A 144,179-nucleotide genomic window follows, 5' to 3' on the forward strand; every position below is an offset into this window, starting at 1 on the left:
ACAGAAAACAGTGCTGTCTGCTTCCTGTTCTATTCTCTGTATATCATGTGTTTGGGGGATATTGTCACTCCTTGGGGAGAGGCCACCATATAGGTGTGTGGAGAATCATTAAGCCTTTAGCACTCCACTTCGCAAAGGACCAGAGGAAGAATATGCAAATCTGTCTTCCATAATATAAATAGGAAATCAGATGCTTGCCTCAGTATTGCAAACCAATAGAGGGCGCTCACTGGAATGTGCAAGCCTGTCTTCCCTGATGTAGTTGGGAAGACAGAATTCCAGTGAAATAACCCAATAAAGGTTGCTCCCTTCTGCATCATGCTCGACCTTCCAAGAGGCCTTTGTTTTGCAATGACGCTGGGATTATTACCAGGTATAGTCTCTCAATCGAGGACAGCTGTTTCGATGTACTTGCATCTCTTCAGCTCGATGTAGAGACCTTTATTGGGTCATTTCACTGGAATTCTGTCTTCCCAACTACATCAGGGAAGACAGGCTTGCACATCCCAGTGAGCGCCCTCTATTGGTTTGCAATACTGAGGCAAGCATCTGATTTCCTATTTACATCATGGAAGACAGATTTGCATATTCTTCCCATGGTCCTTTGCGAAGTGGAGTGCTAAGTCTCCACACACCTATATGGTGGTCTCTCCCCAAGGAGTGACAATATACCCTTAACCCTGTCTAAGCCTCTCACCTCTACCAGGTTATAGTCCTCTCTACATCGAGCTGAAGAGATACAAGTACATCGAAACAGCTGTCCTCGATTGAGAGACTATACCTGGTAATAATCCCAGTGTCATTGCAAAACAAAGGCCTCTTGGAAGGTCGAGCATGATGCAGAAGGGAGCAGCCATTATTGGGTTATTTCACTGGAATTCTGTCTTCCCAACTACATCAGGGAAGACAGGCTTGCACATTCCAGTGAGCGCCCTCTATTGGTTTGCAATACTGAGACAAGCATCTGATTTCCTATTTACATCATGGAAGACAGATTTGCATATTCTTCCCATGGTCCTATCATGTGTTTGGTGTCAGCTCATCACTATCAGATCAGTGAGGGTCAATCTTAGGTCATCAAAAGTTTTAGTCTTATGAAACATGTTAATATCGTATTAGTAGGGTCTGACACATTTCAATACCCGTTTACCTTGTTCCATGTACATGCATACTGTCTATTTAGGAGCAACATTGCTCAGTACTGACACTTTGTATTCAATCACTTGAAGGCAACAAAGCTGCGATATCATGTGCCATTGTTACTAGGTGCATGTATACGAGGGAAACATGGAAGAGGTTACTCTGAGGGAACGGTAATGCTAATATATGAACAAACAACTGATCCCACAGGGTCCATAGATATTCTTGATTATTCCTGATTATCTGATAGCACCGGAAAATGTATAAGGTCGAGCCACCAATATCCTGATGTAGAAGACATATTTAGGCTTTACTCAGGCAGTCATTGAATAATCTGTCGGACACCCTGTTATATAGATCCCCTTTAAGGTTACGTGCAAGAAATACAAGGCAATGTGACATACATACAGTATACACATACAAAACAAGAGGTTACAGATGAAACCTGATACACCACAAAAAAGATGGAGGTTCCAGTTTGTCATTGTGTATATTTATTGTATACGTCTTGCAGATACTTTCAGCAATATTAAATCAATATGCAGGGCAATAGAGAGAAGATTACACTGTGCAGCAACAGTGAACAGTTACCATTTCCCACAACATTACTAGCGCCAATGTTATACTTCATTGTATATACAGTAGAAATATTAAGAAAAAGGGGCGGAACAATGAACTCGGGTCGTAGCTGCGGCTCACTTTTACTAGGTCACTTGAATTCAGTATAACGAAAAGCATGCCGCATCTTATAAGAGGAAGGGTCCTGTCACATGGACGTTTCAACCACCTATAGACATTCACAGAACAGAAATGACATACAATGTGTAGGGATATCCTGCACATAAGCAATGTGATCCTGCAATTTGTACCCAGAAGGTATAAAACACCCATCTGAACAGGCCCCAAAGCACCAAAGAGAAATACAGATACTACTTTGTACCCAAATGCTGCAATGTTCAGAGACATTTTCTAGTGGGACATTCAGACATCATCTACTATCTGGAAACTGGACTGAAACGCGTCTGTACATACGCCTGACAGATTTACCTAATATAACGGTGGTTATTCATCAACAAGGTGCTAATGTGCATTGACACAAAGCTTTGATCCATCCAGTGCACGGTTAACATTGCAGCTTACAAACCTTATTAATAGTGTAAACAAGAACCTATTACTCTCCGCTTCCATGGTTTTAGTGTTATACAACATGCTCAAGTAGAAGTACAATTCAGCATTCACAAAGTTCCATATACCTAGAAGATCTAATAGCAGGATTTTAACCAAGGATATACATTATTATTGTTCTAGGAGTAGGGTGGGGGCAGGGAAAAGTATTTTTTATCATAAGTCGTGTCTGATGACTGAGAACACCCCCAATCTACCCCCTAATCTGGGCGGCGAGCGACCACCAGTCCTGTGAATGGAGGATTACTTTGTAATTCTGTAACAATTTATAGATAACTCCTCTAATAAATAATTTGCAAAGAATAAAAGGAAATATCAAAGGTTTCCAACTCCGCTGAGGTCAGGAATCTTCTTGCTTACTTTGTAACAAAATAATTTTCTTAGTAGAAGACAAGGAAAGATTAAAGGTATAAACAATAGCATTACATTGAGTTACACATCCAGAGCTGCCACATTCTCCAGCAAGAAGCATAACGGATGACGGGTCCCTAATGTAACGGCAGAATACAGGATTAGTATCACAAACTACTTCATAGACGCGGCCGATGGCTCATCTCTCCATCGTTCATACTTCTATGTGCTAATAAATATACAGAAGACCCCAATTCTGTCACCTAAATAGGAAACGTCTGGTTCCCACTACTCTTATTATGGGGTTTTATAGTGTCTTAGTTATCAGCGGTGGAAGGATAGGAATGTGATGGAAAGACACGGATAAGAAGGGTTCAACTAGTTTAGTTACAGGTAGGTCAGGGGATACATCATGATGATGTAAAAAATAAATAAATAAATGGTGAATTTTTTTCCTTTGCAGCGTGATTTCCAAAAATCTCATCCACTTTGCTGCTATCAAAATATACAGTGTCCAGCCCTAAACCTGGACAGTAAGGTTAGGGTTACATGGCAACTTTGACCAAACATGAATTGGAGTTGCATTGCAACCCACAAGAAAGCCATAACTTCTTGGACGTTGCTAGATTTTTTTGAACTAGAAGTCGTAGCATCCTCGGGGTCACAATACGATTCCATTCACTAAGGTCAGTGAAAGAGTCGCAAAACAAGCAAACTATCATTGGACACGCGACTCAAGTCACAGCCAAAGTTACTCTCTAGCCCTGCCCTAAACCATTGTACTATAGTCACACAACTATATCGGTTTTTCGGCTGTGAAGAACAGACAAACTGGGCACACAGCCCTATTTGAAGTCCCGACTTTTAACTTCCATCATATTATAGTAGCAACAAGTTGCAAGAGACTGTAAGGATTCACTTTTGTGTGAATGAGGCCTATGAACCACACAGTCAGAATAAAGAATGTGTGGGTCATTGATACAACCAGTGATTACTTGAGCAAGCCATGAGCCTTTGTTTGGATGAATATTTTATATATTCTCGAAATTTCAATCAGTTAACCAGTCGTTTGTCTGGTAACCTTGTATCATATTTTCTACTCTGTGAATTCCATGTCTACAAAATGGACAAGAACAGAGTTGACGGCTTCTCCTTCAGTCATCGTCTGGTTTTACACTACTTGATATTTGTCACTTTTGCACAATTCACAGATCTAAAGCGACCCTTGTGCAGCAGAAGTTTTACCAAGAGACTCCAACTTAATAATTTTTGCTGCTGCGTTGGAGGTCAGAGACTGGTATAAGGTTTAAGTTATAACAGACCAGTCTTCTAGTGGAAGTCGTTTTGTGCCAGGAGGTAGTCTTAAGTAAATTCCCCCAATATATCATTCAAGGGATTTACTCCTCAGTTATTCCAACTCTGTCCACATTCTACTCCGTTGCCTATTTCGAGCTACGATGACACTACAGAGGGGGATTGCTGTACAGGGAGTGTTCTTACAATGGACAGACCCTTACAAGGGGCAGGGGCTTCGTCTATATATGCTCTACAGGGAGTGTTATTACAATGGACAGACCCTTACGCGGGGCAGGGGCTTCGTCTATATATGCTCTACAATGAGGTATTTCATAGTTAATATTATGCAGGTTGTGTCATTTTGCAACATAAACCTTTAACACTGGTTTATGGGGAAAAGAAAAGTAGTTTTTTGTACAAGAGGATAAAAATTCCCAACTACCAACAGGATGCAACTCGGCGCACTTAGACTGCCGATTGATGAGTTATATCATTTCTCATTTACATCACACAGACTGTTGCAATATAAAATTCCTCCCCCATTCAGTTGGTCATTACCACCTTATACAGGGCGATGCGCTTCAATGATCATATAGCTAAGTGAACTAACATTTGTCAGTAGATTTAGGCCTCCTGTACACGACTGTATTCCATCCTGGATACACAGTCTATATGAGGGCATATTTCCTGACTGACCACAGCCGTGTACTGAGATATGAAGCAGTTAGCTCTGAACGGCCCAGTCATGACTGTACTAGACCGACATACAGCTGTCAGGAGCGATCAGCCGTCCGGAGCTCACTACATACCCTGACACTTCCATGCACACTGCCTTGGTTAGACGGGGAAATAAGGCCCTGATATGGACTGTGTTTCCAAGATGGAATATGGTTGCCTGCAGGAGTACCTTGCACAAAACAATAATTGGGAATAAGGACTCCTATGAATGCTTGTTTTCTGATAACAGGGGCATGTAGCGGGGTCTGGCGTCTGCTAAACCAATGATTCATCTACAGTAGTAAAAAAAATAAATGAGGTTGAATGAAAATAGGTCATAAGGTTTGGACATGGGAAAAAGTCAGACGTTTCTCATTTAGTGTGCAAATGACTAGGCGGTTGTCTCACAGCCACAAGATATTGTCTACTCATGACAGACCTCCTAAAAGCAGAGCTATAACGTGTGCCCTGTGACAGGTTCGTGCAGACATTTGGTGCGTTACGTTTCGGTGAATGGACCACAAACATTCTACTGGTTATTTCCGACTATAAGCATGGAAGATCATTGTGGAAGTAACTGGATTAGGACAAAGAAGAAAACATGAAAGGCAGGGAAAGGGAAACGAGCCTCTAATTCTCTCTGTGTATGCCCATACATATAGAACACCAAGTCACCTACAAAGGATAATATGTGCAGCTTATAAGTGTGCACTCGCTGACCAGCCAGGTTAGAAGATAAGCCAAGACAGCACACTTCACTTTTAGCTCTTCTTAAACCCTTATAGGTGTAAAGGAAGTAGTGAGTGTAAATGTCGCGGTATACTATAACCCCGGACGAACCTAATACACACATGACAATAGCACCCCTTAGCATTTAAGGCAGACCTCAGTTCACGACTTGCGCTACTTACTGGCCACTTTGGCTGAACCGAATTACAAGCTCATAAAAATAATCGTCTTTCTTGAGGCATATCTTTTGCACCAAGTTTCATGATCATATACTATTCTTTGTAGTTGACTGGAAACAGACATATTGAAATAAAACATTCTTGTTATCTTTTATTTTACAGCTGCTATATTATTACTTACAGAATTATATGCCTATTGTAGGAATACATGCGGAGACACACTGCACACCAACGTACACTACAAAAGATTTCATTATATGTAGAATATGAAGAGCGTTTTGGTCCGGTCCATATTGGGAATAGTTATGGATCACCAGATTCTGTTCCTGTTCAGCAAAGTGCACAATGACTTATTCGGAAACTGCATTGCTTGATTGGATATTATGGTACAAGGAGTCTAAATGAATAGTACATTAGTCAGCCGGGTGTGCAACAAGTCCATAAAAAGTTTATGCCATGGGTTACCAGTCTCTAGAAAGTTTGGTATTCTGGTCTCTTTTAGGTGGGGCTGGAGGTGGTCCCCTTCGTAATGTTGCATAGCCTGATAAATGGCTGCCTCCATAGCAATTCGCTTTTTGATGTTCCCCTAAAAGTTCTGGTGGTGGAGGAGGCAGTACCATATCATCCATAGTAGCAGTGGGTTCAGGCCTTGATAAACGGGCTGAGGACAGAGAACTATGTCGGGTAATAGATTTGCGTTGCAGAGTCTTGTTTAGGTCAGCCAGAAATCCGGGCTGTACACTAAGGCCAGGCTTTGGCGAAGTTGGGACTTGAGGACTTACGGCGGCAGGTTCCGTCATTTCGGCTTGCATTAATCTCATGCTATCATTCCGCTTTGGCCTAGTAGGAGGTGGAGCTTTCTTTACGGAGGATTTTGACCATGTCTGGGGTTGTGGATTCACTACTGCTACTTTTGGTGAGGTATTCCCAGAAAACATCATCGGTGGGGCATCTACAGGTGGAGGTGGAGGTGGCAGAAGCTCAAGATCTGCTGGTGGAGGTGGAAATTCAGACTCTGAATCGGAAGGAGGAGATGGAAACTCTGTTGTATGTTCTTTTGCCGTTGGCATCATTTGGGTAGAGAGATTTCCTTGCTGAAAAACCATTGGCAAGTTTACCCCAGATAGATTAAGTTTAACTGGTTTTGGAGGAGCTGCTGGTGGGGGTAATGACTCTTTAGATGGAGATCCAGGAGGCTCTGAAAATTTACTCACAAGGCTGTCCACAGAAGTCTTCTTGGATTCATGATACTCAGCAGAACTATTGGACTTAATACTAGAGTTTCGCTGTGGCGTAGGTGGAGGTTTTTTCCCACCAGGACTTGATGTCTTTGATTTTTTAACAGGTGAACCTGTTTTGTCTGGTGTTGGGGAAGGTGGCGGAACAGGGGATGTTGAGGGAGGGAGTGGCGGTGGTGGGGGAGGTGGAGGAAGTAATGCTAAGCTACTTTCAGGAGGAGGTGGAGGAAATTCTGGGGATGGAATAGAAAATGGTTGCCATTTTGGTTTTGCTTTCACAGCTGGAGGAGACTGAGGCACAGTACTTGGCGTTCCTGGCTTTGTAGCATCTGACGGAGGTGCTGGAAACTGACTGACAATTTGTTTAACAGAGGGCATGGCTGCCTGTGGAGAGGAAGGGGGCTTGGCAGAGAAGCTTTGCTGTTTTGGTAATGTTGGAGGCGGTGTAGGACCCGGTGGGGCTGATGTACATACTACAGGCTGTGGAGTTTGAGAAGGAGTAAAATGTAATTGCTTCTTGGGTGCTGTAGGTGGTCCCACGGATGCAGTTGTCGGTGCATTTACAACAGGAGCCGCAATCTTACTTACAGGTATAAACTGTTTCATTGGAGCTTGGAATGGAGGTGGAGGAGGAGGAGGAGGGGGTGGAGGTGGTGGTAATGGTGGAGGTGGAGGAGGCTGAGCAGCCTGGATAGTGTTATTCTGTGGGACTTGATTAATCTTTAGAGGAGGTGGTGGAGGAGTAAACTGAGGTGTGGATGGTGCACAAGGGTTAGGTTTCAACATTGCCATAGCAGAACCAGGGGGAGGTGGTGGGGGAGGAGGAGGTGGTGGTGGGGGTGGAGGAATAGCTCCATTTGGAGTGACAACCATTTGAGGTTTTGTAGTTGGTGTAGCATGTTGACTTGCGTGGGAAGTTGATGGTGCCTTGAAATGAGGTCCTGGATATTGGGCAGCATTCTGTAACCTTGTGATGGTGCTGTACTTTGCAAACAAGATTGGGGCAGATTTGGATTGTGTAGGAAGAGGCGGAGGCGGCGGAGGGGGAGGGGGTGGAGGGGGTGGCGGAGGAGGAGGTGGCGGTGCAAGTGGTGAGGGTTGGGATAATGCATGTGGAGACACAGCTCTTATCTGGACCTGGGGTTGGGGAGTCAACGAAGTTAAGGGACGTGTTAAGGTTTCAATGCGAGCCTAGAATGACAATAGACAAAAAACAAAACACATGAATATAAAATAATATACAGGAGTTTGGTTCACAGTGAGCAGGAAAACTGCTGAAGAATAAGCTCTAAACACTGCAGATCTTGTAAAACATTACGAAACAATTTCTAGGTCTGTAGTCAAAGATAAAAACTTTATACCAGCAAACAAAGAAACACATTTATATATAAACGCACGCACGCACACACTATAATATATATTATATATATATATATATATACACACATACATACATACACACACATACACAATAAAGCATTAAAAGTACAGATAAATGACACTGATATATGAAAATGCAGGGCAATGGGCAATGACAGCACTTCAAGTAAAGCTATGTTCACATTAGAAGGAAATGTTATGCTTTTTTTTTTTTTTTTTTTTTTCTTTAAAAGGAGATTGTTTCATGAATTTAATTAATTAATTAATAATAATAATTAGAATAAGTTGCAGGAAAATACCAAAACACCTTTAGGGGTTATTTAAAAAAAATGAAAATAAAATGCCAATGAGATAGACGGTATTCACTGCGATATCTAAGGGGGTGTTCACACTACCGTCGGTGTCCGACAGCTAGTGTCCGCTGCTAATGTCCGTTCAAAATCTTGCACGGACATTTGCAGTGGACACTAGCTGTGTCAGTGACATTTTGCATTGATTTAAATGGAGATCGGGTGCGTTCTTTTACTGTCTGTGCTTGTCCTTAACTGTCCGTTCCCAAAGATGTCCGACTTTTCAAGCGGACAGGAAAACCAGACATGTAGGTTTTTTCTGTCCACTTGAAAAGTCGGACATCTTTAGGAACGGACAGTTAAGGACAAGCACAGACAGTAAAAGAACGCACCCGATCTCCATTTAAATCAATGCAAAATGTCACGGACACAGCTAGTGTCTGATGCTAATGTCTGCACAAGATTTTGAACGGACATTAGCAGCGGACACCAGCTGTCGGACACCAATGCTGTGTGAACGCTCCCTAATTGTGAATGTATTTTGGTCACAAATAATGGATGTAAACAAAACCTGCTGGTTGTGAACAGAGCCTAAAGAGACAGAGGAGGATGGCGAGAGGAGGCAAGTTAAGCAGAACATAACTGGCATTCCTACACTAGGAGGCCCTAGAAAAGATGAAGCATTTAGAGATGAGCGAGTACTATTCGAAACTGCCGTTTTGAATAGCACGCTCCCATAGCAATGAATGGACGCGGCCGAACTGTAAGGGGTTAAGCAGCCGGACGCCAGCTGCGTCCATTCATTGCTATAGCAGTTTCGAATAGTACCCGCTCATCTCTAGAAGCATTCCCTCTGCAGCCAGATGAAAAGAGAAGAGTAGTCCTCTGTGTCCCAGTATGAACTCTCTCTCTCTCTCTATCCCCTTATGTCCTAAAAAAGAGAAGGGTCAGTCACTGCCTTCTGAAAACAATGGGAAGCACTATAGGGACTGGTTTTGGAGAGGAATTTGAGATGGAAGGCAACTAAAAAAAAATGTACAAAATAAATTGCATATCCATGTACAGATGATATCTAGTTCTATGTCCGGATGCTGGAGCTGTACCTGCATGTCTGTATCTAACTTGTGCACCAATCACTCGCATGGACGGGAGGAGTCCATGCAAGTCCAGAACAGTCCTACCATAGCCTCACACTGTCACCAGATTACTGGCAAGGACTGTAACGCCATATTGTAGATGATCCTGAGAAACAAATATTAGTAACTAGGGGGCTCAATTATCACAGTGCTCATAGCCCTCACGCGGACAAGAACTGTAAGGAAAGGATTGGGTTTCGATCTGTTCCCTTCGGACTAGGGCTCGGTGGTTAGTGGTTTTTTATTTTTTAAAAATCTTGAGATTTTATTTTTAGGTAAAAACTTATGGGCAGGTCTTGCCTTTAACTACTAGAACAGTGAAGAAATTCACTCACATCAGACTCCAAGGTAACAACAAAAAGTACCCAACACCGAGTCCCATTGAAAATAGTAGGAGGCAGATTTAGGCTGAAGTCCGACATTGCAGGTAATGTAAAACGCAGAGTTTTTGCAAAGTTGATGGGATTCTGGTTAATCCCTTCCACCCATGCAGAAAAAAAAAAAAAATTCTGCACTGGAAAAACTGTGTTTTCAAAAACCCTATTATGCTAAAGCTCCATGTTGCGGACCACAGCAAAAAACAGTGGTGGTTTTTCCAGCAGTGTTTTGTCATAGAAAGTCTGCTTCCATCTATCTGTAGGGAAACCACCGGCATTTCCAAAACTGCGCCAGGTTTGGAAAACACAGCGTGTCTGCTGCGCGTGTTTTTCTGCAATGTGTGGATGGGATTCGCTAGATTATGCCACATGGGTAAGTGGTTTTATAATAATATATAGATACATTCTGAAGAATATAGGAGTTCTAGTTCATCACTTACTAATATACTTGATATTATAATATGATAATATACTTGATGTGAGATTTGATTTCACTTTCTCCTAAAAGGAAGTCGTTCTGCTTATAGTTTACAGAAAACAAGATGCAGCGATGGGCGTCATGAAATGGGAAGGGAGGGGGAGAGCAGTACTCGTCTGCACAGAGACACATGCTACACAACTTTCAGAGAGAGAGTGAAATAAAATCTCACATCTCAGCTACTGCCTGAGGCCCGGCTCACCTCTGCGTTTGGTATTCCGTTTGGGGAGTTTGCTTGGGGACCCCCTGCATGGAATACCGAACACATTAAAAAGTGGTGAGCAATGAAAGCACACGGACTCCATAGGCTATAATGGGGTGCGTGTGTTTTCTGCGCGGTGCCCGCACAAGTCATTCAGAGGGGAAAGTAGTTTATGAACTACTTTTCTCTCCGCATGTTCCATGCGGACACCACGTGGAAATCACCCGGACCCCATTATAGTCTATGGAGTCTGTGTGCTTTCATTGCTCACCACTTTTTAATGCTTTCGGTATTCTGTTCAGGGGGCCCCTAAGCAGACTCTCCGAAGGGAATACCAAAGGCAGATGTGAACCAGGCCTAATAAGTATATTAGTGTTTGTCCAATATATACTGTATGTAATAGATAGAGTTTTCTCTGACCTGAGAACCGGTGTAAGTGGCTGGGAAGGGACAATACTACATATATGCAACAAAGGGAGTAGTCGCCAGCTCTGTGCCTGGGGAACCTCTTCTTGGTGCACCTCTAAACATTTTGGCATATAAATGCTAGACACAGACAACAACCTATCCGGCAACACTAATATTGTAACAGAATTATATTTGGGCAACAACAAAAAAAAAATTGTTAACTAGAAGCCAGGGGGTGCTTGTGTTAAGGTTCATGTTTTTAAGAGAGGATTAAGGATTTCCTTTTTTTTTTTAGAAAGTTAGTCTGGAAAATTCCAGTTAACAACATCCAGGTTAAATGTGCTTTTTTTTTTTTTTTTTTCATATGACCCCTGACCTTAATACTGCCCCGTACAAATCGCTGTGGGCTTGATGGCCTTAGTTGTGGTGGGCTTCACATTTGGAACCTGGGACAATGAGGCAACAGGAGAAACACGAGCAGTGAAACAAAATGCGTGGCGACAGAACAGCAACAAGATGCAAATGTGTATACGCTGACCCCATTCAAAAGGATTTCCCATATAACAATGCGATATACAAATATATTTAGATTTTCTATTAATGTAATTTGTGGATCAGATTGAGAAAAAAAAGCAATTTACAGCCAAGAGGTTTCAGTCATGGTCTACAAACTTGCCCAGTGGAATGAGCACATGACAGGACATATGGCAATGATTTGCTATAGTCTATGGTGATGTGACCGACACTCTACAGTAATCTACATTATGGAATGGGAAATCAGGTTTGGGGCATGGAAATCAGAGCTGAAGAAACCAGCAGCCTGCTAGTCGTGCAGCCGGGCCGCTCATGCCTTAGTCTGTTACATGGGCCTTATTTGCAGGCGTTGCTACCTTGCTGGATTCCTCCAGCTGGGTTCCTCTCTTCCAGGCTTCAGAGAAGATTGAGCTCACAATGCTCTGGGACCGCACATGGCTGGTGGCCAGGGAATCCGACAGTCCGCTATCTGATTGATTTGAATGGTTTGACTGGGATTCTGTATGAAGAAAGCAGACAACAGGATAACAATACTTTATAGCATAAAATACACGTATGTGCACTGACATCTGGCTACGTGGTAGATGCATGGGTTTTATCTATGGTCACTTGTCACAAAACACCAGATGCATAAAAACCCACTGTTTGGTGTACGGGTTCATTGCACAGAAGACTTCTGCCTCCAATGCAGAGATATTGCCGCTTATTGGCAATGCTCCACAGAGGCGACAGTGCCTTAGTTGCTCCAAAGAGCTCATTTCTATATCTTGAGAAAAAACTGCGGTATCTCAGCAACAAAGACAGCGATTCACTAGGGGTAAAACACCATTTGATTTAGGCTTCCCGAACCTACGTATTGCAAGGCTGGGTTCTGGTGACATACTACCTTTAAGGTAAGTTACACCATATCCCCAGAAGGAGACAATGATGCAGTCGTAAAACTTATGATCTGACAATAGTTTTCTTCTAGTAGCCATTCCAGCAATCTGATGGTCACAGCTCTTCAGAGGAGGGCGATGTTATCAGGTACCGTGTTCAGGCGACCATAACTACATGCCTTATTAAATTATCGGGAATGAATGACTGTATGAACGCTTAAAGAGGACCTTTCATGGTTCGGGGCACAGGCAGTTCTATATACTGCTGGAAAGCCGACAGTGCACTGAATTCAGCAGACTGTTGGCTTTCCCGATCTGTGCCCGGGTAAAGAGCTATCGGTCCCAGTACCGAAGCTCTTTACAGTCAGAAGGGCGTTCCTGGCAGTCTGTCAGCAACGTCCTTCTGCACAGCAGCGCCAATAGCGCTCTACAGTGTGAGCGGGGAGGAACGCCCCCTCCCATCCTGATAATACTCATCTATGTACGAGCACTGTGAGCAGAGGTTTGCCTGTGCCCCAAACCATGAAAGGTCCTCTTTAAGACTATCTTTAAGATTTATCTACATGACATGAATGAGACTCAACATGGAAACGTTCACTGTACCTGGTAAGCTAGAAGAGCTGGAGCCAGATTTCATGCTGGAGCTAGACAAAGATGTCCAGTCATACGCGGCTTCTGTCCTCTTCAAGGCTTCCTGGTAATTGGTGTAAAGCTGCTTCCCATACTACAAGCACAAGATATTGCAAAGTAACAATACAAGATATGTAAAGCCAATACATTAAACATACATGTAGGTAAAAGTCTGTTTGTGCTGAAATGAAACGCCTCAACGTATAGCGATTTATTTGCTTTGCGTTACGTTCTATTCTGGCATTTCTTCATTTGTAATATTTGTCAAGAATCCCTCTCATGTTATGACTCCCATGTCCTTAGTACAGAGCTGCCCAGGGCATGTGTCTCTGAGCCATTCCTTTTGATGTCATTGCCTTCAGATCATGGACGTGACCTGATACTATCAGTAAACTGATCACTGCTTCCTTCACTCTGATCAAGCCACACAACTTACATGAACACAATGGCGCTGAGCACTTTTGCCCCCGGGCTCAGGTAAGACATCTTAGAAATGTTAGGATGACAAATTACCTTTGCTATTCGGATTCCATTAACCCACTGGTGTAATGTTCGGACATCATCGCAGCACAGATACTTGATATACTGAGACTTTTTCTGGATTTGTGGATGCTGAGAGAATAACAAGTAAAATACATGCAGGTCAATAATACTATTCATATTAATGGATTCTGACATGATGGGGACAGATTTTGGGAAGAGGTTTTCATGCTTGTAGTCATAAAAATGCAAGTATAACAAAAAAGCCATTTACTAAGATGTTCATAAAACCTTGTGGTCATGGGGCAACCAGATCAGAACTAACTGCATATTGACCAAAACTACTATGAGCCTTAATGGGTAACCTATAACTGTAGTTTAACTTCTTACCACTAGGTGGCAGTGTATCCACAAAAAAAAGAAAAAACATAAAAAAAAACCAAAAAATAAAACTGCTCAAAAATGACTACTGTATAATGATGTCAGCCTCAGTGGCCAATAAATTTTCAGAAGCTGCAAATAAAACAAGCCAGTTCCTTCCGCAATAAACATAGTTGTTTATGCCAAGCAGATTAGAGGAATGTGTTACATAATCTCTTTTCGGGACATTCCAGCCTACGGGGTAATGACAGGGCACCAGTAATCTAAAACCTCACCTTTAATACCAGGCAGTAGTCTGTAGGAGCCTTATACTTGCTCCGATACTCTTGACCATAGTAAACGTTGACGTGATCCAGCTGTAGGAAGCAGACAAGGTCTCGAGATGCCTAATAACACGAATATACAGTTAGACCGGCAGAAAGTAAACGATTAGGCAATTAGATCCAGATGAACGTGGTTTCCAAGCAGACGAGCTTAGAGGAATGGTTTACTAAAGAAGCGATGAAACAAAAACATAATGCAAAGTATCTGAATTATTCAGGACAAGATATTTGGAGGAAATAGGGAGCAAATATCTGTATATTGTCTACATAATGCATAACCTCATTCATATTTAAAGTGGGACATGGACATTGCATAAAACTACGGAGTAGAAAATGTGCTTGAACTTTCTGATACACCTAGGGGCTAGAATTCCCCCCCCCCCCCCCCCCAAGGAAGGGAGAATAGCTAATATGTGTGTCGCTAATGTATGTGGAGCACATGTATAAAGGTTGGGGTCACTTCTGTGCCGGAGTCTCTATTGGAGAGACCACCAATAAGCTGGCGGAGAGATAAATCCTGCACGGAGGACCATACTCTCTGCTGGTACCAGTTTTGAAATGGCGGACAATGGGGTCGGCCGGTATCTGTGTGTAACCACTGTTCCAGAGGTCCGACTCTCCGACATTTAAGTCCCCTGGCGGTCTCAGATGTGAACCTAGTATAAGAATGATACCTGAAGACAATCCAGATTGATATAATCCACAGCTGAGGATGAGGATGGACATCTCCTATTACATACCCTCCAACTGCGGCCATATTATGAGCAATGCATTGACAGGGGGAATAGATTTCGTACCCAGAGTAGACAAATCCTTTTAAAGGGGGTTTTCTGGGATTTTTAGTTTGATGACCTCTCTTTAAGAATAGTTCAACAACAGAAAACTTGTGGGGGTCAGACACCCCAGACCACTTTTGAAGCTGGTTGAAGTGGCAGTGGTGCTCCCTGAGCATGGCTTCTGCTTCATCGACCATGTGATATCACATTCACTGGCCACATGGTCTGATCATGGCTCAGTTCCATTCAAGCAAATAGGCTGAACTGTGAGACCAAGCACAGCCACTATACAAAGGTACAGCGCTGTGCTTGGTAAGTACTGAAGAGGCTGCAGCACTCCTGCCAGCACTGATCGAGGCGAGGTTACTGCTCTCCGCTGATGGCAGATGTTTGGGGCTAGAAGTGTTCAGAGTGCTGGATTTTAGCATGCCCAATCCTTTGTTCTCAGGGAAGATATGTTGGTGTCTGGCAGTGGGTTGGTCCTCTCCAGCTCTTGAAAACACATGCATGCTTGGCCTAGCATGGGGGTATGCAGAGGAACAGCTCCACAGACACAAGAATTTTGATTGCAACAATAGATATGGATACTAAATAGAGATGAGCGAACAGTGTTCTATCGAACACATGTTCGATCGGATATCAGGGTGTTCGCCATGTTCGAATCGAATCGAACACCACGTGGTAAAGTGCGCCAAAATTCGATTCCCCTCCCACCTTCCCTGGCGCCTTTTTTGCACCAATAACAGCGCAGGGGAGGTGGGACAGGAACTACGACACTGGGGGCATTGAAAAAAATTGGAAAAAGTCATTGGCTGCCGAAATCAGGTGACCTCCATTTTAGACGAATAGTGGATTTCAAATCCGGGTCATATGAGAATGTGAACTTTGTGACTATGAGACAGGGATAGCTGTACAGGCAGGGATAGCTAGGGATAACCTTTATTTAGGGGGGAATGTTATTAAAAATAACTTTTTGGGGCTCTATCGGGTGTGTAATTGTGATTTTTGTGAGATAAACTTTTTCCCATAGGGATGCATTGGCCAGCGCTGATTGGCCGAATTCCGTACTCTGGCCAATCAGTGCTGGCCAATGCATTCTATTAGCTTGATGAAGCAGAGTGTGCACAAGGGTTCAAGCGCACCCTCGGCTCTGATGTAGCAGAGCCGAGGCTGCACAAGGGTTCAAGCGCACCCTCGGCTCTGATGTAGGAGAGCCGAGGGTGCACTTGAACCCTTGTGCACCCTCAGCTCTGCTACATCAGAGCCGAGGGTGCGCTTGAACCCTTGTGCACATTCTGCTTCATCAAGCTAATAGAATGCATTGGCCAGCGCTGATTGGCCAATGTATTCTATTAGCCTGATGAAGTAGAGCTGAATGTGTGTGCTAAGCACACACATTCAGCTCTACTTCATCGGGCTAATAGAATGCATTGGCCAGCGCTGATTGGCCAGAGTACGGAACTCGACCAATCAGCGCTGGCTCTGCTGGAGGAGGCGGAGTCTAAGATCGCTCCACACCAGTCTCCATTCAGGTCCGACCTTAGACTCCGCCTCCTCCGGCAGAGCCAGCGCTGATTGGCCGAAGGCTGGCCAATGCATTCCTATGCGAATGCAGAGACTTAGCAGTGCTGAGTCAGTTTTGCTCAACTACACATCTGATGCACACTCGGCACTGCTACATCAGATGTAGCAATCTGATGTAGCAGAGCCGAGGGTGCACTAGAACCCCTGTGCAAACTCAGTTCACGCTAATAGAATGCATTGGCCAGCGCTGATTGGCCAATGCATTCTATTAGCCCGATGAAGTAGAGCTGAATGTGTGTGCTAAGCACACACATTCAGCACTGCTTCATCACGCCAATACAATGCATTAGCCAGTGCTGATTGGCCAGAGTACGGAATTCGGCCAATCAGCGCTGGCTCTGCTGGAGGAGGCGGAGTCTAAGGTCGGACCTGAATGTAGACTGGTGTGGAGCGATCTTAGACTCCGCCTCCTCCAGCAGAGCCAGCGCTGATTAGTCGAGTTCCGTACTCTGGCCAATCAGCGCTGGCCAATGCATTCTATTAGCCCGATGAAGTAGAGCTGAATGTGTGTGCTAAGCACACACATTCAGCACTGCTTCATCACGCCAATACAATGCATTAGCCAGTGCTGATTGGCCAGAGTACGGAATTCGGCCAATCAGCGCTGGCCAATGCATTCTATTAGCCCGATGAAGTAGAGCTGAATGTGTGTGCTAAGCACACACATTCAGCACTGCTTCATCACGCCAATACAATGCATTAGCCAGTGCTGATTGGCCAGAGTACGGAATTCGGCCAATCAGCGCTGGCCAATGCATTCTATTAGCCCGATGAAGTAGAGCTGAATGTGTGTGATAAGCACACACATTCAGCACTGCTTCATCACGCCAATACAATGCATTAGCCAGTGCTGATTGGCCAGAGTACGGAATTCGGGCAATCAGCGCTGGCTCTGCTGGAGGAGGCGGAGTCTAAGATCGCTCCACACCAGTCTCCATTCAGGTCCGACCTTAGACTCCGCCTCCTCCAGCAGAGCCAGCGCTGATTGGCCGAATTCCGTACTCTGGCCAATCAGCACTGGCTAATGCATTGTATTGGCGTGATGAAGCAGTGCTGAATGTGTGTGCTTAGCACACACATTCAGCTCTACTTCATCGGGCTAATAGAATGCATTGGCCAATCAGCGCTGGCCAATGCATTCTATTAGCGTGAACTGAGTTTGCACAGGGGTTCTAGTGCACCCTCGGCTCTGCTACATCAGATTGCTACATCTGATGTAGCAGTGCCGAGTGTGCATCAGATGTGTAGTTGAGCAAAACTGACTCAGCACTGCTAAGTCTGCATTCGCATAGGAATGCATTGGCCAGCCTTCGGCCAATCAGCGCTGGCTCTGCCGGAGGAGGCGGAGTCTAAGGTCGGACCTGAATGGAGACTGGTGTGGAGCGATCTTAGACTCCGCCTCCTCCAGCAGAGCCAGCGCTGATTGGCCGAATTCCGTACTCTGGCCAATCAGCACTGGCTAATGCATTGTATTGGCGTGATGAAGCAGTGCTGAATGTGTGTGCTTAGCACACACATTCAGCTCTACTTCATCGGGCTAATAGAATGCATTGGCCAGCGCTGATTGGCCGAATTCCGTACTCTGGCCAATCAGCACTGGCTAATGCATTGTATTGGCGTGATGAAGCAGTGCTGAATGTGTGTGCTTAGCACACACATTCAGCTCTACTTCATCGGGCTAATAGAATGCATTGGCCAATCAGCGCTGGCCAATGCATTCTATTAGCGTGAACTGAGTTTGCACAGGGGTTCTAGTGCACCCTCGGCTCTGCTACATCAAATTGCTACATCTGATGTAGCAGTGCCGAGTGTGCATCAGATGTGTAGTTGAGCAAAACTGACTCAGCACTGCTAAGTCTGCATTCGCATAGGAATGCATTGGCCAGCCTTCGGCCAATCAGCGCTGGCTCTGCCGGAGGAGGCGGAGTCTAAGGTCGGACCTGAATGGAGACTGGTGTGGAGCGATCTTAGACTCCGCCTCCTCCAGCAGAGCCAGCGCTGATTGGCCGAATTCCGTACTCTGGCCAATCAGCACTGGCTAATGCATTGTATTGGCTTGATGAAGCAGTGCTGAATGTGTGTGCTTAGCACACACATTCAGCTCTACTTCATCGGGCTAATAGAATGCATTGGCCAATCAGCACTGGCCAATGCATTTCTATGGGGAAAAGTTAGCTTGCGAAAATCGCAAACTGACAGGGATTTCCATGAAATAAAGTGACTTTTATGCCCCCAGACATGCTTCCCCTGCTGTCCCAGTGTCATTCCAGGGTGTTGGTATCATTTCCTGGGGTGTCATAGTGGACTTGGTGACCCTCCAGACACGAATTTGGGTTTCCCCCTTAACGAGTTTATGTTCCCCATAGACTATAATGGGGTTCGAAACCCATTCGAACACTCGAACAGTGAGCGGCTGTTCGAATCGAATTTCGAACCTCGAACATTTTAGTGTTCGCTCATCTCTAATACTAAAGTCTTATAGCCAGCTGTGCTTTGGACCAACAGACCAATAACAAGCGGCATTTTATGGAGTCTGGCTCCTGGGAATCTCTACTTTATTAAACACTGGACGCTAGGGCATATATGAAGACTGTATGTAATAATCCTGAGTATGAGGGGAAGGCCTGTACAGAAGACCCCACTGACGTGTCATGAATGCCTAGTCACATCTATCATCCTTGCTCTGTGTTTAGTGACAGCTTTATTTTCCTCACCTTTGCTTTCCCTTTTGGTACATAGTAAATACCAGATGCTCGGAGAAGGAAGTATCTCTTCTTCCAGGACTTCTTTCCATCATCCTTCAGCCACAGGACTCCCTCTATTTCTGGGACGGTTACTGAACTACCACAGAAGCATTCCTGCAGACAAAAGACAGCGATTAACCAAAGCCAGAGGTCGGCGCTGTTCACACTGTACCCCTTTTATTGTCAGTATAAAGAGTGGAAGTGAAACCTCTTCTCACATCTAACAGACATATGTCCGCCATGTGCTGTGGGGAAGACGCACTACTATTGCTGGATCAAAGAAACACCATATTCCCAGTCATGTGCTATCCGTCAGGGGGGAGGTTTGAGGCATTGAACCACTGAGAATACAAGGATTTATTTTATAAGACCAGCTAGGTTTTATATACTCCCCCATAGTGTCCATATACAGCTCAATTCACAACTTCCCAATGCTTGTACAGCTAAAGAATTCAGAACTCCCCCTCCCCCCCCTCCCATATGAAGGAGAGGAAATTGTGAAATTCTTGAATTCTGGAGAAAAAAATTCAACTAGAAGACAAATAGGACTAAGATCCCATCCATGTGGACCTGTCGCCTATGTTAATTTGTCTGTTTTAGCAAACAATTCTGCAAGATCTTTTCTCAGAACTCTGCATTGTGTTGATCCTCTGTTACTCCAGCTGAAAATGTATGAATAAATTGACAAGTGGGCGTTCCCATTCTCTTTATCCAGTCATTGTCGACTGTGCCAGACACCACTGTGAAACACACGGTTCTAAGAAAAGATCCTCCAGAATTGTTATTTGATGAAGAAATAACTTACTAAAACAGACAAGACAGGGGAGATTTACAAACAGGGTCTCATTTTTTGAAGACCAGTTTCACATCCCCATATGCCCAGAATAAAAAGACAGGGCTCCCAAAAAGTTTTCTTACCACCTTTGTGCATTCAGACAGTGCAGATAAAAGCATGAAAAAAAACATTTTTCCATGGGCAGCTTCTGTTTTTACCAATAAAACTAACTGCAGCAGATTTAAAAACTTTTTGCAAAAATGTTGCGATTCTTGGGTTTGCAACAAAAGGACGCAAGTTCTGTTTTTACATCGCCCTCCCAGCTTTTTGAAAAGTGGCCATGTTGTAGATGTGCTGTGGGCGAGGCAATCAGCTTTACCAGATTTTTCTTTATCATTTATACTGTGTTTTTGTCATAATGATGCCTGAAACCTACACCATCTGTGATCTGCACATAGACTTCAGTGCAGGTGTATGGCCCAGTCCAGGAGGCGTCCAGTTTATACCTGGTGTGAGAAGGTGAAAGGCAAAGTGCTGGAGTCCCGCTATATCTGCCCCAGATTCCTGACTTATGTGTGGTCCAGTGCAGGTCTGGAATAAGATGCAGCCCAGGAGTGGGTCCTGAGCTCTTTACTGGACCATAAAAGGCTGCAGAGCCTGCACTTCAGGGCAGATTCTGAGAGGAGAGGAAGTGCCTGGGTCTGTCCTGACACAGAGTCTTGTGATATGGTATGGTGTTTTTTATTTAGATGATTTAGTGTGGCTGGTAGTGAGCCACATGTAGAGTTAGTATTTTCTGTTTAGTTAGTGCTCAGACGAGCAGGATTTTATTTTGACATTTTGCCTAACGTTAAGGCTGTATTTTATTTTGTTCATTTTTGTGCCTGACATAAAGGTTTATTTATTTTGCAATTTTTCTTAAATAAACCACTTTGCCGCAAGATTTATGTCCCTGTCTCTGACTGGCTGGGTCCGTACCACTGCTTCTACCGAGCTACCTACCCACACTGTTCACAGTGATTAATAATGCCCACATAGAAAACACAAGTCATGATATTTTTTTTTTCCAATGTGGTTTGCACTGTAACTCCTTCACTAATGTTAGTGAATGGAGTTACATTGCGCCCTGAAGGGTGCCATAACTGCGCCTTCTAGGAAATGTCAAGCAATGTTCCCTTTTTCCATCTGCATGTTGCAGTTGCAGCACCCTTGACGCCACAATGCAGCTTCATTCACTAACATTAGTGAAGGAGTCACAGGGCAGCCTGGTGATCTTTGGTCACATGACGAAACTCATGGCCAAAATCTCCATGTAGCCCAAGCCTTGCAGTACAATCGATCAGCCACAGTATTCCCAATGATTCTCTTATGACAATGACACCTTGTCTATATTCAGTCAGTAGCTACACCTGTAGTCCTGCTGAACTCCACACATAGCAAGGAATCCCATCATATAAACCTTTTAGTTCTAGCTCCTTCCAGTCACGTTAGATTTTGCTGGCACACCATATCTTTAACACACTACAGCTGCTTTTTTCCCCCCAATTTTTTTGCATTTTCCTTATGAGAAGTTAATAAAAGTCTGTTTGCCAGACGAGCAACAATAGGATAGAAAAGTTATACTGTAAGTGTGTGAGAAAGCAAAGACACCGCCTTCCCCTTGCTATCCAGATGTGCCTCTATGTATTTCAGCAATGAGAAGTATCTCTCATCACTGATTTATCATCTGCTGTAGGAGAGCCTGGACTACGTGTCCCAACATCCGTCCATTCTTCTGAAAGAATCTTAAGTCGACGTAGTACAGTCTGTAAACCCATTTTATGTGCGCAGTTTTGTTGGATTGTCGACTACTGGGCCTGCGTGTACAATACATGTTTTAGTCTATATCGACTGCTGCAGTCCCTCAAACTGGACATCAATGTTTAATGACACTGGGCTAAGAACAAACAGTGGGATTATGGGATTACACTTTCTCCTAAAAGATTGGTCGTAGACTGGTGACTACTGCAGGAGAATTGTAAACATGGCGGACTTTTTCCAGATTGTGACAGTATGTTATTTGTTGGCTGAATTTCACGAGGAATGTTTGCATTATTTGCAATCGTTCATTTTGATCAACTTTAAAATAATGTATAAGACTGCATTCTACTGACGAATAGGTGCTAAGGACGGACTTTGCAAGATGGGGGACTGAGAGACAGGACAGTGATGTAAGCAAAACCAGGGGTACACGGAGGAGGACATAAGGAGGTGATGATTGTTAGAAGAGATGAAAATCAATTGGCGTTTTGACAAGCGCTATTCCGGATTAAAAGAAACATATCAGGATGATTTGGCCCCAAAACACCAAGGGGTCTTTATGGACCAGGGGTTGTGTATCCCAAATGACCTTGTTATAACATAATCTTGTTGTAACGTAAGTCCTGTTGGTGTTTTAGTGTCCCAAATCACCCCGACAGATTCCCTTTAATGAAAACCTATTTTAAAGAAGATCGGTCATCCCCTCCACCAACTCAAGTTCTTAACAGGTGCTGAACAGATTCCAACAGAGTTGGGTTTTTTTTACTCTAGCCCCCACCATTCCTGAGCACAAGCACAGTTAGTTTTAATGCCTGATGTGCCATTTAAGCTCTGTAATGTCAGAAGAGCGGTGTCAGGCATGGGGTGTGTGATTCAGACCTCCAGCCAGTGTCAGAGCTCAGGCTCACACCCCTTCTCTGCTCCTGCCCGACACCACCCTCCTGACAGTGCAGAGTCTAAACATATAAATGGCAAAAATAACAGCGTTGATTGCTCAGGAACGGTGGAGGCTAGAGAGAAAATTCCAACTGTGTCCAAATCAGCAGAGTAACATCTATTAACTCACATAAAGAGGTAGTGAAAATACTCTTTATTTAACAGGATGAGAAGAACTTTCATGAATGGCCACAATCTTGTTATCATACTGACGCTCACCTCTAATAAGACTTCCTTGTTCCTGTCAGCCATCTCAGAAGTCTCTTTCCTTCCTAAAAGATAGTTCTGAAATAGAAAATGATTTTATTAACCAAAGGAGCGATGACTCATTTTCCTATCAGATTCCTTCTGCATTTTGGAAGAAAGATTAAGCAAAAATATAAATTATTTATACCGCTACCCACACAGCCAATATGCCTCATCAACTGTTAAGCATATACAAAGTAGAATCCGTCTTTTTGCAGGTTAGCACAACAGCCAGAGAGAATCAAGACACAATCCAAGCTGCTACACAAAAACGTACAAGTCATCAATGCCAAAGGGGCCCTTTAGGAATCACTGGCTTGTGTAAGTAACCAAACCTTCCTATCATCTCACTTGAGGTGTGTAGGAAAGGGAAGGGGGGCTGGTTGGTAGGACATGTACCCCGGATGCTGACTGCAGTAGGACTATCAGCCGTCAGCCACTTGTCCATTTTTTTTAGTTTTTACAAAATACAGAAGTCCTGTATCTACCAATGCAAACCATTCCCTGACACAAACACATAAGTTTCTAAAAAAAAAAACAAAAACCATGGCTTATTTTGTTTTCTGCAATAAACACGGCCCACAATTCTCACATCCAGCACTGAGAGCGGTCACAGGATTTGGCAAGCTGCTTGGTCTGCCCTCATTCCTCCCACTGTGTGCCATTCTCAATCTCAATAACCTCTTGTTCCTTCTATTCGGCCTCCAGCCCTTACAGCATTTCCCACCGGATCATTCCTTCACTCTCCTCCTCAGCACTTCTGGAGATTTCCTGCACGACTTTATCTGTTCTTATACATTGTGCCATTCAACCTTCATCATCTTTCTTTGTGAAATCTTACACTACTTATTGTTAGAAGAAGGACTACAAGACCTTGATGTGTTTTCCTCATCATACACTATACCCATGATGAATACTGCGCGGTGAATACAATGCAAATACTGTATGAACTATATAAGGTTTCTGATAACATTAAATATTGAGATTTTGAAAGGATTATTAAAAAGTGACATTTTATCTGCAAATTTAAACATTTCCGTAATACTCTCTCTTTTGTACTGGAAACAATACAGGTAATGTTGTATTCCAAATACCAGAACTTTTCACAGCTTCTTTTTTTTCTACATTAAAAGTAGCAAACAAAACATTGTAAGAGTCGCCTTGACGCGGTTTCAGTAATCCATAGGATGAGACAATAAGCTTTCTTACCTGTCGTGCTTAAGATTTACAAACACAGCCACTATGAAAAGTACGGCGTTGTAGAATATGGACCAATGCAAAGCGGTCAGGGTGCAGAGTCTAACCCCCACCAAAAGGCCTACCAGGACAGGCTATCAATTCTCAAAGTAAGGATAAGCCATTTAAGGCCGGGGCCAGACGAGATGGAAACGCCGCGATTTGCCCATGACGGAAACTTTGTGGGAAAAGTCGTGGCTTTTTACAGTAAGGGCAAAGTGGATGGGATTCTAGTGAATCCCATGCTCACTTTGTGGTAAAAACTGAGATGCGGACACGCCACGGTTTCCAGAATCAGCGCGGTTTTGGAAATTGCAACATGTGAATTATACTTATGGAAACATCGGCAGTTATCTGGAAGGTATAAATGTATCAGAAAGTCCGCGGAGGAAGACTCTGCAAAGTTTCTGTCTAAAGTGCTGAGGGAAGAACCGCAATACGCTGTTGCCAATTTTTTTGCTGTGGGACATCCTGTGGGGCCTTAGCCTTAAAGGGATGTCCAGGGAGCTTTTTTTTTTTTTGTGTTACTTCTTCAGGATGTTTTTTTTTTTTTTTTTTTTTATAACATGTTTCACTTATGGGTTCGAGGCTGGTTCCAACACTGGGTCACATGATTGGAACCAGCACCCCGTCCTGGGATGCTCCTCCCTCTTCTTTTGATTTTATCACTAGTTACTTGTGCTATGGGGGTCAGCTTTAGTATAGTCTACAAGCCCCCTTAGTACAGGTAACTACTACAGATGAGCGAACACTATTCGGAAAAGCCGTTCCGAATAGCACACTCCCATAGAAATGAATGGAAGTGGCTGGCAAACCGACTTTGCCGGCGGCCGGTCGCTTAACCCCCCACGTGCCGGCTACGTCCCTGCATTTCTATGGGAGCGTGCTATTCAAAACAGCTGTTTCGTATAGTGTTCGCTCATCTCTAGTAAGTACTAGTGAAAATGGAAGAGGAAAGAAGGGGCGACTTGGGGACAGAGTACAGGTTCCAATCAATGGCCCCCATGTAGGAACCATCACGCAACCTCTAGATAGGTCAAAAACCCTGGAAGAAGAAGCACAAAAACCACTTCCCAGACAACCCATTTAATGGCTCTTCATACAGTTAATGCGCCGTGTGTGTTTCTTGTACAGAAGCTCCATCTCTTTAACATCAACTAATTGGAAAAAGATCATTCAGAGGACTAAAGGCCAAATCTTCATGTAGACATTTCATTTTGTACAGTCTGCTCTACCAAAAATTGAGATGTTGAAGAATCTTTTGTACAAAAAGAATAATAAATTGGAAAAAAAAAAAAAAAAAATCAGAGGCCTCTGTATTCCTAATGATCTTATTGGGATAGTCAAATAGCGCAGACAGCTGTGCCGAAGTCATGAATGCTCAGCATTAAACAAGGCTTTTCTATTACAGTGTAGCAGCTTTATTACTGTGGCCTTGCAGAATTGTTTCATATAATGTGCCTTTCCGGCAAGCGGCCTCATTGTTCTTGTAAGCCAGAATCGCGCGGTGCCTTGAAAGCTGCTTGATCATGAGCACGTGCATTAGCAGCTCTATGAATGGAATGAGCAGCATTGCTCTAGACATTGCAGGTGTCAAGGTAATTAGAAAATCCTGAGCCCCGGGTGCTTTATAGCGATTAGCAGGAAGAAAGTTATAAATTACTCATGGCAGAATATGCGCTCTCTTCCATTTCTTCTAAAAGTCATGGTATTGCGGCACTTCAATAGTAAAGTACCTGTGTGCTACATGCAGGATCTCTAGCCAGCTATTACAAAGCCGCAAGTATTGACTGCCCATTTTTCTATGGAGGTCTAATTCAGCTGAGACAGTGGAACTTCAATGTGCACACGTACGTATAAATAAAGAAACCTTTCAAGGGTTTTAATAGTTATCTACTGAGAACCAGATATTTCTTGATGGGCTTTAGCAGGCAGATCGAATAGTGTTTTGTCCAAAAGAAGAAATGAAGGGCTGAAAATGGGATCAGAATAAAAGTACTCTAAATCTAAAATTGAGGACTATGGAAGTGCCTCCAATGAGGGCGCCCTGGACGTGCAGATCTAGCTGAATTTATGTTCAGTCAGATCAATCCCATTGAAATGAGAGGAGAAGGAGTGCACCTATACAACCGCCGCACCATTCAGAATGGGGAGCAAAACACCACCATTCTTCCCAGTGGTCAGACACCCACCGATCTGCAGATTACCCACTATGCTGTAAGCCCATATAAAGCTTGGTATGTGCAGGTTCACCAAAAACTAGAAGAAATCAGAAATCTCTTACTTGTGGATTTTTGAACAATGCGTATTTCTCGATGCGTTCCACAAACATCAGCTTGTTCTGGCTATCCCGTGTCCAGTTCAATAAGTTCTCAACTAAGTTTTCATGGTCTTCAAAGATACGATCTGTGAGGAACACAAAGATTTTTCCATTACAAAATGTAAAGCAATATATTAATATTGTGCGAGGCTTGTAACCAGAACTCCTGTTCCAACAATCCACTCAACCTGGCTTATCGATACCGTAAAGCAAGCTGCCAAAAAAGTGAAATGTGCTGCAAGCGTTATTATAGACGTTACTGAAAAGAAGACGCAGGTCGTATTAAAATAACAATAGTACAGCTCGCATCTGTGCTGGTAATTAAACACACACGCACGTGCCGACGCCATTTTTGTTGTAGTTCTAAGTATCCCTTTAGAACTATGCGAGCATGCGCAGTTCACTCGCAAAATTTTTCACTCCGGAAGAAAAGAAGATGAAGGAGGAGAAGAGCCAGGACAGGAGGACGTCGCTGGAAGAAGAAAGAAGAGGAAGGTGGGACCGAAGATGACGTTGGATCGTGCACGACCGCCCAGCGTGCACGTTCAGGTATCATTTACATATATGTTTTTATAGTTTTATTTTAAAACAGACAAGGGGTTTAAAATTAGATTAGCAGTGCCTGAATAGTCTTTTTAAAGGCTATTAACGCATACGTGGGGCTCATACAGCATAGTTTTGCTGATAGAGCCCCTTTAATGCTTAATATTCTGGAGGTCTCGACAAAGGAAAAGCCCAATTAACAGTGCCCTCGCCTCGGAGATGCAGAACATCCTGCAGGGGACAAGGATTAACTAACACGACTGAAGAGCTGTGGCAAGCTAATAGAACGAAGAATGAGCGACCGGCTGATACTTTGCTGTGTTTCTGTTAATTACATCTTTTATGGATTATGAGGGGAAAATTAAGCCATTTTATTTGGATTACAGAAATTGTTCGACGATTTTGATGAAGAAAGAAAATGAATTACAGAAACACAACACCACAAATACAAGCTCCTTATCTGAAACGGCGACAATTTCTCAGGCATTTGCTTAAAGACTGCGCCACCTTCTTTATAAATGTGGCGAAATCCAGTGTGGAATAAATGACGGTTTTGGATGAATGGCTCTCAGGCAAAAATACATTTTTTAAATTAAGAAAAATGGTGTAATAAAGTGCTTGTAATTGCCCAAAGCATCCAGACTCCAGCTTACAGGTCAGGAATGGACTGATCAGGGGTTCTGGAGTTGGTAAGAACAATCACAGACTCCAACTCCTCTATACGTTATCACAACCCAACTTCTTCATGAATGGCTGACAGCCGTGGTCAGTAAAGAGCCTCCGATCCAATAACAAGCTAGTGACTGAATTGCTATGGAAGTAAATAGTCATCAAACTATTCATGTAATTAAATATTAATAATTGTATATTAGAAATTAAAAATAATCAACAATTGTATTTAGAAGCCAGACTCATTTTTACTGTCGTCTTAGTATACCATGTAAGCAGAGGGCTGAGGAAATGACTGCCTTCTTAGGGATTTCATACTTTTACAAGATTGATGGCTTATCCTTAGGAGAAGTCATGGGTATTACTAAATCAGTGGAGGTCTCACACTCCTGCCACCTCTGCCATTCAGATGGTCACATGGGTCAATCTACGTGCCCACCATCTACCTAGTAACAGTTGTAGATTGTATTATAGTTCTGACACATTCAAGAAATGGAACAAATCTGTAATCCCCTGCCCAGACAACAGCCTACAGGCACATGGACCCACTAAAATAATGAAGGGGCTGCAGCTCCCCAATCTATACAGCTGAATGGTGGAAGTCCAAGGGTCTAATCCCCGCTGATCAATTCAATTTAATCAAATACAAATCATTTCAATCAAATCAATGTAACCATTGTCCCAATACATCAAGTGGAATATCTTTATGTTCTGAACCTCAACCTATGAGAATGTCTCAGTGTATATACAGTTATGTGAAACTGACTACTAACCCATTTGTAGCTCCGATATTGTCTCAACTAGGGACCAATCCAGGCTGTATCCACAGTGGGACTTGTCCATCAGGTTGTCCAGCACCTGTCGTACCGTTTGTCTCTCATCCACCATCATGGTCTTGGAGCTGTCATCTGACATGTGCACTCGGATCACCAGCTGGGAAGAGAATGAAATGAATAAGAAAGCAAAGCGGGAGATCCGGTGGATGTATTTATCATGCAAGTGGATTGCAGATCCTGTGAATTTCCACAGCATAAATAAAATGTCTACTAAATATACATGTTATTGTAAGAATACAAGACGATATAATATAATAACATTCTAGGCAACACCTTGTTAATTTATAGTATTTCATTCTCATTCAGTGTTTTGCATGGGGGAAAAAGATCCTTCGGACACCTCTAGCAAATAATTTATCCTAAGGATGCAGATAATGGTACATGAAGCAGGCAGCCATCTTCCCAGCCAGACCCCCTGGCAGTTTTCCAAGGCGCCCATGTGTGCCTGTGTCACCCCTGTGAATTCCAGGTCTAATTAAATCCATTTTCTAGCTCTAAAATGGTTATCTATATCTTTAAATCATTGGATAACTTGCTTCACATGATGTGGGAGTGGGGTTTCCTTTTCGAAGGGGTTTTGTAATTAGTTTAAAAAAAGGGTTTGTTCTGTATTGTTTTTCTAATCCTAAAAACTTATAAAAAATGAAATGATTCAAAACATTGGATTTGCAGGGGGGTCCAAAAGTGGGGAACCCAAATGATCGAGAGAACGGGTGCACGTGTGAATGGAGCTGTGGTGTGCATGCTCGGCCACTACTGAACTCACTTTTAATGGGACTTCTGGGTTGGTTCTCCCTTTGGCAATCCCCAGTGACAGGAGCAGTGGTTAAGAGTGTGTACTACCTACCTATTCACACAGGGCACATGCAGCCCCCAGGTCTCGTGACAGCTGGGTATCCCAGCCCTGACATTTATCCCCTACCCTATATTCAGAATTTAAGCAGAGCCCAAGCACCCTCCCGCCAGCTTAGGAGGACACATTGTACTATCTGCAAGGCCTTAAATATTTAGGATTGTACAGGGCAGAGCTGGATTTATTTCGCAGTTCAGACGAAGCGCTAAAAGATGCCTGCCCATTGTCTGCGTCTCCTAATGTCATGGCTTAGGTGGAAAAATGAGGCACGTTTAACCCCTGATAAATTATACATCCTTCATTACTAAATTACTTAGAACCCTCAACGCCATTTGTTGTTAGATAACATCTAAGCCTTTGCTGACTGCTGTCACTACATCTTGGGGCACAGTACCTTCTTAACTTGCGCTTCTTTTATCTTTTCTAAAGCTACTCGAATCTTCTCTGCCTTTATTTTAGCAGCCTGTTCCTCCTGTGAAAACAGAAAAAAAAGTGTTTAATTCTTAATGTTAAATAAATGAAACGTTATATAATACTACAGTAACTACCTATATTATATGCACAAACAGATACATGTACACACACACATGCACTGCAGCAAGGAAATACACAGGGCAGCCATAACATTAAAATCACCTGCCAAATATTGCGTATTGTGGTTTACTGCCTTTTAGGAATAACGTTGCCATGTAGGGGAGTGCTTGGTCTGTAACAAGGTTTAAGTACATGGTGCGGGTATCAGTAACTTTCCAGCAGGACATTACACTACTTCTGCTGGATGACTTTTTCCCATATTGCATCGTGGAGCCATCTCTTCTAGAGGTAAATGATGCACACATACATTGCCTTTGACGACTTTTTGACATTTTCTTCCATGCTCCAGTTCTGAGGATCATGTGCCCATTATAGGCTATTTTTGGTGGATAGGCATCAGCATGGATGGATACCCTGACTGCTTTGCAGCAAGCTATGATGCAAATGTTTGCACCTGCATTGACTCTTACAGCAACCCATGCTACAACAGCTTTTCTGGTTAGCATAGATAAGCCCTGTCGCTGTGTCATGGATTGTCCTTTATTGGACCACTTTCTTGGTAGCTGCTAACTCCGACATACAGAGACCACAGCTGTTTTGCAGATGCTCTGCCACCAAACTCCAGCATATCAACCCTGTCCCATAGTTTATGGTTGCCTGAATCAAAAAAAAAAATTCAGGTGACCATAACCTGCAGGACTGGGTTGATAAGCTGGAGAGCTCCTCAGATAGGTGAGGGGGGGGGGGAAGCTCCCGGATTACTGTGCTGTCTATCTTCAGCTTTTCTACTTATCAGCCGGTTTAATTAAATTTGTTTGATAAGGGCTGAGATAAGGAGTCTGTTACCTCTGTATGTAATGCAAGCTAACTCAAAGCCAGCTCTGCTACATCAGTTTCCACATCAGCTTTATACTGTGGTAATGCATTTACAACCAATCCCTCATTACTGACTGCAAACATAGCAGATAGCAGAGTAAGTGAATCCCCGCCCACCAATGTGTCGAGAAATCCAGGAAGTGAAGAGAGCCCAGAGCCTGCAGAACAAGAGTTATGGTAATACCCCTTTAATGTTTTGGCTGTATATACACATATACTGTATATTCCATGGTGTACACACATATACACACTTCAACATGATTAAAAAGGACTGAATAGAAAGATTTAAACAATGTAAAGAGCGGAACGGACAGTAAATTCTAGTATTATACTAGGGGGGTAGGAACCAGAAAGGCAGGGGAAACAAAACCCTTTGGGACATCTTTTTTAGAATATTTGGTTATATTTTTATGAAATAACACAAATAAGAAATCCTTTGTGATATCTACTCAGTTCTCATATTATATACAAAGTATCACTTCAAGTGTCAGCAATCAATGACAATAAATGCCAAGATTCTTCATGTTCTGCAAAGACAACAAGTGTCTGTGGGTTGAATTCTTTCTTCCAAGTAAGATTTCCAGAAACTTTCCTTTACACGAAACTCTGGGGAAAACCATTAACAGCAAGCCATTGGCAGAGTGTATACATAGAATATCCCACAAAACTGAAGAGTTAGTACAATGTAAGTGCAGAAAACGTTGGATTATAGACAAAGCCACATTTACGAACACTGTCCAAGTGTAAACCTCTTTAGACTACTTAGGCTAACATTACATCAATTATTAGTAAGCTTGAGCCAAAAAAAAAAAAAAGTGGGAAAATTTTTACATCATACGTCCTTTTCACTACGCCATGCCCTCCCTCGTCAAATGAAATGAGAAGTGCTACAGAATATTGTACAAGCAAGAATAAAATTCAGTCCGTTCAGCTGCTCCTACTGTATACAGACCGGACTGCATTATATGTGACGGGTTCCCTTTAAATACGAGGGGCACTACACCAGCCACACCAGCCTAATTTCCTTCAGTTTCCCCAGTGGAATGAGCAGGATTTAATTAAATCTACTATACCTGCACAGTTTCAGAGTCATCCTATTAGTTGAGCTTATGATTATTATATTAGGTGTAATGAGCTTAGTCCTGAATTTTACAATTGAAAATTCCAATTAAGCCTTATTCTTAGAAGAGGGGGCAGATTTTTCAATAATGACGCATGGACAGATCCTGGCACCTTATAAAAAGGATTGTTTTTTTTTGTAACAGGTTTGCCTACCTGTAGTAGACCGTAGTCTTGGTTTCACATATCTCAAGACTTAGATGAATTCTTATCTTGCCAATTACCAGTAACGATCATTACGCATTCCCAGTCAGTTTCCATGGTCAGTACAAAATTCTCTGCTGCTTTAATAGAAATAATCCAGGCAAATGGATTCATGGCGGGAATTTATTCAAGGTCCATGCACACGACTGTATTGTGGCTATAGGTACAGACCCATACATTTGAAATGGGCCCATACATACAGTCGTAGTTTTGCAGCTGTGTGTATGGGCCGTAGTATAGAGCCCCGAAGTATGGAGCAGGTTCTATACTTGGCGATTCCTACGCCAGTCTTAATAACGACCGAGACTGGCCCCGGATACTTTCTACGTAAGGCCAAATATATGGAAATATATGCCAATCAGGAATTATTGTATATATCTTATATAACACCAATTAGGTGCGAGTTATAATAAAAGTGGTCAGGCAGCGGTGCCCCTGCCCTACTCTGCCCATATTTGCAGAAAGTGGTGAGCAAGATGCAGAACAGGGAATGGGGTGCATTTTTAGCACAAGAAAATGGAGGGGCTTTGTGACCAATTAAGATGTGCCCCCTAAACAATCATCTGCACCCACCAGAAAGGTGGCATAGATAGCTTAATAAATCCCACACACGCACAATGTATTTAATCCAGTGAAGGCTTTTAGAGATGTTGGAGGTGGTGAAAAATTCTCTAATCTGTAGTATAATGCACCAATTCATAGTCGCTGAACCACTAATCTAGACACAGTAGACACACTTAGAACTTTCTCTCTAGCCCCCACCATTCCCGAGCAGTTAATGCTGTTAGATTTGGTGCCTGGTATGCTATTTAGCCTCTGTAGCCTTTCAAATTATAACGAAGGGAATAAATGACCGGGTCACTAACAATTAGTGTTCCCCCACATAATGTAATATCCTCCTCCACAAGTTCACATAATATAGTACCCCCCTCAAGTATTGCCCCTACATAATGCCCACTCAGTGGAAATTTCATTAATATATTACATATAAATAAATACATTTAAAAAAAAACCGTAATATTCAGATAAGGAGTCCCATCCCAAGGAGTTGACTGCAGGCTGCAGCCGTAGTCATGTCTCTGCCTTGGTGTACATCATGCCTCATTGCTGCAGACATCTTGAAGCCTGAATGGTGGATCACAGAATGGATGGTTTTGTGCTCAACCATTGTATTCTACTTTATTTATTATGCTTACTTGTATAGCGCCATCATATTCCACAGCACTTTACAGACATTGACAGTCACTGTCCCATAGAGGGCTCACAATCTACAGTCCCTATCAGTATGTTTTTGGTGTGTGGAAACCGGAGTACCCGGAGGAAACCCACGCAAACACGGGGAGAACATACAAACTCCTTGCAGATGTTGTCCTTGGCAGGATTTGAATCTAGGACTCCAGTGCTGCAAGGCTGCAGTGCTAACCACTGAGCCACCATGCTGTCCCAAGAACACAGAGTAGAAATCACTACCTGCCACCCAAAACAGAGGGACAACACCTAAAATGAGGGACTGTCCCTCTCAATCTGGGGTCAGCTGAGGGGGTCCCCACTACCATAGGGCTCGATGCAGATTTATTTTGGTTAAAGTAGCCCTGGAAGAAGCGCCTTCAATTTTATGAACTAAAGACAAAAAAAACCCCAAAACCTAAATATATGAAGGAAAACGTACTATGGGAATCTGCCAGTGGCATCCATAGCTGACCAGCTTGTATAATGAACAGTGTGAAGAGTTAATTAATCAAAATGATGTATTAAAAAAAAAAAGCCCCAATTCCTTTCTTGTGAATAAACATTTGACAGAGTTTGCCTGGGCGAATTCGCTTCCAAGTAAAATAAAATATTAAAGAGTGTAGGCAAGCCATCTGGTCACATCCATTGAGTGAAAGTAAGAGTGTCCCCTCTGTGTTCCTGTGCCAAGCATACACGGATCATGTTCTCTCATCTGTTCCACTTCAGCTTCTGGAGGTCTCAGGTTCCAGCTCCTTCTGTCTTTCACTACATAGCAGTCAGATCGGAAGCGGTGACATATTTTATATGGCTTCTGTAGTGTCCATGGGTAGAAGTCACACTACAACAAACACTTTATGGAGGACTCCTAGCTCTTCTCTATGGGCCCGCCATTCTTTGTACACCACAAAAGTTATATTGTGGAGGAGAATTTTTTCCCTTGTATTTCTGCACACGATACGCCTTCATAGAAAAAGCTAACATACAACTTTTGGGTGAAGGGCCTGCATTATTATTCTTGGTAAAGTAACAGAAAAGCGTTACCTACAAAGCCACAATATATAATATTCCAATTATCCGAATATAAACCAGAACAACATCAGTAATACAAACATCAAGTCCTAATATAACAAATGACACCAAACCTGTATAACACAAAGGAAATGTATCAATTCTAATAGTAACAAGAGAGAAAGACAGATATGGAGTAATATAGGGGCGAGCTGCGCGAGGCACAGACGACCGCGCACATGTTACACTGAGCCTCGCAGTTAATAGTCATTTTCATTCATAATTTACAGGGCCGTGTAATTGATGTGTACAACTGGGAAAACAACAGAGGCAGCAGGAGAAATAGGAGGGACACGTGCCCAAATAAACAGCAGATTTCTGCAAGAAATTCTCATTGTTAAACTATTAAAAGGTCTCGTGCATTAAGGAAGCGGCTTGTGCAAAGATGACATATGAGGAAAGGATTAGTGCACATATACAATACACAAATCACAGATATCATCACATCCTTACATTGTAGCTTATCCCAAATAGAACATTAATACTTTGTATAATGGCAAAACATCATCCTAAATATCGAGATACAAATCTTAAGTAAGAGAGCAGCAGAGCCCTTACTGATATCTGTAGGCCAAGAAGATTTAGGAGCACATCTTAATGCAGTCTATGTTGGATACTTACCGTACATCGTCCAATGGATTAGATGGACTTACCTAAATACTGAAGATATAATGGTATATTTGATGTACTGACGTCTTGCACACTTAAAGGGGTTATCGGAGGAAATCATTCTGTCAGCATGTGACTGATCTGGTTCAGACAATGCCTGGGTCCCCCATGACGAAGAATTGTCACTCAGCCAGTCATTGGCTTAGATGGGCCACCAGTCTGGCCAGAGCCTAGATAAGTAGGGCCACAGGTAGGGGCTGGAACAGAACCAATGGGGAACGGGGGATGGGGACTACTTATGTTAATGGTAAGTGCCATTGTTTGATTCTTTGTATTTATTTTCTCATACCATGCTGATTATGGAGGACAATGTTTTCCCCCAGACAACCCCTTTAATATTTTTCACACATGATTTGGCCTTTCTATATTAGACAAAGCCCATATGATCTGGACCAGCAGTAAAGCCGGGTTGGCAGATCTCAATGTAATTTCCAGTTCAGTCTGGTCAGTTGGCTGATGGAGGAGCTCGGCCACGTTTACCCACTGGGAAAAAGAACTGAAATTTCCCCACGGTGGAACTACTAAAGGATTATCTTATCTTATTATCTTATCTTAAGAACAAGGACCAGCAATACATGGTCATAAATCCACAAGAAACAACATGCTGGCATACTGCAAACTTCACTCACTGCACTTCATTAGAACTGGGTCTGAGCCCATCTTGGCGTAAAACACAAGAACCTCAAAGGGCCACAAATATGTCCATGGAGATACAGCCTTATACCTCATGCACACAGGACAGTTTTCAGTACATTGTCCACAATTACGGATATGCAATTGCAGACAGTGTAAAGGCCTGGTCATTTTATGGTCCCATACATAGAAACCTACTGTAAGATATGGAACAGATCCTATACCTGTCTGCATTTAATGCATAGACTCACCCATACAAGTTTAGGGGATCATATAAGTCTTTTTATGGATCTGTGATTGACTTATTGATGCAATGCAGACATGTTCTGTTTTGGGGGGTCTTTTGCCCAATGCGGATGCATTTTTGCAGACAGTAACAACCACTTCGGTCATGTGCTACTATCAGGCAAAGTTTTAGCTAGAACTATATGGAGATCTAAATCAAATGTGACAGTAGGAATCTATTCACATACAGCAAGCAGATCCGTTGTTGAAATTTCAGCAACACATCCATTTATCTCAAAGGAGCATGCATAAGTCCATGTGCTTGTCCCAAATCTCACCCCATGCAGAAAGGTTCAGAATGGATTTACCATTGTATACATTTCTGTACATACTGTACCTGCTACATGTGAATTCACCTTAATATGCATTGTAAATGTGCCTGTATTACCCACAGCCCATGCAAGAATTGTAGGTTTTGTGCCATGAACTGTGTGAAGTCCATGAAAGTGAACGGCTCAAATACAGACATCTTCCATGTGCTGTCTGCGTTTCATAGATTGATTTCAAGGTGATGGCTCAAAAATGGAAATCTCTCTACAATGTACAAGGTCCGATCTTTTATAGCCCTGAAAACTGATTGAAATAAGGCAGCTTTCACCTGCATAGAGGTGAGAAAGCCATATAGTTGTTGCAATAAAAACAATGCATTACCTAAAATATCTACTTAAGGCCAAAATCCTCAAAAGCATTGAGATCAATCAAATTTTTCATTCAACTTTTTTTTATTTTTATGCCACTAAAGGGCACCGTGTGCTGTTCAGGTCCACTTTGTTTACATCAGTAGGGTCAGGGTCCTTTTATATGGACAGATTTCTGTCTGCAAAGAGTGTCGATCAACCATATGCAAGTCAGGTGGTGCTTGTTTTACACAGTACTGTAAATTTGATAGTACAATTTTTGGGAGGGGTCCTCTCATACACTTACATTGTTATTAATAGCACATAAGTTTACACTACTAATAAAATCAGCCGATAATTGGCATTTGTGACAATCTGATTGGGCATAAGAATATGGTCAGCTGATCATTGTAAGGTGCAAAGAGCCCTTTAGGTGCAAACCCATTCAAACCCAGCAGTGTATAGCAATATAGTATATTTGGCGGTATTATATAAATTAACCCTATATAGGAAGGGTGGCAATGAAATCGTACATGAACACATGCTTGCAAGGTTGTACACGGCTCCTGGTGCCCTGGCGTTTCCATGTAACATTTGGTACAGTTTAGCTGCAGGGAAGAGGTAAATCATGCAGATGGAAATGAGCAAGCTTCATCACCTTAGTCAGCAAGTGAGAGGGCTTTCCTGCAATGTTTCTGAGCAGAAGGGAGGTCTCCCTGTCCAGATAGGAGTGCTTGCACAGAAAAAGAAACAGACAGGAAGAGAAAAAAAGTGGAAAAACACAATTAAAAGAAAAATCTGAGCAAGGCATATTCATTTGCGTGTTGTGATTAATGCAGTAGGCGTGCAGAGGAAAAGACACAATTCCCTAATGCATGACATGATAACATCCACATTAACACCAGCAGCCCCACATCTAGACATGAAGTCATACAGTGACCGTATTATTATTTGGCAAGGGTATTACTACATGTGTGACAGAGATATAAACATAGCAGAATTGAGATGACCCATACTGCTGACATCTAAGATATATTAAGAGTGGGCAACTTCCTAAGTCAGTCCTAGGAATAAGGTTTTGTTCACACCCATATCTGATTTCTGTTAAAAACAAAAGCTGCAACGTAGCATAGGATCAGTTACATGACGGACACCAACATTGTCCGACTCCGTTCAGTGATTTATAGCAGGGTCTGTCATGTTACATCATTTTGTTACCACCAACGCTACTACATTTGGGAGGGGGCGACATGAGACGGAGTTACAACACTTCTTTTTTTTTTTTTGAAGGATACAAAATAATCTAGGATTAAGTTGCGCAGATATGTTAAATATCCGGTGTAAGAAACGATTCATAAAACGCTTTTAACATCCGTTTAGTGGATTTGTGGAATGATTGCAAACACACATGCAGATGGCTCGCAGTTTATATACAGTCAATGGTAAGACACTAACACTATATGGAAATGGATGACCACCCATTTATAGATTTTTGCTTCTGTTAAATTAATTCACTAAACCGATATTAAAAATGTGATGAGAACGAACCCTAGAATGAAGCGGGGTAGTTGCAGATATGGCTATTCCCATTGTTGTACCAATTTCTCATTCACAAACTCCAGCTTACCATTAGGGAGATTTCTAGGACTATAATATTGGTGACCAGTGAAGGTCTGACTGGCTGAAGGGGCTGCAGCTTACCAGAGAGCTCCTTACACTGTGTAAAAGCCACAAATGGTACTCCAACTCAACCCACTGAAGTGAGTGGGAGAAAGCTGCAGTACTATGTACTGCCACACCACAGCGTTGGAGCTATGCTTGTCCTGATGCCTCTTCTAGAAGGCTGAAGTCCCTTCGGCAGGGTAGATGGAAACTGGACCACCACGGGTCTGGTATCAATGACCTATCCTAAGGACATGTCAACTGTATTAATGTCCCAGAATACCACTGTAATACCCATTTATAGCCTGAAAGATGGTTACAGTCTACAATACAATGCAGAACTATATTGCTACAGGAATCAATGGCACTTGTTTTCTTAACATGCTCCATATATAATGGATTTTAGGTTCTTATCACAAGGAGTTAAAATTCTGAATTCAGGTCCATCTGCTGGTCTTACACGACACTAATGATTCTAAGGTCCGCATGTTGCTGATCAGCAACATACACAACATACACTCCGCAGACGTCCGTGTCCTGCAGCACTCGCCCATAGAGTTCTATAGGCGAGTCCGTGCAGTGCCGCAATTCAAGGGCATTACGGACATGCTCTAAAAATTGCGGACCATGGTTGCGGCCCGGCCACACCACGGATAAAATATCTGGTGGCGTAAGAGGCCGCATTGAGTATAATGTGTCCACAATTGAAAACCCTCAATTGCGGACCATTTGCGGACTTCCATTACGGTCATGTAAGACCAGCCTATATGTAATCAAGTGACATCTTGTATACTCTATCCATTGCTTTTAACCATTTCTGAAACACAACAGAGTGTACAAATCTCGGGTATACATTCATGAATGTGGAGTGACAATCCAAGTTGCAATGGCGACCATGACTAAAAGCAAACCATAGCTTATGTCACGAGGTGAATCATTCCATAATGGATTGCATAGTAAAATGTCATATAAATATAGCCAGACATAAAACACATACACACTGCATCGGTACAATGTTTCAAGGGGGATATTTTACCACAAAGACGTCTTACTTTATGATCTCTTCTCGGAAAGTCTAGTCACATGTTCATCATTTCTTATAAGCAATAACTTTCAACAGGCAAGTAGTTAAATTATACGGACAAAACACAATGTAAGCTTTATTATCTTGTGTGCTACAAGGGCCTTTAAAGAATATTCCCCCTGAAATAAAAAGTGTCCCAGAAACAGATTCAACGCTTATAAGCCATGGCAGAACCAAATTTCATCATTTTATTGTCAATTTTTGTGTATTCAAAGGGAAATGCTCTTTAAATAGTGAAATCTCATGCACAGCGGCCATGCCCGACTACTTGGCTGCCTAACATCTAAGGCTACGGAAAAGGCAGCATGCAACTTACAGGGCTCACTTCTGCCTCTGGTGCAAAGTGAAGGCGACGCCTGGCTTGGAAGGGTCTTCCCAATGTAACATGCTGGAAATTTGGGTCAGAAGAGGCAAACGGAAGGAATAAAAAGTGCAAAGGAACAGAAGGGTGAGAAAGTGAACTTAGAGGTACATGCAAAAGTGACAAAATAAACCAAACAAAACAGAGATAAATACAATAGTGCGTTATCCATTAGTCAAGTTACAAGCAAACCACATGCGGGACACACAGGAGATCTGTAAAACAAAAAGTGAAAGACCTAAATCATGCTGGTGGGTTCAATATACAACAATAGCAGTAAATAAAACGGAGGCCAAAGTTTTTCCTCTTTTGCAATATCCATATTGGCATTATTTCCATGTTATATATCAAAGATGATGTTCTACAATGAATAATCCTCCTCCTTGTGATGAGCTTGGCCAGTAACGCCACCACACTAACGCCTGCTTCTAATAAACCGGGGGGTGGTCTTACTGGCACCCACAAGGATGATATTGTGAGGGCAGTTGTGCACAATTCAGTTTTTATAGCTCATTGTAAAAAGTACCCAGGGAGTCAAGTTCACTTTAATAAGGACCTGCTGTCACCAGGAACAAAATGCTAAGTGTTATACCCCATTTAAATCCCACTGGGCCTGGGAACAATTTTTTTTTTTTTTATACAAAAGATATGGCCCCTGGAAGATCATAAACTTTTATTCTACAAGTGGGCAGTAACCTTGGGTATTATGTTAACAAAAAAAAAAAAAAAAAAAAAAGTTGCCCACTCGAGATAACTTACATATATCCTTCTTAGGGACAAATCCTCGCTTACCACCTCTGCCAAGTCCTGCTTTTTTACTCATTTCATAGGCTCCACTAAACTGATCTGAACTGAACTGCTTCTCTGGAACAGATGGATTTTTTCTCCAGCCCCCACCATTCCTTAGCAATCAATGCTGTTAGTTTTGATGCCTGGTGTGATATTTAGGCTCTGTACTGTCAAGAGGGTGGTGCCAGGCAATGTAGATTGTGAACCCCCTATAGGCTCACAATGTACATTTTTCCCTATCAGTATGTCTTTGTAGAATGGGAGGAAATCCACACAAACACGGGGAGAACATACAAACTCCTTGCAGATGTTGTTCCTGGCAGGATTCAAACCCAGCTGCAAGGCTACAGTGCTAACCACTGAGCCACCGCTTTGCCCCAGACTCTCAGCTTTGACACTGGATGGCTGTGACCGGAGCTCTGAATCATGTCCCCCGCCTGACACCACCCGCCTGAAAGTAGAGAGCCTAAGTAACATATCAGTCACCAAAACTAACAGTACTTGGGGCCACACGGTGGTTCAGTGGTTAGCACTGCAGCCTTGCAGCGCTGGAGTCCTGGTGTTCAAATCCTGCCAAGGGCAAAAAACCATCTGCAAGGAGTTTGTATGTTCTCCCCGTGTTTGCATGGATTTCCATCCCATATTCCAAAGACATACTGATAGGGAAAAATGTACATTGTGAGCCCTATGTGGGGCTCACAATCTACTTTAAAAAAAACAAACAAACAAAAAAACTAACAGTACTTATTACTTAGGAACGGTGGGGGCGATAAAAAGTTCCAACTGCTTTGGAAATCAGTGGAGCAGTGACTATTAACTTATGCCAAAAAAGGGAATTGGTGGTGGAAAGGTTTTGTTCAAAGAGATTTTCCAGGCCTTATAATGGATTACCTTTAATTGATGACCTAAGGATAGATCGTCAGTGGTTTGGCACCCAAGCCCCCAGCTGATCAGAGGTCTTAAGAGGCTGAAGCGCCCTGTGTGAGTGTGGCGGCCTTTTCAATACCAAACAAGCACTGTGCTTAGTATGGCAGCTCATCCCATTCGCTTTCACTCACTAGAGCAATTAATGTGTCGCCATATTGCCTGGATGGATGCAGCACTCAAGGAGCGCCACTCCTCCCCCAAATAGCTAGGATCCCCAGGGATCTTCAATCGTTGACCTATCCTACAACACCCCTTTAATAGCATAGCCATAGACCTAGATATGTGAATTTTAGAACATGGGTATAGTGAGTATACATCCGATATACTGTATAAAATACACCAGGCCGACATCAATAACACTTCCATGATTATGGGCAAGAAAAAGAACAAGTCCTCAGCCCCGCGGGCACTTCCTAGAACGCAGCCATCAGCGGAGTTGTGTCACAACGGGGAAAAGAATGACAGGGAAATGTTATGTCTGTCACACCACCGAATACCAAGACGTACAAGGCTCCTCAGAATCCAGCCTCCAGGAGTTCTTACAAGACACTAATTGCATCATCCCAGGAGCGCCTTTTGATTGTTTTAATAAATGTTTCAGTGTTAAAAATCATCAGTTGCTATGGCAACTCATCATTGCTGTGGGATCAGGGGACACAGCAACGCTAAAAATGCTGCAATCTTGGTATATGAAATATAAAGGAGATCATTCCTCATCATGTTATAGGAGGTTACACATCACACGTCTGACTGGAAAGCTCACAAAAAAAAGGGCTTGAGCGCACACAGATGGACAACAAAGTGTTAATTACGACTTGGCTCACTAAGCAGCGCCGACAACTGCGCGCAGGACCAGATTAGTGACCTGTGTAGTGGCAATAGGGACATTGGACATAATCTCATGAGTCTCCTATAAGATAAACCAAAGTCATATATATATATATATATATATATATATATATATATATATATAGCGCCATAGTATAACATCAGCAACATCAGCTACACTGCAGCCTATTGCAATGCTCTATAGTGCTGTATACAAGTAGGATATAAGCGGGATATCCCCCTGCTGTGCCACATGTAAATGACATACGTTATAGTGGCAAAAATGCAAGAGTGGCTAGAGATCCAGTATGTGACGCCACGCAACAATAACCTCACTGACATTACTTCCATACAATATCACGGCCTCTGCTGGGTCCATTCATAGGAAACAAAGACAGAATTGGACTGACACACTGCAATGTTACTATGGGACATACCTAGGCCATATATGTGTAACTTGTTATTTACAGGTATTTCCTCACATCAGTCAGCAAGTAATAAAAGCCCCTCAGTGTCCACTAAAAACACTATTGTACTGTTTGAGGGAACACCAGGACTGAAGATGAATGATCTAAATATAAATATATATATATATATATATATATATATATATATATATATATATACCTACAAAGTTGCTTTTTCTGCAACATTTCCTGCAAGATTTCAGCACATTCAACTTTTCATTTCAACTTTTAGCTTGTGTGTGGCCTGAACGGCTCAGACTTAGTAAGTAATCTTCTTTCCTCCACTTGACAGGACACAACAGAGAGGCTCCTGCTCCAGACACTTATACTATAGCCAGACGGTGGAGACAAGTGGGATGGTTGGCTGGATGGGCACAAAGCTGAGCTCCTGAGACACAGACAACATTACAAATGTTCCTACATCTTTTCTGTATCAATTCCTCACAGTTTTCTAGATCTCTGCTTGCTGTCATTCATTCTGCTTACTTTCTATGGATAAAAATAATACCAATGTCATGTGATGTACACACAGCTACACAGCACGTTACCAGGCAGATGTCCGATTACTGAGCTGTGACTTTACCAAGCCGTATACCTGTGTGTTACTGTACACACTGCATGGCCCTGGGCTGCGCACTGCACAACACGCTGCGCACTGCACAACACACGATCCTGGGCTGCGCAAAACACAACACACGGCCCTGGGCTGCGCACTGCACAACACACGATCCTGGGCTGCACACTGCACAACACACGGCCCTGGGCTGCGCACTGCACAACACACGGCCCTGGGCTGCGCACTGCACAACACACGGCCCTGGGCTGCGCACTGCACAACACACGGCCCTGGGCTGCGCTCAACACAACACACGGCCCTGGGCTGCGCACTGCACAACACACGATCCTGGGCTGTGCAATGCACAACACACGGCCCTGGGCTGTGCAATGCACAACACACAGCCCTGGGCTGCACACTGCACAACACACGATCCTGGGCTGTGCAATGCACAACACACGGCCCTGGGCTGATTTTTATTCACTGAAAGTTAACCGAAGGAATGTCAGCAAAGGGATCTTTATTACACAATAAGATTTGTCCGAAACTGGACAGCCCCTTTAAAGGACGTAATGCTGGGATACTTTTGTGCAGTCTTTTGTGTTTCTTTAAATTGCATCTGTATCGTATGGGGATCACATTAAAACGTCCCCTTCACAAGCTGAGATAACATAATAGACCACATTAAAAGATAACCCATTAAATAAAAAAGCTGCAACTATGCCCTGGACAAAAAGATCAATGGAACTGCCTACAGCAGGGTTTGTGGTTTCAAAGAGCCCTGACAAAAGCTACTTTAGAAAATAGTCAGAGACATCTTGAGCATGAGTAAGCAAAAGGAACTAGAGAAAAAAGGATCTTTACAATTCTTATTTACTCTATTTTTAGCCATTTTACAGAATCTTAATACACAAAATGAAGGCACAGTTAACCATTTAGAAGAAGACGTTGGAACTTTATGAGGAATATTCATGTGTTTTCCATTACGCGCAATTAGGAAAGGACTACGCAAATTTTACTGGAACTTCATTAAGAAAATAAAGAAACTTCAATCCTCTTAAACAATTCCTCGCATACATTTCTAAGAAAAATCTTTTCCAAGAACTACCCCACACGTGGTCGACGTCAGACGCCTATAGAGACTGTTCTGCTGCTCAAAACCTACAATTACTTTTTTTTTTCCTGTACAAAGTATAACATATGTGAAAAAGTCTAATATCTCAGGGTTTCACTGCCGGGAATGGGCAAAGTAATATGGACTCAGCAACACCCTCGCCCATCTAAAGACCTAGCGCTAGGTTCACATATAGCGTTCCGGTTTTTGGCCCTATTCGCTTAAAAAGCGGTTACATGCAGAAACTTGTGCACCCCATAGACCAGGGGTGCCCAATACGTCGATCGCAATCTACCAGTCGATCGCAAAGGACATATGGGTCGATTGCGGGATGCAGCCAGGGATTCCCGGTCTGCTTGTTCACAGTGCAGGCTGAGAGTCGACTCTCGGCCTGCGCTGTGAACAAGCACTCCGGACACTTGCAGGCCGGGCAGCAGCAGCTCTGGGGGATGACGCGCTCCCCGCTCTTAGGGATGGAGGGAGCTGGGGTGCTACTTGTTCACAGCCGCAGCCCCCGCCTGCCAGTGTCCAGAGATAACTCTCAGCCTGCGCTGTGAACAAGCAGACATGGGGGATCCCTGGGCGGCCACAGAACGCCGCTGTCTCCTGCTCTCACGCTCCACCCGGCTCCGCCCACTGACACGCCCCACCCACAAGCCCACCCCGGCCTTGGTCAGTTTATAAAGTAGCTCACAAGTAGCTGGAAAAGTGTGAGCACCCCTGCCATAGACCATAAAATCGGTGAGAATATTCTCGTATTATAACATAAGCCAAAATCTGATGCCAAACTATACTGATCACCACCTTCTCTTCCATGACAATCAAGCATGGAAAAGGACTGGAAAAAACACCCTTGACATATAGCACAAAAACACTAAAGTGAGACCCTGTGCAAGAAAAATCAGACACTGAGCTTTCTATGCAAGTATAACTGATAAATGACAATGACATATTTCAGGGAGAGTGTGTGCCTACATAGGCAGTACGGAGACTTACAAGTCATTCCTGCTCCGCTAGGGATTCTGGGTAAAACATATGCAAATCTATTCTCCAGGATGTAATTAGGAGAACAGTGCCCCCTGTATGCCGCCGATGCACTTTTCACACACAAGGGACTCAATGCACAGGGAACGTTGGGGAGTTAGTGGCTGCCATACAGGCGCTCATCCCCAACAGCCACATGGGATACTTGTTTCACGGAAAGCCAATTTACCTATCAGTACAATTTTGACATGTGGGAAGAATGTGGAGTATCTGGAGGAAACCCACACAAATTTGGGGGGAAAACATACAAACTTCATGTAAAGTTATAGGACTGTAGGGTGGCCCTTCTGAGACTGGCATTTGCTGTATAGGATCATCTACTGGACTCCAAAGTACAGACCGAGCAGAGGGAAAATGACAAGTTATACTGGAAGTTTTCTAATAGACAGATAGCGTCACCATGTCATTTATGTTGTATGTCGGGGCCATCATCAGGCTCCAACCACCATGGCAATGTGACCACAACCATAGAGATCACACAGCCGCTGCAAGATTTTCGATGAAACATACTATTGATTATTTGTAATGCTGCTAAAGAAAAAGAAATATGGACGCCAAGGCGGATACGGCCATCAAGCGATTCTTTAAAAACTCCTAAATGTTTTTCTCCGTTCACCTCCTCATACTTTCCAGCTACCAAGTTTAGTTCCTACAGATGGAAAACTCCCGTCGCAAAATTCCTTAATGTTGTCACCAGCTAAAATGTGACTTTCCAGAACGTAAGCAGCGCTTGGCAAAAGGAAAAAATTGGTTGCTACATTAGAAATAGAGAATATAAAACAGGTCCCGATATCCACGCCAGTTAGAGACACGTGTCTGCTTCCTCAGACGTGACTGCTGCGAGATATCCATTCCACGTGCCCCATAAACTTATAATACTATAAAATAGTCATCTGGCTACCAATATTGTAGAAGTGATTGTGACACGTCACAATTCCTGTGTATGTACATAAATGGTGGACGCAATCTAGTTCTCAGGGTTATTCCAGATACTGAAAAACTGCATCCCAATATCATCAGCTAAACCTAACGTGTCAGCTCTCATGGAGCATCTTCTCTCAGAACTGAATGCTGGTCCTCTCTTGTCCCTCAAACAAATTGTTAAGAAATTGATGATCGTGTTACCTGTTTGGGGGGGGAGGAATTGTCCCTACACTGCCAGACACTGTCCAACCAGCATTAACCGTGCAGGAAATAGTCAATGCCAGGGCTCCACGTGGCGTACACACACCTGGATCCCATCCACACGTTGCAGAAAAATATGTGCAGTGGAAACACTACGATTTCCAAAATTGTTGCATCTTTGGAAAATGCAGCATGCCAATTATACCTACAGAAAATCTGGCGGTTTCCTTAGGGCTAGTTGACACGGAGCAAAATGGTCAAGATTTTGACGCAGAATTCACTGCAAAATTCTGCCGCCTACCACTGAAATCATTTCTGTTTTTACGTAAGTGATTTGTTCCCACTCGCGGAAAAAAAGAAGCGAGCTGTCCTTTCTTCAAGCGGATTCTGCAGCTGATTCAGCCGTGACATCACCACCCGGACTAGGCCCATTCATTTGGGCCTAATCCGGAGAGGAAAGCCGTGACTGAATGTGTTCACGCGGAACCCCGTGTGAACTAGCCCCTATAGGGATAATTGAAGCAGAAAGCTCGGACTGTGAAAAGCACTGCAGGAAAAAAAAAAAGTAATATATGTTTCCACCACAGTTACTCCCGCAGCAGCGCTACAAGGGGGCTTAGCCTAAAGGGGGTTTTCTATGAAGGAAAAGGCATATCCACATGCTAAGTAATAGCACTGACAGGTGCAGTTACCAGGAGTTGTACCCAAATCTCTCTCTAAAATGAATCCCCAGCCTCCATGTCAGAGTTCATGGAAACAGCGTAGCCATTTGTTCTATGCTGTCTTCCCAAGCTGGCCATCAAGGACAGTCTTCTCAGTGTGGTCGTGGTAAGGGGGGAGTCAGGACTGGAGAAGGGGGATTATTTTAGAGATGAGACCCACAGCTCTCAGATATCAGGATATGCTGTAAATGTCTAAGAAAAACAGTCTTAGTCCCTGTTCACATCTGCATTCAAGTCATCCCGTTCCTCTCTCTGCATGAAAAATGTGGAGAGAAAAGTCCTGCAAACAGCACTTTTCTATCCGCATTTTTTGTGTGGAAACCAAGCGGGTTTCCTAAGGTAATGTAGATTGTGAGCCCCATATAGGGGACATATCAGTATGTCTTTGTAGAATAGAAGGAAATCCATGCAAACATGGGGAGAACATACAAACTTCTTACAGATGTTGTTCCTGGTGGGATTCGAACCCAGGACTCCAGCACTGCAAGGCTAACCACTGAGCCATCGTGCTGCCCCATCTAAGGTAAACAGTTTTTTATGCATATTAGGTTTCCATTCGGGTTGGGGAGCGTCCTTCTTCACAGCAGCGCCTATAGCACTGTATTGTGAGAGCAGGGAGTAACGTGTCCCCCCCACAGTGCTTGTCTATGTGCGAGTACTATTAGGAGGGGGGGGGGGGGGCGTTCCTCACCGCTCTCACAGTACAGTGCAATAGACGCTGCTGTGAGCAAGGGCCGCCCTTCTGACTGTGAAAAGCTACAGTACCGGCACTGATAGCTCTTCACTGGGGGCACACATTGGGAAAGCTGACAGTACGCTGAATTCAGCGCACTGTCAGCTTTCCAGCGGTATACAAAACCACGTGCCCCAAATCATGAAAAGTCCTCTTTAAACGAATACTTCAAGCTGTTATGTCCCTGAGCAGGTTGCCTTCGCTGATCTTAAAGCCTCCCTATTAATGATAAATACTGCAGGAATTCCATCTGAAAATCTAATATAATAAATGTTAAATATAAATTATTAGTGAGTTGGATCACATTAGTGTGCAAGTGACTCCCCCCCCCCCCAAAAAAAAAAAAAAAAAGTGAGATGGCATTGCAGTTTTATTCAGTATATATATTAAGTGGCTGGAATAAAACGGAAGATATGACCGACTGATGGCCCTCGCTTTAGTTTGCGGCTGATCATGGGAAGCAGACAGGTTTTTTCTTTTTCCTGGCTCTCATCAATGAAAAGCTGACAATCAAAAACAGCTTTTCTCACAAGTCTACACAAATGGGCTTTCATTCTAGGATATAGAAAGCCAGTTATATTGGTAAGGTAGACAATTTGTGCTTAGGACTGCCAAAGAGGAGTATACCATGCCCCTTGATAATACAATGCAGCATGAACACGATGTCGCTTTCACCAAAGGGCCAAAATCTTAATGCTGAAGAAAAGTGGGATTAAATAGAAAAAAAAGAAGCTCTTGTCCGAAAAAGAAAAACTTCCTACGGCAGAAGATGCAAGTGCTCCTTCCATGAATACACAGCGCTGTCACGTGGCTGCACAAGGTTGGGAAGCTGCCAACGGCGGGGCCATCAATACAGCCGGGGCTAATTGGGATTGCAGCATTTCCAACGACGCAAAGTCATGAGAAGTATACAAATCAGGTCCGAGGAAAAGTTACTTTGGGGGAACAAAAACTACTGAAAAGCTCGGTAAGAGAATCTCCATCTCCTAATGCTAGTCATGTCTGCTTCAGTAGTCTAGTCTATTAGAAGGAGATATAGATGGATCTGTTCGCAATCTTGTATAATGACTGCAGTGGTTTTCATTATACCCAGTGCGGCTGTAATGTATCTGTCGCACACACAAACACGTACACAATTTGGGAGATGAAACGCCAATGAACCACATTTAAATAGGGGCTTCTACTTTTACAAAATCCTTGACTATACATTCATTTTTTTTTAATTTTTTTTTTTTTTGCAGAAACATCACCAATTTTGACTAAGGGTGAGCTGCAATATAAGAAACAACCAACGCACAAGTGGATATATGTTTGTGACAAAGAAAATCCCAACCTTCCTGTTGCATTCAATGATTGGGTGAGTAAGATCCATGGGAAGTGGTTGTGCTACACTAACAAGTGTCTGAAAGTCAGAGTAAGATTTTCTGCAATTGATAAATCCTTCTCTGGGCACAGAAGTTAAGATACACACTTATATGGCTTCTTGCATATTTTTTTTTTTATATGGCCATTGACTTCTAAACCTACATAGAAAGAGTGTAAAGGCTTAAAGGGAGTGTCACAAGAACCCAGTCGCTGAACTCTGAGATAAGTTGGGGGGTCACCCTGAATCACATGGTGCTGTGAACTGCTCCCTCCATTATTGAGATATTATTGAGCAATTTTTGTCAATATGCAAAATAGCTTTTTGGAACAAAAAGGGCCGCTTATCTCTCTGGAGCAATGACAACACCATTATTGCTGCAAAGAGCCCTTCTGAATATTGACAAAGCATGGATATCTTGGCAATGGAGGGACCAATTCACAAGGCAAAAGAACATTTGATTCAGGTGACCATAACCTACCTATCTGCAGGGATGGTTTTATATGCTGGGTTTGGTATTTCAATCAGAACCAATTACCCACCTCCCCATCTCTCATTGAACTGAATGGAGCAGGGGAGCATATTTCCAACCACTGCTCCATTCATCCCGAGGTGTAAAACGCTGCCGTTCTTGTGATTGGTGCCAATGGTTGAACCCCTTCTGAACAGAATACCCTTTTTACTCAAATTAAGCTATGGGATGTATTCTCCATACTTCCAGCCTCAGTCTGGTTTGCCACGTAAACCCATAAGTCAAAAACAGGTTTAAGATAAAGGAATGTCAAAACTTTTGTGGAGACAAGAATCCAATGCAGGATAATACTTACAAGTAAGCTTATATAACATCTTCCAACTGGCTTACCTCGGAAATGGGCTGACCTTGTATCAGGTCTAGCTCCTGAGGTCTTGTCATTTTGTCAATATCCAGGGAGTCCATACTAGAAGCTGCTGAAGTGATGCTGGAACGTGAGGAGTTGCTAACGGAACGAATATCACTATCGCTGACGGTGCCTGCCGATGCTGTCCGCCTATGATGGATGGTTACAGATGGCTTAGCATCTTCTACAGCTGTCTGTCGTGCTGCCTCATCCATACTTAAAGAGGCCTGTTCCAACTGTGCAGTGATATCATCCAATGAAAAATTGGCGTGAGAAGGTTTAGATATCCTCCCCGATGATGAAGAAGGCAATCCTCTTAAACTACTCTGTTTGGTGCTGGTACGTCCAGCTGGTGGCTTCTGGGAAGATCTGCGTTCATGAGACTTAAGGGTGTTCTTGGAGGACTGGGAACCAATGCTGCTAAGTTCCTGCTCAATAGAGCATAGATCCGCCATAAGAGCATCTAAATCCACCGTCTCCCCTTGATTTAAAGCTTCTATAAAGAGAAAATTCAAACATCAAAATATACGAAAGAAGTTCCCATAACACAGTCTTTGCTTTGCTTATGAATGGTAACAAAAAATTATTGCAGATGGTCCCATGTCAAATGGTTGCACCTGAAACGATGTGTGGTATATGTATGTTCCACCTCCTTGCCAAAATCTTTTAGAAAATCCCATCTTAAAAAGGGATGGCATATGACTAGGCTAGGCTGTAGCCCCTTCACAGCTGCGCCATACTAACCCTCTTGTCTAGGGAAGCACAGCAAGGCTCCATTCAAGTGAGCGGTGCTGGCCGGCTGTACCAGCAAAGTTGCCAGGAGTATTGTAGAAGGAAAAAAAAAATTTTTATGTAGATTGCGAACCCCATATAGGTCTCACAATGTACATTTTCCCTTTCAGTATGGGAGTAAACCCATGCAAACATGGGTAGAACATACAAACTCCTTGCAGATGTTGTCCTTGGCAAAATTCGAACCCAGGACTCCAGTGCTGCAAGGCTGTAGTGCTAACCACTGAGCCACTGTGATGCCCCCCTGCGGCATCTTCATTGTCAGTATTGGTGTAGGTCTAAGAGATCCTGGCAGCATGCCATTACTTTATAAGATGAAAACACCATTTAATAATTGCGTATTTACCACCAGTTCCAGAAAATGTCTGAAAAGTGAGCAGCTCTTATGTTTTTAGCATTCTGCACTTCAGGCTCACAGACATTTTACTGACCTGTACTTTTTTTTTTACATTAGACGTTAGTCTCTTACCATTTATGTTGTACATGGAAAACCTATATGAGAAGTTCGCAAGATTTGTCTCCTGACGCAGCGGTGATCTCTTCACTGGCTCTTCTGGCTTCTCAGTATCCAGACTCTAAGCACATAATGAGGAAAACGTCATTATTTCAGAGCTAAATTGAAGATTTTTAGTGTATACCTATTATAAACACCAAGATACGGGAAACTGTACCCTTTAACCAGATCATATAGCCATTATACGTCATTTACTTGTGATGGTGACTGTACAGTGTTGTATCAATGAAGTAAGGGGTTTTTTTCTGTTTGTTTTTTAACACAATTACAAGTTGCTGTAATTTATTTATATTTGCTTGAGAATCCTTCTCATTTGATGAATTGTACCAAGAAAAGTGTATTGTTAGAAAAAACGGTGTAAATGATCTGCTTATGAACCTATGTTCTGTGACAAACATAGCGGCATTCAACAAATATGGACACGGCTAAACATGTTGAATGCAACATATCGCATGCAATAGTGACACCGTTATTAACCATGGCCCAAGTGTGGTCCAGATTCCAGGGCATCTTATTCTTACCTGGGTAAGCTTATCCAGCTCCCCTAGCCAGGCTCCAAACATCTTATCGAGGTCCTGGTCTTCCTTATCACTGTCCTCTTCTGCTCCATGATCTATTTCCTCGTCTGATAATTGCTCCATCTGCAATATAATGGAGTCCAGGGTCAATGCTATTTTATGGCATACATTAAAAAAATTCCCTAAATCTTGTGTAGAACAAAATTTACAAGAAAAGGTCATTTCTGTGCAGAACTCTATGCAGCGATCCATTAGCTCAATAGCAATTTTAAAAGCGTCTCCAACATCAGCATGGCAAATGGGACACACAGAAAAAAAAATATTGAAATTGAAGGGCCGCACTCCTTACAAGTTCTATACAACACAAATTGATTGATCAATAACCCCAGCAGTGGCCCCGCAATGTTTAATGTCCTCCCAGCAGTGGACATACAGTTTATTGTCCTCGACCAGATGCGCCCCCCCCCCCCTAATTTAATGTTGTCCCCCCCTCCCCCAGCAGTGGCCTCAATCCTTCTCACTGCTCTTGGTCATGCCCTCCTCTTCCCCTGCTCCAGGTACGCATATCGTAAAAAGATCAAATGGGCAGGTGCCCGAAACGCGTCGTGTTTAATAAACTGTTCAAGATCATACTTTGATGTGCGCGCTTATTCCCTCCACTCCTGTTGGGTTTGCCTGAGGAACCACCTACCAGGTACGTATACGTCATAATAGTGTGCCCAGAGCATGGGAAGAAAACAAGAGATGCCAGCCAGGAAGTGGAGAGGTAAGTATATACATGGACGCTGCAGATGTACGGCCTACAAGCTAGGGAACCTACAGAACTGGGTTGGGGGTTCTTTATTCCCAGGTTCTTCCAATGGCTGGCGAGTAGGCTGCGCCTGTGGATTGCAAATTGCACCCTTAGGGCCCCTTCACACGGAGTTTAGCTCCGTGTATTCTGTCTACGCTCCGCTCATTTTATTCATTTTACATGTGTAAAATGTAGTTAGCCATTGAATTCAATGGCTTTTTCGTATAACGTGCGTGTTTTTGCGCACACAAAAAGACGCATGTTATACGAAAAAGCCATTGAACTCAATGGCTAACCACATTTTGCACATGTATTTTTACATGTGTAAGGGCCATTTCACACGGAGTTAACCCGCTCACATTCTGGAATGTATACCGTGTCAGAATGTGAGCGCTCAAAACAGATCACATTCATTTCAATGGGTCGTTATGGGCGTATAACGCGCGTAATTTTATGCCCGTAACGACCCATTGAAATGAATGTGATCTGTTTTGAGCCTTCACATTCTGACACATGTACACGTGCCAGAATGCGAGCGCATTAACTCCATATGAACTGGCCCTAAAATGGACAGAATACACGGAGCGTAAACACCGTGTGAAGTCACCCTTAGGTAGTGCTTGAGACCCCTGATCTATGGCATATTAACAGGCTTTTTCCCTGATGAGGACCAGCCTGGGGTTCCTCGGGTCCTCCGGGGGGAAGGATTCTAAAAGCCCATTTCCCATTACTGCAGTTCCATTACATGTGCATTGTAATCTTTGTTTTTGTGAATGTACGCAGTGGACATATGATCAATAGGAAGAATTACGAATAGGATATTAGTAACATGTTATTGGCTCTAATCTCAACTCTTAATGGAGTGGTCTTATTCTGGTACTTTGCGGTCTATAACTGAGGAGGACCCCTCGGTGGGCCAGTCTCACCTCGAGCAGGACCATTGATGTAAAGAGGTCTATAGACAAGCGATATATTTGCTATAGCGCCATTCTTAGCTTCAGCCAACAATCTAAGGGTAAATGGTTTGGCAAAGCCTTGGCTGAGATCAGTATTAACAAGAACCCAGGATGGATTTTACCTCTCAGATCCTTTTGTACAGTCTTTAATTTGCCGCTCCTCTACTTAACACATGTTTGCCTGTGCACGCCAACAGGGGAATTAGACTGATAACCCTTGGCTGAATGAGGAGAACTGTCTGCCAAATGATCAGCCCCAGTTTTCTGGGTTTAACATGAATATAATGTGAACAGAGCAGGGGAGAGATAAGCGGCTGCCAGACACGTCTGGTTCTGCTTATCTCCAAGTATGACAAAATAATTAGACTTGAAAAATAGAATATTAATCCTCCCAAATGGCAAGTCTCTGCCAGGCCTCATAGTCACTGACCGTGGTTTCTACTCAAGTTGGCATTAAAAAAACAGACCAACTTTTGAGAACCTACTAAGCCTATTGCCAATATCATATTTGGGACATATTTCTGACATACAGTATATTCTTATTTTTTACAAAAGTAAGACAAAGTAACACCTACACATGTCTTTTTTGGCACCAAACAACATAGCATGAAAATGCGTGAACTGTATGGCCCAAACATAGTGGAAAGCGAGCCGAAGAGAAGCGATATATGGAGTCAGCCAAGGTACAGAAGATGAACGAACGCCTCCTATACAATGCATACAGTGTGAGCAGTTAAGATTCGCCATCACATCATCACCATTTCCTGTTATTATGGTTTCCGCTGCAGGCCTCGTAAACCCCATAGATAACAAAGAGACTTCATGACCTACAAATCTCTCCGTAAATTATACAATACAAACAAAACTAAAGTAACCACAGCCCAGACTGAAGGCAGTTTCCTTGGCTTTTTACTTCTGTCCACCACAAATGTCAAAGCATTTTGTGTTTCAAAAAAAAAGAAAAAGCAAGCGTATGTGATATACTGCAACGACACCCATAATAAAGATGCCGGTGAGGGGTATAGGCCGCCTGGGTGGGTGCAAAGGGTCTGTTACATAAACATCCAAAGTTGCAGGGATCATTTACAGGGTAAAGAATCCGAGAACAATGTGGATATTGACAGGTACATCGAGCGCCACCCGGTCATAATGTACACGACCAATGAAGATGCCGACCTCATTCCAAAAGACTCAAAGAGGAAACAAAAGAGAACAAGCACAATCGCGGCCCGTTGCAAAACTTTCCCTCCTGCTGTGCCAGCAAGACTGACATCTGCAAGTAAAGGCAAAGAGCTCCATTGATTTGGTATTTTTAACTTGAGCAGAATGCTGATAAAGCAAAGTATGATGCAGTCACTTCCTAGGCCGAGCATGCATTCTGTATTAGCACACTCCACAGAGCACATTACACTCACAGCTCGCTGGACCTCGTATATTCGCACAGGCATCAGTATGCAGTATCATAGGGCAGGAACAACGGGTATGTTCAATGCTACTGGTCTTCCTGAAGGAGTCACCCAAGCATGTGGCAAGCTGGCTATACATTAGTGCTCCTCAGCTACGACTTCTGACAGCCCCCCATACACATCAGTTTAGTAGTGTGTATGTATTATGCATGGGGATAGGGGGACGGGAACAACGGATTTGGACATATTACACATATAATCAGCATATGTGGACAACATACAAAATGCTTAGGAGATTTCTCATCACACCATTATTTTTCTCCCTAGAATATGCCACCAATATCCAACTAGTTGTATGACCCCTGTAACCCCTTGCTGTTTGGTAGATTCGACTGCCAGGGCTACTAGGAAAGCGAAACAGAGAATCTTGTCAATTCTATTCAGTCTTCCTAGGCAACATGGCAGGTCTATGTCAGTGGTTGACCTAGAAAACGTTGAGTAGAGCAAGCAGTAAAGGAAGATCACATTTATCTAGATGTCTTGCCACTACCTTCTAGAAATTGGAGCAGGACACTTGGAATGTGACTATGGCTAACTTTAGAAAAACTGCTTGAAAACTACAGGTGCCCAAACACTAGGAGTAATAGTGATTACATCAGGGTAGCGGACTCTCTCACGTGTGTGTATAAGTCAATCCCCCTCTTCCAATAGATGATCCTGCAAGAAAGACAGATCAGCTAACCCCCTGCCAGAGACGTCTGGCTGTGACTTACTTTCCTCCTGCTCCCCATTGAAAAAACATGCACTCTCGGCCAAGCCTGCCTTGCTAATGGGAGAGTGACGGAGAACCAGTGATCAATCGCCGACAGCTCTCGATAGTGTATGGATGGAAGGTTTTAGAGATTTGTATTATCATTGTAGATGAATAACAGTTTGCTTGTGGTCCATCTGCTACTGTTCCAGGTATACAAATCCCATATTAAACGTCCAGTTCACATTGGTAATAGATTGTTACATTTTTAGTGCAAGAAAGAAAAGAAAAAAACCCGCAAAAAAACAGCTGTTTCCTCTATTACCAAATAATCCACCACAAAAAGAGCAGGAACCTTTCCTCTGTAATCCTCCCGATACTCAACAACAATGTGCAGCTTGTCAGAGCTACTTGACATTTCCCAGCATCCCATCTATCAGCTTTATGCATTTTCCATATTACTGGTTATTCCCCATGTAAGGACACTCACCATGGTAAATGTCAAAGCACAAGCTCTGCTAAGCACTTCTGACATGAGATGTCTTCCCGTCATCCTGACATCTTACATGGCACCGTGTCAAAAACGATACATGAAAAACATCGGAATCAGGATCTGCGACTTTATTAGACCTCCACTGATTATTAGTTACGGCCAGGTAAATATACAGAGATGTAATGAGGTTGTGCAGGCAAAAGTTTTAGATTTTCAAATAAGCGGCTTTAGGGGAAGGATCCGAAACATCACAGCTTGGGAAAAGGACGAGACCGCACTGAGAGGACACCGAACCACCAGGGACAGGGAAATACTTTTACTCATCTCCCCCAGCCTATTGAAAATATAAAACGAAGCATACAAAAAAAATTCCAACAGCACATGTCAATGTGAACAGGTGCAAGCTACTATGGCAATATTACAAATACAGAAAATATAGCAGCACTCTGCACCAGGACATATACAATAGATTGTGCAGAGTATGAATCATTTGTAGCCAATAACGGGTTCAAGTGAGGTATTTTTGTTTAGCGAATGAAGTCGCCTTGTCGGGGTAGGAGGGCTTTTTACTGTTTGATCAAAGAACCGATAGGTTGCACCTGATGGACTGATGTCTTCATCCAACCTCATCTACTACTGTATGTAACCTCGGATTTATATGTATAGTTTATACACATCATATTAGCTCATTTAACTTGCACCAGAAGACTGCCATAGGTCACACTGTACCGGAAATTTCGACCAGCTACTGGCCAGCCTACGTTTCTGTCCTGGCGCACCGAGCCTCCTAAGAGGTGTTAGAATTCATAACAGACTGGACTGGAGCCTCTTACAAAATCCTGGAGACGTTCACAGCAGCAGAGGAATCCATTAAGAATGGAGTAGGAAGCACCGATCTTATGAAGTTCCCCGTAGTGTTCTTTGGACAATCTGGCCAGCGGGGAGCGTACAGTAACACCAATGTAATGCTGTGTTAAGTTAAAGCATTATAATCCCATTATTGCACTCTATGCCTAACACGCTGCACCAATAAACTACTGCAGAGTGATTTCTGAAAACAGTCACACTTGTGTTTTGACTGTTGCAGATTTTTGGGAAGAACTGATCCATCAAGCAGAGACGTTCTCCGGGGGCCGTGCCAGGGAATTAAAGTACCTAATTGTTTTTATTAAGGAGCCTAATGCAGTCTTCGACTGTGTAATGCATGATAGTAAAAACACTGAGAACACTGGTTCCCTCGGGTTCAACATGGCTATAAATCCTGTCCACTTACTAGAGAGAATTCCCATCACACAATACAACATAATAAACTGAGGAACCCTGCAGGCCCCAACAGGTTAAATACAGGGCCACCTCATGCTGAAAACATCCCCATAAGAGAAAGTGTCAGGGGGGTTGGGAGAAGCCATTAAGGAAACTGGATTATTCCTAAATGTTTGCCATTTACGAGCCATTACCCAGATTTCAGTGTTATATTGATTACTTTGTTGGGATGTCACTTAGAAGACAGTGGACATTTACAGAATAATATATCTCATGGCCGACAGTGATACACAAGCCAGACTAAGACTCACAAGACAAACACCAACAATATATAAAGGCTCAGTTACCTACAAAGACATTTATCTATCACCTTATCCCTCCTTGCCTCTCACGTACATGAAATCTATTGTTCCCTATATACAGGCATTTAGGGCTGGCAGGACAAAGTGGAATTGTTCTTCAATGGGCCACTGACAGGAAGCCAAGAAAAATCTTTGACCCCAAGGCCCTAGATGTATGATCATGAGTATCTGCAGAATCCCTACATGTAGTTCATCTAAATACCAGCTCATCTTCTACTGATCCGTTACTAAGGCTGAAGACTTTAGGGTTAGTGCACGTCCATACAGTACTACATACAAGGGAACGGGTTATCAGAAAATAACATTACTCACATCAAGGTATGCGAAAAGTAAAAAGAAGAAACAAGAATTTAATCATTTTGTTTCTGTGCAACTATTTCCAAAAAAACAAACAAACCAAAAAAAAAACAAGAACACAGTTTTAATCTAGTAACAGGCTGGCACATACTGCTCTGTGGAGATCACTTTGCGGCAGCTATTTTATTATCACAGGAACTTTCCTGGCCACACAGTATAACACCCCAATTATAAAGGGACCTCCAGACAGTATAATGTATATAGCAGCCCCTCCACATGGTATAGACTCAAAGACTTCTTCAAACAGTATAATGTCCCATAGAGACTATTCCACACAGAATAATGTCCCATCGTGGCCCCTGCACACACAATATTATTCCCCATAGTGTCCCCTACAGGTAGTATTATGCCCCATAGTGGCCTATGCAACAAAATTATGCCCCATAGTGGCCCCTGCACACAGTATTATGCCCCATAGTGGCCTATGCAACAAAATTATTCCCCATAGTGGCCCCTGCACACAGTATTATGCCCCATAGTGGCCTATGCAACAAAATTATTCCCCATAGTGGCCCCTGCACACAGTATTATGCCCCATAGTGGCCCCTGCACACAGTATTATGCCCCATAGTGGCCGCTGCACACAGTATTATGCCCCATAGTGGCCGCTGCACACAGTATTATGCCCCATAGTGCCCCCTGCACACAGTATTATCCCCCATAGTGCCCCCTGCACACAATATTATGCCCCATAGTGGCCCACCTATGAACACCCATGAATAGTTATTATACTCTGGGATTTCAGACCACAGACTATAATCATCGGAGATCTAGAGGAGGATACAAACAATGTCACTTACCTCTTCTGTACTCCCTGCTGTTTTTAAGCCCTCTTCAATGTTGGTACAGACATCATGTGAGCCATAATGACGCCAGATTGGCCCATATGATGTCACCAAAGAGGATCACAAGAGGGCGGGAATAATTTATTTTATTTTTTTAATGTTCACTCACATCCTCTGGGCCTCTGATGATTATACTCTGGGGTATAATAGAGTATAATAATAATAGTATATGTGGGGGTTCGTGGGCCTGCGGCCTCATTTACCGATCCCCGCTACTGCTCACAGCCGCCTCCGCTTCCCTTTCGGCCCTCCAGGATGCCCCAGAGACATGATATAGGATAAAAAAGGGAAAGCGGAGGCAGTTGTGAGCAGGAGCAAGGGAGGGGGGGGGGGTTTTCAGTAAGTAAATAGGGCCCGTTACTTGCTGGCGTAATGTCCTAAGGTCCCTGCCCTAAATGTGGCGGACAGCACCTAAAACGAGATGGCTTCCCCCATAGCTATGTACAGAAAATGGAATTTTAAAAAATTAAACAGTGAGTGTACAAAATGGTTAATTAATATTTAGCAAGAAAAAAAAAAAAAAAAAAGGCAAAAGTCACCATAAAATTTATCACTAGTGGTGAAATTATTTAAAGGGCTGTTCCCATCTCAGACATTTATGCAGGATTTGCCTTTGTAGTCTATCAGACGCCGCTCCCACCGCAGTTCGTGCGTTTTCCTGCTTTAAGAACTCCCACAGAAGATGCTAACTTTACAATTAAATGTAAGAATCCCAGTTTCGGAAAGGAAGTCATCTTAATCCTCTTGTATTTGGAGAGGCCATCTAGTCAAAATGCTTCCTGTTTCCACTCCTGTGGGAAAAGTCGCCTGTGCAGCCCATGGAACTGATGCGTGAGAAAAACGGGAGTATTCCAGAAATGTGCTTTGTGTCATTGACAATCTCCTCCCCAACAAGAACTCCTTGCAGTAATATGTATATGAAGACCTGTGACAAGACGATATGAAATGCTCTAGGTCACGCCACTTCATGATAATAGTAAGAGTTATAACTGCGGATAGCTACAACTTAACCCAACACTGCCAAGTGAGACATCAAAACTAAAAAGTTACTGCAAGTGATTGGTTTGGAAAACCAATTTGCAAATACCATATTAAAAGGTTTGTCCAGGATATGGAGCAGAAAACTAGAACAGCTGTAATGCTTTATTTCCCCTGCAGGGGCGATGTAGGGAAACTGAACACTTTGTTTCTGACTTCGATCACAGACTATAGAAGATCCCATGGGGTAAAAGTCTTGGGACAAGTTGCGATCAGTTTAGATGATAGACTGATCGCAGTAAAAAGGAAATTTCGCTATATAGAGGTCGGAATTGTTCACAAATTTCAAGAAAACGCAATATCCCAAAATACAAATATTATTAGAATCACATTCCAGTTAATAATAACAGGAAACTAAGAACTAAAGAGAGTCTGTCAGCAGTCTTAACCCTGCAAAACTGCTGACAGAGCTCATTGCACCTGTACCTAAGATTGACTGTCTAATGTATCCAAGCCATGTCACTGTACAGAAGTGGTAAAACAAAAACTGTGCACCCCGCTGAGGGGTCTGACCTAAAAATGTTACTAAGTCAATGGTATTTTGTGTTATCCTAAGCTTCTGCGAAAATCATCCCTGCTCCAAAAATAAATAAATAAAGCTTTCTGCTCCATTGTCTGTTGCCATAGTAACCGCCAGGTCTCATTCTCTATATGGATTAACCCTGAAAAGCCAAGTGACTCAGGGAGAAGAGAAAGGAAAAAATAATAAGAAAAATCACTTTCAAGAAGGCCAGGACTATACCGCCAGATGGAACAGCAGCAGCACTTATGGCGACAGAATAACCTTCTATTGTTTCGGCTTATGTGGATGTGATTGGTGGATGAAGACTGCGGGTCCCTGTCCAAGAGCTGCAGCCATGTTGTGTCCGCAACTACCAGCGGACAAAGTATCATGCGTGTCATTTGTCAGTGCTGTTGTCTTCAGGTAGTTCAAGGGCATGGCCATAAGGGACAGAAGTGGCCCCAGGTGGTAGATGTTACATACGCAGAGATACAGGTACAAGCGCTTCCTATATACTTCCCACTCTTGTTGAAGATGCTCTCGGATTTGATGCAAAAAACTGCAACAAAGTCCCCAAGTAAGAGAAGCACCTTGTCCACAACGTGGAGCCTTATTACATCTTAGTACATAGCTGTATTTTTACTGCAGTGAAAACAACCGTTTTTAAGGAAAAACCATGTGCATTTGTACATTTTATACACAATTGCGGGTAAAAGTACGGACCTATTTGATTGGACGCATACACACAGTTGTAGTTTTCGTGGCTATGTGTCCGGGCCAAACTGAAGAGCCACAAAACATGGAGAAGGTCCTATACCCGTCTGTACTTGCGGCTGAGCCATTATCAATGTATAGATCAGAGAACACGGCACGGATGACACACGGATACCAATCCATCTGCCACTGTTACTGAACCGTACACTGCAGTTTCATGTACAGGAGGTTTAATATCCGAAATCTGACCATGGCAATTGCCTCTATGTGCTCTCATTTCTCCCTTTAGTCTTCCAGATAAGTAATAAGGTAGACTAAAGCTGGGTTCGCACGGGGATTTTTGCACTGGATTTTGACGCAGAATCCGGTCCAAAATAACGCCTCCCATTGACTTCAATGGGAGCCGTTCACTTTTTTTCTGCTAGCAGCTTGCACCGCTTAAAAAAGAAGCGACCTGCCCTTTCTTGCCGTGGATTGTGGGATGGGAGTGGTCCTTTCTTTTTTTCTGCGAGCGGTCTGTTCTGGCTCCTGGAAAAAAAGAAGCGACATGCTCATTTTTCAGGCGGACGCCTAAAGACACTCCCTCCAGACTAGGGCCCATTCATTTGGGCCTAATCTAGAGCGGAACGCCGCGACTGGATGCTGGGGCACTGCACTGGCATCCAGTCGCGGATAGCCGTTTTTTTCTGGATCGGATTCTGAGGCGGCCTACACATCAAAACCCAGTCCAAAAATCCCCATGTGAACCCAGCTTAAGATTTGGAGTCCCGGGCCACACGGTGGCTCAGTGGTTAGCACTGCAGCCTTGCAGCACTGGAATCCTGGTGTTCAAATCCCGCCAAGAGCAAAAAAACATCTGCAAGGAGTTTGTATGTTCTCCCCGTGTTTGCATGGATTTCCATCCCATATTCCAAAAACATACTGATAGGGAAAAATGTACATTGTGAACTCTATGTGAGGCTCACAATCTACATTAAAAAAAAGAAAAAAAAAAAAAAAAGATCTGGAGTCCCACTGAAGACAAAGGTACAAGGTTCAATACAAAAATGCCCCATAGTAATGAGAATGGTAAGGAAATAATAAAACTGCACCAGGCTAGCGCTATGTCTGAAACAATTCCTCCACACCGTCATATGGATAGTACTTTTTCATTATAGAAGGGAAAATTTGCTTCGGAAACACAACGTAGCCTTCTTTAGTTTGTAAAAATAATTGGAGCAATTAATAGGAGCTTAAAGAGCAGTAACCGCACTCCGTGACCTCGGCTTCCCACATATCTGCATATTTAGAATAACTAGTTACTGCTGCAAAATAACATCACTCTCTGGAGTTTTGTTGCCAAAAGTAAGGTTACGGACCTCAAAGAATTCCTTTGGCGCAAGGAACAAAAATGCAAAAAAAAAGAAAGAAAAGGAAATGATTTGCAGCTGTTTGACTAAACACAAGCGCTTAATAGAAGTCCTCATCCCCAATACACCTTACGTGTGCGCCGAGAAGAGTATAGCACATCCAATAAATGACAAGCTGCAGCATCTAGGCCACATATCTGCAATGGTCATGTAATGGAGGGTGAGCAGGTTTTTTTTCTATTCCTTTATTCGCTCTGCCAATGCAAAGTGACTGATAACTACTGCATACGCAAAATATTCCACCGCCGTGCTGCATACAAATCAATCCTCTCTTGACATCGCTGGTTGAGAGTCAGTTTCCATTGACGTTTGTTTTAGGAAGGTTTAGCAAAAGCAAAATTCTTTTACCCAGTTTAAATCGCTGCTACCGATACGTGAGTACTTGACAGAAACAGGAATTTTTCTAGTTTGCCATAGAAAACCATACGACCATGTTTGTATCTTGAGGAAGAAGACTTCATACAATAAAAGGTGGCAAAGTCAAACATGGTGAACTGAATAGGGTAGCATGTGTCCAGCAGAAAAGATGTTATTAGCAGAACCTTTTACACAAGTCAATGGTCAGTCAAATAAGTGTTCTAAAGAATACTCGTTCCCGAAAATCAGAGTCTAGAAAATGCCCAGGGCACCTTCAGACGGTCAGGTTGGGTGCACTCAATCTCCATCTAAGTGTTTATGCTATTTTTAATTTTTATAAGCGTGACATTTATAACAACATGTTTTTACTTGTAGAAGAATAAACTGCAGGCAAGGTTTTCCAATGCAATGCTAAATGCATCCAATCTGACAGTCTGAATGTTCCCTTATGTTCCTCCAAATAGTATTACATGTCACAACCAGACACAGAAAGAGGCTGCAGTAGAGTTTAACGCTCATAACCGTGAAGATTTTCAGGTCATTCCAGGTGATGCCACTTTTATGGCTGCCATGAGTGGTTGCCCCCGCTGAGGAAGAGACCAGGACAAAACTAACAATACTGAACGCATAGGCTTACATTTATTTTCTGTTTTAAAGCACAGCTAAGCCCGGTTTACATCTGCGCATGGGTTTCCGTTCGGGGGAGTCCGCTTGGGGACCCCCTCCTTCCTGAATGGAAAAAAGTGGTTACTTAGGAAACTCGCAGACCTCATAGACTATGATGGGGTCCGTGTGGTTTCAGTACGAAAAATGCAGAGAGAAAAGTGCTGCTTGCATATTTTTTTATGCAGAGACAGGAACGAAATGACCCTAACGCAGATGTGAATGGGGCCTGACAGAAGCTAAAAATACATATGGTACATATCTTTGTTCCCCTTGAAACAGTATAGTAGAAAAAAAATAGCTATTTGGATTTTTCTCACCACCAGAATGAACCTATCCCTATAATCATGGTTAAAATGAGAAAAAAACACTCCCCGCAGTGCAAAAGAGGAGAAACAGTGAGAACGTCTAACAGGATGTACTTCCTATTACTATCCGGAGGATCAGTGCCCTGCGGAGTAATCCCCTGCAGAAGCAAGCCGTTCTGTATTCTGTCCATCAGATACAGCAGCAGGAAACGTCAACCTATTTTATTGTGCATATGTACAAGTATGGCGGTGCTATTTATACTGTACTGGGAGGAAGTAGCCACAACTATAGTCATTACTGCAAGTGCTACTTGGAAGCAAGAAAACCGTCTGCTGCAGCTGTATCCGTTGCCAAAGACAAAAAAAACGATATACGGTTGCTATCCGGGTTCGGTTTCTGATGCTCTCCCCCATCAACCATACTTGTGTCTGTCATTCTTAGCAGACCACAAAACCAAGAGGCATCCAGAAGGCGCTGGGGAACAGACCGAAAATAAAGATCCAGGAAAAGGGGAGAGATGTAAATGTGCTGGGCAAGAGTTCGCTCGGCATTTTTCTGTAAGTGTGGACTGTGACCTTAGCATCTGTTCTTCATTATTATAGGGGCTTCCAGGAACTCATTAATCTGCTCCACGATAAACATGCCATTGGCTCAAGAGCCCAGGCCGTATCCAGAAGATCGCAGCTTAGCGTCGTAGGAGCTGGAGCGCTCGCTGTAAAAGCGTGCAATCCTAAGTGCTGTTTGATGTCTGCAATATCCACCTGTCTTGGCGAGAAATCTTTTCAACATAACATTTCTGGGCTGGATTTAATAAAGAAATGATATGGCTTTAGTGTCCTATGGAAAAGTTTGTTACCTTGGAAATATCCTATATTGAAAATACATTTAGTGTCAAGTTAGTTCTCCAAAAATCTGGATGCTTGGCTCAACTAAACAGAACACAAAAGAAGGATAAAAGGTATATTAAAGGCAGGGACTTTGATACAATTCCATATCCTGAATGAACCAGACAATATCCTTGTAAATAATAAAAGGTAGGCCATGGTCCCAGGAGAGTGCACCATGGGAAGTGATTCACACATACGAATAATCATTGATATGTCAACATTTAGACCCATTAACAAACCAAAAATGGAAGACAAATAGAACACTGTGGTCTCCTTCCTCACAACTGAACGGGGCGCGACCGGACGATTAAAGAAGAACTTACACAATAAAACTATACGAAAAACTTTAAGTGGGAATAAATATCTATAACGTCCGCAGTTACACTACTGCTAGGTCCTTATGACAACATCTGTTCTCCTTCCTTGAGAGCCATGGTGTGCGGATCTATGAACTCACCCACATCAATGATAATGCACAATAAATACATACACTTAAGGCCTGGTTTACATCTGCGCTCTGGTTTCCATTTGGGGAGTCCACTTGGAGAGCCCCGAACGGAAACCTACACAAATAAAAAAAAAAGTGGTTACCTGGGAAACCCGTGGACCCCATAGACTATAATGGGATCCATGTGGTTTCGCATCAGACATGCGTAGAGAAAAGTTCTACAAACTGGGGTCCGCAGGCTTCCATAAGTAACCACTTTTTTTATGTGTATAGGTTTCTGTTCGGGTCCCCCTCCATTCTAGGGGTTCTTGGCGAGGATTTTGAAGCTGAATCTTCCTCAAAATCAACCTCCAAAAAAGCCTCCCAATAGAACGTCTTGTTCCTCTACCTCTCCTGCTTGTAATTCTTGGTCACATGACAGTCTCGGCTTTACTCTGGCTGCTTGTACATAGATTACAGTGGGTTTAGTCACTTTGCCAAGGGCCAGAGCAGTAGCAGCAAGGCAGAGGAGGGCAAACCTAAGATTGGGGGGCCACATATATTACTAAGTAAGCATTTGCAGTGTAGTGAATGCACAGAGTAACCTTTTTGATTTCTTCATAATGCTTATCCCAAAGCATACATTACCTGTGTCCATAGGACTGAGGAGAACAAAAAAGGGTCCTTTTGGCTTCCACCAGGCCTATATGTGTCAGCACAGGTTTTTGCAACTGTAATGGAAACCCTTTGAACTCAGAGACCCTATGAATAACAGATGAAATTGTAAAACATCTTCCACATACCTCTGTACACATTGTGAGCATACACCTCATGTGGACGGTTCTAACGCTATGTGCACAGATCCTAGACTGCTGTCATATGGCCATATTAAGGCTCAGACACAGACAAAGGGGAATTTACTGGACCAAATACACCAGCTTTATGGCATATGTGGGAGTAAATGTGACAACTTTGCTGCATACACTATACTTGTGCTAGAGATATGCCACGTTGTGAGTTCTGCACCCCAGTTGCCAATTTTTTGCAAAAGTAGGTGGTAGGGATACCTCAGCCAGACAAATTTACTATCATCCACAACAGTTTTCTGCTGTGACTTCAAGCTGAAATCTACACTAGTTCCTGACTGACATAGACCAGTTTTAGCGCTTATGTCAGTGATGATATCAAGACTGGAGTACAAAATGCCAGTCTTAATAAATTCTCCTGATAGGATCAAGAATTGTTTAGAGCAAAACAATCTCTCAAACAAGTCTTTTGGACGAGGTGCTCTGAATGTATTCAGATGGCATTATAATCTTTCTCCCAGATCCTCTCCCTTTCTAGTTAAATTTCTGGGTAAACCCCTAAGCAGGGGTAGAATTTTGTAGGGGTCAAAGACAGAAATTTTCTGGGTGGTTTCAAAAAACATCCCCCTTTTCATGAAATTTACGCCAACACACTAAAAATAGGTTTCTAGAGAAAAATAAAGAGGCAAGGGAGAGATTAGCCCTAAAATATTTCCTTAAGGCTACGGTAAATACATTTTCATGGAAATGCTCGAGGTGATGATATTCTATTCACTTCCATCTTTGGAGCAGCTTTCAGAACTCACCCAAAAGGCAAAGCAAACAGGAAGCCAGCAGAAATCCCTACGCTACACATGAGATCATTTATTACAGCTCCATTTTCCTGTTTACTAGGCTAAATACCAAAATCTAGTATACAAACAGGTAGGGTTATGGTAGAGAGGTTTACCCTCAAACACAACTTCTCTCCTCTCATGTAAGGGATAAGAGAATAAGTGTCCCACCAACAGGACCGCTCACTGATCATGAGAAAAGGAGTGACAGCCACATAGGCTGGAGGTTTCATTCTTCTCAAGGAGTCAAAAGTAGTGACGTAGTATACAGTGGTCAGCCATTTTGAACAGTCTAAAGCCGTGATAGCGAACCTATGGCACGGGTGCCAGAGATGGCTCTCAGAGCACTTTCTTTGAGCACCCATCAGAGGAACAGATGATATTGTGTGCGGGCCACCGTGGAGCAAATTGTACTGTGTGGGGGCCACTGTGGAGCTGATTGTACTGTGTGGGGACCACGGTGGAGCTCATTGTACTGTGTGGGGGCCACTGTGGAGCTCATTGTACTGTGTGGGGGCCACTGTGGAGCTCATTGTACTGTGTGGGGGCCACTGTGGAGCTCATTGTACTGTGTGGGGGCCACTGTGGAGCTCATTGTACTGTGTGGGGGCCACTGTGGAGCTCATTGTACTGTGTGGGGGCCACTGTGGAGCTCATTGTACTGTGTGGGGGCCACTGTGGAGCTCATTGTACTGTGTGGGGGCCACTGTGGAGCTCATTGTACTGTGTGGGGGCCACTGTGGAGCAGATTGCACTGTGTGGGGGTCACTGTGAAGCAGATTGGACTGTGGGGGGTCACAGTGGAGCAGAAAACTCTATAAAGCCCCATTCGTATGATCACATTTTGCAGGTGTGCAATTGTGGATCCGCACATTATTAAGGTTAAATTGCTGTATTGGTACTTTGTGATAAATTAGTGGGTTTTGGGATGAAGTTTGTGCACTCGGTCTCTAAAAGGTTCACCATCACTGCTCTAAGAGAAGACTGTAATAACAGCATGCATGAGCGACTGTTCCTCTGCTCATACAGGTACATGGGACTTCTATTTGAGAGATCAGTAGAGATCTTAGTGATCAGACACTTGTCCCCAATCCCGTGGCTTGGGAATAAATTGTGTTTGTGAGAACATCCCTTTAAATGTGAAGCTTCACCTCTGCAGAGGATGTGCATGAAGGAATCCTTGGGAGAGAGGTTTTATTTCTGTCCTAAATTGAGATATCTGTGAACTAGATCAGGAAGGCACACTTATCATAGCAGCTCAGGCTGTTTGATGGATTTGGGGAATCCTGCTAGACAACTCTTTTCCTAACACTTAATAGCAGGTTTGCTTTAGACTAATATTTTGCACCAAAAAATGTATTATGCCAATCAAAATAAGTTAATGAATAGTTTGTCATTTTCTAAATTGAAACAAAGGGTTAAAACAAAAATATGCAGCAGTTAATCCACAGTAAGAACCTTCCTTAGCTAAAGATAATAATATGAAGCATATTCTGCTAGTCTTGAACATATGATTAGAGGGAAAAGGCTGACTCAGATGCTGCAATGTCAGCCTGGTATATAAACCTGTAATTACACCAATCTGAGACACTACTGCTCAAGAGTACTCCGCAGGAAACCAAACATGGGGAAGACTCGCCAAAAAAAGCCAAAGACTGTGTCAAGAAAACATTCCACTCCACATTGGATGTACCTCATGTATTGGAATTAAAACTTGTGTATATGTAAAGAAATATTGTCTCCATTACCCATAACGATTGGTCCATGTGCCCTTCACCTCACTATAAATCCAACAGGCTGCAGCAGGAGCCTCCCCCCCCCTCCATCTGCACTGATTCCAGTAGAACATAACGGGGGCAACTTTATCGAGGTTTTCATGCCAGTTTTCGGACGTAAAAAAAACGGTGCATAATGGTTTGTATGCCCCTAGTGAATGAATGACAGTGATTTCATTTAATAACCATGGATACTCAATGGATCCTACTATAGTCAGTGGGGACCCTCATTTCTCCATATGTGTCCACTGTCTTAGCACCCTCTTTTAACCCCTCCGACGGACCAGGACAACAAACAAAATGACGCTAGTGTGATCCTAATGTTACTCAGGATACGTACAACATAAATATTGCAATATATTCACCATTTTTACTCAGCTAATCACTGAGTGAGGCGGGTGACCATAAAAATTAACCATCCTTATATTCTTATCTCATGCTACTTATCCTACAACTATCCTACAGTGCAATGGCGTAAATAGGAATGATGCCCCTCCCCCCCCCCAGTAAGCTGGTGTAAGCGACCATTTTCTTGTGACCACTGACACAGTAAGCTAGTATAAGCAGCCATTTTCTTGTGGCCCAGGCACGCACAGTCAGCTCTGCCCAAAGCCTAGGAGATTGAAACCCACGACGGAAGAAGACGCAGGCAGAGGGTGTTACAGAAGAAGATAGAAGCGTCACTGCAGAGTTCTCTCGCAGCATTGGGGACGCCCCCAGTGCTGTTTGAGTGTTGGGGACCACCCCCAGTGTTGCGAGAGAACTCATTTGCATACCGAAGAAAACCGGGATTTCTACCGAATGGCGATGCGGAGAAGACATCTAAAGGTGGGAGAATAGTCTTTCTTAAGGCTATTCCTACATGTTAGGGATAAGGAAAAAAAAAAAAACGGGTATCCAATGATAGGATCCCTTTAAAGTTGCTTAGGTTCATGTAACCAACTACTGCCTCATACTTTATCAGTGACACGTATGGTACCTTTATTGTAAAAAAAAAAAAAATGGATTTAGGCTATGGTCCCATATTGCGAAAATGCTGCGGTGGAAAAGTGTTACAGTACCTGCAAAGTGGATGAGATTCTGGCTAGCCCCATCCACACAATGCAGAAAAATATCTGCAGCGGAAAAGCTGCGATTTAAAAAAAACGTTGCTTTAAAGTTGTAAATCGCAACATATCAATTATACCTACAAAGATTTCTGGCTGTCAACTATATTAAATGACCTATTCTGGCATTACAGGACAAAACCCCCGACAGTAAGTAATAAGGTTTCATAGCCTGGCTAATAGCAGGAACAAATGTAAGATTGTTAACATAAAGTCGCCTAAATATTAACACTTCGTCCTGCATTGCCTAGGTTTCTAAATCATCTAGCCGCATCTCCTTATAGGGTTGTACTACACATTCATAGAAAGGACATTATATAAACACCATGTCCAGGAGCACTTGTTAACTATACACCATGTATATCAGAGTAAAGGAGATACGTAGCATACACAAGATTTGTAAGGTTCATGAATTTCATTGTAAGTTTAAATGAAAGAAGATTTAGAAAACTACCCTGTGTAATAGATAGGTATTGCTGTAGTATCATATAGATCTGACATGCCTGATAATACCGAATCAAGCAACCTTATTAAAGCTAAAGTACAGTCCAATGCTGGCCATATATAGTAGACTTTCATTAGCCAAAGTGGACGAAAAAACAGAAGACATCGGGCAACTTTAAAAAATATAAATAAATAAAAAATGGCAACAAGTAAACTATTCCAGCAATTAATTGGGAGTATGGCAAAAGTAGCTGAATTTGGCCAATTATTTGCCATATTGACCAGGCAGTTTAGTGGTTATCCAACCAGCGATAAAGATTCATAGCTAAAACTTATCTAACAACTTACTTTCTGGTACAAGTTATGTCGGTCCACACTAACACTGTCCCTACTCTTGGGGTCCATCGAGAACCCGAAAAACACTAAAATCGCAGTTACATATGGAGCCTAGTAGACCTCATTGACTTAATGTGGTCCATCGTAAACTTAAACCAGCAAACTTTTTCCTCCGACAATTTTGAGCAGACTCTGCAATGGAATCACCAATGGAGATTTCTGGGATACAAGAAATGTATAGTCCTAGGATATACTGTAAAGTTCTGATCAATGGGAGTTTGACTACTGAGAGCTGAGGGGATCCTATCATTAAAACACAATTTTTGTGACTAACACGTAGGAATAGCCTTAAGAAAGGCTATTCTTCTCCTACCTTTAGATGTCTTCTCTGCGCCGCCATTCGGGATAAATCCCGGTTTCCGTCGGTATGCAAATGAGTTCTCTCGCAGCACTGGGGGCGGACTGCGCATGCCCGCGGCCACAAGAAAAATGGCCGCTGACACAGTTTTTTCTTGTAGCCTGTGGCTCTGCCTGAGGTCTAGAAGTTTGACCACTAGTGCCAGAAGAAGATGCGTGAAGAGGCCGCTCCTGAAGAAGATGGAGACAGTGCTGGAGATTTCTCTTGCAACTTTAAAGATGCCCCCAGTGCTGTTTGACTGCTGGGGACCGTCCCCAATGCTGCGAGAGAACTCATTTGCATACAGACGAAAACCGGGATTTATACCGAACGCGGCGCAGAGAAGACATCTAAAGGTAGGAGAAGAATAGCCTTTCTTAAGGCTATTCCTACATGTTAGTCACAAAAAAAATTGTGTTTTAAAGATAGGATCCCTTTAATGAAATTTTGAGGGCCTCTGTATTTTTTCAACTGAATGAGGCCAAACTTGAAGGTCAGATATAGCCCATGAATGACAGTGATGTCATGTGACGTGAACCTATGACATATACACACAGTTATAGATATGCAGCAAAAGCACAATCTGACGTTGCAAAATACAGGCATAGTGGCGTATTATAACACCTGGAAGACCATGGCATATATCATATAAAAGGGGTATGCATTAAAACTGAGATACAATGGTAAACTGGGACATAATAAGGATTCTCTGTATCTTTAGTCAATTCTCAAGAGCAATGTTCACACTTCGAACATGTAAGTAGTGCAGAGACACCTTCAAGATGATCAGTGTGAGATTTATGAAGGTGGGGGCGCTTACTAACACTGCATATTATTACACCTTTTTTTTCTGGGTTACCTTGGGTTTGCGTAGTAACAGATAAGCAGGCAATGCAGCCAGATGAAGACAAGCAGAGGTGTAAAGAGTGACCATTATTCACCCGATATTCTTGTCTTCATTCATTTACACGGGAATGGAGCAGGTTACAAATATTGTGGAAACACGACATATGGATACAACGTGGTAATAGGTACATAGTAACAGAAGGCGGACGAATAAGACAATTGAACCGTAAGAACCACATACATTGCAATAAATGGAATAGCAATAAGAGTGCCACAACGTGCCAGGACGCTACAACTAGTCATTTTGTATATTATAATAATAATAATAATAATAATGATGATGATGATGATGATGATGATGATGATGATGATAATAATAATAATATAGGCCGCATTTCATGACTGATGAATAAAGTGGACAAACCTTTGCAAATGAAGTAAAGACAACCAAATACTATCCAATGTAAAGCCTATACAAGCCTAAAATATGGCTACAGGCAACAGCAATCTACAGCAAATTACATAGCCTGGGGGATAGTCAGACAGACAGCAGTCATACTGGGAAAGTCACATTCTTTACCTGTCCTCACATGTCTGTTCAGCATGGCCACCTCCTGCTCCCGCTGCTCCGCATAGCAGGACCATTTACATTTTATGGACGGAGTCTAGACTGCTTCTTTTTTCTTTTTCTTTTTTTTAATGAATTGGCAATCATGGCATAAAATAAACAGCAACCACTGAAAAAGACTAAAATCATCTACATAAACTCCTCTCCCTGCTACAACGTATAAGGCGAGGTTCATGCTGCAGTTTTAAAGCCCCACATTCTAATTAGACAGAGGATCAGAACTATGGACAGTGAAAAATCACCAATCCGTAAATGGCGGTATACCTCGGTGAAATGCCAAGTTAATGACATATTTATAACATATTTAAGTGAAACATTTTTAAGAATTTTTGGTGATATTGCTTTTAATTTTCCAAAGTAATATCTATATTTACTAATAATAAAAAATAAAAAAATCTTGCAATTCCAACTTTTGCCAATAAATCTAAGTCATTCCATCACTTCCTGTTTCCCTCATGTGCCCCAGACAGGAGCAGGCCCAATTCAGAGACTCCCGCATAGATGTGAACTTAGCCTTAGCTCTGAAAGTCAGTGTGGTTGTAAGTGAGGCAACTGCTGCAAAGAAATCTCCTACAGAAAAAGTGAAGTCTCAGCACGTTAGGGCTCGTTCATAGGGAGTTTTTGGGCTAGTTCACACGGGGGCAAGAAGGCGGGTTTTGACAGTGGATTTCGCCTCAAAATCTGCCTCCATACAAGCGGCATGTTGCCATTAGCGGAAAAAAGAAGCGAGCTACCCTTTCTTCGGGCGGATTCCGCGGAACCTCTGGAGTTGGCCCAATCAATTAAGCCGACTCCGGAGGAGGAAGCCGTGACCGTGATGGTTGTGGCAGGTGGGTTTTGACCCGAGAGTGACGCGGCTCCCCGCGTCACTCTCGGTGCCAAAATCCGCCTCACATGTGAACGAGCCCTTTTGTAGTTGAATTTTGATGCAGAACCCACCTGCAAAAAAAGGTCTCATTCACTTCAATGGCAGCTGCTCGCTTTTTTTCCTCCTGCTAGCTAGCAGGGAAAAAGAAGGGACATGTACTATCTTACCATGGATTCCGCAGCTGAGTCCGCTGTGGCGTCCGCAGCTCGAGACTCGCTCCCGATTATGCCCACTCACCTGGGCCTAATCAGGAGAGGCTAGCCGTGCACAATTCACACGGTTGAAAAGGTTTCCGCTGTGTGTGGCCTAGTGGAAAAAGTCAGAACTGCAAGATGTTTAGTAATTTATTTAATTTTATTTATTTATTTATTTTAAATCTAGTAACCTGGATAAACTAAAATAAATAACTCAACAAAATGTTGTTAAGAAGTGTTCACCATTATCTGGCAGAAAACTGAGAAGAACCAAACCCAGTACATTTATCTGCATTACGTTTTGCCACATTTCATTGGATAAGGAGCGATTCCAATAACACTATATTAGATTCCAATAACACGATATTAGATAATAAGCTCAGAGGACAATTCCCCTAATACAATGTTGCGCTGTGTTCACACACTCCAGCTACAGAAGTCTTGTCTTGTTTATCCTGTTGGCCAAAACTGGGATTGGATCCAAAGTAGAGAAGTATAAAGCTTTCATTTATACTTCTCGTCTTCAGATGGAATTCTGGTTTTGGGGTTTTTTTTTTTGTGAACACCGCATTTAAAGTGGCGCTCCATAGTCCGCAGGTATGAACCAGCCTTTACCCACGGACATTATGTTTTCAGCGTCCCACAATAGCGATAAGTCACAGTATTTCTTGTGCGACGCCATTTGTCAATGACAATACAAGCAGAGCTATTTATATATAGTGCAAGACTTCCAGTCCCCTGAGGGTTAATTTGCAATGGTAACCTGAAAGATTCTGTGCTTAGATTTCCCCAAACAATCCGGCATTGTTCAGACTAGAACCTGTACATGGCCAATACGATTGTAACAGACAGGTTCTCCATAAGCAACTGGCTGTAGCTGTGTTTTGACAGGCATCCATTGTCATGCTGGCGGCAAGAGCAAGCACTCTAATGGTAGGAATCACAGAACGATCTGATCATTGCTGGTTTACCTTAGAATGCCAAGGTAAAAGGGAAATATCGCGGGAAAATTTCACGGTTGATGCCTAGTATTGGCAGATAGCCCAGGACCCCTTAAAAGATCCTGATGATTTTCTGATCCAAATCCCTTTATTTAGGTAAAATATTCAGCTGGTGAATCGGTAAGCCAAACCACCTACTCCAACTCCAAACCCCATTTCGACTCCACACTACGGTATACTATGCTTCCGAAAGATATATAGTGGAAACACTGTGGGAGATTTAGGAAGACTAGAGGTTTTAACACCAGTCTTCATATCTCCTGCATTGGCGTAGCGTGCGCCTCAATCATCACCTCCATAAAAAAATCAGGACGCACGGCCCTGGGCGCAGAATTCAGCCGTCATTTACACTAATAAACTGACATGCGCAAACAATTTGCAACTTTTTCATGAATGCTGGCATGCAAGGAATAATAAATCTGCCCCATTGTGCACCACAGTCAGATAATCGCCATCTCCATGGATATTCTCAAACACTGACTGCGGCCGGCGCTCACCTATCACAGATCCTGCTAAGTACTCTGATAAGACCATATGTTAACATAGGAGGTGTGAACCTAGCTTATATGCAAGTCTGGATTCAGTCGAATAAGGAGATTTCCAGCAAAGTACAGGAGTTTAATGAAGTCAGATCTTCCAGACAGTGACATTCAGTTTTAGGCTGAGCTAATGTCAACTTCACATTACACCAGGGTCAGGAAGATAATCACGGACTGACTGACGTCTGAAGGTTACTGGAACGCTAACACCTTATTCTTACTTGGTACATCAGTGTCAGGAATAAGAAGATGATGTGAGCAATGTGGATGGTGAAAATGTGACATTTCTGTAGTTTGCTACATTTGCTAATGCAAAGGAGATAATTAAAGGGCAGCAAGTAAGGAGGCCGGTCTCATAAGGAATCACCAGCCTACAGTGGCCCCAACATCAATATATCTGATCCAGTCCTGTAGCCATTACATGGGTTGTCTGCTATGGATGATCCCTACTTCTAGCAGGTGACTGATCTGTAGTAATCTGCAGGAGAACCTGACAAACAGTGGTCCATTTTCTCTGCAGCGCCACCACAGGGGAGATGAGGAACTACACATTTGTCCATTCAAATCAATGAATCTGATGGGACAAGTCCTTCACCACTTATCCATAGATAAGCATCCTCAACAGGGAACCTCCTTATAGTAACCCATAACTATATAATATAGTATATAGAAGGAGTCCTTCTTAAACCGGGCATCTCCTTTGAAAGCATTGTCCGGGAATTTTAATTTACCTGACTTCCTCCAGCAATGTTATGAAGTTGGACATGGTATCCGGACTCTTGAACTAAGATGTCTTCTCTTCTGTTTTCACGGATAGTTTGAGGCGTTATAGTGGCCGATCACATAACACGGAGGTGGGATTCAGCATCCACCATCCTAAAACTACCAAAGTAAGGTAAATTAAACAACCCCTTTAAATCCTGTCCTAAGTAGCTTTGTGTATGTGGAAATGCCATCCCTATCCTACCATAAAGGAAAACTTACAAATGATACGTGTAACCGTAAGACACACTCACAAGCTTTCTCACCTCCTGCGGAAAGCAATGAGACAAGGCACTCTTGAAAAGAGCTGAATATCACGTTATTAAGCAATCCTCCCGTGTATATGCCTACGAGGATTATTTGTCTGAAGTAATGCTTCTCCCCAAGCTGGACAAAGTTATTAATAGTTCGCTCTCTGGCACACCACATCATTCCTGGCTGCAGCTCTAATCCAAATGTGGCTTCAGTGCAAGAATGGAAAATCTCAAAATGAGCAAAGAGTGTTTAATATAATAAGTCATTCCAGGGATAATCTTCCCCAGAAGTAAGACTCCACTTCAGCGGAGGCTGCTGCATTCAACTATGTGGACAAGAGGTGTCTAAAGGGAAACAGGGCCCCGTGCAGGACCACTTAGGTGGGTGTCAGAGGAAGATGGAGCAAAATGGACAAAGGGGCCGATTGTGATGGTGGATGGCCAGTTTTGCCTCTACAGTAGTCGGCCCAGTTTTCAACCTTAGAAATAGCCACCAACAAATCTGCTGCAAACTCTCTCCGTGGATTCCCAGGTATCTTCCATTTAGCCCTAAATGGGGAAAAGCGGCAAATCGATATGAAAACCATGGGAACGTTTACGACACATTATCAATTCCTCTCTTTGTGAACAGATCTTGTGTCTATATTTTTTGACAATAAAAAAAAAAAAAAAAAAAAAAAAACACAACCAAACTGCACAGACTGATCAAGGCCATAGAAAGAAGAACAAACTTAAAATTTTATCACTGGAGCGAAAGATTCAGACTTCAATTCTTTTTTTGTCTCCAAAACTGGAGTGCGCCTTTTATCTGTGACAAAGCAGAAGTGCTGTGCACTACTTGAAGTACGGTAATATTCTCTTTATACTCGGGAGTCCCTGGAGAAGGCCACAGATGTGCTGGAATTCTAACCATGCACAGAATAGAGATGAATATGGTTTTGATGAGCAGATGAAATAGGAGTATGACGGCTACAATGACTTCATTTACAATCAAGAGGGGCCAAAAATTAAGACAAATTACTTTAAAGGTTTTCCAACCTTACAAAATGTCATACACAAGGCTGTAATGTACGTATGTAGATGAAATATGTGCAGGCATCCCATTCATTCATGCAGCGGGCACGGTTTATACAGCCATGTATAAATAGCCTGGGGGGACGAAGAACACGAGGAGGGCTCAAGCCAGTCTACAACAAATTGGGTTAGACGTATATGGTTTCATATAGCATACGCTATGGCAAATTTCTAATTGCAGCAAATGGTCCATATTTCTGTCCCACTGCAGATAAAAGGCATCACTTTCCGCCACGTAAAAACATCACTTTCCACTTTATAATACATACCGGTATCTATGCTTAGGTTTATGTTCTGCAATATGATCAATGATCAGTAGTGCAATGTGCTCAGTGTTCTGCAAAGGCATAGAAATCCCCCAGACGTGGTCAATTCTCACCATTTCTTGCAGAATCACATGTACAATTTAAACAGCAGTAACATTATATTCTGTAAGGGAGTAGAGACGGTCCTAATAATCATAAAGGATGGAGCCTATGACTAATGTGGGGGATGGGAGACACAGGAAGCGAATAATTACTCCTTAGTTAAACACAACCATTATGTCATACTGTAACAGCTGTACAACAAGCTGGCCCAAATCCCACTTATCTTACTTGTACAATAAGGATCGAGGAAACTATCCTTTCCAAGCAATTCTTCACTGCACAGGCCTATCCCCAAGGATGCATTACGTGTTTCCTATATACATCCTTAGTTCAGATGTTTATACATCACTATTATACTCAGTTTGCAGAGTGTATTTGTGTGTCCGGTTTCCATATTGGCTGCTTGGAGCTCATCTGCTTTTACTATTGACTACTTGAAGTCTACTCAGAGTATAATGCACTGGATTCCCCCTCCTGTGTTCATCCTCCTCCTAGATAGCCCATGAATTTTGACAAGCAAAGTTATCATGTACATGCAGCGCAGCTTCTAGTACTTAAATAGAAGCAGACTACATGCACTCTGTGGCCATTGCACAGTTTCTGCTAATCTGCATGGGGTATGGGTGTCACAGCCCCACAGATCACATACTTATGACTTATGCTGTGCAAAAATCCATTTGAGTCTGGAAAAGCCCTTTAGGCTAAAGCCCTGCGTTGTGAATATGCAACATTTTGGCCACTGAGGACACACCAAAAAAAAAAAAACTGCAGCGGAAAAGCAGAGACTCGGGTGTTTTCTCAAAATTGCAGCATGTCAATTATACCTGCAGAAACGCTGCCATCTTCTCAATAGGTTTAGTGAGGGCAGAGAAGCCGCAGAGAAAAACTCAAAACACACAATGAAAAACAATGTGGAAAAAAAACGCGATATGTTTCTGCTGCAGTTTTTTCCACAGCGGGTTTTTAGTTACCTTATTGCGGAATTGCAGCTTTGTTTGTTCCAAAGTTTGCAGCAGTTTTTTTTTGAGCCAAAGCCAGGAATAGATTGAGCAGAAAGTAGAAGTATAAGGGCTGTGTCACACGGGGCGGATTTTGGTGCGGAATCCTCCTCAAAATCCAGCCCCTCACAACAGAGGTCTATGTAGCCCGCTAGCATTCTGTTCCCGTTAGCGGAAAAAGAAGCGAGCTGCCCTTTCTTCAGGAGAATCCCCTGGCTGATTCAGCCCCGGCGTCGCCTCGCGACAGCACCCTCTGGACTGGGCCCATTCATTTGGGCCTAATCCGGAGCAGAAAGCCGCGACATGATGCCGTGCATATGCACACATGGAATTCCCGTGTGAACTAGCCCTAAGAACTTCCTATACTGTATATTTCCTATTCATTTTGTAGCCATTCTTGGCTTTAGATAAAAAACTACCGTATTTTTCGGACTATAAGACGCACCTAGGTTTTAGAGGAGGAAAATAGGGAAAAAAAATTTAGAAGCAAAAAATGGTAAAATATTTAATATATGGGAGTTGTAGTTTTGCAACAGCTGCAAGGCCACATTGACAGGTGACCCTGCAGCTGTACGGGGACGCATAGAGTGTTTTTTTTTTTTGCGGGGCCAGAAGTACTTTTTAGTTATACCATTTTGGGGACTATCTATTGCTTAGATCACCTTGTATTGAAAAAAAACCCGGTGGTTTATGATATATGATTTTCTACTTTTAGATGTATATTCTAGGGACAGGAGGTGATTTAGAACTTTTATTTATTTCATATTTTTATTATATATTTTTAAAGCTTTTTTTTTTTTTTTTTACTATTTTATTCCCCCCCGGGGGCTTGAACCTGCGGTCACTTGATTGCAAGTCCCATAGACGGCAATACAACTGTATTGCCGTCTTTAGGACGTTCTGTCTATTAATATTACGGCTGGTCATAGAGACCAGCCGCAATACTAATACAGCAGTGACAGGCCTGGGAGCCTCATTAGGCTCCCGGCTGTCACCCGAACAGGTCGGCTCTTGCGATATCGCCGCGCAGGAGCCGGCCTGCAACTTCACAGGTACGGGGCTGTACTAGAGGCGGATGCCGGCGAGGGATAGACGCTGGCACAGGTACCGGGGCCTGAGACATCGCTGCCCTGCCCTGCATGAAGCCAGCGGCGGGGGGACGGAGGAGCGGAATAGCATCGCCGCTGCTGGCTTCATGCAGGACAGAGGAGCGCAGCGATGTCTCAGGCCCCGGCGTCTATCCCTTGCCGGCATCCGCCTCTCTATTACGGCGGGTGCCAGGCACCACATTCGGACTATAAGACGTACCCTTCTTTTCCCCCCAAATTTGGGGGAAAAAAAGTGCGTCTTATAGTCCGAAAAATATGGTAAGCAAAATCTACAACAAAAAAAAGCAGTGATTCCACAATGTGGGCCTCGGCCTTAAGGTTTTATGCAAGATACTTGAAAGTTGTTGTATACAATGTATAATGTTCTATATACGGAAGTAAGTTGCCTTTGACCCCATGACTATGGCAGAACATCCAGCCATCTTTCATTTTCGATGATAGTGACAGGAAGCTCACAACTTTAGTTCCCACGGGAATCATACATTGACGGACATAGGACAAGCCCCCGTGTAGCCCCAGCCTCACTGCACTGAACCCTTAAAATCCCATTTACTAAACTTGTCCATCGAAACCTCAGTTTTCATCCCTTCTCCGGCAAAGTGAAAGCTGTATGGTGTGAATGGTTGCCATGGGAACTAGGCCATTTTTCTTGCTAGACAGTTGTGATAAATGAGGCGTATTACGTTTAGTCAATCATTGGCCATGCTGTGCGCTTCCGTTATGTCAGTGATGGTCACAACTACAAGCAACAGCTGCTCTCTCTCGCTTTCAGCTCTGTCACAGGGCAGGTGGCCGGTCGGCTGCCGCTATACCAGGCTATTAGATGTTCGCTTAAAGGGACAGGTCGTACAGAACCTTTGTAGTAGTCTATAACTCCATTGTTACCAACGTGCAGTGACACACAAAGATATATTATACAGCAAAGAAGTAGGTAAAAAGCTGTTCTGAAATCTCATCAGAGAAATAAAGAACAAGTCAACAGGTGAAAAGAATGGCCGCTCTGTATCAAGAACATCCAGATAATCCAACAGGCTTACTTCCTCTATTAAGCTGGGTGCACGCAGGGGTTTTTGGTCAGGATTTTGAGGCAGAATTCGCATCAAAAGCCGGCTAAAAAAAAAAAAAAAAAATGCCTCCCATTGAATTCAATAGATTCCTTTCTTCAGGCGGATACTGCGGCTGAATCCGCCGCAGAGTACGCGGTGCGAACACTCCATCCCGACTAGGCCCATTCATTTGGGCCTAATCCAAAGCGGAATGCCGCGATTGCATGCCAGTGCACTGCCCCGGCATCCAGTTGCAGCTAGCCGTTTTTTGGACCGGATTCTGAGGTGTATTAAGACAGGGGGGGGAAAAAAAACAACTAAATTATATATATTGTGAGAAGGTGACAGGCAGAGTGCTGGAGTCCAGGTATATCAGCTCCAGGTTTCTGACATATGTATAGTCCAGTGAGGAGTAGGCCTCAGCACAGGTGTAGAGCCTTGGCTCATTACTGGGCCAGGAAAAGGCTGCAGCTCCTGCATTGTGTGCCGTTCCATGAGGTGAAAGGAGGTGTATGGTTCTGTCCTGTAATCTGTTTTGTTCGTGTGGCTGGCAGTCTCAGGCGACTGCTCCAATTTCCACCAGACAAAATGACAACATTTTTTGCGCCATCGATCCTTCATCAATGGACTGAAAATTTTCTTTGTAAATGGGTGTGACGAGTGGTCTCATCTAGACAAACATTTTCTGATATGACCAGCAATCTGATGATTTATCCATACTTACGCTACATAGAACAAACGTAGTGAAATGTAACATTAAATACAAGACATCTTTGACTTCTTGAGTAAATTATTGATTACCGTATATACTCGAGTATAAGCCGAATTCTTCAGCACAGTTTTTGTGCTGAAAAAGCCCCCCTCGTCTTATACTTGAGTCAAGCAAGTTTTTTTTTGTTGTTGTTTTTTTTTTAGGGGGGGGGGGGGGGTCTATGACCAATAATGTATAGAATCTCCCATAAAATTGTGAAAAAGAAGAAGCTTTAAAAATATTAACCAAATAAAAGTTTTAAATCCCTCCTTTCCCTAGAATACATATAAAAGTAGAAAATGACCGTGACACTCATATACATTAGGTATCCCTGTGTCTGACAGTGCCCGGTCTACTGAATATAGGGGATCTGCAGCGCTTCTGTTCCATCGGGAAGGGGTTAATAGGAGCACTGCAGAACCCCTATATTCAGCCAGACTGAATTCCAAGTGGGGGGAAAAAAAACCCAGTCCTCAAGCTCAGGGAAGGGGCAGACAGACAACCAAAACACCCCCTCCCCTTCCCCAGCAACTACTGCACCCAAAAACTCCGACCATTTTAATTTTTGAAATTTTCCAGTAGCTGCTGCTGAAAAACCCTGGACTTCATCTTTAAGCCCCTTATCAGTAAATATCTTCCACGAGAGCATTCTCCAAAGAAAAATTGTAGGTGCCATCAACTATTTTAGAAAATTTCATGGACAATAGCGTTTTCTTTAGAGTACCTAATTTTACCACGCAAGCAGTATTAACCCTTTGATGTGAACCAAACACCATTACATGACTTGATCTCCAATATTATGACAAAGATCTCAATAGAGAATTTGTGCAAAATGAACCATGACAATGCACAACGTGACATCTTCACTCATTCCCTGCGATATTATCACATTAGCTGCGACGCGGATAAAAGGATGACCGTCAGCCAAACAGATAACTGTCCATATGTCACGGCAAATGTATTACAGGAACGGCTCCAATATTCTATGCAATGCCATAAAGCAAACCTCGTAAGTCATTCAGTCTGGCAAAAATAAATAAGTAATGGCGGCACCGTTGTAAGGATGGTTTAGAATACTTTCAAGAGTTTTATATTGGCAGGCATTTAACATGTGGTCAAAAGAGATTTTTAAATATATTGCGTATTATAAAATGCATTAGGTTTTTGTACTGTCTGTTTTAAGCAGCATGCTCCAGGTATATAGTTTTATTCTGATGTTTTTTTCCCCATAGGCTTCTCTAGAAAACTTCTATAAAGGTGCTGTCATCTATACACTAGTGTTTGGTGCTCTAATGTCTCCAAGGACAGTGACAAATATAGCACCAATTTTACAATGGTGCCATTTGCAAAAATAACTCTGACACGGACATGGGTTTCTGTTGGCAGTGGCTGATCCCCCGGTCACTGAGGTACTTGCAGGATAGTTATTGCACTTTGTACCAAAGTATATTGTATAGGTGTCGGAATATAATTTTGGGTGTTTTTAACTCATCTGCGGACATGAGAAACAATACTGGAGCGTACTGCTTGATACTAAAGTATGAGTACAAGCCAAACATAAAGCAAGGCTATTTTTGCTTGTATTTCTGCCATATATTTGTGTATATACAAGGCTATGGTGTATAGTTCTAACAGGTCCACTGGCTTTCACTCACCAGAACAATTTCCGTTTGGCCTTTGTCAGGCTTGTATAGATTAGTATACCTTTTTTTCTTGGTATATGGAAAGCCTAGTTGATTCCACTTCTGTACACAGAGAGGTGGGAGCCAAGGTGGAGTATAGAAACGTATACCACTATATACCTACGTATAATGGCAAATGCCTGAGCCCTTCGCCAGAGGTACACATCACGCACAACTCTCTCTATGTATACGTCTGATGGAAAGCTAGGATGTGTTGTAAACAGAAAACCACCCAGCTAGTTGTGATGCCATGCAGACATGTTCCTACCCCAATAAGATGCTCACTTTCCTATCTCACCACACTCAGTTTCTTTACACAAGAGAAACTTTCACAAACATCAAAGCCAAAACAATGTTTACAAAGGAAGCAGCTGAGATGTAAGAGAAGTGACAAGAGAAATACAAGCAAACCCGCTTCTACACATCATGCTGCAACTTCTTACACCTGAAGAGTCAGTGACCATACACACACGTGCGGCCTGCCTTCAGTCATACAACACATATCTAGCTAGCCCTCCATGTGCAAACAGCCAAGATAAAAGGGAAGTGTATGATCTCTTGAGAAGTGTCAAATGACAGTGCAAGTGGAGTGATCTTCACAGATTTGGCTGGCTCCCATCTCCTGCTGGCAGTGCTTACTTTTTATTAGCATAGCTTTATCTGACAGCCGCTCCTTCATGTGTTAATTAACTGTATGTGAACCAGAGGCAACTTACACTAGGCAGGCTTAAGACACACAAATACCACTTGATGGCCCTATATCTGTCATGCCAGCCAGAATATCTTCTTAGGGTGCATGAACACTACGTAACGCCGGGCGTGTATCAGAGCCGTACACGCCGGCATTACAGCAGACTGCCGAACACTTCCCATTCACTTCAATGGGAGCGCTCGTAACAGCGGCGTTTACGAGCGCTCCCATTGAAGTGAATGGGAAGTGTTCGGCAGCCCTGCTGTAACGCCGGCGTGTACGGCTCTCATACACGCCCGGCGTTACGTAGTGTGCATGCACCCTTATACAGGATATTTGCCTATACTACAAGCATTACTGGGAATCTCTGCAGTGTGCCCCTACTAAAACAGAGAGCCTGAACAAAAAACTTAGATCATACAATTTAGCACTGGAAACCGTAAAAGACCAGACAAGTCTATAGCTAGAGAACATCTACAGAAAAAAAAAGAAGCAGCATGGTGCTCCTGTTTGCATGCTTACCAGGTCCCTGCTGGTCTGTACTTCTTTCACACGGGGCAAGAGGGGGCAGATTTTGGCACTGAATCCACATCATAATCCGCCCCCTCACAATGCAGGTCTATGTAGACCGCTAGTGATCTTTTTTCATGCCGCTCACGGAAAAAAGAAGCGAGCTGCCGTTTCTTCAGGTGGATTCCGCGGCTGATTCAGCCCCAGCATCCGCATGGCGGCAGCAACCTCCGTACTAGGCCCATTAATTTGAGCCTACTCCGGAGAGGGAAGCCGCGACTGAAGGAAGCCGCAACAGTTGCGGCAGGCGCATTTTGGCCCTATTGTGACGCAGCTTCCCAAGTCACAATCAGGACCAAAATCCGCCAATCGCCCCCCCCTGTGAACGAACACATGGAAATCAAAGGCTGTCACCAGTAACTAGAGAAGCAGACCAGTAGGAACCCATAGGCATTGAACTCTTAAGGTAAGTTCTGATGGGGTTTTTTGAACCGGAACCTGAGCCAGAGGTTTTGGTCCAAAAACCGGTAGCCGTGACTGAAAGCCGGCAAACTCCGCTCTGGATTAGGCCCAATGAATGGGCCTAGTCGGGAGTGTCTTCTGGCCAAATCGGGAGGCGACTCGGCCTGAACAATGAGAATCTGGCTTCTTTTTCCCGGGAGCCGGAAGAACGGCCCCCGGAAAAAACTCCCGAGCAGCTCCCATTGATTTCAATGGGAGCCGTCTTTTTGGCCAGGATTTTGAGGCGGATACGGCCTCAAAATCCTGACCAAAAAAACCCCATCTGAACTTACCCTTAATAAGCCTATTAAGTCCTCCTTACTAATCAGGAACATTTGCCCGGAGTGTCACTTTAAAAAGCTTTACAGTGATATTTTTCCTTTCGATATAAACTAGAAGCGTCTTCTGAACAAATCTACAGGCCCTAGATGTAGCAGAAAAGACAAGTATTTAGAGAGTAATTGAAGACTGTTTCATTGTAAGTAGCTGCTAGGTTATAATAATAATCCAGACTCCAGTTATTACTGGCTCAGGAACAGGAATGTTGGCGAGAACTTGTAAAATATTTTCAGCTGTTATTTCAAGACTACTCAGATAAACTACTATGTTATAGAGCGAGATAGAGAAAAATATTAGCAAGTCATATGCTTGTTCTGACAGATGTTACAAACCTGGCTGGACGCCATCAGTATAGTACCACAAAACCTAACAATAGCATTTATACTTGGTGAACAACTTTCACAGTTGGACTGTCACCTTCATGTCTATAGCCAGCGTACTGGGGTTATGACAGGCTCTCTGGATTATTTTTCTACATCACACCATTCAAGGGTCTTCACTGAAATAGGGTGTATTGCAATGAAATCCAGTATATTATTGGTATAGGTGCCAGTATTTTCTGGGTCTGATAGGTTTAGAACAATTGGCCAAATGAGTCTGGCTGCATTCAATGCAGGGGCCACCGATGCTTACCGATTAATATCAACTCTATATCACCAATGGCATTACAGCAAAACCAGCAGCAATGCAATACAGCTACAAGTATTCAGTCTGTCCCAGACTGCCATTAACATGGGGCTGCCGGTGACATGTGTATCGCACATCCCCATACAATGTGCAGTATTGTCGGCAGCACGTCACTTGTTTACATGACAGGCAGTGCTGCCAATCTTCGTGTTGCCTACATAAAAGAGGAGATCAACGACAAACAAGCCGTGAATAAATAGACATGTTCACACCTGAAAGTTATCATGAACAAATGATCATGTGAACAGGTTCCTATGATTGTGCGAACAGACCCTTAGGATTAGGGCCCATGGGACGGGAACGCAGCGCTAAAGCACTGCGGGAACAACGGCGACGTGAACGTATTGCGGTTCTTCCCGCAGCGCTTTGAACAGAAAGTTCACCGAGTTTTCCTCCACGGACTTTCTGTTACAATTATATCTACGGGAAAGCCGCCAGCGTTTCCGTAGATATAATTGACATGCTGCGATTTTCAAAACAGCAACGGTTTTGGTAATCACTTTTTTTTCCGCAAAGTGGGGATGGGATTTGCATGAATCCCATCCACTTTGCAAGTACTGTAAAATGCCGCGGGCAAATCACGGCGTTTCCGGCCCGTGAGGCCCCAGCCTTAGGCAGGTTTACACAGTTTTTTGCAGGCGGATTTTGACGCGGAAAAAAGAAGTGAGATGCCTTCTCTTGCTGCGGATTCCGCGTCTAATTCAGCAACGGCATCCAAGGCTAGAGACACGCTCCTGTTTAGGTCCATTCATTCAGGCCTAATCAGGAGAAGAATGCCACTACAGAATGCCAATGCTGCATCGGCATCCCGTCGTGGCTAGCTGCGCAGAATGTTCACAAGGTGGAAAATGTTTCCGTGACCTTTTCCTCAGTGTGAACATACAGGGTCTGTTCACATTTGCATTGGAGGGTCCATTATGAATGTGGAGATTACAGGAAAACAGGGCTACATGTTGGATCTTGGTGAATCCAATTAAACTCAATGAGGCCCATCGGGTACCAGTGGTAAGTATTAAGTGGGATCATACCCCAACAAACATCTATTTCTTAAAATTTTATGATAAATGAGCAGTATGTGTCAAGGAGAACCACGGGTCAATGTAAAAATAGTTTTCTTCCTCTGGCTTCCTCCACCCTTAGCTAGTCACTGACAGCAGGGCCGTGGAGTCAGGAAAAAAGTTATGGCCACCAAAATAAAATGACTATTTTTAATATTATTATACAATTATTACTATTGCATAATTAGATGTAGAGTCTGTTGCGTTTTTACTTTCATAGGAACTAAATTGTTTTTCTCATGGATCTGAAGAGCTTTTTGGGGAGTTCACATGTCCGAATTTGATGCTGATTTGGGTGCAGATTCCATTCCCATATCAGTGGTAGATTGCACCAGGATTCTGCCACCTTTTAAAATAAAGTCGCCTCATTAAAATCAGCACTGGGAACTAGTTGTTATGAGAAACATTTCACATTTCCCATTCCTATAATAAGAAAGCCCCCTTACATACCAGGTCTAGACTTCCTGTATGTGCTCCTGGTTCTGTGTAGACTATTCAGGACTGCATTCATCACAAGCAGCATTTGGGGCGTCCTCCATAAATGCACGCAGCTGTTGAGCAGGGCGAGCGCGCCTGGTCTGGGATAGTCTCCTGCCACTTTCAGCTTCAAAATAGCAGCTGCTACTGGAATAAGAGGCAACGCCTTCCTCCAAGTCCCCGAGCATATCAACACTCAATAAAGGCCTAAAGATGGAAGAGGGATTTCACTGAACCCTCACCAAGGCTTTATGGCTCAGCTGCAGCTCATGTCACACGACGTGACAAAGAGCACAGGTTGTCCCTGTCACTGTCCACATGGGACCCTCATTCTAAATAAGGACACTGACTGCTGACCTACAAACAGCACCACAAGACATTGTGACACATGTGGGCATTGACTTATTGACTGACTGATCTGTGCATGCATAACCGTACAAGTAAGGGCTGCCAGTCAGTAGGACCGCCCACCGGACTCCTAGGCCCAGAATGAGCAGCAGTTCATAAATGAATAAAATACAACTTTATCCACAAAACAATGAGGATGTTCGACTCCTGATCCAGCACACCGAGCATGTAGACTGACCAGGTTTCCACTAAGAAATAAAATTTCAACAAATGTAGATTACAATGCACTATAGTAGCTTTAGGTGTTACAGCACCGCCCCATAGACTTGGACGGGTAGTGCAGTGAGTGAGCAGTGGTGCACCCAGCATGTAAACATTAACGGGAACAGCTGATCTGCAGGGATCCCCAGTGTTGGATCCTATCTTAAGGATAGTCCATCGCTATTAGAAAGTGGATAACCCCTTTAATGACCGAGTAGAGCTTATTGAATGAGGATGAAAATTCTCATGGTCAAACTACTGAGGGTTTGGAGGACTATTTGTATAGACAGATCAGAGCACGAGATCAGAGCAGACCTAGAGATTGATCTGTAGAGTTAAATGCAGTCCTTCAGCTATTGCCCTTGTATTTTGCTCTGTAGTAAATCTACATACAGCCAGTGCTTGAGGCAATAAAAACATGACACACGTCTGGGCTGATCCCGTCCTATGCCCAACAGTTGCCAACAAACACATTTATACATCAATGAACCATCCCTTCAAGAGGTGACGGAGAGATTACAAATCACTTAGTCATGAAACACACCCTGGTACTGTCCATACTGGAAGCGGAATTTCACAATCCGCAGGACATACTAAATGGTATTAATACATGGGCATATATATCCACAAGGGAGTTTTGTGTGCTGTGGATAGTGGTTCGTTATATAGGATTTCCTGAAATCCTATTTATACAGTGTGGCTGAGAACCACAAGAATTGCTGCATCACATCCCCAAACCAAAACCAGGTGAGTCAATGTGCACACTAGGCCTTTTCCTCGCATAAATATTAATGTTTACTGCGGCCCCAAATAACCAGATGAAGGCCAAACGGGAGCTCTTATGGTTTCTGTGTGGGTGGGTGTTAGCGTACCATTCTTTTCAATTGCAAGATATGCTTGTTCATAGAAAGGGTCACTGAAAAAAAACAATAAAACAAACATGGTTTTTCACAGTGGGACCAAATGACTGTCCAAACTCCAGTCCACGGGCCAAATGCAGCCAGTGTTCAAATTGGCAAAGGCCCTATGCCTTTTGGGGGCCCTATCGGATGCCCACTGTACGCCAGAAAACTGAGGTAACAGGACTAATAAAGCTGCCCCCATGTGACAGCACTGCGACTTCAAGGCAATTGTCACAACTGCTTCAAAAGTTTATGGAGAAGAGAAGAACAAATGAAAAAGACAAAGACGCTCCTGTGTGCAGACACGATGTATGCAAAAACCGGACACAATAGGGTAGGCAGTGGCAATGTACAACACAGGTGTGCAAACACAATCCTCCCAATGTAGAACTTACACCTCAGCACAATGGGGGAGAGTTATAAGAAAATAAACGTACCAAGAATCTGACAAGGAAAAAGTGCCCAAATCCAGACAATGGTGTACTAAGACATAAGAAGAAACACTTACTCTAGGTTCATACCTGTGTTCAGGTTTCCTTTTGGGGGATTCGCTTGGGGACTCCATGAGTGGAAACCTAATCCGCGATTACCCGAAAAACCCACGAATCCCATAGACTATAATAGAGTCAACTGGATTTCCGCCCAAAAAGAAGCAAGTTTCTCTCTTTGCTTTTTATAAAGCGGGTTTAGCGATGGAAACCCCAAACGGAATTCAAGCTCTGGTGTGAACCCAGCTTTATATGGACTGTCCCATCAAACCCTATTCGGGCAATTTGTTATCAAAGAGGGGTCCAACATTTGGGAACCCCCCATCTCCATTTACAAGTCACAGCAGCAGGACACACAATGCTAAATAGAAATGACCAGGCATGGTAAAGCCTCCCAGTGATATCAACTATTGCCATGGGCCTCGGGAGACAGACCAACAGCACCCCGTTGATACAGCAGGTCCACTAGCCCAATATTTAAGGCTATTCTTGGGACTAAACAACCCATTTAAAAAGGTGGAATGAAAGAATTGCATGAATTTCTGTGCGAGAGCTGCAATGGTGGCCAAATCGGTCGTCATCCAGCTTTGTAAGAAATAACCAAGAAATTACTAAATGTAATTGTTGACCAAGGAATTATAATTTACGTTGATTATTACTAATTGGCCGTCATTAATTCCATCGTGTAATAAACACAAAGCTAACTAGTGGACTAACTAGATAGAAGTTGACCTAATGGGCTATAATTTTGGTGTTGGAGCATAACCAGCAAGTCATCCCTTGAATGCACCTCTGTGCAGTGGCCACTGACGTAAATCAATGCTTATTTTATTAGAGGATGACAGCTCGTATTCCCAGAGTTTTCCATTTCCGTACAGCGAGCAGTCAGCAGGAGCTTCTCTCTGCTCCAGACTGAGCACATGCCAGAGGCACAGAGGGCAGCCCGGCACTGAACACTCACATATGCTACCATAAATATGTGCATATGTTACTAGGAGGAGATTGCAATCTTCACTTATCAGACACCTTACCGGCAACAAGCAAGCCACTGCCAAATATTTCATGCATTGGCTTACTGCTAACACAGAAAAAACCAGAGTCCAAACAGTGCATCACACAACACTGGCGAAAAATGGCAACCTACAGAAGGAAAGGACTACAACAACGTGATAAAAATGAGTCCTAAAAGGAAACAGAAGACAAGTGTGCTAAGCAAACAGTCTTACACTAAACCTGCAGGGAACATAGGAGTTAATGGTCAATTCTGACTGGCTGATGGCTGAGAACGCCGGCCTGTCGCCCTGGTCTCCTTTAAGGACAGCTATAATGACTCCGTGTTATATAGTATATACGTTATATATTAGTACTTCAAACCCCCTCCCAACAGAGACTAATGGTCCAAACGACCAGTATTGTAGGGATTTATGACTAGTTTGGGTCATTAAACCTTTGGCTGGAGCAAAATACAGACAATTATACAGACACATTACAGCCATCTGAATAAACCCTTATAGGAAGGGGAAGGGCTACTGATGCCAGGAGATTTACAGTCAGACAGGTTGGCTTTTCTCCAGGTACCCATATAGGAAAATACCTCCCGGAGAGCGAAAGATATTAAAGGGGCACTCTGCCATTATAACAGTGATGATTTAACTTTATATTACAGACTTTACACCATCAATATTAGATTGACAGCTGGGACCCCTGACGATCAGCTGTCTGGAGAGAGCGCAGCACGGGTTAAGCCAACTTCTTTGTGTGTTAGATCCCCACCAATCTGATATTCATGATCTCGCCTAAGGACACGTGATCAATGTCATAGTCCCGAACAACCCTTTTAAGAGTAGAACTGCTGGGAGTATTTTTACACTTGTGCATTTGTCTACATTGAATGTTGATATTTAAAGTCGGAGTCACCCATAGATATCTTCACCAATAATCAAAGCAGGGTAAGGAAGCCTTTGCTTATCAGATTTATTATATATCATGCTAGAAAACTGGATCGAGTTATACCTGAAATCTACACCAGTCCTTGACTGGAGAAGATTTTAATACTGGAGCACAGGAACGCCAAAGATCAGGGCTTGTATATATCACAGATCATACATACTGCAAGGCATTCACAGAGTCCTACATGACAAGTGTTGGGAAGCAGAGCACATGGTTCATATTGTACCTCTCTGTGCCTCACATTTTACATATGATAGAAAGAAATTGTTCCAAAGCGTTACTTCTACAGGGACTCTAGCCGCCCCATACATGGGGTTCTGCAAAAAGAACCACAACTGGCTGCCATAACTTTGCACATGTTAATAATATTGAACTTGGCTATAATTCTAGGTAAATAGAACTTGCTGCTACGGTTCATTTCTAACATTAAATAGACACATTCACGTTTACATATAATGTGCGACTTCATAAATAAGCGTCTGTACGTAAAATCTGTTGTGAATTTTGTGAACGGAAAACAAAACTAAAATATGTGATCTGGGTCATCCACGAGAGCAGGAAAAATGTGATATAATGTTGTGAACTTGGCTCTAACACATTGCTGAGAAATGACAAGTTGTACCATGCAGGTTTCAACAGCAATAAAAATGTACGGAGGGCGATCACTTACATGTCACTACACAACCTGCATAACTCTGGCGCTTTATACCCAGAGAGGGTTTCATCTGCAGGTAAACACATCCTGAATAGACAGAGCATGGCTCCTAATCACTATCGCCGTCATGTATAGTATATACGTTAACAAAAGCTGCTCACGTGTTTTTTACAATGTTAGCTATAATGCCACAGACATCTGACATCCATGTAATGATATTATAGCCCAGATCAATCCGATTCACACAGCAATCCTGCTCCAAATCACATAAACCTATACAGCACAAAGCTTAGCTACTATCACTCTGCTCTCACACATGGAATTGCCAGACAGGTCCACAGCAAACCTATTAAGCTGAAATCCATTATAAAACCTGAAGGTAAAAATTATATATATATACTCGAGTATAAGTCAACCCGAATATAAGCAGAGGCCCCTAATCTTACCACAAAAAAAACTGAGAAAACTTATTGACTTTGTGCTCATGTTAAAGGGGTATTCCCATGTCCCTTGCTCACCAGTCTTCACTGCTGCAAAGACTTCTTTCTTCCTGGTCCAACACACTGTCCAACTACCTCCAGTTTAGCCCCCCCATTAGTGAGTAGCTCCGCCCACCACATAGCGTGATCCTATGGGACAACTGAAGGGCCTGTGATGTCATCAAAGGTCCTATGATACTTGGATTTAGCTTGTTCTATATAGAGTCGGCTAAATCCTAGCGGGCTAAGGGACCAGGTCCTTCTGCTCACTAGCTTTTAGCCTGCTCTATATAAGAAAGCTAAATCCTAGTGAGCAGAGGGACCAGGTCCTTTAGCCCACTAGGATTTAGACTGTTTTATATAAGAAAGCAGCTCTCATTTGCCCCCTCCTTTATCTGAGAGCAGGAAGCTAGGTCACAGGACACAGACACAGGAACAGCTACAGACACAGGCTCGCTCCCGTGCACTTAGCCCCTCCTCCCTCCCCCCTGAGAGCAGGCAGCTACATCACTTGGGAAATGAGCAGATAATCCCAAGGGCCATAGAAACACAGTGTCAACAATGAAGTGAATAAATTAAGATAGTGGACAAACAAAGCAGTTTTGCTGAAGCAGTGTATTTAGGAAAAGTCTTAAATCCACATTAACAAGCAGTATAGATAGGATCCTTGTTATGGGACAACCCCTTTAATCCTAGCAGGCTTTGGGCCTGTATGATAATGTCCCAGACGTCATGTGGTCTGGGATATTACCATACAGGCCCAAAGCCTGTGCTAGCAGTAACAGGCTATTACTACTAGCACAGTCTTCAGGCCTATATAGTACTGCTAGCACAGGCTTTGGGCCTATATGGTAATATCCCAGACCACGTGACGTCTGGGATATTACCATACAGGTTCAAAACCTGCGAGGATTAACATCGGATCCCAGAGAGGTGAGTAACAGTGTTTATTCTGTTCTTTCACCTCCCCTGAGGCTTCGATTATTATACTCGGTGGTGTGAAAAGACCCAAGAGTATAATAATAATAGTGGCAGTGGGATCGTGGCCCGGACTCGGGCCTGCTCACTGCCGGACTCCGCGGCCTATAGTACTAGGGGTAGTGAGGGCGGCGGTTAGCAGGCCCATGAAGATAGGTAAATAGGCCGCTACCTGCTGGGGATACTCCAGCAGGTATCGGCCTATTATAAAACAAACAAACAAAAAGTTTGCCTCCTCCTCTTCACCCAGAACTATGCTGCTTATCGTGTGATGTAGCGGTAGGGGGGGGGCGGGACCTGGAGTGGAGACCCGCTGCCTCCCTGGAGTGGTGAAGCAGCACTGTCTCCAGGGCCGCCCCAAGATGTTTCCAAGACAGAGAAGATGCTCTGGAAACATCTTGGGGCGGTCCTGGAGACAGTGCTGCTTCACCACTCACCTACCGGCAGCAGCGCTGCTCCAGTGGCCGCCAACAGGTGTCTTGCCGCACAAAAACTGTGCTGAAAAACTCGGCTTATTCTCGAGTATATATATATATATATATATATATATATATATATATATATATAGATAGATAGAAGAAATACAAAAAAAAAAATGGCAGGATCATTTACTTAGACATCACAAAATGCTTCATGACTTCAGACAGCATATAACATATACCAATGGATGGTGAATATGACAAATTGCCAATGATCTGCCCAAAAAGAACACATAAAGAACCCGTCCTACGGTCTAAGATTGGGTTATTTGCTTTCCTGGGTGTAGACTTTTCCTGTTTGATTAGAAGGGCGATGCTTTAGATTGTATATATCTGATTTGCTATAAATTTCATCTACATTTCTGTAATGTCTAGTGGAAAACGGACTGGATTCAATATATAGGTTTATGCTCGGTCACAAATGATGCCGCTACACGTTGACCACTGGACTGTATGTAAATCAATTTCTATAAGGCTACGTTTACATCAGAGTTTTCTTCGCTGCGTCAAATAGAAATCACTGGACCAAAAAAAAATTGCTCTCAAAGTCAAACTTTTTAGGTTTGGTAATTTCAGGAGAGAAAAAAAAAAAACAGGCACCTGATGGTCCCCTTCATAGTCAATGGGGCCCCTGAGGATCTGTTGCTTCCCCAGGAGAACAGATAGAATAATGAATATGTTCAGGCAGATGTGGGCAACAGCCACTTCCATTTCATTTTGAGAAGATTTTCCTATTCCATAGAAATGGGTGAAATAAACAAAATATCCATATCAAACGCTAGAACTTGTGATGATTTTCCCATAGGCTGTAAATAGGATGTTGAAAAGCCCATTCAGATGCATTATGCAATCTGCAGCTGTGAATCTCCAGCTACAATCTGCAAGGAATAAATATAAAACCCCCCAAATATCAACTCATAGAAATGTGTAGAATAGTCAAGTCATCTCTAGCATGAGGCCGTCGACAAATCCAACCATAAGTTTAAGGGTTCGTTTATACGGAAGGTATACACTGTAGATTTTAAGCTGCAGCGTATTCCAGTAACTGTGGAATCTGCTCGGACACTGAGCTACGGTGTGGATTTATATCTGCAATTTCTCAATTTAGGTTGAAGATTTGCACTTTGCAATGCATCCATGCAAATTCTGCACAGATTTTCACAAATCTGCATCGTATGTGGACATAAACCAAGAGATCACAAGTAATTATAGAGAAAGAAGAGTTAACTCTGTCACTGTGACCACCGGGTTACGGCAGGCTCACTGGCCCTGTTACATCTACTATAGTACGGCAATCTACTTGTAGGTAAGAACGCGAGTAAGTTTTTGTTGTGAAAGCAAAAGTGCTGTCCATCATACGTGACAACTGCAGAACACGTCTCAACAACTACCGGCACGGCTGCATTGCCCTGGGTACAGTTGGAAACAGCCCTTGGTATTTCACCTATACGAGATTTTAGTTTTTGGTTGCAAACACAAATGTACCCATTCACTTTAGTTACTGAGCTTTAGAGTTTCCCATATATAGGCTTCAATTAAAGAAAATCCCCATTATATTTCACTACGGCTTTATAATGGTGTTATCCGCATGATGATTGTGTTAATTTAGGGAATTATTATATGCAACCCCCAAATATATTTAAAGACCCTCCTATCCAGGCCTTCATCATAGGGAGGGGGCACTGAGAAACGAGAAACACGGTTCCTGCTAAATAAAACATGACATTATGAGATTTTCAACACTCCGGCAGATCTGTGAAGTTTGACACTCCTGCCAGCAACCATCTCCTGGAGAAAGCATCACACACTAAAATTCTTCTTTCATCCAGATTGCATGATGGGGCAAAAAAGGAAGAAAAAAAAAAAAGCAGTGACACAGAAACGGGCAAAGACAAGAGGTAGTTGCAGTAATGCATTCTGATGAGGCTCCACAATACTGGGGAAGACAATGCAGCACAAACCAGAAAAGCCTCACATCTTGTCATTGTGATCAGTAACTATCTATGCTGGCTGCAGATAGTAAGGTGTCATTCTGGGAGCTCAGGTACGCCAGCATGGCGCCTGTGCTGCTCTTATTACAGATCTGCACCCTGCCATGCCAGCTTTATTCAGATCCATTTGGACAGGGATATTCTTGCCAAGTCCACAAAGCTCTTAAATTCTGCTGGAAAAAAAATCTCAAAGTGTTGCTTCCAGATTTCACTCAGATTTTGCTGAGGATTTTCTGTCAATTTCACCTCTCAAAATCAGATACAGTGAAATCTATGGCGACATCCGGCATGATAAAGTTGTGGAGGTAAAATCTGATCTGCACATCAGTTCCCATGCAGATTTAGCACAGATTCATCTCAAAGCATTTGGTAAATTCTTACCAAGGTGTTGCTACTGTATATCAGGCAGATTTTTCTGCAGCAGCTTATTCTTTGTGTGAATGTTGCCGGGAAGGGAAGGGAAGGGAAGGGAAGGGAAGGGAAGGGAAGGGAAGGGAAGGGAAGGGAGGAAGGAAGGAAGGAAGGAAGGAAGGAAGGAAGAAGAGAAAGAATGAGAAAGAAAGAAAGAAAAGTTCTACGATGAAACTCCTCAGATAACCATCCTAAGTAGAATTGAAAAGTGGTTTTCTATGGCGTGATCTTCTCAAAGAAGATGGTCAGTATACATAATACAGAAACTGAAATGCTGTCACAGGAAATGGGTGAAGATAAGAAGGTGGTCTTCTTACAAGAATGATTTCACTGTATTTTCTCCATTGGTTTTGCTGATAGAGGGGGTTGGCAAATGGAGGATTTCCTCTTCGGACTCAGGATACCCCGATAAAATGAATCAAATAGGACACAGACTTGTCACATTGGCAGGACAACCCATATAACCAGATATCCTACAGTATAAGTATACGGCTGTATTTAGATGAGTGTCATAGAGAGTGACAGTACACAGTTTGCCATATTAATACAATATATTACTTTTTTTGTCAGTTTTATTATTTTCGCAGCACTACCTAAACCCCGTACAATAAAAAAGTGTGAAAATCCAGCCGAGCAGAGATAAGGGAAATGAAAGAGCATTCCTGCCACACCTTATCTCAGTCAGTTGCAGTTGAAAAACAATCTTGCACTATGCCCTGGAAGTCCGATCACAGGGAACAGCAGCTGTAAGACTGGGTGAAGGACAGCACATTACTGCTGGCGAGAGGCCCGCCACATGCCAGATTACAACTGCTGGCTTGTGACTTCTCTTTGATAACAGATACCCTAACAAGACATGGAGTATTAACCTCTTATACAGTAGGTCTCTTCACACTTACCTGCTCCATAACAAGCAATTAGCAAAACAATGCACTCCAAGCGGAACGTCGACACATCGTGTGACTATACTCAAAGTCTATAGCATGCCACAACAGTATGCAGTGCACCCAATTTACAGCCACATACGATATGCCATAAGTAAGAGTGCTGTATACCCTAAACTATTACTAAACTACTGTACACTGCCAAATTATAGAGAACAGAAAGTGATCTAAGACCTGGTCACATGCGGATCAACTGCTGTCCAAGATGGGAAAATTGGCTATTAACTGCTATCTAAGGCTGAGGCCATACGTTGCGAAAACGCAGCTTTTTATGTTGCAGATTTTGCTGTGGTTTTCTGAGCCAAAGCCAGGAGTGGATGGAGTAGAAGGTAGAAGTATAAGAAGCTCCTATATATTTCCCATTCCTTTAGTCGCCATTCTTGGCTTTGGCTTAAAAAACGGCAACAAAATTTGCAATCAAAATAGCTGTGCTAAAGCGCTGTGGGAACAACCGCAGCGTGAACACATCGCGGTCCTTCCCGCAGCGCTTTGAACAGAAAGTTCACAGAGTTTTCCTCTGCGGACTTTCTGTTACAATTATATCTATGGGGAAGCCGCCGGCGTTTCCGTAGATATAATGGACATGCTGCGATTTTCAAAACCGCAAGCGTGTTTGCGCTGCGATTTTTTCCGCAAAGTGGCCATGGGATTTGCACGAATCCCATCCACTTTGCAAGTACTGTAAAACACTGTGATTTTTCCCGTGGTGCCCTGGCCTTAAACGGGAAAAGTAAGAATGTTTTTACAAATAGAAGTTTTTATATTTTGTTGTCAATTTACTGAAGTAAACGAATAAAAGAAAAATCTAAATCTCATTAATAATTGGTGCGGCGACCTTACAAATAGCATCAAATCTTCTATATATACTTGCAGATAGTTTCTCAAGGTTGTTCCAAACATCTTGGAGAACAAAGCACAGATCTGTGAATGTAGGCTTGCTCAAATCCTTCTGTCTCTTCATGTAAGCCCAGACAGACTGGATAATGTAGAGATCAGTGCTCTGTATTGGAACATATTATCACTTCCAGGTTACACCAAATGTCTAGATTTCGATTTTTCCGTCGTTCTGATTTTGTTAATCGACAAGAATGAACTAGTAACACTTCTATTTATGAAAGAATTCCTATTTTGCACCACTTTTTCCTCACCTCCAAACATCTTTTGCACAGCACTAACTGAATATTTACAGGATTTTTTTTTTCTCGCCCGATTTCACTTTTAGGTATAATTCTTCTTTGGCGTGCTTGAAATGAAATGTGTGAAACGCATGGATTCCAACCAACTTCCAAAATCTACTCACCCAGAGAATAAAACGAAAACAGACTCATCCAGGAGAGAATGATTTCACAATCTGGCTGCCATGCAAACTGGTCGCAGATAGACCCGCTGACTCTCCCACTGAGAATTTAATTTCTCTAGTGCTGCCTGGCCAAAAGGTAATGTAATGAGTTGTTAATTTTCAATAAACATATCATTTCCCTTTTTTTCCACTGTCTGCACCGCCTCTCTGGCTGTCCTCAAGAAATTCTCACTCAGAAGCGTTCATCTGGAAATAAGCGCAAATTAGTGGCCGTCATATAAACACGGCGCAATATCAGAGCCTTGTGTGAACTGCCAATTACCGCTGTGAAACGGAGCAAATACAAAACCAGAGGCAAACACAACCATGGTACAATAAAAGTACCGACTTAAAAGGGCTGCCCAGAAGACATTTGTAGGTAAAAGTCTCAGGTTGACATAGAAAAATTTTAAGAAATTTTGATGTCCACGCCATGACTCCCAATAGGACACACATCAGGTCCCTGCTGGTCTCTACTTTCCGATCCAGTCTCAACACACAGGAAATACCTGCCCAGCCAAACATAGTAACCTGTGATTGGCTGACCAGGATTTCCTGGATGTCAAGAGGAACCAGGGGAACCTGGAACCTCTTGGAATGGGATGGATCAGTAAGGAGACTATTGTCTTTTCTAACCCATTTAAGGCTCGGTTCACACGGGTTCACAAGCGCAACTGTTGTGGCATTCCAACAGTTGCGCCATTCCACTTCAGATTAGGCCCAAATGAATGGGCCTAGTCAGGGGGGAGTGTCGTGTGCGGATGCCTGCGGGTAATTCAGCCACAGAGTCCGCAGCAAGAAAGGACAGCTCGCTTCTTTTTCCGCAAGTGGGAAGAATCCCGGGAAGTGAACGGCTTTTTTAGCCGGATTCCGCGTCAAAATCTGGTCCAATAAACCCTGTGTGAACCCAGCCTAAAGGTCTTCAGTGTTCTCAAGCAGTTGACCCCAGGATGCTTTGGTTAGCCGTTCACAGTAAATCAATGATACTATGCTTACAATGCTGTATTGGAGACTTCTCTGACAGATGCTGAGGGTCTCAGATGGTAAAAGCAACGCTGTCGCTCCCTCATTTGGAGAAGCAGGTCAAAGCTCATAGAGCAACATCAATGACATGTTCACATGCTTTTAAGGGGGCCCACAGTAGGATCTACTGAAAACATACTGTGTATGGGCACAGGGAGACCAGTTTTGGGAAAAAAAAGAGGATCAGCCTCATGGAGAATTACAGTGACGGTTACAACATCCATCCACAAAAGATGTATTTGCCTAAACACAATAATAAGGGAAATGAGGATATTGGTGAAAATGGACCATTGGAATCACAATACGGATATTTAAGATAGCCACAGTGCTCCGGTAAGGGGACGTTCACACCATTGTGAAACATGTCCGTTGCTCTAATCTGTCATAGCAAGAGAGCAATACACCAACAGCAAGAGAGTGATGAATGCAGACAGTCTATCCACTGTCCCATTCAAAAAAAAAAAAGAAGTGACCAAAGCTTTCTTTCGTCATGTTTTTCTTATGTTAAAAACCGAAATCTCCAGCATTCATAACTTTCTTCAGTCAGAAAAGTAACAAACGTAATGGAAGAAAGCCCGTCCTGTTTGTTTCTGTCTGCATCAGTTACTCTATTGCCATTAATGTATGTGGGACTCATCCTATGATGGATAAGAGCAATGGACATTAATAAGAGTAGTGTGTAAGTGCTGCAGTCTCCTCATTGACGCCCTAGCAGCCATCATCTAAATCCAGGAGGAAACGCAGGAGGTAAAATTAACAAGCCTCATTTTCAGAAATGCTGAATATCCTGAAGTGTTTTTATTTTTTGGCACAATATAGGGAGAAGATGAAATAAAATCTCATTCATTTTGCTGGGACCATAAAATGTAGCATTTTTTTCCCCATAAAATGTGTTTTTTTTGCCTAAAGTTATATTTGTTAACAGACATACAACTGCAAACAACCCAATTCCTACACCAATAGTCCCCAAACCAGGAGCTACATGTGGCTCATGACCACCATGAAAGCCATCAGATATGCCCATAAACATTGGTTACAATATGACAAATATCAGCAATACTAAATGTAACTGAACCTCTTAGGGCTAGTTCACATGGGGCAAGTTGGCAGCGGATTTTGACGTGGAATCCGTCTCAAAATACGCTGCTCCCATTGACTTCAATGGGAGCCACTCGCTTCTTTTTTCCGCTAGCTAGTAGTGGAAAAAAAGAAGTAAGCTGGTGTAAGTGGCCATTTTCTTGTGGCCGCTTACACTGTAAACTGGTGTAAGCAGCCATTTTCTTGTGGCCCGGACATGCGCAGTCGGCTCTGCCTGAGGCCTAGAAGATTGAAAGCCAGGACTGAAGACGACACGGAGAGGTCGTTCCAGAAGAAGATAGAGGTGTTGCTGGAGAGTTCTCTCCCAGCATTGGGACGCCCCCAGTGCTGCGAGAGAACTTATTTGCATACCACAGAAAACCTGGATTTCTACCGAATGGCGGCACGGAGAAGACATCTAAAGGTAGGAGAAGAATAGCCTTTCTTAAGGCTAATCCTACGTGTTAGTCAGAAAAAAAGGGGTATCCAATGATAGGATCCCTTTAACAAATACAACCACCTCATAGTGCAAAGTATATCTATGATGTTCTGATACACTGTCACGACAGACGTGTTTTAGGCTCTAAAAGTTTTGTTTCGGCAGCTCTGTGACCCACAGTTGAAATAAATCTGTGAGGTTAACAGATGGATGTTGCCATTTTATAATAGTTGTGAATTTCAGATGCCATATACAGAACAAAGCCCTTACAGAAGCACATCAAAGACCGTACTGCCAGGAAGTACTATAAAGTAGCCATACAAAAGATGGACTTATTAGCATTCTCCGTGGAAAACAGAACGAACAAACTGGAGGCCCAAACAAGGGCCCAGTACTACTTCAGGAGGCACCCTCCTCCGTCCTGACACTAAGCTGAAAATACTATAATCGTGTTAAGTCAAAGTCATAAAAAAAAAAGACTACAATAGGAAGCTTTCATAGAGACATAATCTAATTCTGCACACTGCATTAAGAACTCACCCATTCAAGGCAAGCAGCACCAGCCATTGGCAGCCTTCTATATTGTGTCTGCATAGAACCACTCTGTAATACGCATTTATGACACTGCTATAAGGTGATGTCCTCGTGAAAACGTACACAAGTCACCAATACTGCCTGCAGTGTAATAGCACAATACATAATACAATGAAAGGTATGTACTTTTATCCCCTAAGGCTGGCTGCCGGGTTAAAACAGAGAACAAATAGCAGTTGATGTGATATTTAAGAATTGCATATAGAGCAATGTCATAACATACATGATACTATATCATCATATATAGGGGCAACTCATTTAGTAGCAGAATACATGGTGATTGTTAAGCTGCCCCTGCCAGTCCTCCTCTTCTGGGGGTAACAAAGTGACAGACTTGATGGAAACGCCGGGGTACAGGTGAGGTGGAGACTGGTTACTTTACCAATAGGAAGTCCTTATTGTGATCAAAAAGAAAATCAATGAATTCCAGTAACTGAACTGGAAAGTACACAGATGTTTTACCGTATTCCATTCTATAACGATTTACAATCTTAAGGGCCAAAACATATACAATGCATTATACCTCGTGCAGGGCCATCGGTGGAGGTACACGATACAGGGACTCTCTCTGGTGTCTCCATGTCCCTGGGTCATGGTCCTCAGCCCGTGCACCTACTATATCAAGGTGTAAGACTTGTACCCATAGAGATTCGTCAACTTTACAGATACAAGTTGTATTTTGTTCACATATTGCTTTCAGAGTAACCGGGGAGACGACAAACATGGGTGCCAGTTTAGTAACCACAAGCATAGTGACTCAAGTCTTCCCAGACTCCTGAAAGACCTAGTTGTGCAATGTAAAGGGGGCAGGGGATGTACTGTAGAAAGGCTTAACTAGACAAATTCACCAAATGGATGTCTGGGAAAACCTTGTTAGGCCATTACAATAGCCATATGGGTTGCCAATGACATAGATAAGCAGAACTGAAGGAGAGTTGGGAATTTTAGGAAGCTAGGAAAAGTATACACGTCAATCTATACCTTATCACCCTCATCGATCCAGCCCAGCAATAATAACCATCTATGCATACTAGTTATTACCCCAAACCTAAACGTCCTCCTAAGAAAAAGTTTTGGAAATATCCAGAAAACTACCCCAGCCAATGCTATACCTACAGAGTGACTTAGCAATGTATTATTACACAAGAAGCCGGCATGAGCCAAATAGCGAGCTGGAGACAATTAATAATGGAGGAACTAGGAGAGATTGATTGAATCCAGAAGATAAGATTCAGAGACCAGTTGCTTCTCATCTATCTCAAAGCTCTGCAAGATCCTACACCGTCCTCCAGAGAGCAGATTGCAACATCTCTATCTCATCACATCAACCCTATCCAGAGGAAAATTAACATTTATTAATATTTAAACATATACAATAATACATGACCCGGAGATACAAGTAATACCAAGATTCTCCAGTCTGACTACAGGGAATCTTGGAACGCAAGAAGCTTTACTCAGATCCTGCATGTTACAACAAGATGACTGCTAAAATAAAATGTTAACTGCTGAATCACACCACTAAGGTTTGTGTGGATTTTTAACTGGTTTGATTCCTTGGGGTATATGAAGTGTAATATATATATATATATATATATAGGCCCACAAACCGTTCTCCAGTACGTGCCCTGGGGGGCTGGTGGGAATGCTCAAATTGAATTGCGAGACTCCCCTAAGAGAAGAGGCTAGAGCCATTAGTATAATCAGTCCGGCCTCTAACTCACTATCCCCAGGGCAAGACACCATGGATAGCCAACATTTACATAGACAAAGTCATACATACAGATCATAATATGGCAACGCATTTGTGCCGCCCCATCCTAGACTACTATTAAAAGAATGGCTTTGGGTCATTTGGGATTGCTAGTCACTGTCACTACAGAGCAAATTCACACGTACTGTTTTTTACAAAGTTTTCTTCAGGCTTTTTTTTTTTATACAGTTTAGTTTAAGAGGGGGGAAAAAACCCACCAAAAACCGTGAATATAAAAAAAAAAAAAGAGAAGAAGGTTTGTCATTTAGGGTACAGGCAAACATAACCCACCATGGCCAAGTGCGTTCTGATTTTCAAGGTAACCATCAGACACCACGAGTGGGAAGAGTTTCGGCCGTGCGAGATTTGATACAACGCGTATCTGTACCCGCATACATTTCCCCCTTTTATGACCTTGATTACTTGATTTTGGTTCCAAAAATTGCACCAAAAAATGAAGTCTTACATGTATAAATGATCTCCAACAGTGGCTATCAGTTATAAGATGAGGGCAACGAAAATGACAAACTGGACGGATTTTCACATGGAATGATCCCTACAGTGTTCCATAGTACAGGATATAAAACCGCTGTGGACTTTAGTAACCGCTCTTACATCGATTGTAAGTAGCCTATAAAGTTAGGGGCCAGCAGGATTTTTGGGGTGCACCAAGGTTTGTGCTCAGGATTATATAGACGTATCCATACATCGGAGTAACATCAGCCATAGACGTGGTGACAGGATCGCTCCAATACAATCGGTAACCATGTAATATTGGGATATGTCTATATAGACAGCGGTCTCCATACATATGGGGTGACCTGTACAGCTGTGCCTCAGGTGGGGTATAAGTTGTGGCACCCTGGCGGGCAGGCACCGGGCATCCATATAGATTAGGTTCCCTCCCCCAGCTGCAGGTAACCCATGTTGTAGCCCTTGCAGCCGCACATGTGAGCTGTGCCCACCATACCCACACCCTAGTGCACAATGAGCCCCATTACAGGCATCCTGTGTATGAATGACATCATAGCATGGTGACTGTACAATCCGGCTCCATACAGTCAGTCAGTCCGTCCATGTGCCCCCTCCCCACACCCTGCACATCTCTGTCCTCATCATTCCCTCCAGGCCCCCTGTCATGGTGCGGATCTTCCCGGGCACACAGCCGGCTCTCACCTCGGCAGCGGTGTAGTCACAGCCCCGGAATTCTCCTGACGTATTCCCAGTGCGGCTCCCGGGCACAGCGCTTACACCCGGCGGCCTCCTAGCTTCCCTCAGCTCCCGGCTTGAGAGTGACGGCGGCACCGGGGAGGAGGGGGAGAGGGAGGGGAGGAGATGGGAGGAGGAGGAGGTGGAGATGGAAGGCCCTTCCTCCCTCCCGGCTGTATCCAGGATCTCTCTGCGGAGAATGCTGCCGCTGCCTTCCTGTGTTGTCAGTGGGGCCGCGGCCTGTGTGCGCTTATTAGCGGTGCCCGGCCCGGTCTCCTCCTCGGTATATACCGCGCTATAGTCCCGGTGTGTGCCGGCCTTCCTGACGGGATCCTCCCTGGCTGGGTGTGACTGGCTCCATTATCCCTAATGTCGCTTCCTCTCCTGCTCGGTGTTCCCAGCCGTTCCCTCCTCTGTCACCTCCTCCCATTCCTCTCCTAGTGCTCATCCTCCTCACCATTATCTCCCCACTTTCCAATCACACTACCCCATCTCCACTTTATTACCCCCCAAAATTTCCAAAAATTCGGAATAATCATATATTTTTAATGATACAAAAAAGCCTCCAAATAACTAAATCCATAAGGCTAGATCTTCACCTGCCAGTATGGGAGCGGAAAATCGCTGAAAATCCAAAAGCCTGAGATATAATATATTGTTATGGAAGTAGAGATTGCTTGTGACTTGCAGATATTGCAGACATTTCCTAGGATTTCCACCAATCTACCTTGCAAGGAAAAAAATAAAATTGGCAAGATGAATACAATTGACACTGGGGTCACTCTAGCCTTCAACTAAGTAATTTGGGTCCACATGTGACCCAGAAGGCGAAGAGCTAGTCCGCTAAAAAAGCGGACACCTGTCGAACGCATAGACTATAATGGGGTCTGTTGGGTTTGTACGTCCTATGTACAGGACTAGTCTCTTAGGGCTAGTTTACACGGGCACAGAGGGGGCAGATTATGGTGCGTAATCGACGTCATAGTCCGCCCCCTCACAATGGTGGTCTATGGTGACTGCCAGGCTACTTTTTTCGGTGAGCAGCAGGTTGCCGCTCATGGAAAAAAGCGGGCTGCCCTTTCTTCAGGCCTCGCGGAAGCAACCTCCGAAGTCAGCCTATTATTTTGAGCCTGCTCCGGATGGGGAGGTCACGACTGTCGGAAGCCGTGGCAGGCATGTTTTGACCCAAGAGTGACACAGCTCCCCGCGTGTCCTTATAGACACTCTTTCGCAGATGTGAACCTAACCTGAGCTTTGGAGGGTTTCTATGCAGAAAACATGACAGGAGGTCACTAAAAGGTGGACAGGTTTAGGCTAAATTCACACTGGCTTCTCAGTCTGTTGTTCTGATCCATCATAGGATCAGGCTGGCGGTCTAAAAAGGCGAATGCCCCTTTTACCTGTATCTGTTATCTTTCACTGCAATTTTTTTAAAAAAAAGCAAGACAGAAACCGCGGAGAGTGCCCACATACAGTTTAGATACGGGACACATTTTTCCAACATCAGTTCCTGCGCTATGAATATAACCCTTGTGCTACATTCACATCTGCACTTTCTTTTCCTCTGGTTTGTTCGAATACAAGAAAAAAGGAAAAACGGACAAAAATAGATTGACATAAAGATGGACACAGCCTGAGCCCAAGGCACTCCTATTGACTATGATAGGGTCCATAGGTTGTCTATTGGGTGTCCATTTTTTTCCGGCCAGGGGATTTGTGCCAGATGGATAGTCAGTGCAGATGTGTCTTAGCATTTGATTTAGGCAAATTTAACTAATGACATGTTGAAATAGCTTTGAGAAAAGCTATTCTAGTCCTACCTTTGTTTATATCTTCTTCAACTGCGTCTTTGTATAAAACATCTTTTTCTTACATGCAAATGCTGTGCACAAAGCACAGGGGGAACGCCAGAGCACAGTACCGTCATCCCCAGAATGAGTCCTCCTCCTGTTTTTTACATACTCCTTCGATACATGCATGGTACACTAGGCTCGTATTTGCATCATGCATCGCAAGATCGCTTCTGGTGATGCAGCAAAGCTAAGAAGAGGAGGATGCCTTGGAAAAGAAGGGGCATGTAAGAAAGCAGGAGCAGGCGGAATACTGGGGATGACGGTGCTGTACTTTGAGCACAGAGGGACTAGAATAACCTTTCTAAAGGCCATTCCAACATGTCATTATTGACATTTATCTAAATCAAATGATAGACTCCCTGTAATTTGTTTCCCATGGCTTGGTCTGGCTTGGTCCAATGGCTTCTATTTTTCATCAGATCCTGATGTATCCAAATGACATACAGGATAAGTATGACAGTAAGCAAAAATCACCACATTGCCTAAAACAAGATGACAACAATTAAAAGAACAATGACTGCAAAAATTCTGCAGTCATTTGTCTTGGATCAGTGAGAGTTACCATTACATTCTACAGAAAGTCGATCATGTGTGTAGTGATCTGCACACCAGCACCATTGCATATTTCACAAGTGCTTATGGCGGTGTTTTGCAACATCTTTAGCAGGTGTTTTTGTAGTGTTTAAGTTCTTAAGAGAAGCCTATGGAAAAAAAATATAATGGTTGCCACTTTCAGAGAGCTCTTATTGTGTGAATTGACCATGAATATATTACTCTGTAATGTCTCACTTTGTACATGAATCCTGTGGCGGCGCTACATAATAATATACTAATATTGCAGATAAAAAAGCATACACTAGATCAGATGTCAGCAACCCCCAACACTGGTGCCGAAGTCGGCACCCAAGGCTTATCTACCTGGCACAGCACTCTCTCTCTCTCTCTGCAGGTGGCAATCTCTCTAATCAACCATGTAAATGCAGTTGGACACTGGGAGGTGGTGGGAACATGAGACACAATGTCTGTCTCCAGCCCAGTAGCCTAGTCAAAGGGCAGCAATTACCTGTGCAAAGTATAATATGGCAGCTAAATTTACCTTCATTCATTTCAATAAGACTGTAAAAATTTGTTTGGATTTCTTCAACAAAAAGACTAGGCTGTGTGATGGGAATCGTCTGCCCCCACAAAGCAGGCTCACTGCAGATTACTCTTAGACCCATGTCCAGTCCAAATATGCCTCTAGGAATACCCTTAGTGGTGACAGCCCGAGGGGAAACTGAGCAGGGTTGGTCTTTCTGCTCCGGGGGATTGACTGTTGTTGTCCTTGGCTACTTGGTACCTTTTGGTCCAGTAGTCTTGAGATTGGTCTCTTTGAGGCGGGTTTCTAAGCAGACGCATCCTGCACACGTTTTTTTTTAATAGCACTTCTCCATTTTTTGGTGCACTGGGTGTAATGATGGGACAGTTTAGAGGTTTCAAAAAAAAAAAGGAGAAGAAGAATTTTGCTAAAGGATCACATTGAAATGTAAGCTCAATCGACTAACTGGTTGCAGTTATGGTTTGCATTATATGACTTTCATGTAGAACAGTGTTTCCCAACCTTTTCAGACTCAGGGTCCCCCTGAAAAAAAATTCCTTGGGGCACCCCTACCAAATAATTTTTACTAAAAGACAAGAAACATCCTAAGGACACAGATAACATTGCATAAGAGCATGGGGTCATCCTTCTAAGTCCTTCTAGAGTGTTGAGGCCCCCCTGTTGGTAATCACCTATGTAGGAGGGCGATACTCTTACGATTATTATATGGCACACTGAGTACTTCATCTTTGATTTTTTTTTCCCAAATTGCCACCCCAGACTAAAAAGGTTGCTGATAGAGATGAGCGAGTACTGTTCGGATCAGCCGATCCAAACAGCACGCTCCATAGAAATGAATGGATGCACCTGGTACTTCCGCTTTGACGGCGGCCGGTCGCTTAAACCCCCGCGTGCCGGCTACGTCCATTCATTTCTATGCGAGCGTGCTGTTCGGATCAGCTGATCCGAACAGTACTTGCTCATCTCTAGTTGCTGACCCCTGCACTAGAGCATGCCTAGAAGTTGGTACTAGGTTAAAAACCAATTCATTGGCTGTATATGTAAAGCATACCTCCCAACTTTTGAAGAACCGAAAGAGGGACAAAATGTGCGGCACACAGTATAATCCTCCTACCGTCACCCGTAAATTATATGTCCCCCCTCTATCTCTCCCCCAGTTTCATATACACCCTTCATCTGCCCCCAGTTTCATGTCCCCCCATCTCTGCCCCCAGATTCATGTCCCCCATCTCTTCCCCCAGATTCATGTCCCCCCATCTCTGCCCCCAGATTCATGTCCCCCATCTCTGCCCCCAGATTCATGTCCCCACATCTCTGCCCCCAGATTCATGTCCCCCCTCCATCTCTGCCCCCAGTTTCATGTCCTCCCTCCATCTCTGCCCCCAAATTCATGTCCTCTCCATCTCTGCCCCCAGATTCATGTCCCCACATCTCTGCCCCCAGTGTCATGCCGTCCTCTCCATCTCTGCCCCCAGTGTCATGCTGTCCTCTCCATCTCTGCCCCCAGATTCATGCCGTCCCCTCCTTCATCTGCCCCCAGTGTCATGCCGTCCCCTCCTTCATCTGCCCCCAGTGTCATGCCGTCCTCTCCTTCATCTGCCCCCAGTGTCATGCCGTCCTCTCCATCTCTGCCCCCAGTGTCATGCCGTCCTCGCCTTCATCTGCCCCAGTGTCATGCCGTCCTCTCCTTCATCTGCCCCCAGTGTCATGCCGTCCTCTCCATCTCTGCCCCCAGTGTCATGCCGTCCTCGCCTTCATCTGCCCCCAGATTCACGTTCCACCTCCACATTAAACTTACCTTCTCCTCGCTCCCTCGCCGCTCTCTGCGCGCCTCTCTCGCTGACACATGCGGCTGAAGGAAGGAGCTGACACAGGTCAGCTCCTCGCTTCGCCGCTGCGTGTCTCTCTCGCTGACACATATGCGGCTGAAGCGAGGAGCTGACCTGTGTCAGCTCCTTGCTTCAGCCGCATATGTGTTCAACTCAGATCTGCGTCCTCTGGACGCAGATCTGAGTTGAAATCGGGACATACCTCCCTCCAACCGGGAGGTACCCAAATCGTGAATGTCCCACGGAAATCGGGACGGTTGGGAGGTATGGTAAAGGGTTGCCTAGACCACCCATCCCCTAAACATTGCTTAGCAAAAGTTCTAGAATACACCAAAATGATAAACTACTCACCTGTCAGACCCCTTCTCCTGCCATGCTGTCATTTCATGGGTCCTCTGCTGATCTCGGTTCCAATGTCTTTTTGGCACGATCATGTGACTACTGCAGTCAATGACTGGCTGTAGAGGACATTAGTGAGGTCACTGCTGCAGTTGTCACATGACCATGTCAAAATGGATAGAGAGTCCAGCAGGAAACTATAATGCGCGCAATGGTTTTGGAAATCGCATCGAGTCCGAAACCAAAAGTGCGAATTTTATAGATTATTCAATTGCAGAACCTGCAAGCATCAGGCTCATGCTGATGAAATACTTGTGTCAGAGGCTAATCCGTGAGCCAAGGAAAACTGGTGACCAGGAAAGAAGAGCTGCAGCTATGACTATGGGATAAAGAGCCAAAAACCAAGACTTAGCAACAATGAAAATTATTTGCGGATTTAGCAACAATTTCCCAGTGATTTTATCTTTAGTGATTAAATCAGTCTAGCAAAGTCTAAGCAACTCACTTGGCTGCAGTGATATTAAAGGGATTTCAAGCTACTGACTGCATCCTTTTAGAGAGCAATATCACTGCAACTTTTTGTAGTATGATAAAAAAAAAAAAATCTAGGTGTGCTCCTGGCCTAAAGTTACTGAAAGATGGAATAATTTATACTGAACCTGTCATGGGGTGGAATATACTGGACAACAAGTACATAGTCCATTCTTGTACAGTGATTTATACTATTCCTTATCCCTGTAGAGATGACTGTCAGTCTACTGATCACGGAGACAGTTGTTCTGTAGCTGAATAAAGTGAATGGTGCGCCCTGAAAATTAATGCATTGTTCACCATACTATACTATAGGGCTAAAGAATAATAAAAGAAATCAACGTAGTTGGCGTTAAAGGTGGGTTCACACCATGTTGGATGTCCTTTTTAATAGTGTCCATAAAAAAACATTACCAATCATATCAGACATTAAAGAGGACCTTTCACCCCCTGGGGCACATGTGGTGTAATACACCGCTGTATTGGCATTCTGTGCCCCCAGTGAAGAGCTATCAGTACCGGTACCATAGCTCTTCACTGGCAGAGCGGTTCCTCACCGCTCTCACAGTACAGCGCAATAGGTGCTACTGTGAGGAAGGGCGTGCCTGACTGACTGTCAGAAACCGGCATCGATAGCTCTTCACTGAATTCAGCGCACTGTCGGCTTTCTAGCGGTGTATTACACTGCATGTGCCCCAGGAGGTGAAAAGTCCTCTTTAACGGACACTAACTGATGTTAATCAGCCTATTTTTTTATTTTTTTTTTTTTGTTTTTGCTTTTTGAGAATGCACAGAAAAAAAAACACAGTAATAACGGACAGTATAAGGGCTAGTTCACACAGAGTTTTTTATAGGCAGATTTTGACACAGAATCTAGCGGGAAAAAGCATCAAGATGCCCCTTCTTCCCGTGGATTCCGCAGGTGAGATAGCTGCGGCATCCACAGTGCCGGACTCCCTCCTGATTAGGCCCATACATTCGGGCCTAATCAGGAGCGGAATGCCGCAATGGGATCCTGATGCTGCATTGGCATCCTGTCGCAGCTAGCCATGCGGAAAGTTCACAAGGCGTAAAATGGAACCTATTGAAGTCAATGGGAGTCTTTTTTTCAGCGCTGATTCTTTACTCGAGTTATTGTGGCAAAATCAGCGCCACAAAACTCTGTGTGAATGCACCCTTAGGCTCCGTTCCCACGGAGTAACACAATGCTCATTCTGACACGTGAACACGTGTCAGAGTGAGCGCTGTAAAACAGAATCCCATTGACTTCAATCCATGTCTTACACGCACTACACATTGAAGTCAATGGGAGGCTTTTTAACCTATTGATTTCAATGTGTAGCGTGCGTAAGATGGCACCCATTGAAGTCAATGGGATACTGTTTCACAGCGCTTACTCTGACACGTGTTTACTTGTCAGTATGAGTGGCGCGTTACTCCGTGGGAACGGGTCCTCAGAGGTCTGGAGGATTGTTTGATCCACCAACAAGCATATGCAGACACAGGTGACACTTTCATTACACACTCCTGTCTTTTCTCAAACCATTTCATGTTGCATATCTGAAGGAAATTTGGCATCATAGTGCCCATTATATGCCCTGCCATTCACAGATGACAACCATCACTTTTGTCTGTAGTAATGTTGTTAACAAGAAACCTGGACTGCTGCGGACTGAACTGTATCATCTTTAGCAATGTATCCAGGTTCTATTTGGGATCAGACAGTGGTTGGGTTAGAGTTTGCAGGTCTCATGGTTGAGCGATTCAATTCTTCCAGTTCATCACAACTGCTGGTGTGATGAAAGAGAATTCTCATGTGTAACATATACTGTATTACGTGCACACTCACAGACACATTTATATACACTCATTGACACAAAAAAAAATAACACTCCAAGAAAGAGTTGTTGAAACTGAATGAAATGTTCTGTGTGTGAATGAAATGATGATATATGTAAGTGATTATAATACGAGAAAGGATTACTCTATTGGTAAAAATAGTCCAATTGAAAGAAGCCTTTAGTACACTGCTGGGCCACCTCTATACTGGATACAAGATGATGAGATATGGTTCATAGCATGGAGGCATACAGGTTCTGAATCTTATCCTGTGGCATATTTGCTCACAGAAGTTGCATCAGGGCTAGTAAATCCTGCACACTCGGCTGCTGAAGATGGCATTCTAGCTGGTCCCATCCACGCTCCAATAGTGATAAATTTGGCAACCAGGCAGGCCAAGGAAGTGTTGCAATCTGGAGGCAATACATGTGGCCAAGGATGTCACGCACATATAGCAACCTGAACATTATGCTGGGACATGGACCCTTAGCATTATAGTAATCTATGATGCTAGGAATCATAGCAACTAAAAAAGAAAGAAACAAAGACACACTGCAGGATCATTTAGTTCTCTGTGCGAAGTGATGGTAATAATACAGCCGACTGTGGTTGGAGGACATGAGGAGGGGGGTCACAGCATGTAGATATAACAGGCAGAAACTTTTTTTTTTTTTTGCAGAGGTGGGGGACATATGCAGCTATCATGATAACATGTGGCAGTTCCTTTGGTAGGTGGTGAGATCTCCTGCTCACAGCTGATAGTTCGGTATCTTGCATCAGCACTATTGTCCATTAACCACAAAAAAATGCCCCAAATGTCCTTCATCACAAGCCCTCTTCCTTCTTCTTACCACTGTATTTTACTGCCCAAAGAAGTCTGAAGCCATCCAGGTAGACAGGGTGCTGCTCTCTTGCCAAGCTTCCATAAACTCCTGGGGTAGGTGGGTGATGGTAGGTTCCCAGGTTGTAACAGAGTCCCACGTGTCCACAGTAAAAGAAAGAAATACCAGTCAGCTGTAGCATCTTCACACATCAGCAATAGACGCCAAAAATAATCTCCTTGAAAGAAGTCCACACTTCCATGCAGGTTTCTCCTCCATGCTGCATGGTGTCCATGCTGTCCTTAGCTCCTGGGGGGATGGTAACAAGCACATGTCCACACAGGAAACTCCAGGGTGTCTTCCATTCGATTTATAGTTGCTAATTCATAGTGCTAGTTTGCTTGGTTAGATGATTCTTGAAGATACAGACAAAAAGAGTGAAAAGGAAGATAAAGGTTGCTCTCAGCTTGGAGCTCTGTATTGAGGCTGCCACTCAATGCGGCGCCATCTTGGAAAGAGGAAAGATATGCCTGATCATTTGTTCTCACAGATCATACACTGTTGGCAGTTGATCATTCCCTTTTCCCTACTGAGAGCACACTCATGCTTGGCCAGACCAAGTGTGTATATAATAGCTGTCGGCAAAACAAGCATCTTTGAGTCTGAATGTATACACAGTGATAACATGAAACGTAAAAAACAAGAGTCTATAAAAACCGGCGCTAAAAATCAAGTAACTTACTTACTTTAAAAACTTATGACATTTACCATAATGTCTTTGTAGAAAAAGTCCAATTCCTTTTAACCTTAGGCATTTCAAGTGTTTGGGTTTTTTATGCTGTTTTTTATTTTTGTAACATTTTGCTCAGTTATTTATAAACTTCTATTTAGAAGAAAAAATTCCATTCTAGAGGAATCTACAATTTTATAAAATTACCACAAATCAAAAAAAACACCACAAATCAACCTTTATGTATATAGACATTTTCATATTTCACCAACGATTTTAAAACTGACCTCTAGCTATATTAGGCAAAAACAGTGAAAAATGCCATCTCTGCTCAGGATGCTCCATCAGCCAGGCCAGGAGCTACAGCTGCCCTTTTACTTAAATGGGCTCTGTGTAATACAATGTTTTACTGCTATTTTTGCTAGGCTTTTAAGTAGTTAGAGCTGTGATCTCCTGGGGAAGGGGGGGACATTCCCAAAGGTTGTTGTTCCCCGAGTATTCAGAAGAACATATCATACTAAGGCTCTTTTCACACTAAATTAGCAATGTCCTCTCAATGGATATCTTGGATGCATGCATTTAACTTAGAGCCTGCGGAAGTTGCGGTTTCCCTCTAGTGACGGGACCACTGCTTCCGGGTCGGAGGCTATTTAGGTCTCATTCTGGCTCTGGCCTGCCACTGGTTATTTGTTTTACCACGATATCAGCTCCACAGCATTTTCTCCTGCCTCCTGTCCCTTGTATTCCTGATTGTCTCTTGCATGTGTATGACCCCGGCCTGCTTTACAGATGACCCCTTTTTGATTTCCTGACTTGGCATCTACCTGACCTCCTGTGCATGACCTTTGGTTTTTTCCTGACCACTACTGTCTGACTCCTGTTTTGGCTATTCCAAAAACCTCTTGTGTATGACCTGGTGCTCCTGACTACACTTCTGCCTCTCTCTTCTGCTACTGTGTGACCTCCTGTGTACCGACTCGGCTTGATTGACTACGCTTTGGCTATCCCTGGAGCCTACATTCTGACTTCCCTATGGTGCTGTTGCTACCACCAGGCAAACCTTAGACTTCTGCTTTCCGTGCTGACCAACTCTCCTGATCTTCATCCGCTGAGGTTAGGGTCTCTGGGTTTTCTGAGTCCTCTTTTACTTGGGGTTCGCTGGGTGTGCGGCGCTCTCTGGGTGACTGCGGTTTTGGGTCCAACTCCACCATCAGGAGCTCTGGCGAAGAATCCTGGGGCCTGGTTTCACTCCGGTTAGGAGAGCATAGTACACTCAGAACTGTTTCTACCTCGGTGCCTGCGGATTCTAGTTGCCCAAGACTTACAGTGATTATTGTTACATCAGGTTCCTAACACTATGTAAGGTTGAGGCCACATATTGTGGAATTGCAGTTTTAGCTTTGATGGAAATGCAGTAGTAAAAACGCTGTCTTTCACAGTCCAGGAAAGTGAATGAGATCTTAGTCTCCTACCCAGATTGTGAAGGGTGGGAAGGATTGCTGCAAAAAAAACCTCATTGTTTTCAAAGATGCATGCATTTAAAAAAAAAAAAAAAAAAAAAAAAAAACATTGTAATTTTACCTACGGAAATGATTCATTTTGTGCATAAACTTATATGATATAGGCAGAAACGCAAAATGCAGCAGAATACCAGTGGGAAATGTAAGTGTTTTTTAGAATTTTTTTCCTCTACATGTGCTACATGTGGCCTTACCCTAAGGACGGGAAACCCAGGTGGCATAATAAACGCCGCAGTGTTTTACAGTCCCTGCAGCGAATTTAGCAAATCCCATCCACACATTGCAGAAAAATACGTAGAGCGGAAATGCTGCAGTTTCCAAAACCGTTGCGTCACAGCATGTCAATTATACTTACAGAAATGGCTATGGTTTCCCTATAGGTATAATGGAGGCAGAAAGTCTCACAAGAAAACATTTTGTAGACATTTTGTGAAAAACGCTGCAGGAAAAACAACAATGCGTTTCCACCGTGGTTTCTCCAGCAGCTCTTTTTTCGCTGTAGCTCGCTACTTGAGGCCTTAGCCTAAGGAAGGTTTTTCTAAAAAAAAACATTCTAAGCCATTCTAAGGCTGTATGTTGCATTCTAAAATGCCTTGGTCAATTAAAGGTTAACTACTAGAGATGAGCGAACAGTAAAATGTTCGAGATTCGATATTCGTTTTGAGTAGCCCCTCAATATTCGACTACTCGAATCGAATATCGAACCCTATTATAGTCTATGGGGGAAAAATGCTCGTTTCAGGGGTAGGCAACATTTGATCAAATTATACTTACCAAGTCCATGAGTGAGGGTCGGGCTGGATCCTCCGAGAAGTCTTCTCCGTGCAGCGTCCCCGCGGCGTCTTCTGGCTTTGAATTCACTCTGCCAGGCATGGGACCTGGGCAGAGCCGACTGCGCATGTCCGCACTACAAGCGGGCATGCGCAGTCGGCTCTGCCCAGGCCCGATGCCTGGCAGAGTGAATTCAGAGCCGGAAGATGCCGCAGGAAAGCCGCACGGAGAAGACTTCTAAAGGTAGGAGAAGAACCAGCGTTGATTGGCCAACTGTATAGCATTCGGCCAATCAATGCTGGTTCTGCATCGAACTTTTCCATTCGAATAGCGAGTGGTACTCGATCGAGTACGAGTATTTTGAATACCGTAGTATTCGATCGAATACCTACTCGATCGAGTACTACTCGCTCATCTCTATTAACTACATCTAAGGAACAACTGAGCAGACCAAAACTGACCACACCACCAAAAGTCAAATACATAAAGCTTTATTCGCTGAGAACATCAATGTTATTGCAAATCAGGCATATGATGCTTTCATACTCCAGCACAGTTCGGACTGAGATCAACATAAAAAATATGGATCTTAGTAAATTGAATGTTTGTTCATTTAACAACTATCTCTCCCATCCCCTTCCAAACACTTACACGTTCAGCGAGCCAAGCATGCATGTGTTCTTACAAAGAACAGGGGATAAAGCCCCCATTCACATTGGTTCCCGTTCTACCAGCTTTTTGCTGAAAATCCCTGTCTTTCCTTTTTCTCTATGTTGTTATCTTTTTATGATTTATGCTATGTTTGTCTCACACTTCTTTATCTTCGCCGCACTTTCTGCGTTCACCTATTGCTGTAGTCAGCTGAGTCAGATAAGTATAGTGTGACCAGTTTCACTAGGTGTGCCTGAATGTGTTAAACAAATATCACAGAGAATTTTATACATTTGTGACAAGGGTAAATTTCACCTTTGGCTAGGTGATTTTCATTATCATCATTCATTGCTTCCTGTACTTCTGATCATTTTGGTGTTTTCCTATGAGAAAACCAAAAGGGAATGCATGTTATGTTAAAGGGCTTGTACCACTAAAGTAACATTTTTTCTAATTACCACGTCGGAATAGCCTTAAGAAAGGCTATTCATCTCTTACCTTTAGACGTGGTCTCCGCGGCACGGTTCCTTAGAAATACCGATTTTAACCGGTATGCAAATGAGTTCGCTGCAGCAATGAGGGAGGGCCCCAGCGCTCAAACAGCAATGGGAGTGTCCCCACTGCTGCCCGAGAGCTCACTCCAGCGCCGCCTCCATCTTCAGCTGCAACCCCGCCTCTTCTGTCTTCTTCTGTTGGTCATAGAAGACTGCACAGGTGCATAGGCCATGGGAAAATGGTCGCTTGCACAGTATTGTTAGCAGCCATTTCCCCGTGGCCTGTGCGCCTGCGCAGTCTGCTCTGCCCAAGGCCTAGAAGTTATGAGCCTGCGGCGGAAGAAGACGCTGAAGATGATGCTGCTGATGAAGGAGGAGGCAGCACTGGAGACACTTTTCTGGCAGTGGTGGGGACGCCCCCATCGCTGTTTGAGCGCTGGGGCCTGCCTCCATTGCTGCGAGAGAACTCATTTGCATACCGGTAAAAAATGGTATTTCTAAGGAACGGCGCAGCGGAGACCACATCTAAAGGTAAGAGACGAATAGCTTTTCTAAAGGCTATTCCGACGTCTTAACCACAAAAAAAAAAGGTTTAGTGGTAGAATCCCTTTAAGTGCTATCATGGTGTCTATCATAATGATATGTGTATGATTATGGTGTATGATAGGCACCATGATAGTACTTAAGGGTTAAGCTGTCTACTGTTGTGGGCCAGGGCAGACAAGGGGATATGATTGTGAGCCCTTACAGTGTCCACCAATTACAGGGAAGTGTTAAAGTCTGAATATCCCCATACGATGCAAGGTCTAATTAGCATATCAGGCACCAAAACTAACTGCACTTATTGCTCTACAATGGTGGGGATAGGGGAAAAAAACACAAATGAGGATCTTGGAGCACAGAGGGAGTTTTTTTCTATTACTGACCACTGCTGCATCATCACTATACATGCCCATCCTGCATTCAGCTCATCCCCCCAGGCAGTGTGAATTGATCCTCCCAGTGTCAGTTGATCCTCACACTGCCCAGGAGGACAAGCTGAATGCAGGATGTGCATGTTTAGTGATGATGCAGCAGTGTTCAGTTATAGAAGAAAACTTACCCTTTGCTCCAAGATCCTCATTTGATAAAGAATGAAAATACTTTTTCTATGCATCCCTGGGGCTCTGAAACACAAGAAAGGTAGGGATTTTATTCTGCTAACAGCATCTACAGCACTATGGGAGCAGTTTAAAGTAGCCAAGGGCAGTCATAGACTCCCTTTAAGGTATGCCCCTGTTGTCAGAGTACCAGGGTACAGCAGCAGCTATCTGTTTTCCATCAACCTCATCTTCCCCCTCCCCTCTTCATAGACTTATATGTAGAAGTAACTCAACCTAGAGGTATGCTTTAATGAAAATCTACAACATACAAGAAATGATACTGTTCCACAGCACCATAGCTTGAAATCAAAAGGTTCACATTTTGTAACTATTAAGCCAGTATACTTGTCTTTGTATGGTTTTATATTGTTTTGGTCAGGTTCAAAGCATGCAGTAAAGAAAGAACAGAATGTTCTACTTTGGATTAGTATGTCCTTGTTAGCTGTAAATTGTATTGAGTTTGCATTAACTGCAAATAGAGAGAAAAAATACATTCTGTATGATAAACTCCATGAGAAAGCAAGGTCATTGACTCTTATCTCCGAGGAGGAAGCACAGAAAAGTCCTTTCTCAATAATATGCCAACACCATGGCAGCCTCAGCCAAATGTCACCACTAAGTATGAGGCTAGACATCTATTTAAATTAAGGCTTATTGTAACATCTCTGCCTGTTCGAGCCTCTGCGCCACCCTCTGCTCGCATGCTGTGGCGCCGGAGGCGTGTGCAGTTTGACAATTTGCTTAAGGTTTTTAGTTGCACTGTGTGAACACGGCTCTAGTCCTTAATTGGATTTGCACCACACCCGTCTTCTGCCAAGGTTGCCTCTGTTCATTAAGTGGTTAATCTGTCTTGCCTGTGATTGACAGCTTTTCTTCCTGTCAGGTTCTGGGCGGGTTCTTCCTTCCCTATTTAGTCTTAGCTCACAGTCACACTGGTGCCGGTTATTGCCCTTGCTTTCTGGTATCGCTTGCTGTTATTTACTTGTATACTTATCCTTGACCTCTGGCTTTCCTACTGACTATTCTCTTGACTCCGATTTGGCACTGCATCGCTCTCCTGTTACCGAACCCTGGCTAGCTGACCTCCCTTTGTTGTTGTACGTCTTGTCTGCGTTTTGTGTTTCACGTATTCAGGGAGGGATTGTCCTCGTGGTTGTCGCCTATTACCTAGGATAGGGTCTGGAAATAGGAAGGGAAAGCGGGGGGCTTCAGTTTAGGGCTCACTGTCCCTTGTGCCCCTCCCTCCAGGGTTCACCAGCAGCTTCTGGGGAATTATCATCTGGCTATTCCCTAACACTTATTCACATGGCCTTTCCCATGTTCGCGGTGCACGTACTAGACTAGATGACAAATGAGCCCAATGAGGAGGATACTTACTTTATGGGGTTTTTTATGTGGACCCATAATCCTTGTAAAAAAAATAAAACTTGAGCCCTATTCTGCTCTGACTTTCATAGGGACAACTGACAGCATGGACCTGTACACATTTTTTCATTGGGGAGACACCACAAACAACGTTTGACTGTGAAGACGTCTTTAGACTAGGGCATCACTGCAATATTTTATTCAATCCAGTCTTAAGCACATTAGTTCATAGGAATACTTTGAGTTGCAAATAATTCAGGTCACTGCTATGGACTGCTGCTGACACTTGGATTGACTGCACAAAGTCACCCTGGAGGCCTAACTTTAAACCTTTGGGCCAGGGCTCCACATTAGCAAAAACAACATTGTGAGATGTGCTATTATTTTATCAAACCAGTAAAACAAAAAAAAAAATCTATACATATTTAGTATCAGCATAACTGTACTGACCCAGTGAATAAGATTAACATGTTAGATATAAAACCTGGCAATCAATGCAGAATTTAAAATGCTAAATCATTGGCGGAATTGCTTTTTTTTCCCTCCTCATTCCATTCCCTAGAAAGAGTTAATAAAAGTTACTGTATATACTCGAGTATAAGCCGACCTGAATATAAGCCAAGGCCCCTCATTTTACCACAAAAAACTGGGAAAACTTATTGACTCGAGTATAAGCCTGGGGGGGGGGGGATGCAGCAGCTATTGGAAAATTTCAAAAATTAAAATGGTCAGCATTTTTGGGTGCAGTAGTTGCTGGGGAAGGGGAGGGGGAGGGGGTGTTTTGGTTGTCTGTCTGCCCCTTCCCTGAGCTTGAGGACTGGGTTTTTTCCCCCCACTTGGCCTGGCTGAATATGGGGCTGAATATAGTGCTCCTATTAACCCCTTCCTGGTGGAACAGGAGCACTATAGATCCCCCTATATTCAGTAGACCGGGCACTGTCAGACACAGGGATACCTCATGTGGATGTGTTTCACAGTCATTTTCTACTTTTATATGTATTCTAGGGAAAGGCGGGATTTACAACTTTTATTTACTTTATTTTTTTATTATATATTTTTTTAACCCCTTAAGGACCAGGCCATTTTTTGGTTTCGCATTTTCGTTTTTCCCTCCCCACATTTCAAGAGCCATAACTTTTTCATTTTTCAGTTCACAGAGTCACATGATAGCTTATTGTTTGCGGGACAAATTGTACTTTGTAATGGCACCATTCAATATGCTGTGCAATGTACTGGGAAGCTGGAAAAAAATTCAGAATGAGGCGCAATTGGAGAAAAAATGCATTTGCGCCATTTTCTTATGGGTTTAATTTTTACAGCATTTACTGTTTGGTACAAATGACATGTTACCTGTGTTCTACGTGTCAGTACAAACGCGGTGATACCAAATTTATATAGTATTTGAAATTTTTTGATACTTTTAAAAAAATGATAAACTTTGCAAAATAGAAAAAAAAAATTGTGTCATCATGTTCTAACACCTGTAACTTTTTCATATTTCCATGTATGGAGCTGGTTGTGGTGTCTTTTTATGCGGGACAAGATGACGTTTCTATTGATACCATTTGGGGAAAGATCCGATGGTTTGATCACTTTTTATTCAATTTTTTATAGGAGGCAAAGTGTTGAAAAAAACGCTTTTTGGCTGTTTTTATTTTTTTTGCCGCTACGCCGTTCGCAGTACGGGATAAATGTTTTAATATTCTAATAGTTCAGGCATTTTGGAGCGCAGGGATACCTAATATGTTTATGTTTAATGTTCTTTAATTACTTTTATAGCTGATCTAGGGAAAGGGGGGTGATTTGAACTTTTATATATTTTTTATTTTTTTAATACTTTTAAAAACTTTTTTTTTTCTTCTGTTACATTTATGATCAGACCCCTTAGGTACCTTGAAACCTAGGGAGTCTGATCGCTCATACTATTCACTGCAATACTACAGTATTGCAGTGAATAGGAAAATCGCAGCACTTCTATTAGACGATGCCTCTGGCATCGTCTAATAGATCTAGTGCAGAGACAAGCCTGGAAGCCTTCAATAGGCTTCCGGCTGTCATAGCAACCGATCACCGCCCTCTTGTGACGTTCAGGAGGGCGGCGATCGGCAAAACATGGCGGCGCCCATGCCGCCGGCGCCGTTTACACACTGCGGTCACGTTTGACCGCAGTGTGTAAAGGGTTAACAGCAGCGATCGGCTCGGGCACCGACCGCTGCTGTTAGTGGCAGGTCCTGGCTGTATGATACAGCCGGCATCTGCCGTGTATGGAGCGAGCTCAGCGTGTGAGCTCGCTCCATACATCCCCATGCGACCCATGACGTACAGTTACGTCAAGGGTCGCTAAGGGGTTAAAGCTTCTTTTTTTTCACTATTTAATGGGAGATTCTATACATTACTATTGCGGCTGGTCATAGACCCCCCCCAAAAAAAAAAAAAAAAATATTTTTTTTTTTTTTTGCTTGACTTGAGTATAAGCCAAGGGGGGCTTTTTCAGCACGAAAACTGTGCTGAAAAATTCAGCTTATACTTGAGTATATACAGTAATCAGTAAGTACTACAGTATGTAGCTCATCTTGAAATTAACAAGCCCTGGTATGTCAAAGTCCATGGTAAAATATAAAAAACACCCCAACGCTAAGGCCCCATTGGTCATCCCGCAACAAAAAAGTGCTGCAGGAAAAACCACGGCGGCAACAGATTGTGGTTCTTCCCATAACGCTTTACACAGAAAGTTCGCAGAGTTTTCCTCCGCAGACTTTCTGTAACAATTATATTTATGGGGAAACTGCCAGTGTTTCCATAGGTATAATTCACATTCTGCGATTTCCAAAAACACACTGGTTTTGGGAAATCGCAGCGTGTCCGCAACACGGTTTTTCCACAAAGTGAGCGTGAGATTCGCTTAATACCTGCAAAGTGGATGGGATTCTAGCGAATCCTATTCACACACTGCAGAAAAATACCTGCAGTTTTCAAAACTTGTGGCATGTCAATTATACCTATGGAAACGCTGGTGTTTACCTATAATTGAAGCAGAACGTCCTCAGTTGAAAACTCTGCAGACTTTCTGTGGTCCTTTGAATTTTGTCTAAATTCGAATGGACCAATCACTGAAGAACTATTGAAATATTGGCCCTTGAAACTATTAAAATAGTGCTCCATGGTGATTTATCCCTGTACTGTGATATCACAGTACAGGCACAAAAATTACATTGTTAGAGTAGTTTTAGGACCATTTGAGGACACATTATACTCAATGCGGCCTCTTACACCACCGGATATTTTATCCGTGGTGTGGCCGGGCCGCAACCGTGGTCCACAATTTATAGAGCGTGTCTGTAATGCCTGTAAATTTCGGCACTGCACGGACTCGCCCATAGAACTCTATGGGCGAGTGCGGCAGGACTCAGACATCTGCGGAGTGTATGTTGCCAATCAGCAACTAGTGGACCGTAGAATCTAGCAAACTAGCAGCAACATGCGGACCGTAGAATCATTACGGTCGTGTAAGACCAGCCTTAAAGTGATAAAATCAAACCGGAGCCCAAGGATATTAGTGACCTCATCCCTGCTATGATCCGGAGAGTTGGTAAAGAGAATTAAAGCATAGGCTAGATCTACTAGCGCTTGATAAAACTCATGGATATGACCTGTCCCTTGTGTATTATTGGTGTTGACAGATATCATAGTACAGTGCAGGATGTTAATTATCACCTGCCGGAACAATGCGCTCTATTGTCTTACTTAGGACATTGAGTCCAAACTGTAGAGTCATAGCTGAGAGCAGAGTGTAGTACAAGGATAAATAATCATGGGGCCACTGCTGTTATTTGTGGACGCGCCTCCTTATTATCTGGTGCTTTGGGACTAAACTCAAATGGTCCAATTACAGAATCCCCAACGGCTCATATTAATTTCAGTAGTGGCCTCTGCTCTTCAAGGATTGGTCCACCTGGACTTAGCGTGAAGTCACCTGCATTGGTGCAAAAATAAAATGGCTGAAAGGCAAAATGATAACGCGGCTGCAGCTGCTAATAGCTGTATGACGCCACTATGATTTTTTTTTCCACTTTTCCACTGGTGTGATTATTTTCCCTGTAGTGTGACATCACAGTGTTATAATACATATTTAATCTGCTTTGATCTGCTTTGATCTGGTCTTTTACATTCAGTGCTTTATATACATAATATATATTTATTTATTTATTTATTTATTTATTTATACGTACACATTATATAGATTCAGGCAGCACTCTAATTTAGTGAAAATAAAAAAAAAGTTGGGTACTTTATTAACCCAGGGACAATGCAACGTTTCAGGTCATATGTACAAGCCTTTCTTCAGCAATACAATGGTGTTTCAACACACTTTATATCATTTCAACAGTCATCTGTGTTAGGCTAGGTTCACACTAATGTACAGGTCTCTGGTGTTTGGGTCTGCATGATTCCGCAGTCCACTTAATAACACGGTTACCTGCAGAACAATACGGATTCCAGTGGTTTAATGCTGAAAGGCAGAGAGAAATGTACATGTAAAAAATGCATATAAGTGAACCCAACCCATACAGCCTATATACTGTATATTATCATAGTAATTAAAAATACATAATGTGATCATCGATTATTCAGTATAGTTGTGCAATAAAGTGAAGTTTTTACCAGTTAGGATCCAAGTCATAGTAAACTGTGTGTTTTGCAACCTTAACTGCACATGCATGCATAAGCTATATGCCAGTGGCTTACTTCATACCAGGGCAAATGCAGTATGGCTTTCACAGCATAGTATGAAAAAGTATCAGATGTCCCCAAAGTTTATAATGATCTTATGGGGACTCAATGAGAAAGGAAGGAAGGAAGGAAGGAAGGAAAAGAAAGAGAGAAAGAAAGAAAGAAAGAAAGAAAGAAAGAAAGAAAGAAAGAAAGAAAGAAAGAAAGAGGAAAAAAAAGTAGAAAAGTAAAAAAAAAATTAAATTAAAGTTAAATAATAATAATAATAATAATAATAATAATAGTAATAAAATAATAATATACCAATAAAACAGCTTTTATTAAAGGTTCTAGCCCTACCCCCAACGACAACATATTTTTTTTCTGCGGGACGCTACGTGGGGCCTTACCCTAACAGTTTTACATTACCTGCAAAGTGCATGGGATTCTGGCTAACCCCATCCACACATTGCAGAAAAAAAATCTGCAGCCAAAAACTTTTTGAAAATCACAGCATGTCAATTATACCTATGGAAACGCTGGCTCTTTCTTTATAGGTATAATAGGGACAGAAACCTTCTGTGAAAAACAGTGCGGAAAAACCATGATGCGTTTCCATCACAGTATTTTCCGCAGCGTTTTTTTTTGCTGCAGCTCGCTACGTGGGTCCTTATTCTTAGTGTGCGTTCACATAATGTAATGTGTAGCGTGATCTGGCACGTATACGGCGTGTCAGAGTTTGAGCATTCAAAAAGATCCCATTGATTTCAATGGGAGTTACGAGCGTATACGCCGCGTTATTTTGCGCTCGTAACTCCCATTGAAATCAATGGGATCTTTTTGAGCATTCAAACTCTGACACGCCACATATGTGCCAGATCACACTACACGTTACATCGTGTGAATGCACCCTTAGACCGTTATTCAAGCCAAAACTACACTCATAAAAAGAAGAAAAAAAATCTAATTATTCTTCTATAAATTTCCAGCTACTACAACCCACTCCTTACACTGCCATAAAAGCTGAATTAAAAAACTGCATCAAAATGTCAGACGTCTCCATCAAATATTTAGAATGTAAATGATTCAAATTATAGCAATAAGGAGCCTGAAAACAGCACGGCACTAGCTCGGATGCTCCAATGATGTGTGTGCGCTCCAAATATTGGTCTTTGCACTTCTGTGGTGTAATGTTCCAGGTTTGCTTTTTTTCCGTGGTTACTAGGGATCTGCACTAGGCGGCACTGCAGTAGGTGAGGTCACTGTCTATGGAGGAGTACACACCCTGGCTTTTTGCACAAGGCTCTACAGTATTAGCAGTCCATACAGTCCCATGCAAACACAGAGCTGCCTTTTTTAGAGGGTGTGTTAAGTATTTCTGTTTTGTCAGCCAGTGCTTAGTAGGTACAATGAACCATGTGTTTAAACTTTGAAGTGGAAAATAAAATCATTACCTCCGTCTTAAAGGAAAGTTCTAAATGTAGGTGGACTTGTACATAGGTTTTACTTTGGGCTGCATATGGAACACTGAACAAGACTTGTTTGTAGCAACATATGGGTTAAACTGAGTACGGTATATATAAAATAATATTCATTTGTGAGAATACATTTTTGTACTGTCTTGAATTAGATGAAATTCTGCATAAATGGCTCCTAGAATGGTACATATAATAAACTTTAGTCAATGGGAGTCTTATTTTTACACGTGTATTTTGCCAAAATACACACACGTTTACTCCGTGTGAACGGGCCCTTAGGTTGGGATAGTTGACTACAAGTTTAAAGTACTACGTGTATTTTAGGATAATATTTAAATGAAATATGTGGATTATATTACCGTATATACTCGAGTATAAGCCGACCCGAATATAAGCCGACCCCCCCTAATTTTACCACAAAAAACTGGGAAAACTTATTGACTCGAGTATAAGCCGAGGGGGAAAATGCAGCAGCTACTGGAAAATTTCAAAAATTAAAATGGTCGGAGTTTTTGGGTGCAGTAGATGCTGGGTGCTGGGGAAGGGGAGGGGGTGTTTTGGTGGTCTGTCTGCCCCTTCCCTGAGCTTGAGGACTGTTTTTTTTTTCCCACTTGGAATTCAGCCTGGCTGAATATAGGGGATCTGCAGTGCTCCTATTAACCCCTTCACGACGGAATAGGAGCACTGCAGATCCCCTATATTCAGCCAGGCTGAATTCCAAGTGGGGGAAAAAAAAAACAATCTCAAGGAAGGGGCAGTTAGACAACTTTGTTTTCCAGCTACAGCATTTACCATACGAGAAAAATATTTTTATAGATTGGTAGAGCGAGCTTTTTTGGACACAGGGTTACCTAATGTGTATATGTTTCACAGTATTAGTTTTATATGTGTTCTAGGGAAAGGGGGGGGGGGATTTGAATTTTCTATACTTTGTTTATTTTTTTACTAAATTTTTTTTTTTTTTTTTGCATTTATTAGACCCCCTAAGGGTCTTGAACCCCAGGGGGTCTGATAACTAATGCAATGCATTACAATGCTAATGCATTGCAATACATTGCAAAAATCGTCATTTCAATCGTCAAAGAAAGGCACTGCAGCCGGGGAGCCTGTACAGAGGAGCTGAGGGGAATCCCCCGACGCAGGCAGGAACGTGGAGCTGAAGGAAGACCTCTGCCGCCGGTCCTGAAGGGGAAAAGCAAAAGCGCTGAGGGGAATCCTCAGCAGACTCGGCTGCCTGGATTTCCTCTCAGCGCTTCTGCCGACGGCCAGCTTTTCTTTTGCATGCCGAGGTCTTCAGGTACGTGCTCCTGCCGGGGATCTCTCCTTCAGCTCCGGCGGCTGAGGTCTTCTTTGAGGTACGCGCTCCTGCTGGCAGCCGGGGATAACCCAGCGCTTCAGGGCCACATTTGAGAGAGCGGTCGCGTCCGCTCTCTCCTCTCTCCAGGGGCATAGCAGCACCTGCCGCTTCCCCGCAGCGGAGGGCATCTCCACTGTAACTCCGGCATTACCACTGTAAGAGTTACAGTGGAGGTGCTGATTCTAATGGTGACCGCTCTGGAGCAGAGTGGTTGCCATTATAGCTACAGACCACGCAGCACAGACCCGGCATCCAGACACCAGGGTGGGTGCCGGGCCCGCAGCATCGCCATGGTGATGCTGTTCACTGGAAAGTACAGAAGTACTTACGGTACTTCTGCTAGAAGGCCCCGGGACTTCTGCTATGAGCGTGGCGATGCTGCGGCCCGGCACCAACCCCCATGTCTGTATGCCGGGTCTGTAACTACGGTATTACTGTAATGACCCGAAAATAAGCCGAGGCAGACTTTTTCAGCCCAAAAACTGAGCTGAAAAACTCGGCTTATACTCGAGTATATACGGTACACAGATTGGCTAGATTACGAATGAGGATGCCATTGTCAGTTGGACTGAGATACAGCGTCGAGGTCGTTTAGGTAGAATAGTCTGTTCCTAAACATGGAAAAAAACTAAAGAGATGGTTATTGATTTTAGGAAGAAAACAGAAAGTATTTTAGGATTAGGCCTCGTTCACATCTGTGTCAGTAATCCGTTTGGGGGAGTCTGCATGGGGACCCCCGAACGGAGTACCGAACGCATTTGAAAGCAGTGTGCAGTGAAAGCACACGGACCCCATAGACTATAATGGGGTCCGTGTGGTTGCCGCGAGATCTCCGCACAAGTCATGCAGATAGAAAAGTAGATTGTGAAGTACTTAGCTGTCTGCATGTTCCCTGCAGAGATCTCGCGGCAAGCACATGGACCCCATTATAGTCTATGGGGATCTGTGTGCTTTCACTGCACACCGCTTTCAAATGCGTTCAGTAGTCCAAACGGATTACCGATTCAGATGTGAACGAGGCCTTAGTATGGGGCATGAATCAAGTAGATGATTGCTACAATACATGGTACATTAAGGCTAAAACCCCATGTTGCGGAAGCGCAGCATTTTTTGTTGAAGATTTTGCTGCGTTTTTTTTTTTTAGCAAAACTCAGGAGTGGAATAAACAGAAGAGAAACTTCTTGTGCTTACTTTATATTTTTCATTCCATTTATAGCCATTCCTAACTTTGGCTCAAAAAACCGCAGCAAAAAAGCTGTGTTTCCACAATGTGGGGCCTCATCCATAGGCCCAGTTCATATTGTCATGACCTGGTTGTTTGTGTATTTTGTTTCGGTTGGGGATTTGATCTGGGCTCCTATTTTCTGCTGGTGGTTGCTTTACCACTGGACCATCTGGTTTGGTATTGGGGTCAGTCCTCTTAGCATACTTGAGGTTCTAGGAATCGAACCTCAGGTGTTTAATATTGCCATCATCCTATGGGAGGATTCTGGGGCCTTTTTAAGGAAGAGGGCTGGCCCCACATGTTGCCGGTTTTCGTGGTTTACACCTTAGGATTCTTTGCTCTCGGAGGAGGATTGTTTTTGGTGAAAGTTCCAACTGATTAGGAAGTGGTGTGAGAGTTGCCTGTTGTGTGTATCTGGTTTGTTCCCTCACACTTCATCTCCACCCTATCCTTCTTCTTTGTTTACCTGGCACTTTCTTGTGGTTTGAGAGGTTTTGGGTTCCAGTGTTTTCCCCAGTCCTGTGTTTACCCTTTCCTCACCTCTCCACTGTCCCTCTCCTCATTTTCTTGTTTTGTTTTGTGTTGTGCTGCGTGTCCGTTGTCCAGCACCTCCCAGCCCGTTTGTCTGTCTGCAGCTGCACCTGGATTTCTGTAGGGGTCACCACTTTAGAAACCCCAGTCCCTAGCTCTCCTATAGCTCTTGCCCTATCTGTCTGCTAGGTCTTCGTGCTAGAGAGCCAGGAGTTGTCGGGGCCAAGACTAGCTTGGGGACAGCTGACCACCACCCGTAGGTAGGGCCTAGCTAGCCACCATAGTGCCAGGGATAGTCTCCCTCCCCTGTTTCCTTAGCGGTGCAACCTGCAATCCGGAATCTGGGCTGGACTCAGACACGAACGTAACACATATCTGTGTTCGGTCTTCCTTTTGGGAAGTCCAGTAGGTGTTTATAAAGTTTCCATTATTGAAAATCTCTATTCTTGTGATCAATTAGTTTTTGGCAACAAAAGTTTTGTTACAATTATGTAGTATTTAAGAATTAGGGGAGTTGGCTCTAATAGCAATAATTCCTGAAAGCAGGAAGAAATTTATTTGGAATTTTAATGTTCATTTTTCATTTTCATTTGTCGGCTAGATAGAGCCTGTGATTTCATGGCAAGACTAAGGAATCAGAGTCAGTAATTGTCATGTGTCCTGCATAACAAAATAAATAATCAGGAATTTACTTTGTAAGGAAAAATATTTGAGAGAAAAAAAGAAATCTGATTTAAAATTACATTTATTCTACTTTAATAATGTAAAAAATGTAATAAATATAAACTTCTTGTTTTAGCAAAGAGGATCACAACCAGTAATTGGATTAGTAGACTTACCATATGTTAAGAACCAGGATACCAGTACCTTAAATGGCTTAGAGGACTGATCATTAAAGGATGTGTTAATATGTTTTAAAGCTTGGACTACACAGTAGACATTGCCAATGTGCTTCCAACACAATGAGCCTAGAGCAACGGGGAAAAAAGATATTTTACATTGTCTTTGATGTGAAGTTTGGGTAAAGATGCAATAACTTTTAGCTTTATGCAGCTATCTAGAGAGTGTTATTTAATGTTGCTTTGCTGTTTATTCTGCATTACGGGCTAATATTACAACCATCTATAGACTGATGTTATACTGCAACACATGATCACCAAGTACCAGGTAAATGCAGGAGCTGCAAGTTAATGACCAGGGGGATAACTAGTGTAAACCGATGGCTGGTCAGATAATGGAGGGGGTGTACATCTCGCCCAGACTACTCAGGTGGGCGAGATGAGAAAAGTCCAGGAACGAGTTTGGTCTCAGCAGACAACTTTTGTCTCCTGAGCATTTTGTTAAATGCTCAGTATTGGGCTGGATTTTTAGGAATGGCAGGTAGGATTGGTAGTGGGACCTGTTATTCCACTCCCCTCCAGTCCACACTTTGTGGTTGTTCCTGCAGCAACTCAGCTGTGAGTGTGCTGTGAGTTCTCCTCATCAAGGAGACTTAAGAGGTCAGCTCCAGCAGCAGACCTTGGTCAGAGCTTGGCTGCAGAGCCAGCAGGAAGGTCTTACTATTGGAGCTGTGTCCTGTATGTTTCAACTTGCTTTTTATTCTATTATTATAGTTGAGGTAACCTATTATATGTTCAGTTAGAGCCTAGCCAAGCAGGTATTTATTTTTGTATTGTTTTCTTTTGTTGCTGCACTGTTTTTGGAGTGAAAATAAAACTCTACCTTTTTTTTGGACTAATAATCTGGACTTGTGTGTGCATACCACCCCACCTAGCAACCCCAGACCTGCACACTAGCAAAGACTTGGCTCCATAGCAAATTTTTGATTTGCCCCCCATGACATTGTGCCCCCTTTCCTCCCCCCAGTAATACACACAGTAATGTCCCAAAGTGGCTTCTAGACAGTGTAATGTCCTATAGAAACTTCTCCATACAGTATAATGTTCTATATTGGGCCCTCCACACGGTACTATTTCCCATCATGGCCCCTATAGTGTTCATTGCAAATATTACAAAAATTTTGTGTCTGACAGAATTTTGGGGGTACACCACCCACAAACTATTATTACTCACCTTTCCTGCTCTCCAGCATGACTCCTTGCTGTTTTCGTACCCCTTCAATGACATCTGCGACGTCGGTTATGCCGGCATCATTGTGTGTCATGATGCTAACCTGACCCACGAGATGTCACAACAGAGGTCCCAAGACAGCTTGGATTTGCTCCGGAGCCTGTAGAGGTAAGTAACACTGGTTTGCCTACCTCCCCTGGGTCTCTCATCATTATACTCTGGTGTCTGAAGAGACCCTGGAGTATAATAATAGTAGTATGTGTTGGGGTTTATCCAACAAATACTCGTGCCATGAGTCTGTGTCCTTACTTGCCGATCCCCACTCCTGCTTATGGCCACCTCCTCAACATTTTCAGTTCCATCTGCCATACTGTAAGTGCTTCCATCTATACAAATACTGTGTGTGGGGCAGAAGATTTTGAAACAGACATCATAGCTTAAAGGGAACCTGTCATATGGAAAATGCTGTTCAATCTACAAGCAGAATGTTGTAGAGAAGAAGGAGATGAGCAGATTGATGTATAATTTTATAAGAAAAAATTCAGTATAACTTGTCAGTTATTCATTGAAATCTCTGCTCTATGTTGAGTAGTCCGGGATGTGGCCCTATCAATAATGGGATCCACATCTATCATGAGAACAAAATAGGACATGACCTATATTTTGACTGTCCATGATAATAGACCATCAAAATAACGGTCGTATGAATAACCCCCATTCACCAAGATTGGACTTAAAGCTGCCATATGATGTCTGTGAAAAAAATAAATGGAAGTCACATGACCCATAATCACCATTGTGTGAATGTAGCCTTAGGGTACATTTCACTTGACAGTGGTGAAAAATGTATATGTGATGGATGTTGTAAAATTGTATAGAGGTTTTGAGAACACATTGACACACAGACACAATAGAAATCCACGTATCCATTTTTAACTGATGTAAAACAGACAGATGTCCATTTTATGGCTGTTAAAAATGGACCAGTGGGTTGTGGCAAAAAAAAACAACAAAAAGACCAATGAAATTCATCTGTTTTTCTCATTGACAGTTAAAAACTGATGCAAACGGATGGCATCCATCCATCAAAAATGAAAAAACGGAATGGAATGGATGCAAAAAAAATGGACATTAATGACTGTTTTTAATGGGTGTTCAATCCATTGAAAAGAGGCAACACGGTGGCTTGGTGGTTAGCACTGCAATCTTGCAGTGTTTGAGTTCTGTGTTCAAATCCTGCCAAGGACATCTGCAAGTAGTTTGTATGTTCTCCCCGTGTTTGCATGGGTTTCTTCCCACACTCTAAAGACATACTGATGATTGGGGGGGGGGGGAATCTGTTGAAAATTTCACTGTCATGTGCATAAGATCTTAAAGGGTTAGCCTCTTTCAGGCCAAAATTGAGAGACAAAGCTTATTGTTTGTATACTATAAAGTTGTTCAATTTTCCATTAGATTTTCTGTATCAATTCCTCACAGTTTTCTAGATCTCTGCTTGCTGTCATTCATTCTGCTTACTCCCAGTGAATAAATATCAGTCCATGGTCAAGCGATTTACACACAGGTGCACAGCTCGTGACAGGTGCACGTGTGCTCATCACATGACCATGGACTGTATATCACATGACCATAGACTAATTTTTTTATCCACTCAAAATAAGCAGAATGAATGACAGAGAGGAGAGATCTAGAAAACCGTGAGGAATTGATACAGAAACTATACTGGAAAATTGTGTAACGTTTTATTATACAAACAATAACATTTGTCTTTCAATATTGTACTTAAAGTGGCCAAATAGTTTAATCTAAAAAATGCAAATACCATGGGCAGCATGCCCGACCATCAGAGAGCGAGGGTGTTGCTTCTATCTCCAATCCTGAATTATTTTACACTAGTTCACATTGAAACGCTTTAAACGTTTGCAACATGTATAAGGTAACATTTCTTTTTTTCCCACATACAAATACACAGGGCTGTAATAAACCATATTTACTACCTATGACATGGAGTCTATTCAGGTAGTGAATTATATATTAGCTGGGTATCACCACTGTAAACACAGCAGGTTGCCAATGCATTCTCCAGGGGTCTATAAAACCATTCACAATATTGCAGGCCTCGCTAATCTTACATTTTCCCTTGATAGGTTTTGTATATTTGAATGAGCTTTTACATGTGAGCGGTGAAAGTGGCAATTGATGTAATTCATTCCGAGGATTCCACACCTGCTCTCATTCTGTCTTTTATGAATCGCTATACAGTGACCACGCTTTGCTAAGAGCCTGCAGACAGCTTGACCTACTTTTCCCATTCATTAAGCTGCTTATTCTATTAACGGGGAAATCCTTCCCTTACCCTCTTATATGTAGAGATTTAGATAAATGCATGTGCTTGGTCTCAGATGTAATCAAGTCATTGGAAGGTTTGATAGGAGCATCTTCAGCTACTACACAACCTAATCTGTTATAGAAATATATATATCATCCTTCTTGTCATGAAATATTCATCGTTTGTGGTCATAAAGCTAACAATAAATAATTAATAGAGGTCCATGTATTACAGTACATTAATGCTAACATGGTCTGTCTTTAAAATGGGTCTTTTATTTTTTACTCATAGTCAGTTCAACGAATAAAATACATATTTAAATGACATCTTTTATTGCGCTACACCTTCCCGGTATTTCTATTTTATGGGTTCTCAGAGAGCTGCCTCCATTTACATAATTACATAATATACATAATATTACATAATATATATATATATTGTAAGCCGATGGCTAGCCAGGTAATGGAGGGGGTGCACAACTTACTCAGACTGCTAAGGTGGGTGATATGAGAAAACTCCAGAAAGACTGGTTCTGAGCACATAATTCTGTCTGCTGAGTGTTATTTCAAAGTTCCGGTTACTGGGCTGGATTTTTAGGAATGGCAGGTAGGTTGGTAGTAGGACCTGTCATTCCACCCCCTCCAGTCCACACTTTGGGGATGTTCCGGCAGCGACTCAGCTGTTGAGAGTCTCCTCATCAAGGAGGCTTAAGAAGCCAGCTCCAGCAGCAGACTTTGGCAGAGCTTGGGTGGAGAGCCAACAGAGAGGTCATATTTTTGGCGCTGTGTCCTGAATGATTCTACTGGCTTTTGGTTTTTGTTATTCTAGGTGAGGTAACCTATTCTATATTTAGTTAGCGCCTAGCCGGGCAGGTATTTATTTATGTATTTTTTCCTTTTGTTGCCGCACTACCTTTTTTGAGTGAAAATAAATTCTACCTTTGTTTTGGACTAAACGAAACTGGACTTTTGTGTCATGCCGCTTCTACTACGGCTACTGCGCATGCGCCCAGGCCATTTTTTAGCAATGTCAGTTCGCGACTTAGACGGGACCCGAGGACATCGCAGGAAGAGGAGGCATGGATAAAGAAGAAGGCGGACCCTGAATGCCCGCCCACCGTGCACGATGGGTAAGTTGATCACATTCTTTTTTTAGGGTATTATTTTAAAACTGGGGGGTAGTTTAATATGACTTTAGCAGTGCCTGAATAGCCTTTTTAAAGGCTATTCACGCATATGTCGGGCTCTATCAGCATGATTTTACTGATAGAGCCCCTTTAAAAAGGTGGTAGAAAAAGATGGTCGTGACTGGGATTGCCTGTTGCCATACCTGATGTTCTCTATTAGAGAGGTTCCACAAGCGTCTACAGGTTTTTCCCCTTTTGAATTAGTCTATGGTAGATGCCCCAGGGGCTTACTAGATATAGCCAAAGAAACCTGGGAAACGGAGGCTTCCCCATACCGTAGTGTCATAGAACATGTAGCTCAAATGCAGGATCACATTTCAACAGTCATGCCAATTGTAAAAGAACATCTGCAAAGAGCACAAGAGGCCCAAAGCAGAATTTACAATCGTTCTACCATGTGAACTCGATTAAGCCCAGGAACCAGAGTGAATCCTTGGTGGCATCAAATACAGAGGTGGGTGATTCGTTACCACCAATCCCTCCAGCCCGTGTGAATGAGACTCTCTCAATGCCCCAGCAACAGGAGGCAAGAGAGTTCCTGCAAAAAAATAGACGCAAGTTCTCTGATCTACCAGGGCGTACACACCTGATAGAGCACCATGTAGAGACAGAACCTGGGAAAAAAGTAAACTTCAAACCCTACAGAATACCAGAGGCACGTAGGGAGGTGGTGTCAGCTGAGGTTAAACACATGCTTGAGTTGGGAGTGATTGAGGAATCCAAAAGTGAGTAGTCTAACCCAATTGTCTTGATACCAAAACCTAATGGTACTTGGAGGTTCTGCAATGATTTTAGAAAATTGAATGTGATTTCAAAGTTTGACGTTTATCCCATGCCCAGTGTTGATGAGCTTATTGAGAAGTTGGGTAATGCCAGGTACATAATCACACTGGACCTTACAAAAGGTTACTGGAAAATACCTTTGTCTAAGGAAGCCAAAGAGAAAACTGCCTTTGTTGTTCCAGAAGGTCTGTGCCAGTGCAGGGTTATGCCATTTGGACTGCATGGAGCTCCTGCAACCTTTCAGAGGTTGATGGACCAGATCTTGTGGCCACATAGTGACTACGCAGCGGCTTACCTGGACGATGTGGTCATTCATAGCCCAGACTGGGGAAGTCACCTCTGTAAGGTGCAGGCACTACTGGACTCCATAAGTGAGGCAGGCCTTACTATCAACCCTGAGAAATGTGCTTTAGGGCTGGAGGAAGCCAAGTACCTGGGCTATGTCATTGGCAAAGGGGTAATAAAGCCCCAAAACAATAAAGGGGAGGCAATACAAAATTGGCCAAGACCAGTGACCAAGAAGCAAGTCAGGGCATTTCTTGGCATTGCTGGCTACTATCGTAGGTTTGTGCCAAACTTTGCCTCTATTGCAGCTCCTCTCACTGACCTGACGAAAGGTGGGAAGTCAGTGATGATCCACTGGACATCAGAGGCAGAGGAGGCGTTCCAGAGGTTAAAGCAAGCTCTATACCAGCAGCCAGTGCTGATAGCCCCTGACTTTAGGAAGGAGTTCTTGGTGCAGACACATGCCTCAAATGCAGGTCTAGGAGCAGTGCTGTCCCAGGTGGTAAATGGTGAGGAGCATCCAGCAATGTACCTGAGCAGGAAGCTGTCCCCTGTAGAGAAAAACTATGCCATTGTTGAAAGGGAATGTTTGGCCATTAAGTGGGCACTGGATGCCCTCCTGGGCAGAAAATTTAAGTTAATAGCTGACCATGCTCCCCTTACATGGATGAAAATGAATAAGGACAGAAATGCTAGGGTTACCAGATGGTTCCTATCCTTGCAAAATTTTTCTTTCATTGTAGAGCATAGACCCGGGAAATTATTGGGAAATGCTGATGCCCTGTCAAGGGTCCGTTGTATGATGGAAACAAGTGCCCAGCCCTTCGGTCTGGAGAAGAGGGGGGGGGGATATGTAAGCCAATGGCTGGTCAGGTAATGGAGGGGGTGTACATCTCACCCAGACTACTAAGGTGGGTGAGATGAGAAAACTCCAGAAAGAATGTTTCTTAGCAGATAATTCTGTCTGCTGAGTGTTATTTCAAAGTTCCGGTTACTAGGCTGGATTTTTAGGATTGGCAGATAGGTTGGTAGTAGGACCTGTCATTCCACCCCCACTCCAGTCCACACTTTGGGGATACTCCAGCAGCGACTCAGCTGTTGAGTCTCCTCGTCAAGGAGGCTTAAGAAGCCAGCTCCAGCAGCAGACTGGGGCAGAGTTTGGCTGGAGAGCCAATAGAGAGGTCATATTTTTGGAGCCGTGTTCTGAATGATTCTACTGGCTTTTGGATTTCTGTTATTTTAGGTGAAGTAACCTATTCTATGTTTAGTTAGAGCCTAGCCGGGCAGGTATTTATTTTTGTATTGTTTCCTTTTTTTGCTGCACTACCTTTTTTTTGAGTGAAAATAAACTCTACCTTTGTTTTGGACTAACAGAAACTGGACTTTTGTGTCTATGCCACCCCACCTAGCAACCCCAGACCCTGAAAATATATATAATCAATATTATATATATTGATCTGCTTGAGTTGAGAACCAGTGTCTTGTACTTGTAGTTAATTTCCAGTGTAATGTACAAATTATATGACGGCACAGAGTGAATGGATGGCCTTCATGTATTGCCATCTTGTGGTCATTGTTTATGCTGCAGCTATGTTTTCCATAAAATGTCATTATTGCGCCACATTAATTATGTTCTGGTTTTTTTTTTTTGTGGTCAAACTAGTAATCCTTTGGTGACCCAAGAAGGACTATATTGCTTTTTTTCTATTTCAATTTTTGATCTAATAAGATCTGAATTTATTAATAAAATTTAACTACATTTACGGGGTAATATGGTGGCTCAGTGGTTAGCACTGCAGTCTTGCAGCTCTTGAGTCCTGGGTTTAAATTCCATCGGGAACAACATCTGCAAGGAGTTTGTATGTTCTCCCTGTGTTTGCGTGGATTTCCGCCCATTCTACAAAAAGACATACTGATAGGACGAAAAATATATATCTTGTGGTCCCTATATGAGGCTCACAATCTACATTAAAAAAATAAATACATAAAGTTAACTACATTTTACATTTGGGTTCAGATTTCATGCTAAGGTAAAAAGAAAAAAAAAAAGGCAAATCATATTTGTTTCCATTCACAGAGCCTTAATTTTTGCAGGACAAATTTGACTTTGTAATGGAGCAATTTATTTTGTAGCTGGAAGAAATCCTGAATGGGGAATAACTAGAGAAAAACTGCGTTTGCTTTGTTATGCGTGAACGTTTTTACCGGCTTTTTTTTTTTACAACATTCACTCTGCAGCCAAAATGACATTACCTGTATTTTGCGAGCCGGTATGATTACAGCAATATATATTGTATAGTTGATGTTATGTTTTAACACATTAAAACAAGTCCAAAACTTTGTAAAAAAAAATCTTCTGACATCTACACAGTCCAGTCATATTAATGTGACCAGCGCCTACGTTTGACGTGAACGTTAAATAACCAATTGCAGAAGGCACGTGTCATCAGCCATCTGGGTGCACTCATCATTGTGGAAGGCACGATGGATCAACACAAGTATGCATCTATCCTTGAGGACCACGTTCACCCCTACATGCAAAATGTTTTTCCCAATGCGACGCGTCATAAAGCTCGCCGTGTACATGCATGGTTCGAGGAGCACCAGGATGAGTTTACCGTACTCCCTTGGCCAACAAATTCCCCGGACTTGAACCCAATCGAGAATCTGTGGGACCACCTCGATCGGGTTGTTCACGCCATGGATGCTCAACTGTGTAACCTAGCGCAGCTGGCCACAGCACTGGAGTTGGCAGGGCACAACATCCCAGTGAACATCATCACAACATCCCTTCTCTTCCTGCACATCCTGCAGCGGTCCGCTCTGCGAAAGGTGGCTATTCTGGATTTTGACAGCTGGACACATTAATGTGGCTGGACTGTGTATAACTATACACAGTCCTAATACAGTTCCATATAAATATACAGAACTGCATTAGGCATTTGCTTTCGCGGAGCCAGAGGCCAGATATATGGCCAGGTTCTGTATTTATACCATGTCTGGTATTGTGATAGTGTTTTCTTTTATAAATTTCAAACAGTGATACCTAATGTGTGTATGTTTGACGCTGGTTCACACCAGCATTCGGTGTCTGTACTTAGGTTTCCGTCTTCTGCCGGCAGAAGACGGAAACCTGTTAGACCGAGTTTGATCGTGAGCGCCAGTGAGCGTTTTATGCTCACCCCGGCGAAACCAGTTTTTTAAAACTGAACACAAAGTCCTTCATGTCCAACTTTGTGTCCGGTTAAAAAAAAAGGTTTCGCTGCGGAGAACATAAAATGGTCACCGGCGCTCACGGCCAGATATTTTTCAAACCCATTCAAATGAATGGGTTTGAAAAATGCCTGCAGGTTTCCATTTCCTGCCCAGTTTCGGGCAGTAAACGGAAACCTATATAAATGGAGACCGGGCCAGATGTGAACGAGCCCTTACTTTTGTTTTTATATCTGATCTAGGGAAAGGGGGAATTTGAATTTTAGATATTTTTTTTTTTTTAACTCTTTTTACTTTTATTTTTTAGAGTCCAATGCAATATATTGTAAATCACATAGACTTCATGCACTTAGTGCAGCCTTTAACCCCTTAGCGACCCTTGACGTAACTGTACGTCATGGGTCGCATGGGGATGTATAGAGCGAGCTCACACGCTGAGCTCGCTCCATACACGGCAGATGCCGGCTGTATAATACAGCCAGGACCTGCCACTAACAGCAGCGGTCGGTGCCCGAGCCGATCGCTGCTGTTAACCCTTTACACACTGCGGTCAAACGTGACCGCAGTGTGTAAACGGCGCCGGCGGCACGGGCGCTGCCATGTTTTGCCGATCGCCGCCCTCCTGAACGTCACATGAGGGCGGTGATCGGTTGCTATGACAGCCGGAAGCCTATTGAAGGCTTCCAGGCTTGTCTCTGCACTAGATCTATTAGACGATGCCAGAGTCATCGTCTAATAGAAGTGCTGCGATTTTCCTATTCACTGCAATACTGTAGTATTGCAGTGAATAGTATGAGCGATCAGACCCCCTAGGTTTCAAGGTACCTAAGGGGTCTGATCATAAATGTAACAGAAGAGAAAAAAAGTTTTTTAAAAGTATTAAAAAAATTAAAAAAAAATAAAAGTTCAAATCACCCCCCTTTCCCTAGATTAGCTATAAAAGTAATTAAAGAACATTAAACATAAACATATTAGGTATCCCCGCGCTCCAAAATGCCTGAACTATTAGAATATTAAAACATTTATCCCGTACTGCGAACGGCGTAGCGGCAAAAAAAATAAAAACAGCCAAAAAGCGTTTTTTTCAACACTTTGCCTCCTATAAAAAATTGAATAAAAAGTGATCAAACCATCAGATCTTTCCCCAAATGGTATCAATAGAAACATAATCTTTTCCCGCATAAAAAGACACCACAACCAGCTCCATACATGGAAATATGAAAAAGTTACAGGTGTTAGAACATGATGACACAAATTTTTTTTTCTATTTTGCAAAGTTTATCATTTTTTTTTTAAAAGTATCAAAACATTTCAAATACTATATAAATTTGGTATCACCGCGTTCGTACTGACACGTAGAACACAGGTAACATGTCATTTGTACCAAACAGTGAACGCTGTAAAAATTAAACCCATAAGAGAATGGCGCAAATGCATTGCTGCTGGGTGATACAACGGAGACCTAGTGGCTATAGTGGCTACTCAGCTCCTCAACGACCGGCATGTTTAAAGACCTAACATCTGCTGTAATAGTACAGAGGATGTCAGAAAAGGGTTAAAGTTAGGGTATGGACAGACAGTACAGGTAAAACAACCCAGCTTTTACCATCCTAACACACCACTCACCATGGGCTTCCATGCTTGGCACATCCTTCACATTTGTTTTTTGTACTCCAAGTTACAACCCCCCGTCCCGTCCCGAGTTAAGGCTTGTTGTCCCAATGACTTCAGTGCCCTATAAGGGTATAGACAGACAGTGTGGTAGCCGCATGTGCCAGAAGCCCCCACAACACCACCTAATTCTTCAGGTAAAGCTAAAGTATCATTCATACCTCAGTCTTACCTACAGGTGTTGGGAAGGGGCTTTGGCCATGTGAGCTTGTCACGCTATCTATTTGTGCCCTTACATGGACCAATGATTGAAAACTCATTCCTCATATTTGGCCTGTGTACATGTGCTAGTGATCACTCTACAAATGAGCAAACACATATTTTTTTGGCAATTTTTATGTGGCTAATATATTTGCTACTAGTTGGTACCCGCGACTTTGTCTGTGGTGATTGTAGCAGTGGGTATATACAGGCGCGGGTAAGGTTTTCGTACTGTGTATAAGGTATGGGATATGAAATGTAACTTTGTGTCTTGTTTTTTCTGTAATTCTGAGAATACGTGAGACTTTTGTGATGAATGTAAGTTGTGTTTCAGCTGCTATACGGTGTTGGTATAAACTGTACATAGTGTCTTTGGGACAGAGGTATTACAAGTGAATATACTTCGATATACGACATTGTATGATTTGTTATTTTCCGCCAGTACATGTACATTTTGGGCACAGGATACTCTTGAGCAAGCAACATAAAGTCTGTCCCTGTGCATGACAGTTTAGTAACTCCATGTGCCTCTTATTAATAGCAATTAACCCCATCATGTCCCTCACATTAATCCTTGTGTAAGAGTTACTGATAGAGATGAGCGAGTACTGTTGGGATCAGCCGATCCGAACAGCACGCTCGCATAGAAATGAATGGACGTAGCCGGCACGCGGGGGGTTAAGCGCGCCGGCTACGTCCAAGCGGAAGTAACAGGTGCATCCATTCATTTCTATGGAGCGTGCTGTTCGGATCGGCTGATCCGAACAGTACTCGCTCATCTCTAGTTACTGATATGTGAGAGACTTGGAGGTAATAATTAAGTATCTTCATTATTGAGGTCTTTTATTAGTACCTCCATATGTCTCACATATTAGTAACCTTTATATGAGGCACACAGGGGTTAATATAAGGGACATGATGGGGTTTATTCCTATTAATGTGAGGCACATGGAGTTACTAAGACTAAACTAATAACCCCAAATGCCGGACATTAATGAGAATAGTAATCCTATGTACCTGCGTGTTTTTCAGTTTCACTTTGCTAGCAGCTTCCTCTTCTCCTCGAGGAATGTTTGCAGGATGCAGACCACTATAGCAGGCAGAGACCTGAGCGATTAAGCTCCACCCCCTGGGTTTCCTGCACCCCTCTCAAAGGGGAGTGTCCTTATGCCTCAGCTCTAGCAGCCCACTGAAGAGACTCGGACTTCATTTAACTCTTGTAGGTCCTGTGCTGCTGGTGTGCCAGTGAAATATGGCAGGAGTGCCACTCTTGGCACGTGTGCCAGGGGTTGCTGACCTCTTCTGTAGAGGGTAATATGAATTTTGTGGCTTGCTATGGTCCAAAGTGTGTGAGATTGCAGAGATAGTGATGTGAGTTTGGGTTTTGTGGGGGTCCTGGGAAAAACGTATGTGCGCTATTGTGACGAAAATTAGCCTATTGCGCAATCGAGTGTAGTGACTATGTTTGTGGAAAATTTCAGCCAAATCGGTCGAGCGGGTTTTGCGTGATTGAGGAACAAACATCTAAACATCCAAACCCACAAACATCCAAACTCACAAACTTTCACCTTTATAATATTAATAGGATGTGCACATTATCTTACAATTGTTCTTCTCCCATGTAGTTGGCATCGTGTAGTATAAGTAGGGCCTTTAGAAAATCGTTGTAATATTGCATTGTAAAACACCATTGAAACTTTTAATGCGATTGAAATGTGATAATGTTTAACACTGCACTGTATTGTTTATGCATTGTACCCACAGAGTCTGGACACTAACTGGCATCTTGTGGTAGGAGTTCTAAAACTACAGTTTCAGCAGTGTCACCATTCCCATCTTAGTTGCTGACACTGTGAACAGTCTTCCTGGATGTCACCCTGCACAAGGTATCAGTCAGATAATGCCACTCTGCTGGTGCCTTGCATATGACTTTTTGATGAATTGGGCTGTTTTAAAAAGGGTTGCTCCAAAGAATCTGTAAATGGGTTTAAAGGAATATTCCAACAAGAGGTTACCCCCCTATCCAAATTGACACTCCCCAAGCATGAGAAATTAGGTGTTTTACACCCTAATTTGAATGGATCATGAAGTTAGAAATGTATACTCTGCTTCACTCATTTCAATGGGATCCTTCGTTGCCAAGCATATCCTCTGCTGCTCCATTCCAAGTGGGGTGGAGCATGATCAGTGAGGGTCTACTTTTGGATAGGGGTAATATATTACTGGAATACCCTCTTAAGCTTAGGCCACATGTTGCAAAAACACAGTTTTTTGTTGCAGATTTTGCTGCAGTTTTTTGAGCCAAAGTCAGGAGTGGAGAAAGTCAGGAGTATAAGAACTTCTTAAATATTTCCTATTCCTTTTGTTGCCATTCTATTCTTTCCCTGTATTGGGCTACACTTCTGACTGTGCATAGTTCTTTCATTTGGTATCTCCTCAGTTGGTATCCTGACTCGTTGTGGGCTCTTTGGACATCTTGATTATCTATGGCTCAACTGATCAGAGTGTGCCAATAATTTACCATCTTAACATGCCACCCACCATGGGCTCCCACGCTTGGCACACCCTTAACATTGTTTTTTTACACTCCAAGTTACATTCACCCCTCCCCAAGAAAAGGCTTGTTGTCCTGATGACCTCAGTTCCCAATACCCATTTATTGTACCTGGCTGGCTAACGACCAAAGATATTATGCTCATTGGTGGATAGATATTGGTTTAAACAATGCCACCTCTGCATTGACAGTAGCAATGTTTAATTCCTATGAAAACTGTAACGTTTGGAAACCAGCTGCAATGTTTTGAAAACTTAGTGCTCTACACTTCTATCTTCTGACTGCTATGATCTATAGCTCATGGCCTG

The 144,179-nt window shown here is 43.1% G+C and overlaps 1 protein-coding gene across 3 annotated transcripts; it reads right to left on the reverse strand.

Annotated features, from left to right (window-relative positions):
• Window positions 1–3,216: 3,216 nt before the first annotated feature.
• Window positions 3,217–105,709, reverse strand: RAPH1 (Ras association (RalGDS/AF-6) and pleckstrin homology domains 1). Of its 3 annotated transcripts, XM_075284273.1 has the most exons (16): window positions 105,262–105,709; window positions 52,366–52,485; window positions 51,800–51,905; window positions 50,523–51,034; window positions 39,948–40,019; window positions 37,544–37,618; window positions 30,045–30,122; window positions 28,735–28,894; window positions 26,714–26,835; window positions 23,167–23,232; window positions 19,407–19,550; window positions 14,285–14,395; window positions 13,662–13,760; window positions 13,122–13,242; window positions 11,997–12,139; window positions 3,217–8,026 (listed from the first exon to the last, which is right to left on the reverse strand). In XM_075284273.1, the coding sequence occupies exons 2-16, from the start codon at window positions 52,483–52,485 to the stop codon at window positions 6,059–6,061; spliced, it is 3,897 nt and encodes a 1,298-aa protein (XP_075140374.1). In that variant the 5' UTR covers window positions 105,262–105,709; the 3' UTR covers window positions 3,217–6,058. The 3 variants fall into 3 exon arrangements, with proteins under 3 accessions (XP_075140374.1, XP_075140375.1, XP_075140376.1); XM_075284274.1 differs by lacking the exon at window positions 39,948–40,019; XM_075284275.1 differs by lacking the exons at window positions 37,544–37,618; window positions 39,948–40,019.
• Between the last annotated feature and the right edge of the window lie 38,470 nt (window positions 105,710–144,179).

The sequence above is a fragment of the Leptodactylus fuscus genome, chromosome 8 (assembly GCF_031893055.1).
Source record: "Leptodactylus fuscus isolate aLepFus1 chromosome 8, aLepFus1.hap2, whole genome shotgun sequence".
In the NCBI taxonomy this organism is placed as follows: Eukaryota; Metazoa; Chordata; class Amphibia; order Anura; family Leptodactylidae; genus Leptodactylus; species Leptodactylus fuscus.

What these genes read in the sequence shown, in the direction of transcription:
- RAPH1 (XM_075284273.1), bottom strand. Translation starts at nt 52,485, where the DNA reads ATGGAGCAATTATCAGACGAGGAAATAGATCATGGAGCAGAAGAGGAC. An exon ending in CAGAGGCAGAAGTGAGCCCT is followed by an intron (nt 37,619 to 39,947) that starts GTAAGTTGCATG and finishes TTTCTGTGCAAG; the next exon opens with CACTCCTATCTGGACAGGGA. An exon ending in CCTCTCACTTGCTGACTAAG is followed by an intron (nt 30,123 to 37,543) that starts GTGATGAAGCTT and finishes CTGTTTTCACAG; the next exon opens with GAGGAACAGGCTGCTAAAAT.